This window comes from Nannobrachium achirus, assembly GCF_963921795.1.
Source record: "Nannobrachium achirus genome assembly, chromosome: 7".
Classification (NCBI taxonomy): domain Eukaryota; kingdom Metazoa; phylum Chordata; class Actinopteri; order Myctophiformes; family Myctophidae; genus Nannobrachium; species Nannobrachium achirus.
The window spans coordinates 2,468,581-2,612,759 of NC_137816.1; the positions used below are offsets into that span (position 1 = coordinate 2,468,581).

General features: G+C 41.9%; 3 protein-coding genes across 3 annotated transcripts in view; 2 read left to right on the forward strand and 1 right to left on the reverse strand.

Moving 5' to 3' along the window:
* The first annotated feature begins 1,958 nt into the window (after positions 1-1,958).
* coro2ba (coronin, actin binding protein, 2Ba) lies at positions 1,959-89,901 on the forward strand. The gene is made up of 12 exons (XM_080730698.1): positions 1,959-1,992; positions 62,320-62,520; positions 75,082-75,198; positions 76,426-76,575; positions 79,018-79,182; positions 82,406-82,522; positions 83,087-83,191; positions 84,587-84,683; positions 86,653-86,765; positions 87,097-87,187; positions 88,725-88,867; positions 89,532-89,901. The coding sequence occupies exons 1-12, from the start codon at positions 1,978-1,980 to the stop codon at positions 89,664-89,666; spliced, it is 1,449 nt and encodes a 482-aa protein (XP_080586824.1). The 5' UTR covers positions 1,959-1,977; the 3' UTR covers positions 89,667-89,901.
* A 2,834-nt stretch (positions 89,902-92,735) lies between these two features.
* On the reverse strand, positions 92,736-98,095 carry anp32a (acidic (leucine-rich) nuclear phosphoprotein 32 family, member A). The gene is made up of 7 exons (XM_080729428.1): positions 97,910-98,095; positions 95,686-95,835; positions 95,447-95,569; positions 95,117-95,315; positions 94,427-94,542; positions 94,263-94,314; positions 92,736-94,108 (listed from the first exon to the last, which is right to left on the reverse strand). The coding sequence occupies exons 1-7, from the start codon at positions 97,961-97,963 to the stop codon at positions 94,026-94,028; spliced, it is 777 nt and encodes a 258-aa protein (XP_080585554.1). The 5' UTR covers positions 97,964-98,095; the 3' UTR covers positions 92,736-94,025.
* A 17,249-nt stretch (positions 98,096-115,344) lies between these two features.
* Positions 115,345-144,179, forward strand: part of glceb (glucuronic acid epimerase b) — a 108,463-nt gene continuing 79,628 nt past the window's right edge. The window contains exon 1 of the mRNA XM_080730697.1: positions 115,345-115,514. The gene's annotated coding sequence lies outside the window, so the exon portion shown is untranslated. The remainder of the gene's footprint in view (positions 115,515-144,179) is intronic.

The following is a 144,179-nucleotide window of genomic DNA, read 5'->3' on the forward strand; positions in this document are numbered from 1 at the left end:
ATCTCCATATATGGACATAAAATGGACGCTGACAGACAGACAGACAGATAACAGATATCTCCATATATGGGCATAAATGGACACAGGCAAGCAGATGGTCAAAACGGGTCCTATGACAACAGGTATAATGGGGTTTGCATTAAAGGGCGGGGCATTCATTCCCTATTTACATCGTTCCCGAGTTGGCCAGGTCGCCGACTAGACGCTGGGCCGCCCGAAGGGCGGCCCAGCTTCTAGTAATAATAATAAATAATAATCACAATCTACAAATCAGCTAGTAACTAAAGTTTTCAAATAATTGTAGTGGAGTAAAAGTGCAACATTTCCCTCTGAAATGTAGTGGAGCAGAAGTAAAAAGTACAGAAAAATGGAAATGGCCCGGTCCGGACAGGCGGGCACCTAGGCTATAATGGACTCGAACGTCGCGGGTTCGAGTCCCATTCCCGACTATCTGCTGTATGTCTCTCCCCATCGCTCTCTCCCCTGTTTCCTGTCAATCTATACTTCCCACTATAAATAAAGGCAGAAAAAGACCCCAAAAATATCCCAAAAAAAATGAAAGAAAAAAATTGGAACTACTCCAGTAAAGTAAAAGAAAATACCTAAAAATTGTACTTAAGTAGCCTACAGTATTTGAATAAATGTACTTAGTTACTTTACACTAGGGGTCTTCAACAGGGGGCCCGGGACCCCTAGGGTGTCCTCAGAGTTACTATAGAGGTCCTCCAAATCATAGAAACTTTTTTCTCCTTTTTTATATTAACCACTTGAACCCTAGTGTCCTTATTCTGAGAACTTTAGCCAAAAATAGCAGATCTACAAGCGAGGCGTTTTGAGCTTGTAGATCGGCTATTTTTGGCAAAGAGGTTTGGTGTAGAGAGGAAAAAGAGCAGACTAAGTACACAGTGAAAGATAAACTTTATTAAGTATTGACAGTTCAAGAGGTTACATTTCTGAAAACACAAATTGACATGGATCCAAAATATACTGATGCTGTCAAACAATGAAGCTATATGGAATCTATGAAAAGGTTGTGGGGGTCCCTGTTTCATCTCTCTCTCAACTAAGGGGTCCTTGGCCTGGAAAACGTGAAAACCCCTGCTCTACACTACACTACTACTACTACTACGGATACATACACAGCAGATGCCATGCAGCCTCGTCTGGGCAGCAGTGAGCAGAGAGCTGGCCACAGCAGCCAGCTCTCTCTCTCTCTCTCTCTCTCTCTCTCTCTCTCTCTCTCTCTCTCTCTCTCTCTCTCTCTCTCTCTCTCTCTCTCTCTCTCTCTCTGCAGTCTCCTCTCTTGTCCAAGCTTAAGGCAACGCCACTCTCTCCTTTCCTTCCTCCCTCCCCTCACCAATAAGCTCTATTAGCCCATCACTAATCAGATTGTAACGAGGAGACAGGGGGGTGGTGTCTGTCTGCATGCGTGTGTGTGTTTCCAAGCAAAGGGAGGCGGGAGATGCGTGGTAGCCAGACTTCACATGATGCATCATCTGTGTCCGTGTGTCTCTCTCTGTGGTTGTGTCTCTCTCTGTGTGTGTGTGTGGGACGGAGAGGAGGGAGGAGAGAGAGAGGAGAGAGGGGTGTATCCTAACAGAGAGCTCCTTTTCCCTGTTGTAGTAACCAGCCGCACACGCCGGCCGCCAGCCATTACTTCACTGCAGCAGCAATCAGACAGGCTCTGCATGCATAGAGAGAGCCAGACACTCTAACCTGTCTGTCCCCTGCTCTCTTCTCTCTCTCTCTCTCTCTCTCTCTCTCTCTCTCTCTCTCTCTCTCTCTGCTTGTTCAGCAAAGCTACCCTTCTCTCCTCCTCTCTCCTTGCTCCTCGTCACTCCTGCGGCGTTTGCTCTTTACTCCTCCTTCCTCTCTCTCTCTCTCTCTCTCTCTCTCTCTCTCTCTCTCTCTCTCTCTCTCTCTCTCTCTCTCTGCTTGAAGGGGACACCGGCCCAGCTCCTCACCAACTGATTCTGCATGACTGTCACAAAGGTAAGACTGAGCCGCTCTTATTATTATTCATTTGGACAGATGAGTAACTTTCTGTGTTTTAATATACGCTGCGGTGCTTTTTGGAGGTCAGGCTTTTTTGGTGGGACTGAAGGTTATGCTGACATGTACATTTGCATGTTGACTGATGTACCGTGTGAAGGACAGCAGATGGAGAGGGAGTGGGGGGGGGGGGGGGGGGGGGGGTGGGGGCTGTGAGGTGCCCAAGTCTCACTGCATGCTGCCCGGGCAGAGGCAAGGCTCTCTCAGGATGCTACGGGTGGTGAGAATGAGACATGATGGCAGACAGACTGTTTTCCTGCTATGATGGGACATGGCAGACAAAGTGTGTGTGGTGTGTGTGTGTGTGTGTGTGTGTTGTGTGTGTGTGTGTGTGTGTGTGTGTGTGTGTGTGTGGCGCGCGCGCGCGTGTGCGTCATTCAGACTACCATTGACCATTCATTCTTGGCTGTCAGAGTAAATAAATGATCAAACTGTATAAATCCAGAGCCATTTGGTAAGTTGGTAAGAAAGTTGACTGTCTCAAAGCGTCCTGTATGGCCAGACAGCAGCCAATTGATGTCTGCTGTGTCTGTACTGTATGTCTTTACTGTGTGTCAACTGCATGTAACATAACAATGTTCTGCCTTATAGGCACTTTGTAATTGTAACTGGCTGCTTTCTTATTGTCTGACTGCACTGGCTGTGTAAGTGTTTATGTCCTTTGTGCATGCATGCATGCGTGCGTGCTGTGCGCGCTGCGCGCACAGATGCACATGCCCGCTCATGCATACACAGTAGTATGAATGTGTGCATAGACACATCTGTGCTCCCGTTTGTACGTGCGAGTGTGCACATGGTGATGTGTCAGGTCAGATGAAAATCAGAGCGTGAAAAGCAATTGCTATGATTGCATTAAATAATCTCTCTGCATGTTACAAGCTGGCAGTCATGATGTAGGCTACTCTGCTGAGGAAAGTTATTTTTATGTTCAGATGATTTTTCAATTGATATACTTAGTGGACATTATGCGTACATCAGTGGTTCTCAACCTTTTCAGCCCACAAAGTAATCATATTTGAACTGAGGACCCCCCAAAATAAATAGCAGAACTGCAAGCTCACAATGAATGCCCAAGTTGTCTTGTAAATCATCTATTTTCGTAATTTATCACGCTTTTCCTTTCTTACTTGACAATTTTTTTTGCCAAAGCTTGACCAGTTTTTTATAGTATATGTGGGGACATCTGGGGAAGCCCCCACCGTGGCCTACAGGTTGAGAGCCACTGACTAAAGCCCTTTGCACACAGGCGCGTTTATCCGCACGAGATAAAACGGACAATTTCATTTCTTTTTAAGAAAACAAAGATTCTCTACGACCTCATGCACACCGGATCCGAATTAGCCGTGCGACGAGTGGCTGCGGCCGTGCGTTTTTTTCTCGATCAAACCCAGTTTGATTTGTGCGTCTTGTCGCATGCGGTAAAAAACTCATCACTCCTTTTATGACCTTTTGGGATCCGCAGTGCGATTCCGCACAGCATTGCACACCAAATCCAATGTGTTTCATTCATACAGCAAAACGAAAGAAAAACGCAACTGTCCTGTGTGCAAAGGGCTTAAAGCCCTTTGCACACAGGACAGTTGCGTTTTTTTTGTTTGCGGCATCAATAAAACGCATTGATTTGGTGTGCAAGGCTGTGCGGAATCGGCGCTGCGGATCCAAAAAGGAGTCATAAAAGGAGTGATGAGTTTTTTACCGCATGCGACAAGACGCCACGAATCGAACTGGTTTCGATCGAGAAAAAACGCACGGCGGCAGCCACTCGTCGCACGGCTAATTCGGAGCCGGTGTGCATGAGGTCGTAGAGAATCATTGTTTTCTTTTCAAAAAATTATATTGTCCGTTTTATCCGTGCGGTTAAACGCGCCTGTGTGCAAAGGGCTTTACTGTAGTCTTAGGGGACATCACGAGCATGAAAACCTGGGATTTCAGGCCTGGCAGTTGAGGATGGGATTGTTATTTCTATGCAGTTGCTCTGATTTGTTTTGGGTAGATTGTGTATTCTGTATCATATAATTATGAGATGATATGAAGGTCCATCACACTGAGTTACCGCACCTTTAACCTGGTAAAATGTTAGGAGTTATGGTAGAAGGGGCAGCCAGTAGCTGCAGCAGGGGCAGTAGAGCCAAAGATGGTTAATTTATGACTATACACCACCCCCGATTGGAGCCACTACAGGCAAAGCCTACATACATGGTCTCCTATAAATCTCGCGAACGTCCTGTGTTCTGTACTGGTTTAAAGTCCCGCATGAGTGTGTTGCTGGGACAGAGAAAGGTCGATAATAAAGTTGATTTCATCCTGATTTATCTCTCAGAAAAAAACTATTTAAGTATGAAAATCTTTGGACTATTGTGGTGGGCGTGTGACGATTAGGTTCAATATTTAGTTCAGTGACCACAGGGCTAAAGAATGGTTCAGAAGCTTGTGTTCACGTTTATCGGAGATGGCGTGTCTTCCATTTTTTCGTCTTGGGGTAGGGCGTCAAGAACATTGTTCACAGTTGTTTTTGAGATTCAGTGAGATTGAGACCAGGAGTGCTCATTTTTGAGGTGGAGCAAGCGGTGCCTCCTGCCCATAAGCTGAACTACAAAAACAAGCACTCTGGTCCCAATCTCAAAACACTGTAACACACACACACACACACACACACACACACACACACACACACACACACACACACACACACACACACACACACAACACACACACACACACACACACACACACACACACACACACCACACACACCACACACACACACACACACACACACACACACATATATATATATATATATATATATATATATATATATATATATATAGATACATACATACATACATACATACATACATACATACATATATATATATATGTATATAATATATATATATATACAGCTTTTGTGTCTCCTCATGCTGTAGATGGCAACATGCTATTGATCCCCGATTATTGATTGAAATGTTAACAAGCAAAACAATAATCTGTTATGTGTCAGTCATAGCATTTGTGTACGGATGTGTTATGTACTATGCAGTTGAGTGCAGTGTGTGTGTGTGTGTGTGTGTGTGTGTGTGTGTGTGTGTGTGTGTGTGTGTGTGTGTGTGTGTGTGTTTTCTCTATTACGAACTAAGCCGAAAATGATGCGTTAGTCTACATGTCTGTGGCTGTGTGCACTCTGCACTGCCCTTACAGCTCAGTGCCCAGCAATCCTCTTATCAATTAACAGAGAGAGAGAGAGAGAAGAGAGAGAGAGAGAGAGAGAGAGAGAGAGAGAGAGAGAGAGAGATAGGGAGGGAGGGAGGAGGGAGGGAGGAGAGAGAGAGACAGAGAGACAGAGAGAGGGAGCAAGAGAGAGAGACAGAGAGAGATCAAAAATTAGCACACAAGACCTCTCGTGCCCTAACCTGGTTCTAAATAGATGACCTACTGTGCTGTATTCACAGGACAATGTCCTAATTACAATAACTTTAAATCCATACACATGTATTGAACACTCATTACAGTATATCCCACCTATACGGTCAGGGGGTTAAAGTATAATCCGATTTTCAGACAAACACTGAAACTTACAAATCATTCATGTATACAGTATATACGCAGTAAAAGTGCTCATTTAACCCTGAAAGTGTACAAATGCGCGAACCGCAAAGTTAAATGAACGTTTGCGATTACTTTCACACTGATGGGCCTGCGTGTGAAATAAGGAGTGTGTGGTTGGTGCGTGCTGTGCACGTTAGTGCCACAGCTTACATTAGACCAGAGGTCTTCAATATTTTTCATCCAAAGGACCCCCTAGCTGAGAGAAAGATGAAGCAGGGACCCCCACTATATATTGCATGCATGCAACTGTGTTGCAGACTAAACTTGTTCATACTGTAGATATCCTACATACACCCTTAAAACCCTCAATATATAGTCAATGTCAGGTTGATTAAACCGTTGTACTTGGTCTGCGCTGCTAGTCGCTCAAATACGTGGCTTTGTGTTTTTGTCCATGATATGACCATGTACTGTCCATGCAAAATGGGACAGGCATCAAATGATTATTACGTAACTGTATGTCCCTTTTCTGATTGGACAATATAATGATGAGACGTCATGTGGGTCTATCATCATCATCATCATCATGATCATCAGCAGCATTCCTCACTTCACACTGGTGTGATTGAACACGTTATTCCAACCAGTTCCTTTCCCTCCATCAAGCACCCCGGCTGGCAGGGGGAGGGCATTATTGAGACCAGGATTACTGCTTGTTTTTTTTGTGAGGGTATCAACCCTAGAGACACGGGGAGAACATGCAAACTCCACACAGAAAGGCCCTATCACCGACCCCACCCTAGGGTGTGGGCGCTGATGATCAAAGGAGAAACACGCCCTCATTCAGCACCCACAGCGTCCCCCGGCGGGGAATCGAACCCAGGACCTTCTAGCTGTGAGGCGAAGCGCTAACCAATGCGCCACCGTGCCCCCTATAACCTTCACTTCTGCAGGCTTTTTTGCACGGCATCTTTGTTCCCTCTTTGCCTACACCAACGGAAAGGAGTGGAAATAAGACACAAAAGAGGAGAAGAAACCAACTGTCTTGTGGATGAATGGAAGTATCCACAAAATACATGCTTCTAAAACAGCAGTTAATCATGTGAAATCAAAGAGATAATGTTTCTGTGGCAGCAGTAAAGAGACCAGTGATCTGTGCTAATGGCTCTGCCTAGCGACAGCGTGGATGTCACCTTGGGAAGTGTGCTGACGGGGCTAAATGGCCTGAGTGCTCACAGCAGCATGGCTAAATGTCCTGTGCAGGGCTGTACGTGTGTATCTGTGTGTACATGCTGGGCCCCTGATTCGGCCCGGGAAAAAGAGTTGGAGAGGCCCTCATTGCGCGCGTCAAAAGACAAATAAAGTGTCCAATAGAACCAGCTAGCTAAGCTGTCGCGCCGCAGTGCATCTACATAGGTGGTGCACTTCTTGCCTTTCCTGGCTTTGCCCTGGGTTGACTCCCATAGTAGTCTGGGATCACTTCACTTTTCGGGTTTGTAACCGGTCTGGAGCGGAAACCACAAAACGTCATGTTGTAGTACTCAAGGACTACAATTTGGCCAGAACTATCCACCGGAAACAGTTTTAACCCCAAATAATTCCCCTGCGCTCAAGGACATACTTTTAGGGCCTACCTAATAAACTCCTCGATGCGGAGTAGTTTTGCTTTTGAAAAATTAGTTTGGTATATGCATGTTTTAGTCCAACTTTTAGCGACCGGCAAGACCACACTAGGCTACTCGAGCATTTTAATAGGGATTGGGGAAACAAACAGTGGGAACCAAATCAAAGCGACGCCGCTTCTTCTAGTGGTTTCCGCGCTTTAGGCGGAAACCAAACGGTCTGTTGTGAACGAACACCAGGCTCTCTCCCGGGAGAAAGCCTGGTAGGCGAGGTTACTCCCATAGTGTCAGTTGGCTTGCCACTTGTTCCGGGTGCCTGACTGACGTAGTACCCTGCCAGCCTCATTCCATAACCAGAAAATGAAAAGCATGTGAAGTGAATGAAGCATGCTCCTCCACTGAACCTCCACTCTCCTTGTAGATGTGCTATTTCCAAATTTTTGGAATAATAAAAAAACTAAACGTAACAATACAAATTTTGTGTGGGGCTACCTTGTTGAGCGTGCCAGTCCAGTGAGGGATGTCACAACCCCCCACCCCCACCCCATCCCATATATTCTCGCGTAGCCAGACAACTATTCCACAATCTCCGAATGCTATATAGAGTCTGGAACGGCAGCTCCCGAACGGCGAGTATCGGAAGTAGCCAGTGCTGCACTGAACTGTAGTCCCATTGGAAACATAACAGAAGCACAATAGCTCAGACAAAGTCATTCGAGCAGCGTATTCTTGTTATGGGTGTATAGTTTAATAAAACGTTTGAAAACATCATGGAGGTAACACCAATAACAACAGAGAAAGTCGAAATAACCCCCCCCCCCCCCCCCCCCCCCAGAAATATTGAAAGGAGACTTAACGCTTCCAGTAGGACATGTTATTGCTACTGCACCAAGGGAGCAGGTGCGTCACATCCGCTTTATCTCGCACTCATTGTTTCTATTTCCGTTTGCCAGACTGTATGCCGGGAGCATTTGCCCAAATCGCGGAGGCAACAGTCTGGCCTCGCGAGACTACTTCCCATCCCATCAGGACCCTTGAAAGAAGGGACAGAGGAAAGAGGTGCTGGCAGAGAATCAGCATAAAGACTAAAGGAGTGAATGGAGGGGTTGCAAATTCTGCGAAATACTGAGTACACACTGACTGGCAGACATACTGTAGCTTGCTGATTGGCATGAGGGGAGGAGGAGGACGTGAACCACTTGAACCCCAGTATCCCTATTCTTTTTTAGGGGGAAAAGGCAAATCTACAAGCTCACACCGTGTCTCAGCTATTTTCAGCAAAGAGATTTGGTGTGCATAAGGCGTACCAAGGTGCAGAGACAACTGTACAACAAATCAGGTTTACTAATGTAAGTATAGAGCAGGGTTCCCCGATTAGTTTTCCCCAAGGGCCGAATTATGTCTAGGGTACCAAGCTGAGGGCCACAGCATTGCAGGAGGCGACCGTGGTTTTCCCACTACTCCAGTGACAGTTCAGATATCGTCGTTGTCGGGTGAAAATCTTGTATGTCCAAAACCGTTTGTTTTGCATTTATCATTTTAAAAACGATTTAAACTAGTGAAAACAGCCGATCTACAAGATATACTAGTGTTGTTGCTGCTCTTATAGCACCATTATTACTGGGGTTGGTGGGGGCCAGACAGTAGCCCCCGCGGCCGCAAATGGCCCGCGGGCCGCCTATTGGGGAACCCTGGTATAGAGGGTTAATTAGTCTTTCCTCCCTGCTGAGCATCAGTTGTCCCAATGAGAGTGTGTGTGCGTGCGTGGGTGCGTGCGTGCGTGCATGCGTGCGTGCGCGTCCGTGCGTGTGTTATTCAGACTACCATTCACCGTTCTCAGCTGGCAGAGTAAATAGATGATCAAAGTGCATACAGTTGTGCTTGAATTTATTCAACCCCCTCTGACAAATTTGTTCATTAGTGTAGCCACTCTTCCTTTGACTTAGAACTTGTCAACTATGCTCAAAACTGTACTTTTTGGAACATTCAGTGTCTTTGCAATTGTTTTATATCCTTTTCCTTTTTTTTTTTACAAAGCAATAATCTCTTCTCTGAACTTTTCTGACCATTCTTTAGATTTAGCCATATTTTTTACTTCACTAATCCCAGTCAACAAGTCGACAAACTTCTAGTCAGGCCAGATTACACATCTGATGCAACTATTTAAGCCCTTGATTAGTCGATTGCAGTTGATTACAGATGTTTTCAGGTGTAATTAAGAGTTGAATAATTGAAAGTCAAAGTGGCGTTGAAAGTGGCATTTAGCATTGAATTTGAAAAAAAAAAAGTTACTTTTAGTTTTGAGCTATTTATATTGTTCTTGTATGATTTATGTATTTCATTCAGTTGTCAGTTTGTGAATTTTGACAATAAACCAGATTTGCAGAGAGAGAGAGGTAAATCCAGAGCCATTAGGTTAGAGAGTTTACTGCCTTAAAGCGTCCTGTAAGGTCAGACATCAGCCGTGTTGTGAGCCGGGCTCTAATCTCTTTAGCCGCATGGCTCAGACAGACTGCAACAACCTGCACACCATGCACTCACATTGGTTTGTTTGGGTGTTGGAGGAGTGTCACAAATGATCATGATACTCATGAAAGCTTTCTCTAAATTGAAAATAAATTTGTCATATTGTTAAAAAAAAAGAAGTGTGACTGATACAAATACAGAAATATGACTTCATGTAGGCCCACACACACACACACACACACACACACACACACACACACACACACACACACACACACACACACACACACACACACACACACACACACACACACACACACACGTTATTATGAAATGTACACATCCAAATTGTGCTGCAATAATGCTGCACATGGTTTTGAATCAATGGAGAGTGACAGCTCTCTATATATATTATATATATATATATATATATATATGTGGATGCATGCGTACATATACATACATACATACATACAGGTACATACATACACACACACATACATACGTAACGGAGGTGATCCCCTCGATCCCTTCGAACCCGGGTCTCCCGCGTGAAAGTCCAATATCTTAACCATCACTCCAAAGGGATATCCCTATGGAACGAGAGCAGATACCCCCCTTTGACCTCCTCCTACGGGGAAGCCGTAGGAGGAGGTCAAAGGGGGGTGAGTGTGGCGGAGAGAGTCGCGGAGAGAGTGTGGCGGAGAGAGTAGCAGCCCCAGCCTGAAGCCTCAAAAGTCTAGTATTTGCTCTCGTTCCATAGGGATGTCCCTTTGGAGTGATAGTTAAGATATTGGACTTTCACGCGGGAGACCCGGGTTCAAAGCCGGGTGGGGAGGTTCGGATCACCTCCGTTACACATACATACATACATACATACATACATACATAGGCTATATTCTAAAGTGTTGTTAAGTGTGATTGAGCCACCAAGCCCATATTGAGAGATAAATGTGCCAGGCATATGGTAGAAGGGAAAGGGATCGATTGTCCAGAGGACAATGGCAGGAAGATTAGAGGATTGTCTGAGGCAGGACACATTCCCACATCCCAAGGGACCACTGAAGGAAGGAGGTCAGGGAAGATAACCTTTTAGTCAGACACACTTATTATACAGAAGCCACAGAAGTCACAAATAATACAGTTTTTGTGATATGCCGTGTTACTTTTGACAGCACATTTTGATTTAGTTTTAGTCATAGTATTTAGCATAAAACTTAATTTAGTTTCAGTCATATTTTAGTCATATGGAATGTTTTATGTCTACAGTTGATTTTAATAAAATATCTGGCTTCGTAATGCCTTGGTTGAATGCTGAAATTACCGATCTACAAGCTAGATAGATACCTTTATTATCCCATCCCAAGCTTGTAGCTACAAGCTACAAGCTCACAACGTGTCATGCTGTGACACCACATTGTGAGCTAATAGAACCTGCTATTTTCAAACATACCATTCATACCAACCAAACATAAAATTGTCTTTTAGTTCTACTGGATCTCTTCTCCACTAGTCTCTCCCTAATAATTTAGTCCGTTTTTATTTGTTGACAAAATTGTCAATATTGTCATCATAGTTTTTATTCAGTTTTCGTCTGTGAAAATAGGTAGTCGAAGAACACCTTTTGACATATTTTAGTTGACAAAATGAACACTGATGATATGCTTAGCCAGTATTAGTCGGGGGCCTAAGGGAGATGACATGGTAATCTCGCGCTAATTAGTCTAAAAGTGCGAAATTTTGCACAGATGTAGCGCAGGGTATGCTCTAATGATGTAGCTAGGGCGCCCGAGTTGGCGACCTTCGGGGTCGCCACAGCGGCCAAATCAAGTTGGGCTCCCATCGACTTTCTATACAGGAGGAAAATACCCAGAAAAAAGGGTATGTTTTTCTATTATGTTTGTATGTTTTTAAGTTGGATGAGAGGGGTCTAACTAGGGGTTTGTAATGATGCTGAATCCATTGCAAGCATTTGTTTTGCACAAAAAACATTCCTTGGGCTACAAATGGCCTCAGAGAACGATGGTCTTGATGAAAAGTGATGAGTCATCACTTTTCAGAGTTTTTTGGGTGTTTTCTGGAGCTGTGGTGACCCCGAAGGTCGCCGACTCAGGCGCCCTAGCTAAATCATTAGAGCATACCCTGGGCTACATCTGTGCAAAATTTGGCGCTTTTAGACTGATTAGCACGAGAAAAAAAACCCTAAGGCCTCCGACTAACATGAATGCTCACCCATACATGCATCGTTTTCGGAGGCCATTTAGGAATGTTTTTTGTGCAAAACAAATGCTTGCAATGGATTCAGCATGATGACAAACCCCTAGTTAGACCCCTCAGATCCTACTTAAAAACCCAGAAAAAAAAATGTTTTTCTGGGTATTTTCCTCCTGTATAGAAAGTCAATGGGAGCCCAACTTGATGTGGCCGCTGTGGCGACCCCGAAGGTCGCCGACTCGGGCGCCCTAGCTAAATCATTAGAGCATACCCTGGGCTACATCTGTGCAAAATTTTGCACTTTTAGACTGATTAGCACGAGATATCCTTACGGCCCCCGACTATATGCAATTACAGCATGCTGCTGTGCTGTTGTCAGAGAGAACTGGCAGCACAGCTCTAGCACATCAGGGAACAAACAGCATGGGATGTCCTGTTCTCATCTGCTGGGGGTTTCTCTGTGTGTGTCTTTGTACAGTATGTGCACGTGTGTAGTGTACATGTGTGTCTGTGCTCTTTTGTGTGAGCTGTGTGTGCGCGTGTGCCCTAACTTTATAACCACATGAACCCTACACTACAGTGTCCCTATTTTGGGGTTGAACGTTCTGGGGTGATGTGCTATTTTCAGTCAAGATATTATTAAGTGCAGAGGGGGGAAAAGGTATAGACCACTGTTTCCCAAACACTGGGTCGGGACCCATATGTGGGTCGCGGACCAATTTTTATGGGGTTGCAAGTAAATATCCACTTTATTTTTAAGAGAAAAAGAAAAGATCTTCAATTAAAGACACATTTTGTCATTTTTCTAAATAATTTCATAAATAAATACCCCAAATCTAAGAAATTCCACAAATTGCAGATCAACAAGCACATAACGTGGCGCAAAGTGCCGCGTTATGAGCTTATAGGTCTGCTGTTTTTATTAGTTTGGGTCCCAGGCAAACGTCTGATCTCTCTTTTGGGTCACAAGCTGAAAAGTTAGGGAACCACTGGTATAAACCACTGGGCGACTCTCCAGTCAACGGTTTGGTTAAGTGTCTGTTGTGTGCAGGTGTGGAACAGAAATGTTTGGTGGCAGACACATCACGTGCCACGTGGGTGGATGGATACCTTATAAATAGACAAAGAGGATATACGCATATGGTGTGAAACCATGCATCGTAGGCAGTGATACAGAACAAACCTGCTCATCTGTTGATGTTAAAAGTGCACTTGTGCAATGTGCATGTGTGTGACCTGTGTGTGGGTGTTTGTATGCATCCCAGCATGCATTAAAGGCACAGAGGGCAACCCAAAGTGCACACAGCTTTGTGAGTAGGTGTACTGTACTGTATATAGCGTAAAGAGTATATATGTGTGTGCATGTGCAAGTGCTTGTGTGTGTGTGTGTGTGTGTGTGTGTGTGTGTGTGTGTGTGTGTGTGTGTGTGTGTGTGTGTGTGTGTGTGTGTGTGTGTGTGTGTGTGTGTGTGTGTGTGTGTGTGTGCGTGCGTGCGTGCGTGCGCGTGTGTGTGTGTGCGTGCGTGGGAAAAATAAAGTGGATATTTACTTTCCAGAGGTGGAAATGAAGTCTTACTTGAGTAAAAGTATCAATACTGCAATATAGAAAATATCTGTTACAAGTAAAAGTCTTGAATTCAAAATGTACTAGAGTAAACTACAAAAGTATTGGCTTGAAAATGTACATAAAGTACCTAAAGTAAAAGTACAAAATGTGCTGCGACCCATTGTGAGTTTGTAGGTCGACTATTTTCAATTAGCCTAGGTATGAAGTAGGGCTTAAGTGGATTATGTTTTATAATGTATCATTTATATCTGCAAAGTAACTAGTAACTAAAGTTTTCAAATAAATGTAGTGGAGTAAAGAAAGTGGAAATTGGAACTACTCAAGTAAAGTACAAATACCTCAAAATGTGCTTAGTTACTTTACACCACTGCCCATTAGACTTCATTTCAAAGCATAGCTAACAGAAAACCCTGCAGCTCGCAGCTGCTCCCCAACAAAAGATAAAAGTAGTAAGAAAAAAGAAATACAGTGCTTTTTCTATGAAATCGCATCTCAATGCCCTGTGGCGAAGCTACACAGGAGAGCAAATACAGGCCGGCCCATGCATCGATCGTTGCCCCGAGTTACCCCACGGTCAGGTCCCGTTTGGCTTTAAGTCCGTTAGGACTTAAGGGGAAGCTTTAATGGCCTCTATGGGACCGCTTAGTGCAGGAGACTGACCCCTCCAGAAGGTTGGGGTCAGGGGCGTCACAAGGGGTAGGAAAGTGGGACTGAGTTACCAGGGCCCAAGGTGGAGGGGCCCTAGTAACTTTAGCTATTGAAAAATAGCAGATATACAAGCTCACAGCGTGGCACCGAGTGCCACGCTGCGAGCTTGTAGATCTGCTATTTTTGAAAAGTCGTGAAAATGTGTGCAAATCTTTGAATATATGTATTTTTTAAGCGAACATTTGTAACTCAAATTTTGCTTCTGGGGGGTCCCTGGAACTAAATATTTTGAGATGGGGGTCCGTGGCAAAATACATATAATTTTGGGGGTCCTTCACATGAAAAAGTTTGAGCATCACTGACATGGAAACATAGGTTTCTTGCACACATTTTCACAATTTTTCGAAAATAGCAGATCTACAAGCTCGCAGTGCGGCACTCGGTGCCGCGCTGTGAGCTTGTATATCTGCTATTTTTCAATAGTTAACATTCATGGGGGGCCCACAGTGAATCCTTGTACCCAGGGCCCAGAATTTGGTGTGACGCCCCTGGTTGGGGTCACCCAGCCCTCTGGCTGCCAAAGAGGACCCCCAAGCCAAAATACCGTGGGGAGTTATAAGAAATAGTTAATTGAATTCTGTTTGACATTCGGGGCAATATCTGCAGCGTGTATAGCAAACAGGCACGACTATTCTGGACGTGCCAATGAGGCATTTGGCAAGCTTCGAGGCACGGCAAAGAAATCGTATACGGAACAATTTGTAGATTTCTGAATACACCCTTGATTGGATGGCTGCGTTTCGCACGGCAACGGCTAAAACGGTCCGGTTTTTAGTTTTTTTTTTGGTTGGATACCACAGGCACAGCTGTGTGCCAGGGCTTAAGAGGAGGGAGGAATGGAGAAGGATGGTTGGGGGGGAGGCGGATGGGGGGAGTAGGAGAGAGCAAGGTGGGGGGTTGGACTTTGGAGTGCCCTCTTATTTTGTTGTTCCTTCAGACACCAGCGAAAAAGCTCCAAACCAGCCCTCCAGAGAGTCACTATAGTGATGAACGACCGCTCCCCTAGCGACTGACACACATGCATGCTTTGACGGGGCACATGCACAGTCTGCACACAGACACACACACACACACACACACACACACACACACCTACACACACATACACCTACACACACACGCCGCGGCCATTTACTGTACGTGTGTGCGCAGATTTGCGCCTCTGTAACAAAGGCTTTACGTTCACACAAGCGTAATATATGAATTCTTACATTTCAAAGCAGTCAGTCTGTTAGGTGTGTTTGCAATTAGGCGTCTGCAAAACCCTAATTATGAAGGGAGGCTAGTGCTGTTCCAACATGAGCCACACACACACATGGCTGGAGCCTGAGAGCTATTTTCAAAGTGTTTATGGTATAGCTTGGGCTGTTAACTGTTTAGCCATTAAGACTGAGCGAGGCGAACTCATTGACAACGGTCTTGTGCCAGTGAATATCTTGTTTTGTTTATAAAAGATCATTTTAAGGTAAATGGTGTTTTTTGTTTATTTTATCAACCGAACACATTAAAATCACATTTCTTACAGATATAGATCCAAGCGTAAATATGCACACCCCAGAAACTCTGGGGCCATCTGCATGCATGTGCACACATTCTTAGCTTAGGGCACCTCGCCCACAATAAATCTCCACTGAGTGATTCAGACCGTTGGCTATTTATCAAGCTTAATGTCTACTCGCACACTCACACACACTCACACACACTCACACACACTCACACAGAGCAGACAGACACATTATACGGAGAACTGAATCACTTGCCTAGCAACCCAGGAGGTTGGGCGGCCGCTTGGGAGCCTTAAGGTTCCCAGTTCGATCCCGGGCCCCCCCAGAGTTGGTGTTGAAGTGTCCTTGAGCAAGACTCTGAACCCCTAATTAGGGGATGGAGCTCGAAATAAGGGTCCACTACAAACTCGATAACACATTTATTGAGTACCCGGTATCAATAAGCTTTGGGCTCATCAAGCCTGTTATCGAGCATAGCATAATATTTGTTACTTTTGTCAATTGAGTACCTGAGACGAATAACAAGTCTAAGTCTAAGATATTGTTTTGATTTACCAGACTGTAAACCACAAACTAGAAGTTTTTAATCTCTTAAAGTCTTAATGTACTCCCTCTCATTTTGTTGAATTAGATTTTGTTTTTACTTAACTCATATATACCAGTAAGACTCCCTAATCGGGAGATAAGCGACCGTTGGTCGCTTATCTCCACAAATATCACAACCTCCACCTCTCACGTCATACGGGTAGCCATAGTTACACCTGGAATGTTGAATCTCCATATATGGAGATAACCTACGCATCACACAAAGTCTGACCTCACCAGCCCATACTTGGGCATGGACGACTTATATCTCCATATACGGAGATGGCCATATATGGAGATACGATGACATCACAGAGTCCACAGCTGATGATGTGGCGTGATGTCATACAATACACAAACAAGCCCTATATAAAGGGGCAATTCTCACCAGGGAAGAGAGCATTGCCTGGAATGTTGAATCTCCATATATGGAGATAACCTACGCATCACACAAAGTCTGACCTCACCAGCCCATACTTGGGCATGGACGACTTATATCTCCATATACGGAGATGGCCATATATGGAGATACGATGACATCACAGAGTCCACAGCTGATGATGTGGCGTGATGTCATACAATACACAAACAAGCCCTATATAAAGGGGCAATTCTCACCAGGGAAGAGAGCATTGCCTGGAATGTTGAATCTCCATATATGGAGATAACCTACGCATCACACAAAGTCTGACCTCACCAGCCCATACTTGGGCATGGACGACTTATATCTCCATATACGGAGATGGCCATATATGGAGATACGATGACATCACAGAGTCCACAGCTGATGATGTGGCGTGATGTCATACAATACACAAACAAGCCCTATATAAAGGGGCAATTCTCACCAGGGAAGAGAGCATTGCCTGGAATGTTGAATCTCCATATATGGAGATAACCTACGCATCACACAAAGTCTGACCTCACCAGCCCATACTTGGGCATGGACGACTTATATCTCCATATACGGAGATGGCCATATATGGAGATACGATGACATCACAGAGTCCACAGCTGATGATGTGGCGTGATGTCATACAATAAACAAACAAGCCCTATATACTGATGCGATACGATGACATCACAGAGTCCACAGCTGATGATGTGGCGTGATGTCATACAATAAACAAACAAGCCCTATGTCGCTTATCTCCACAAATATCACAACCTCCACCTCTCACGTCATACGGGTAGCCATAGTTACACCTGGAATGTTGAATCTCCATATATGGAGATAACCTACGCATCACACAAAGTCTGACCTCACCAGCCCATACTTGGGCATGGACGACTTATATCTCCATATACGGAGATGGCCATATATGGAGATACGATGACATCACAGAGTCCACAGCTGATGATGTGGCGTGATGTCATACAATACACAAACAAGCCCTATATAAAGGGGCAATTCTCACCAGGGAAGAGAGCATTGCCTGGAATGTTGAATCTCCATATATGGAGATAACCTACGCATCACACAAAGTCTGACCTCACCAGCCCATACTTGGGCATGGACGACTTATATCTCCATATACGGAGATGGCCATATATGGAGATACGATGACATCACAGAGTCCACAGTTGATGATGTGGCGTGATGTCATACAATACACAAACAAGCCCTATATAAAGGGGCAATTCTCACCAGGGAAGAGAGCATTGCCTGGAATGTTGAATCTCCATATATGGAGATAACCTACGCATCACACAAAGTCTGACCTCACCAGCCCATACTTGGGCATGGACGACTTATATCTCCATATACGGAGATGGCCATATATGGAGATACGATGACATCACAGAGTCCACAGCTGATGATATGGCGTGATGTCATACAATAAACAAACAAGCCCTATATACTGATGCGATACAATGACATCACAGAGTCCACAGCTGATGATGTGGCGTGATGTCATACAATAAACAAACAAGCCCTATATACTGATGCGGAGATATGAGCAGGGCAAAGGTGTGACGTGTGACGTGTGACGTGTGACCGACCGACCGACCGACCGACGGACGGACGGACGGACGGCCGGTGGAGGTTTTCATAGTAAACTGCTCCCTGACGGTCGCAATTAGGAATTATAAGACACTAACGGGCGGCCCAGCGTCTAGTCGGCGACCTGGCCAACTCGGGAACGATGTAAATAGGGAATGAATGCCCCACCCTTTAATGCAAACCCCATTATACCTGTTGTCATAGGACCCGTTTTGACCATCTGTTTGCCTGTGTCCATTTATGCCCATATATGGAGATCACTGCAGATATAGTTCTGGGTCCATTTTATGCCCATATGCCCATATATGGAGATATCTGTCTATTTGCGTCCATTTTATGCCCATATATGGAGATCTCTGTATCTGTCTGTCTGTGTCCCTTTATGCCCGTATATGGAGATATCTGTTTATCTGCGTCCATTTTATGCCCATATATGAGATCTCTGTCGCTTTTTGTTTGTTTCTTCTTTAAGCAGAATACACAGCCTGCTTAAATCTGCATCATTCAAGTCATCCTCCCAGTCCCACGCTTTGTCGCTTGTCTTATGTTTGTCTTTGTCTCTTTTATTTTCTTTTTTGGAGCGGACCCCATGAATGCCCCACCCTTTAATGCAAACCCCAATATACCTGTTGTCATAGGACCCGTTTTGACCATCTGTTAGCCTTTGTCCCCACCCTTTAATGCAAACCCCAATATACCTGTTGTCATAGGACCCGTTTTGACCATCTGTTTGCCTTTGTCCCCTTATGCCCATATATGGAGATCTCTGCACACACAGTACCGGTTGCGGAAAACTCTGATGTCAGACATCAGCTGCCCATTCGGGGATTCATTTTATGCCCATATCTGGAGAACGCGCGTGCCGGTGGGAAGAACGGTTCTCGAGATTCACATACATACATACACATTCAGAGATTTTTTGTTGACTCATGTGGCGTACGTGATGTCAGAGCCTTTTTTGAAGTGATGTCACAATGAGTCAGCGATTGTGCCGATTTCCTCAGGAACAGCCTGATGTCAACAATCAGCTCCGCCATCTGTTTACCTGGGTCAATTTATGTCCATATATGGATATATCATACCCATATGGAGATATCTGTATGTCTGCGTCCATTTTATGCCCATATTTGGAGATATCTGTATCTGTCTGTCTGTGTCCCACCCTTTAATGCAAACCCCATTATAACTGTTGTCATAGGACCCGTTTTGACCATCTGTTTGCCTGGGTCCATTTATGCCCATATATGGATTTATCATGCCCATATGGAGATATCTGTATGTCTGCATCCATTTTATGCCCATATTTGGAGATCTCTGTATCTGTCTGTCTGTGTCCCTTTTATGCCCATATATGGAGATCTCTTCCCTTCGGGCGGCCAATCGTCTAGTCGGGGACCTGCCTACTCGGGAACGATGTAAATAGGGAATGAATGCCCCACCCTTTAACGCAAACCCCATTTATTTATTTTATTTAGTTTGTCAGCGTCCATTTTATGCCCATATATGGATATCTCTGTATCTGTCTGTCTTCATCTTGAGCAGTATACACAGCCTCTTTGCTTTGCCACCTGTGGGGAATGATGCCCCTCTACCCATGGTTCGGTTACGTCATACTGATGACATTCAATACGTAATCATGGCATTTTTTGTTGACTCATGTGGCGTACGTGATGTTTGCCCATATATGGATATCTCTGTATCTGTCTGTCTTCATCTTGAGCACAATGAGTCAGCGACCATCTGTTTGCCTGTTTGTCTTTGAGTCAGCAGAAGTGATGTCAGAATGCCCATATGCCCATATATGTAGATCTCTGTCATAGGAGTGTGGGGTCATGTGGTGTACGTGATGTCAGAGCCTTTTATGAAGTGATGTCACAATGAGTCAGCGCTTGCGCCGATTTCCTCCGGAACAGCCTGATGTCAACAACAGTCTAAGTCCGTACAAGCAATATTCAGCAGACAACGGGAGCAGATAACATTAAAACTGACAATTAAACAAAATGTCTGGTAAATCCAAAAATATATATATTCAAAAAAATTCAAATATGGACTTAAACTGTTATTCGTCTCAGGTACTCAATTGTCATCTTCATAGATGGTGGTCAGCCACAAACCACAGTCAACAGAATTTGTCATCTCACTTCTTTCAACAAAATATTAGAAAACTCTCAATATTGGGCTTGTTAAAAGCCAGGCTCAATTAGCAGGATCGATAAGGTGCTCATTGTCAATCAGGGGCGAAATTTGATCTTATTCTGCATGGGTTTTCAGATCAAAAGGGCCCTGTACTGCCGTGAGGGACCCCTGATATATTGGAAATGACAAAATACTTATCGTCGTTGTCGGGTGTAAACCTCTTATCTCCAAGTTTCAAATTTGTATGTTCTTTCGCAAAGCAAAGCCCTGCTTCACCATACAAGGCTGTCGCACAAAAATAGTGAAAACAGCAGATCTACAAGCACACAACGCCTCGCGGTGCGAGGCGTTGTGTGCTTGTAGATCAGCTGTTTTCACTAGTTTAAATCATTTTTAAAATGAAAAATGCAAAATGAATGGTTTTGGACATACAAGGTTTTCACCCGACAACGACGATATAATAGCCTATGAATTTATAATACTGTCCCCAGTAGGGGGGCCCTTGGGTTTATTAAACCCATCAACCCTATACAAATTACGCTTGTGTTGTCAATAAAAATGAAGGAGCTCCATTCCTACCCCTAATTGCTCCTGATGAGCAGGTTGGTGCCTTGCATGGTTTCCTCCGCCATCGGTGTGTGAATGCGTGTGTGAATGTGTGAATGTAATGACAATCATTGGATAAAGGCGCTATATACCGTATAAATGCATTTACCACTGCTTCTTGATCACCAAAGTAACGGAACAGATATACAAATTTGTAATGTTTTGTGTTGTATGAGAAAAATAATATGAATTCAAATAACGAGAGAGAGAGAGAGAGAGAGAGAGAGAGAGAGAGAGAGAGAGAGAGTGTGGGGGGGCTAGATAGATAAAGGCAGGAAACTGTGGCCAGAAAGCTGCAGAAAAGCATTCACCAAAGGAAGACATTCAAGTATGATGAGCTCATTGCCTGTCTGAGAGATTCTTGACCCCGCACAGTACACTGTGTGTGTGTGTGTGTGTGTGTGTGTGTGTGTGTGTGTGTGTGTGTGTGTGTGTGCGTGTGTGCGTGCGTGCGCGTGCGTGCGTGCGTGCATGCATGCATGCCCATAAAAAGTGCTTCTGTGTGAAAAAGACTAAGTGTATTTCCAACTGAACTGGAAACCTCCCCTGTCACTCGGTGTGACCTGTTCCTCTGCTGTGAGTGATTTCACATCTTCACACGTGTGGATCGATGGCACCGTCGTTCTCCTCGAATGCCAACTCAGTATCAAATGAATTTTGCATTCAAAAGCATTATGGGGAAATCACTTCTGCTGCCTTTTGAGGGAGAGTGTCCTACTTTTGTTTTTTTGTTTTTAGTCTTTTTGAATCACAGGAAATAACTGCAGAGAGCGTAGGCATTTCATTAATATTCCGTTTCCCCTCCAGCTGAGATTATATGTTTGTATGCATGTCATACGTGCATCTTTGCACACATGTGTAAACATAGGAAGGGTTTGCTAATTGTAGGCCTGCGGACATTACAAATACTCTATAGGGGAGAGAGAGAGAGAGAGAGAGAGAGAGAGAGAGAGAGAGAGAGAGAGAGAGAGAGAGAGAGTTTGTTTCAGTTAGTATATAGAGTTTACAGTTTAGGCATTTAGCAGACACTTTTAATCCAAAGCGACTTACAATAAGCAGATAAAACATCACTATAATAAATAAGATAATATGTCAGTACATTAACAGCAATATAACAAATGCATATGAATATCGATCTAGAAAAAAAATAACAATATAATCAGTAAAGATTTTTTTTTTAAATAAAAAACCTAAAAACAAATGCTAACTAGCTTCATGTATGGTCATTGAGTGTTTCAGTAGTGCTAAGGGTTTAGGTGGAGTCTGAAAAGGTGAGTCTTCAGTCCACGGCGAAAGCTAGCGAGTGAGCCTGTTGTTCTTAGTGCGAAAGGGAGTTTATTCCACAAAGCTCAGTGTACGTTAATGGTCGCAGCTCAAGTTGGCTACTTTCACTATTTATTAAATAGGGCTTAAGTGGTTCATTCATTATGTATTTATGTGTTGTTTTGGTCCCGATAAAACACAAAATGTTCTCTTTTGGGTCACAAGGTTTGGGAACCTCTGATCTATATACTGTCTGTCTGTCTGTCTGTCTTCAGTGTCTTCCTGTGCACCAGTGATTCCTCAAGTGATTTATTTCTAGGGTTATCGCAAACAGAGAAGATTCCTCAGTCTGCATATAGGCTCCACCTCTGTCACATTGGAACTAGACAAAGGGGCTTGTGTTGTGACACAATGTTGTCATTTAGAACTATCTGGCCTTGAAAACAGTCAAGCAACTGGGATGGAATGTTCTTCTGTAGTGATTTTAATTGCTACGGTGGTCCCAATATGTGCATAACCACAGTCCCGGGTTTCCAGAAGGCGGCATATATACCCACTTCCGGTTCATTTTCCAATTGCTTCGCTTGATTTGCTCGATAGCGGATTTGTGTGTTTCAGGTTCAAGCCTGCATGCTGTGCCGATCAAACGATCAAACTATGGGAAAAATGTCTGCCTGAAAATCCGGGACTACAGGTATGCAGAGCCTATTGCTACTGTAGGACATAATGGTAATTAATTCACAACATGTAATACTACATGTGAATATTCCTCAGAAAAGCACACTTTTTGATGTATCCGCTTATAATAAGGCCTGAAATAAAATGCTGCTGATTCACCATAGAACCAAATATTGGCATCCTGGTTGCTTTGGGATGGAGGGACACTACCTGCAGACCATCTGTGCAAGTATGATGAAAAAAAAAACAACCAGCAGTTAGAAAATGAGTAAGGATTGTCTTGGAACTCTCTTTTTCAAGGTGAGTGGTGAGTCACTTTATGGGTCAATTTAATTACTTTTGCAGAAATGTGACAATCCATTTCATGAAGGGGACATCTTAAACATATAACCGACATGTCAGAGTGGCGGGTGTACCCGATGTGTTCCCACTTTAGAATAGGTGGCTTTAAATTGCCTAATAAAGTGTTAATAAAGGCTTAATTAATTGTTTATACTGTTATAATAAAGATTGTATTAAGGATTTGTTAGTGTTAATTGATCTCATAATAAGTGCATAGTAAAGGGTTTATAAATGCACTATTAGGACTTAATGTGCCTTATTAGCTGTTAATTCATTGTTAATAAGTGCCTTATTAGCTGTTAATTAGCCTTTATTGAGGTACTTCATTATAAAGTGCTACCGAAACGCTTATTCAACACAGGGAAACTAAATGAATTAAATAAAGCAAACATTCATAGTCAAGAGACTTGGATACCGGAACCACTGAAGCCATGGGCAGCAGTGGAAAAAGTAATCACATTTTGTACTTAAGTAAAAGTATCAATACTGCAATGTAGAAATACTGTTACGTAAGTAGAAGTCCGGAATTCAAAATGTACTGGGGTAAAAGTACCAAAGTATTGGTATCAAAATGTACTTAACGTACCAAAAGTAGAAAGTACTCATTGTGCAGAGTGTCCCATATCACACTTTTTCAAATGTATACAAATCTTTTGAAAATAGACGATACGCCGCTCCTGTGGTCCGCGGCGGTGGTCCGCGACGACTCCGGGCGAAAAACGGACGAAAAAAGCAATAGCGCTACTGACCACTAGTTTAGCAACTTACACAGTATAGCTTTAAAGGTAACTTTTATTTCCCCCCCTGGACCCAGGGTATGGCAGCTGCATACCCCTGCCATACCCAATTCACCGTTTGTCAGCCTTCTGATTGGTCCCTGAGACTCCCTGACTGGCCAACCAGAAAAATACATTCACTTTTTGCAAGCGGGGGTGGAGTTCTGCAGTCGGAGAAAGTGGCAGCCGTCTTTCACCGGCTGTCCGCACTGCGGAGCACGGCCAGGCCGCTCGCGACCATAGCGTTTGCGATCATTGTAATGAATAAGCTTCAACAGACTAGTTCACATGGACCTTATCAATGGTCTAACTTGTTACGATTGGGTACATATATTTTGAATGGGCAGAATTACGAAAAGCCAGCCTATTATGTGAGGAGAACAGATTATAGTTCTCCTCTTCCTACTCAAGATGCAATGCGCTTTCTCCTTCTATTTCTATTCTCTCTCTGATCCAGAGGATTAAACTAATTAAAACATATATTTTCGGGGGAGAATTACTGTTTTGCTATGTAATTACTGTACCTTTTTCTTCCCTTTTTATTAATATCACGTAGATGTGTTTTTTTTGGTACTTTATATAGCTGTAATGAGGCTATGAAGGGGAAAAAAAATCCCATCCACTTCCACTATAAAAGAATCTGCAATAGTGATTCTGTCCCACTGGGATTAAACAAATTAAAACATATATTTTCGGGGAAACCCCCTGTTTTGTAATGTAACTACTGTACCTTTGTCTTCCCTTTTTATTAATATCACCTAGATGTTTTTCCTTTGGTACTTTAAATTGCAATAATGAGGCTATGAAAAAAAAAAAATCCCATTCACTGCCACTATAAAAACAATCTGCCCAGGGTTAATGTCCCACCATAGTAACAGGGCAGAATGGGGCGGGATTTGCAAAAGCCTGAATTGACGCCCCTGGGCTAGATCAGCTATTTTCTACTTGAGTACATGTACCACCATTGCAAAATGCAAATAAGATGTAATGTTTCTTATCAGTGCTGCTTTAATATACAGTACGGCTTCACGATTAGCTATAGTTAGTCTATAACCAGTTCGTCTCTAACTTGTAAAATAGGCTGTTTAAAGGACGGCTTTTCTGGCCCAGCTGTATACTGACCACTTTAATGACTCACAGAGGAATCAATAGTGCATCTTAGCTCATATGCCCTTCTAGTGGTTGGTCATATAAGCATGAACCAAGAAGTGTGGTTTCATCTCTTTGCAGCTGGATCTCTCATTCAGAATCTGTTAAGATGACACTAGTCCCAGAACAGTAATATTTCTTGAGTGATACTTCTGAAGATCAGGGACGTGCTGGCCATTGGGAAAAGCGGGACAACTCCCGAACGGCCGGTTCATTCCCGACCGGTCCAGGCCTGGGGGCTGTGCGGCCAGTAAATCGTAACTGTCGGGCAGAAACCTTGTATCTCCAAGTTTCAAATGTATACATTTTTTCACAAAGCAAAGCCCTGCTTCATCATACAAGGCCGTTGCACAAAAGTAGTGAAAACAGCCGATCTACAAGCACACAACGCCTCGCGGTGCGAGGCGTTGTGTGCTTGTAGATCGGCTGTTTTCACTAGTTTAAATCATTTTTAAAATGATAAATACAAAACAAACGGTTTTGGACATATAAGGTTTCCACCCGACAACGACGAAATATAACTCAACTCCAACTCTTTTTCCCTGGCTGAATCAGGGGCCCAGCACATCCCTGCTGAAGATACTTCTGAAGAGAGAGAGAGAGAGAGAGAGAGAGAGAGAGAGAGAGAGAGAGAGAGAGAGAGCGAGAGAGAGAGAGAGAGAGAGAGAGAGAGAGAAAGAGAGAGAGAGAGAGAGAGAGAGAGATTAGTTGGGAGTGGCGAGGGTCATTTATCTCTCTCTCGCATGCACGCACGCACGCACGCACACACACACAGGCATCAACAACACAGGAGTTCACCCAAGGGCACTGACAGAGGAGTAGGGTTTGGAACTGTTTGAAAATGCCATCATTGTATCTGCAATTCAGCTTGTATGTTATTCTTTATTTAGTTTTATGCATATATTTATCTAGAATAGATCCTACATAAATCCTATATTCTAGAAATCCCAGATTCTCAGTAGGCCCGTTAAAACAAGACAGTCTAATAATAGACCTGGTTTATCCCTGTGCAAATGAAAAGGTTTTCAGAATCAGTTATAGGCTATATAGGGTTTACTGTATACTGTATACAGTATATACTGTATAAGCTGCTATCAGAGGCAGCCCACATGTACTTTCCCTGACGAAATTGATTGTCCATTATGAGGTTATGTAATCTGAAAACACATAAGCCTCTTATGGAGAGTATATGGTGAAAGTGACAGTTTTGAGACATCATATAGTGCTGTATGCTTTGTCAGCATTCTGCTGGATTTACACTTACAATTTAGACATTTAACAAAGTGCAAGTGGCATGAACCCTAATAACCAACAACAGTGTATAAACATGTGTTTTTCAGAAAACTGTTAGGATTTAGAAGACATCTTTAGAGTTGGCCTCAGATCCACTTGTAGGATGTTGCTGTGTCACTTTTTCTGCCAATTAGTCCTAGTTCTACAAATAGAGAAGGTTACCAATTTGGTTTAATTGGCTGATATTAATTTCAAAGAATAATGTGCTAATAAACGTCAGTTTTTAATTGGCCAGACACAGAACTCTTTTTTATCACAATTATAAAGGGATTTCTATTGATGTCAACCATCTGGGTTCTCTGTGGTGGCCACAGTGGGGGGCGCCTGACTCTGGTTTTGTGAAACAAATGTTATGACAAGAATATCCATTAGTGCTTTTGGAGCATTCTTCTTCTTCTTCTTCTTCTTCTTCTTCTCCTTTAACCCATTTAGAACGGGTACACATTATTCATTATTTTATGCTTTAACTATTGAAAAACAGCAGATATACAAGCTCACAGCGCGGCACCGAGTGCCGCGCTGCGAGCTTGTAGATCTGCTATTTTTGAAAAATCGTGAAAATTAGAATTTTGACCCGATTCTATAAGTGTCATTTGAATCCTTCTAAGGTTTTTGGAAAAACCTATGTTTCTATGTCAGCAATCTGGCCAGCCATCATCAAAGAAAAGGTCAGTTAGTCTGTTCTTGAGAGACTACTATGTCAGTGGTGCTCAAACCTTTTCATGTGAAGGACCCCCAAACTGATATTTATTTGGCCATGGACCCCCATCTCAAAATATTTAGTTCCAGGGACCACCCAGAAGCAAAATTTGAGTTACAAACATATTGCTTTAAAAACACATATATTCAAAGATTTGCACACATTTTCACGACTTTTTCAAAAATAGCAGATTTACAAGCTCGCGGCGCGGCACTCGGTGCCGCGCTTTGAGCTTGTAGATCTGCTATTTTTCAATAGCTAAAGCATTCAATAAAAGTTAACATGCTGCTGTGCCAACTCACCATTGGTCATTGGACTTTCTGTTCTGGACTTAGTAATGCCATGCCCTTGCTGTGTCTCATTACAACCTTGTGTATGATACACAGCTGTGGCAAAATAAACCACTATAATCCTGTATTCACTGTATTTATCCCATGTTGGCTCTTTGATGTAGAGATTTAGACATGTTTTGACTGTTATTTTAACTCTGAAAGTGAAGAGAATTGACTTTAGAAAAATCCCCCGCTGCTCGTTCATGGCAGATACTCAGAATGGCACATTGTTGTGTAAAAAGACCCATGCAGTTTTCCCTATGTGTTATTGTTTATCACAAGGGAAGAGGCCAGGGACGTGCTGGCCATTGGGAAAAGCGGGACAACTCCCGAACGGCCGGTTCATTCTCGGCCGGTCCAGGCCGGCCATTAGGAAAAAAATGAAATAAAATGCCGGCCTTCGTTCCATTTTGGGGGCTGGGCGGCCAACAAAGTAAATCCTCACTGTCGAGCAGAAACCTCGTATCTCCAAGTTTCAAATGTGTACATTTTTTCACAAAGCAAAGCCCTGCTTCATCATACAAGGCCGTCACACAAAAGTAGTGAAAACAGCAGGGCGTTGTGTGCCTGCAGATCGGCTGTTTTCACTAGTTTAAATCATTTTTAAAATGATAAATACAAAACAAAAGGTTTCCACCTGACAACGACGAAATATAACTCATGTACAGTAATTGGCCCACTGGCTTGTCACTTGTCATGATCTGAAATGGCAAATCTTTGAGTAGCAGCAGCGCTATAGAGAGATCTCTCTATAGCGCGCATTGAGGGCCTCTCCAACTCTTTTTCCCGGGCTGAATCAGGGGCCCAGCACGTCCCTGAGGGAAGAGGCAGAGATGATTGGTGCAAAGAGAAAAGCAAGGAGTGCAGGGCAGCTGAGAGGCAGCTGGGCTTGCATTCCAGCCCAGTGCTTTCTTGGCCACGCTAGCTGTCTTCTGGCTGACACATATTTACCGAGAGGATTCATGACCTTGGGATAGACATTGAATGGAAAGGAATGGGATGGAATGTACAGTAATGGGACGCTATGAGGTTCTAAATAAAGAACTGAGATAGGGAAGGAATTTGGGAGAATGATGAGGAAACAGGCTACAAAGGTTTTAGAACAGATGTAAAACAGGAGCAGAGTCAAAAGGGAGTCACGGAGGAATGATGATTGAAGGAATAAAAGAGAAAAAAGTGATACAATCACTGTACTTGCAATGTTTAATGTAACCTAACAGCACCACAACAACATTAACAAATGGGTCACAAAAACGATACCAAACGTTTTAAAGTAAAATAATGCAGTTCTGAGTTTCCCTCAAAAAATAAAAGAAGAACAGTACTATGCACTAAGATCTCTATTAGTTAAAAATGTGTTAAATTATAGATACCCAAATCAAATTGCCTACAAAACAGCTGCTTGAGGTGTTGGCTGTTGAAGAGACTGCTAGCCAGAAAGGCTGAGCTATTACATTGCTACAATGCTGACACAGTTTCCCATCTTGGGTCTGTTAAGTTCTAACAGACTGTCAAACGAGGATACAGTAGGATAGTAAAATACTCTGGTAAATCCTCTTGAGAATGAAAAATGGAAGCTGCTAATAGGCTCCATATCATGAGGGAAAAGTAAGCAGTTGCAGTTTTGGGTGGTGGAAAAGTGATCATGTTTTGGGACGAGCAGCGCATTTTGCACCTCATCTCAACAGCACAGCAAAAATGTTAATGCTGATGGCTAACCGGTTACTAAATTAACCGTTAGTGACATCCCGCTTGCCAAATCATCTTTCTTTTCAACAAAAGCTTTAAGGGCGATTATTTGTTCTTCCTTTAGAAAATATATAGGCCTATGTTCCAATTCGTTAACAACAGAGGCGATGGCCGCATCCATGTTGTTTGGTTGTTGATGTGTAAATGAGTCTACTAATCTCTTAACCCAAGAAAATGTGATAAGGCCGCCCTCACGACCAAAAACCAGCCTTTCTTTTGTAGCTAGCCACCCAGGGACGAGCGCGAGATCAGGGCGCAAAGAGGCGTGCCACAGTCGGAGAGCTAGTACACGACTCTAGACCATCTCCTCCTTGTTTTAACATGTGTGGGGATGTCTAGCTGCAGCTAGGCTACACAAACACAGCTCCCGATCTCTACACACCTTAATTCACAGATCACCTCGACTAGTGTCCAGGGTTTAATTACAAACTGGTGATACGTGTTTAGACATGAAACCTATTTGATTAATGTCTGGCTTTGCACAAGGAATAAGGAATCGCACGAGTTAATCCTTGCCCCATCTTGTATCAACATCAACGGCCAGCTCTGTCTCGTTGCCTCAGTGGTGGTGTGCTGTTGCTTCTTTCCATGGCTTAATTGATCAATGGGATATAGGTGATTTGTGACGTAGTCATAAAGGTCACTACTTCGCATGTACACACTGGGTGGGAAACATTCATTGAAATGAGTCTTTCCTCTAGTCTAGATTATATACCGTGTAACTATGAACACTACACTAGAAGCATAAATCTAAAAATGTTAAGCTGGTTGCACACTGCTGTGTTTTTTCGTTGCGTTTTTGAAAATCCGAAATCAGCAAAAACCTTTTTTAGGCCAAGTAGAGATAGAGGAGAGGAAGAGAGAGAGCAAGGGACCCAGTGGTGACAGTTGCAAAAATCGGAAAAAAAATGTACCTTCCGTTCCGAAAATAAATACGAAACGGGCGGCAGTGTGCAAATGTGATTGACATAACGTGAGGTTGATTTTTTTATTTAGTGTTCTGAAATTCACTTCTATATTCAGCTGAAAAAACACAGCAGGGTGCAAAGACCGTAACTGTATAGTGGGATAATTGCCATAATTCATCCTTTTACATTGGGCTATATCGCTACAGTGATGCTTTTATCATAAACATCCAGTGCTAACATCAGTGATTGCCTGGTGTGCCAACGTTGATAATGTTGCCTAATGGTTGTCTGTTGTCTTCTTTCGTGGGGTCCAGAGATACAGAGATAGAGACAAACCTTGATCATTTTTTTTTTTTTTTTGTGACCAAATTTTTATTCATTTTCATTTTTAACCTTGATCATTTTTTAAATGATTAATATTTGTATTGTTTTACAATACCGCCCTACAAAGGCAGAGTGCAGTAACTACTACTTCTTGATATTGGGGGATGAACAATTAGCTCAAGAACAGATATACAATCAGAGTAATATCACTTTTATGCCTTTATTTCATTTGGCTGATCAGCTTGCCTGTAAAACTTTTAAACCCATTTTTTAGTGAAATTCTGGTACGTAGTTACTGCACTCTGCTTTTGTAGGGCAGAATAACACAAGCTAAAACTAGGACATTTGAGACAATGTAGAACAAAAACAAAAACAAAGAAACAACATTCATACAAAGAAAAGTACAGTTCAGGCAGGAGTCTGCTCATTTCACATTTAGACTGTGCCCCCATCGTGCGCGTCCCACTTCTCCCATTTTAACAGGTAGCTGTCCCTCGAGACAAACTCTGTAATACACATCTAGGCCCCTTTGGCGCCATGCCATGAACATTGATCGAAATGACAACCTTTTCAACACAAGGAGGCATATGAAGCGATCATGCAGAGAGTTACTGAGTGTATCTATCACCATGGATCAATATTAACACTAACGTATGTCCCACCGATCATCGGGGTCATTGTCTAGCCCAGGGTTCCCCAATTAGTTTTCCCCAAGGGCCGAATTATGTCTAGGGTACCAAGCCGAGGGCCACAACATTGCAGGGGGCGACGGTGGCGTTCCCACTACTCCAGTGACAGTTCAGATATCGTCGTTGTCGGGTGAAAATCTTGTATGTCCAAACCGTTTGTTTTGCATTTATCATTTTAAAAATGATTTAAACTAGTGAAAACAGCCGATCTACAAGCACACAACTGTGCTTGTAGATCTGCTGTTTTCACTACTTTTGTGCGACGGCCTTGTATGATGAAGCAGGGCTTTACTTTGCGAAAGAACATACAAATTTGGAGATACGAGGTTTCCACCCGACAACAACGATATACTAGTGTTGTTGCTGCTCTTATACCACCATTATTACTGGGGTTGGTGGGGGCCAGACAGTAGCCCCCCGCGGGCCGCAAATGGCCCGCGGGCCGCCTATTGGGGAACCCTGGTCTAGCCTGTCCAAAACACTGCGTGAATTTCTAAAACTGGGATACACAGTCTAGAAATGAGGACATTTCAGAGAACACAGAAATGAATAGATCCAGTCGGGACAGTGGGTGCCAATAGAGAATCCCTTATGGAATGACAGCCCAGATTAAACGTTTTCCCTCCACAGAGGATAGAGAAAGGAGGGCTGCAATTTCATCATAACTATCTATTGAAACTGGGACACAGAAGTCTGTAGTCTGTTCTTGAGAGACTACTATGTCAGTGGTTCTCAAACCTTATCATGTGAAGGACCCCCAAAATTATATTTATTTGGCCACGGACGCGCATCTCAAAATATCTAGTTCCAGAGACCACCCAGAAGCAAAATTTGAGTTACAAACGTTCGCTTTGAAAATACACATATTCAAAGATTTGCACACATTTCCACGACTTTTTTTCTCCAAAAATAGCAGATCTACAAGCTCGCAGCGTGGCACTCGGTGCCGCGCTGTGAGCTTGTATATCTGCTATTTTTCACTGGTTAAAGCATTCAATAATTCTAGGCCTAAATGGGACACAGAAGGTCTACCTTCTGCAGTAGTAGGAGGAGCCGGTTGACAGACTGGCAAATGGCAGATCAATGTAGCAGACTGGAAACCTGCGCATGAATGAATAATTTAACAAACAACCCATTGCTCTCTACGGCACCATATCCACTGTCCTACAACAGCATTGTATTTATGATATACTGTATATTATTCACAATAGTAGTCATCAATTCTGAACAAATTATATTAAAATAATATGCTAAATATGAAGTGAACGGACTCAGACATGTGGCAAAACAAAGGAGAAAACATTAGCATTAGCCACGTGGTTTTGTTTTCCCTTGGGCAAACTAACTGGAATCATTGAATTAGGTCAAATTCACATTGCGTTAACCTTTACCCGCACATGGGAATACTGTCATCTCAAATGGAAGCTCACACATAGCAGATATAGTTGCCTCTCTGTGTATTTAAGATAAAGCTTTATTGATCACAATGCAGGTGGACATGTTTTTTGTTTAGATTTGTACATATTTATTTTCTCCAAAGAGACATCGTTGAGGAACAGTTTTCAATCCTGTCATAAAAAGGATGTCACGTGACATCACCTTCAGCCTACTGTCAATAAAAAGCAGAAAAAGCCCCAAAATACTGTCCAGATGGAAAAGGCATGGCCCATAACATATATTGTATGTATATGGATACATATTATTAATAATAAAGGATAAAATAAAATAAAAAGTCCATATATGGTCATTCCCAGAAAAAGAAAAAAATACTTTTATGCCCATACATGGAGATTTTCTGAAATCCCAGGCCGAAAATGAGAATGTTAGGGTACCCCCTTATGCCCATATATGGAGATCCACAGGCATCAAACCAAGGCCCTAACTCACCAAGGCATTATATGGGCAAATATGGGCATTATTATGTACGTTTTTATATCCATATATGGAGATTCCTATAATGTCAATATTAAGGATATTATGTTATCAATATTAAGGACATATATGGTAATGCCCATATTTGGTAATGTCCATATATGGGCATGTTTTGACATAACATAACTATCATGAAGGGGTCTCCATTATGAGTAACTGGTCCCATATACATCACTGGCCAGATGGCCAAGAATTGGCCATCTGACACCTCAGGTCGCAATTCACCCTGAGGTGTCTTACTAGTATACAATAGGAGCAGTATTGCGCTTCCCTGTTGCAACACATCTGATATTCATACGTGTGTGTGTGTGTGTGTGTGTGTGTGTGTGTGTGTGTGTGTGTGTGTGTGTGTGTGCGTGTGCGTGCGTGCGTTGCATGCCTGCGTGTGTGCAGGAGTGTCGCACCAAATTCTGGGCCCTGGGAGGATTCACTGCGGCCTTTGAATATTTCAAATCCTTCTAAGGTTTTTTGAAAAACCTATGTTTCTATGTCAGTGGTGCTCAAACTTTTTCATGTGAATTAAGGACCCCCAAAATGATATGTATTTGGCCACGGACCCCCATCTCAAAATATTTAGTTCCAGGGACCGCCCCAGAAGCAAAATTTGTGTTACAAATGTTCGCTTAAAAAATACATGTATTCAAAGAATTGCGCACATTTTCACAACTTTTCAAAAATAGCAGATCTACAAGCTCGCAGTGCGGCACTCGGTGCCACGCTGTGAGCTTGTATATCTGCTATTTTTCAATAGCTAAAGTATAAAATAATTTAGGCCCCTCCACCTTGGGCCCTATTAACTCAGTCCCACGTTTCCCCTGCGTGTGTGTGTGCGTGTGGCCGTGCGTGCGTCAGTGCCATCTATATCATCTCAGCATTCCCCTTCACTGGGCAGGTTTCAAACCTCACTATCAGCAGTTTTGACACAGCCCTATTTCATTGCTGTCCATGTCTATGGAAACAACCTGAGGCCATTTACTCCTGGCAATTCAACAGTTGTGGTTGAACCTGCTTACCTTGGTAGAAAGCCCTGTTTGGCATCCTTCTCCGTTCATTAAAATCCATTTAGAACGGGTACACATTATTATGTATCATTATTTTATGCTTTAACTATTAAAAAACAGCAGATATACAAGCTCACAGCGCGGCACCGAGTGCCGCGCTGCGGGCTTGTAGATCTGCTATTTTTGAAAAAGTCATGAAAATTAGAATTTTGACCCGATTCTATTAGTGTCTTTTGAAGCCTTCTAAGGTTTTTTTGAAAAACCTATATTTCTATGTCAGCAATCTGGCTATCTCCATCGTCAAAAAAAAAAGGTCCTTTTCACTTAACTGGAGCTCAGTTAGTCTGTTCTTGAGAGATTACTATGTCAGTGGTTCTCAAACCCCCAAAATGATATTTATTTGGCCACGGACGCGCATCTCAAAATATTTAGTTCCAGGGACCACCCAGAAGCAAAATTTGAGTTACAAACGTTCGCTTTGAAAATACATATATTCAAAAATTTGCACACATTTTCACGACTTTTTTTCTACAGATCTACAAGCTTGGCTGTGAGCTTTTATATCTGCTATTTTTCACTGGTTAAAGCATTCAATAATTTTAGGTTTAAATGGGTTAAAGAGGAACATCTGGACTTCCTCTGCCTACCCTCAGTAGCAGATAGCTGGTGCCACGATTACTAAAATCTGTTTCCCTTTCACAGTTTGTCAATTACAATTGTGCCTTATTTGTATTCTGCCAGTTGTAATAGACTGTGACACTTCTACGCCCATTTTGTCTTGCTTATATTCAGGAGTGATAAATGATAAATTTAACGCTGCATGATTTGAAAGTGTAGAGCAGGGGTGGGCAACTTTGATGATGGAGAGGGCCACTATATTTCCACCTTCACTCCAGAAGGCCACATTGCATATTGCTACGTACTACTTTATCATTATAGTATCTCATACAAAAGAAGCAAAAATAGCAGATCTACAAGCTCAAAACGCATCGCGCTGCGATGCGTTTTGAGCTTGTAGATCGGCTATTTTTGCTTCTTTTGAATTGGAATCCGGAATTATTTGTTGTTATTTTTTAATTGGAATCCTGAAATGTAACATTTTGATTAAATTTCAAACGCATTTAGTTATATACTCATGTTAACTTTATGAACCTAAATACAAATACATTGGACATAAATAGATTTTTTCTCAAAATCCAACCCTAACGTCCCCGTCGTGAGAGGTGGAAGCAGGTCATGCTGACCAATAGGGCAATGGTAAAGCTCCAGGGGCCAATCACCCGTGAAGTGGATTTAACCGATTACAGAAACATTGATGAAGAAAAAGAAACCCCACAACCTAAGAGATGAAGACTCTACAAGCATACATGCTAAAGAGAGGATGAAGATGCATACTGAAAACCATGTGGAGAGGGTGCGTCGGAATCTTCTATCTCCTAGGCAACCGACCAACATCGCAACCTGGAATGTCAGGACCATGTACACAGCAGGGAAGACATCAGTCATTGCAGACGAGATGAGGAGATACAGGGTTTCTATCCTCGGCCTCTGCGAAACTAGATGGCTCCAGACAGGAGAAGTCAAATTGGGCAGCGGTGAGTCCATACTCTACTCTGGACACGCAGATGAAAACGCACCACATACGGAGGGAGTGGCACTGATGCTCTCCAAAGAAGCACAGAGGGCCCTCATCAGCTGGGAGCCCATCAACTCAAGGATCATCACTGCAAGATTCCAAACCACCCATAAAAGAATCAACCTCCAAGTCATACAATGCTATGCACCTACCAACAATACTGATGAGGAATTAAAGGACAACTTCTACAACCAGCTACAACATCTACTCCAGGCCAGGAAAGAACGAGACATCCTCCTACTCATGGGCGACATGAATGCCAAGGTGGGAAATGACAACAGTGGATACGAACTAGCTATGGGAAAGCAAGGACTTGGCATCATGAACGAAAATGGGGAGAGATTTGCAGACGTATGTGCTGACTACAACCTGGTCATAGGAGGGACAGTTTTCCCCCATAAACCAATTCACAAAGCCACCTGGATATCACCTGACCACACTACCGAAAACCAAATCGACCACATATGTGTAAACAGGAAGTTCAGGCGCTCTCTCCTAGACGTACGAGTGAAGAGGGGGGCAGACGCTGCGTCAGACCACCACCTACTGACTGCAAAAGTTCAACTAAAGCTGAAGCGCTGCAACAACCCCTCTGACAGCAGAGCGAAATTCAACATCCAGCTCTTCCAGGACATAGGAACAACTGAACTGTATCAAACCACCCTACAGAACAGATTCCAAGCCCTACAAGAACTCCAACAACCTGTGACAGAACACTGGGACAACCTAAAAAACATATGGAAGGAGACATGTCTAGAAGTGGTGGGGAAAAAGAAAACAAACCATAAACCCTGGTTGTCAACAGAAACACTAAAAAGAATAGAAGAGAGGAGGGCAAAAAAGGACACACTAAACAAATGCAAAACCCGGGCAAAAAAGGCAGCAGCGCACAAAGACTATGAGTTGGCAAACAAAGAGGTGAAGAAAAGCGCTAAACGCGACAAACAGAATTACATCGAGGCCTTGGCACAAGAAGCAGAGGATGCAGCTGGAAAAAACAACCTCAAGGAACTCTACATGACCACCAAGAAACTATCCGGAAAGTTTAGACAGGCCAACACACAAATCCGTGATAAACAGGGACGACTCCTTACCACCAAGGAAGACCAACACCAGAGGTGGACAGAGCACTTCAGGGAGCTGCTCAACAGACCACCCCCTGCCCAAGAGATAGTGATTCCACCAGCTGCACACATGCTGAACATCAACTGTGCCCCCCCAACAAGATCTGAGGTAAAGAAGGCCATTAAAGCACTAAAACGTGGCAAGGCAGCAGGGCCAGACGACATCCCAGCTGAGGCCTTACAGGCTGATGTTGAAACTTCAACCACCATGCTACATCAGCTGATCAAGAAAATATGGGAGGAAGAGGGAAATATACCAGCAGACTAGAAGGACGGGCTTATTGCAATTATTCCTAAGAAAGGAGACCTCAGGGATTGCAACAATTACCGAGGGATCATGTTGCTATCAACACCAGGCAAAGTGCTCAATCGCATTATTTTAGAGAGACTGCGAAAGGGGGTTGATGATGAGCTGAGAGAGAACCAAGCTGGTTTCAGGAACGAAAGATCGTGCAGTGATCAAATTGCTACCCTCAGGATCATCATCGAGCAATCCATAGAATGGAACACATCGGTCTATGTCAATTTCATTGACTTTGAAAAGGCATTCGACAGTGTAGACCGCCAGCTGCTATGGCAATTAATGGCACACTACGGAATCCCCCCCAAACACATCAACATCATCAAGAACACATATCAGGACATGCAATGCCAAGTGCTCCACCAGGGACATGCACAAGAAACATTCACAGTGCTCACAGGGGTAAAACAGGGCTGCCTGCTTTCCCCCTTCCTCTTCCTCCTCTGCATCGACTGGACCATGAAACAAACAACCCACAATAAAAAGACTGGCATCCAATGGAGTCTGACACAACAGCTCGAGGACCTCGACTTCGCGGATGATATCGCACTACTCTCCCATAGCCACCCACAGATGCAAGAGAAATCCCAACTGTTAGAAACAACAGCAGCCGGACTTGGGCTTAAAATAAATGGACCAAAAACCAAAATAATGCGCATTAATAACAAGAACACAAACTCCATAACCATCGGGGACCAGACACTGGAAGAGGTTGACAAATTTACATACCTGGGAAGTGTTTTAGCTGTGGACGGTGGGACGGAGGAAGATGTCAAAACAAGAATAGGGAAAGCAAGAACCACATTCAACATATTAAATAAGATCTGGAAAACCAAAAATATCTCACTCAATACCAAGCTCAAAATCTACAACTCCAATGTAAAATCTGTACTCCTGTACGGATCTGAAACCTGGAGGACCACCAAAAACATCACCAATAAACTACAAACATTCACCAACCACTGCCTAAGACGCATCCTCAGGATCTTCTGGCCAAATCGTATTAATAACATCAACCTGTGGGAACGCACCAACCAGGAAACAATAGAGGTACAGCTGTTGAGGAGAAAGTGGAGCTGGATTGGTCATACACTAAGAAAAAGCAAAACATCAATAACCAAACAGGCACTAACATGGAACCCACAAGGCAAGAGGAGCAGAGGAAGACCCAAAAACACCTGGAGAAGGAGCACAGAACAGGAAGTGAAGGAGAAGGGACTGACGTGGAAACAGCTGGAGAGGATGGCCCAAGACAGACGAGGGTGGAAACGATTCATCAATGGCCTATGTTCCGAAAGGAATACAAAGGCTTAAGTCAAGTCAAATAGATTTTAATACTACTTTACTAGTCATTAAGCTACTAATATAGACTGACAGAATTAAAGCAGGTCATGTTTGGAATTGTAACAGCTGAAATCAATAATATATCAGTATTCCGGTATTAACCTGCGGGCCGCATTAAGTGGAGGTGGGGGCCGCATGTGGCCCCCGGGCCGCCAGTTGCCTATGTATGGTGTAGAGAGACAGACATGCAGACACCATGTTCAGGCTGAGTCTGTCTGTCTGATCTTTGAAACAGACAAGCAAGAGTCTGGCATACAGGATCCCTGTTATATTGACCTTCAAAGCTTGGAGCTTCATCCAATTTGATCACCCCCTTCCCCCCAACCTAATGAGGCAGTGCACAGAGAGATAAGAGAGAGCCTTAGCGCTAAATGTGAACTTGTTTTTATATAAAGCTTTTAGTGGATTAGTACAGATTGACAGAACGCATAAGTGGCAGAAAGGAGGGCAAGAGCTGGCCGTTGGTCAAACATTTTAAATATGAAATGGGTCTGATTTTCCTGCTGGTGAAAACCTAAGCCCCTTGCTGAAGGCTTTGTTGGGGAACATCTTGAGTCTGACATATGAGTGTAAAACCGATGACATACATATGAGTGTACATGTATGTCATCAGTTTTCTTTTTAAATATAATAATCAGGGTTCCCACAGTCATGAAATTCCTGGAAATATTTTGAAATTAGAAACATATTTTTCCACTACTGGAAAAGTTTTGGAATTGATCAAGGGTCCTGGAAGGTCCTGGGAAAAATAGCTATGCATTGTCTTTGGTTATTGTCGATTTTGTTAATACCTCTGAAATGACAAATTAAACATTGCCAAATTGTCAAATATTAGAGGCAGAAATTGTGAAAATAGCCGATCTACATGCTCACAACGCCTCGCAACAAGAGGCGTTGTGAGCATGTAGATCGGCTATTTTTTTGGGCTTTTTCTGCCTTTATTGATAGGTGTACAGTAGGCTGACAGGAAACGTGAGAGAGATGGGGGGGGTGACACGCAGCAAAGGTCGTCGGGATCGGGACTCGAACCTGCAACGCTGCAAGGGCTGGATTACCAACCTAGGTGCCTGGACCACTACCCTGTGGCCCAGGCCAGATCTGCTATTTTCACAATAGAAACGTGTTATACAAAATTCCTCAACTCTTAGTGCTCGTCAGGGTGCCGGGTCCTCAGTTAAAATATGATTATTTCGGGGGTCACGGCCTGAAAAGGTTGAGAAGAACCACTGGCATACACTACCTGTCTTTGGGCATTGCGCATAGGAGTAAGCGAGTTGTTATTGAGCTGAATTATTGTTATGTAGTCCTGGAAATTGGGTTAAATATTCTGGAAAAGTTTTGGAAATGAATTGGTAAAAATGTGTGGGAACCCTGAATAATGTTTATTGTCCCCGAGGGGATATTTGTTTTCACAAGTCTGTTTGAGAAACAACAACAAAAGACAACACATAGCCATATAGCACAAAACAACATATCACCCAAGACAATACATGAGATCCCTACTGTACACAGAAAAACAACCTATCGACGGGGCTGTTTGTTTGATGCTGCAATAGCTGAGGGGACAAAACGTCCTGCTGAAACAAACCTTTTCCCGCTTCAAGGTTCTGTATCTTCACCCAGATGGCATAAGGTCGATGTAGCGATACAGGGGATGATTTATTGTTATTGAAAGTGCTAAGCGTGTGATGGCCATATTGTTTTGGCAAAGATACTGTAAGAGTCTTCACTTTGTAAGAGGGAGGTTCCGCAACTGAAAAATGATTAATCATTCCATGATGCCCACCACCACCGTGCTTTTAAAGGCTGGGAGACAGAGATTATGGCCTCCAAGTACTATGATAACGGGGACTGCACTGACGACGGGTAAGATGGGTATTGCATTGGATATTGCATGACCAAAGGGGTTTGTGATCCCAACAGGCATCAGCCTTTTTTTTTTGTTATCAATAATCTTTTTAATTTTCCTTAACATGAGTGAATCAAGATTATACATATGAATAGAATACGAAAAAGTAAAACATTAATCAAAAGAAAAATACAAATTACAGACAAACAACACAAACAATAACAAGACAAGAAAAGGAAAAGAAAACCCACCCACCCCCTTTCCCCGGACCAACACGGAATGTACAATAGTGCATGCCTGTGCTAGGCTGTTACCACTATACAGTATAGTGATTTCTTGAATCATAGCCTTAAGCTTATCTGCAATATCCGACCATATATTAATGTTTTCTTCTTTTGCTCCGTGTAACCTTGCTATCGACTGCTCTAAGTATACTACATCTAGAAAGGTTAAGGCCCACTGGCGAAACGTTAACGTATGAGGAGGTTTCCACCGCGTAGCTACCATCTTCTTTGCCGCCGTTAATCCAGCAAAGAAGATGCGCTTGCGTATATTGTTTAGTTGCAACTGTGAGATGTCATTTAATAAAAATAAAGAAGGAGAAGATATTGATACTAAAGATAGTTTAAAGTTTTGAGGCAACCATATTCCAGAATGATGACACATTTGGGCATTCCCAAACCATGTGAAGGAAGGTAAACAGGCATCAGCCTTGTATATCTAACTAATCCACAAATATATGTGCATCTGTCTGTCTGTCTGTCTGTCTGTCTGTCTGTCTGTCTGTCTGTCTGTCTGTCTGTCTGTCTGTCTGTCTGTCTGTGTCCCTTAAATGGCCATATATGGAGATTTCTGATCTGACAGGCCTCTAAGTACTTTGATAATGGGTACTGGACTAAGTAAAGGCAAAATGCAACCTACAACTTGCATAATATCCTTCGGTAGGCCACCTGGCCTGGCAGAGATATGTGCTGTGTAGAGTGCCCTTTTTGTCTGTTGGTTAATTTGTTGATAGCATTCGGGTATCAGCTATTTTTCCTATAGGGTCCACAAATAAACATACAAAACACCACCACACAACATCACATACCATAAACTAAATTACATAGCGTTTAATTGTCTTTTATTACTGACTCCGGAGAGACTGCCATTCTTATACTTTTAGATCTTATAGCTGCTTTTGACAGAGACATAATAGAAGAGCATACCATACTCATCTCATGCCTCAAGCCCTGCATGTGTGGGTGCCAAGGGAACTACTCTAGATTGTTTCAGGTTGTTTGTGTCTGACTCTGAGAGAAGCTTCTCGGTCAGAGCTTTTGGCCCCAAATCGCCTTCCACGTTGAGTCCCCCAAAGGCTCAGTTATGGGGCCAATTCTCTTCTCCTGCCCTTAGGGTTAATTATGAGAAAATATGGTGTTCCATTTTTATGTAGACGACTCGCTATTATATGGAGTGTCTCACTGACATCAATGCCTGGATGGCGAAAGGTTTTAGATTTTAACTAAGGAAAAGCTGAGGTCATGGTTTTTGGACCCAGTGTTGCTGGCAGTAACTACCAACTGGATGTGGGCTCCCTGAATCCCTATGTACAGCCCACTGTATTCATTTGCACAAACAGATAAATGCTGTTAGAAAATCAGACTTCTTCCAGCTATGGCGTTTAATCTAAGGCTAAGTTCTTTTTTCCACACCAGCGAAGCCTGGTAGCCAAGAACCAGAGATCTTGAAATTAACGCCACTGGAAATGAGCATATTCATTGGCCCGATTCCGGGGACCTTTTGATCAGGGACGTGCTGGCCATTGGGAAAAGCGGGACAACTCCTGAACGGCCGGTTCATTCCCGGCCGGTCCAGGCCGGGAAAAAATAAAAAATAAAACGTTCCATTTTGGGGGCTGAGCGGCCAACAAAGTAAATCGTCACTGTCGGGCAGAAACCTCGTATCTTCAAGTTTCAAATGTGTAGACAAAAGTAGTGGTGCGAGGCGTTGTGTGCTTATAGATCGTCTGTTTTCACTTTCATTTTTAAAATGATAAATACAAAACAAACGGTTTTGGACATATAGGTTTCCACCCGACAACGACGAAATATAACTCATGTAATTGGCCCACTGACTTGTCACAAATCTTTGAGTAGCAGCAGCGCTATAGAGAGAGATCTCTCTCTATAGCGCGCAAAGTTGGAGGGCCTCTCCAACTCTTTTTCCCGGGCTGAATCAGGGGCCCAGCACGTCCCTGCTTTTGATTGTGGTGATCATATTATGGCTGAGTGGTTAGTGAGCCCACCTGGGGAGCCAGAGCCCCTGGTTGTCCCAGGTACCATTCATTCTTGTTATCTTTTAGTGATTTTGAAAGTGTTATATTACGCTTTTATTATTACCACTACTATTGCAATTTTCATGCCTTCAGTAGGTACAAAATACTGCTGCATGTTTTATCAGGAACTCGAAAATGAGAGCACATCTGGCATCCCATCACTGGCTCCCCTTACGCTTTAGGATCCATTTTAAAATGTTATTGTTTGTTTTTAAATCATTTAATGGGTTAGCAGCACCAGCATATATCTCTAGTATTTTAATAGGATAACAATGGAAATAGGTCTTTAGGGTTTTATTGTGTTTTTATCCTCTTTGATGTTGTGTATGTATCAGTGTTGATTTCGTCGACTAAAACTATGACGACATTTTTTTGTCGACTGTGTGTTTTTTCACTGTCGAAAACGAAATAAAAACTAAACAAAAACTAAGCTGTGGTGACTAAAACTAAGATTAAATATATTGACAATTTTATTTCAACAAAATAAAAACTAGACTAAAACGTTAGGGAGGGACTAGTGGAGAAGAGAGTAATTTTATGTTTGGTTGCTCTCAGGTGTTGCGTGCTGAAAATAGCCGATCTACAAGCTCACAACGCGATGCGTTGTGAGCTTGTAGATTGGCTATTTTCAGCACACAAACAAGTGTAAAATCAGTCATTACGATGCCATCGAGGCCTGCCAAAATACATTTCAGTCGACTAAATCAACTGTACATTTAGTCGCCTAAAATCTTATGATATTTAGTCAACTAAAATTAGACTAAAACTAAAACTTTTCAGGAGACTAAATTATGACTAAAACTAAATGAGATTTTATTCAAAAGACTATGACTAAAACTAAATCAAAATTTGCTGTCAAAAACAACACTGGTATGTTTGGAAGTGCTGATGTTCTCTTTCCTGTTATCACCAAATACATTCATTCATCATTCATTAACACGCCCCCACATCAATTTTGTAGCGTCCGAACAGCGACCACTTTTGACTGCCCCATTCCTGTCCTCAGGCAGTTGAGTGTCTCTCCCCCAATACTCTTATGAAAGTGCTCTTTCATCTCCTGTGTCCGTTCCTTGGGCGCAGTACCACATTTTACAGCTTTCTAAAATGTAACAACTGCCCAGAGGGCTGTCATAACACATGGGAATGGCAGGGGGTCATGCTATACTCTTGCTACTGGCCTTACTGTTGTCTCTGGAGTCTGTACATGTAAAGTAGCTGTCTTTTACAATGGAACTAAAACCTTCAGTATACTGCATAGCAAGGTTATAATAGTTTTGGATTTTTCCAGTAGTTTTTATTTTTATTCGTTTTGAGGTTTTGTTTTCAATTACAGTTTCGTTTTTAAAGTGAGGTTGCTAGTTTCGTTTCGTTTTTATTTTTTGAAAATGCTTAGTTTTAGTTTAGTTTTTATTAGTTTTAGTGTTAGTTTTAGTCTTTTACGTAAAGTATTGTCAACAAAATATCATATTGTTGAGAGTGGCAGGAATGTTGAGACATACAACTTCTCTCTTTGACCTCACCAACTGGTGTTTTAAAAAAAAAAAAAATCCGCAAGACAAAAGACGAAAACTAAGGAGATTTTTTTTTTAAAGCTTAGTTTTTATTTTTATTTCAGTTAACTAAAATGTTTTTTTTCCATTCTAGTTTTCGTTTTTTTGTTAGTTTTCGTTTACTATAATAACCTTGCTGCATAGATGACTAGAAAGAATCAACAAACTATAATATTATACGTTATAATACTTTACTGCACACACTGCACTGTACACTTTTAGAAGCCTCTCAACATATAATGGCATTATTGATTTCTTACAACAACACACATACTGTAGCACTCCAATAGTCAGCCTAGCTACCTTGTCCCTTGAGAGGGCTTCTGCAGATAGAGAGATAGATAGATGTATGCCTGTACACTTGAAACCCACCCACTCATCTGTGCTACCCAGATGAGTGCACTCCAGCAGAGGTCCATGTGAACTAACCTTGGGTAATGTGTTCTCTTGTGCACCAACACTGTGGCGTAAGTTCAGAAAAAGCTAAGGTATGGCAACATGACTGGTGTCGCGCGCGTGCAAGACATCAGTCATGTTGCCATACCTTAGCAACAGGCATGATACATTTATTTTAAGAAGTACATTTTATTTCTTCCCCCCGTTTCTATGGTTTCTTGGGCTGGATATGGCAGCATGGAACGGTTGTTCAAGTGCATTGCACCTGTGCAGCTGACCTGCGGGACCTGGGAATATACCATTTGTCAAAATGGGGAGAATAAAAGTGTGGAGAATATAATTATAATACCTTGTTAAAGTGACCATTTTGTAACATTTTGCATTTGTAGTTATTGTACTGTAATTTAACAACTTAATAACCAGAACAGATAGACAAAGAGACATTCATGGATTCATATTTAAAAGTAACTTTTATTTCCTCCCCTGGACCCAGGGTATGGCAGCTGCATACCCCTGCCATACCCAATTGACGCCCCTGCACCAACACTGCCTGATGGGGAGGGGCTATAGCTCCAGGTTTCTCTTTCCTGAGAGCTGCCTTGCACACACACACACACACACACACACACACACGCACACGCACACGCACGCGCACGCGCACGCACATGCACACACACACACACACACACACACACACACACACACACACAAACGCATGCACGCACGCACGCGTGCGCGCGCAAATAGAAAGACACTCACTGGGGCTCAGCAGTTGCATAACGTTAATAACAGCATGAAGAAGATTACTCTGACCACTATGACTTTACCCAAGTAATGTTCTTGGTTTCCCAGTTACAATTTACAATTTACAATCCTTAAAGGGGAAGACCACCCGTTTTCAATAGTGAACTGTGTCATTAATATACCTTAGACTAGAGGAGTTGTGTGGAAATAGAAAAAGGTTCCCCCCCTTCTGTGTTGCCTAGAACTGGAGGATTGTACTTTGCAATACAAACCCCAAAATCAATCCTCCAGTTCTAGGCAACACAGAAGGGGAGGAACCTTTTTTCTATTTCCACACAACTCCTCTAAGTTATATTAATGACACAGTTCAATATTGAAAATGGGTGGTCTTCCCCTTTAATCCAGAGCGACTTAAAATAGCAAAGTAATACATCAATACATCAAATGCATAGAAATAGTCATCTAAGAAAAAACTTAGGTAGACCAAGCACCTATTCAGTAAAAAAGAAAAGAAAAGTTAAACTATGTGTATGCTCAGCTAAATGCACCTATAACTAAACACAAGTGACAATGTGAATATTTTATGTTATGGGAACATAATATACCGGTATACAGGGTTCCCACGGTCATGAAATTCCTGGAAATATTTTGAAATTAGAAAAATATTTTTCCAGAACTGGAAAAGTTTTGGAATTGATCAAGGGTCCTGGAAGGTCCTGGAAAAAATAGCTATGCATTGTCTTTGGTTATTTTGTTAATACCTCTGAAATGACAAATTAAACATTGGCCAAATTGTCAAATATTAGAGGCAGAAGGTTGAGAACCACTGGCATACACTACCTGTCTTTAGGCATTGCGTATAGGAGTAAGCGACTTGTTATTTAGCGGAATTATTGTTATAATATAGTCTTGGAAATTGGGTTAAATGAAAGATTCTGGAAAAGCTTTGGAAAAGTTTTGGAAATTCATTGGTAAAGATGTGTGGGAATTACCTGACTTTCGCCAGATGGTGGCAGCATTGCTTATGCATTGCTTTACCATCTGGGCTCGCTCCAGCACAGTTGATAACACTCGTAAAGTCCCGGGCCGGACCAATCAGCGGCAGCTATGGGCGGGCTCTGAGCGGCTCTGAGCCAATAGAGTCTGATTGCAGACCACGTGGAAACCCAGGAGGCGGATTCTGGGTGCAACGTCATGCAGACAGGCCAATATGAGTGGTTGGAGTTGGCACGGCCATATCCAATCACCTGCTTTAGAATTTGAAAAAATGGCCCGCCCCTTACATCGGTTGTGCTGGACCGAGCCCAGATGGTAAAGCAGAGCGTTATGCAGGCATACGCAATGCTGCAAACCATCTGGCGAAAGTCAGGTTAGTGTGGGAACCCTGTATAGAGTCACAGTTCACAGGTCGGGAAGCAACACACGTTACCTATGTAAGAGGCATTTCTCAATATCTGTATCATTATATTTTCCATCATAATCAAAGGATTATCAAGACAGAGTTAACATTTAGCTAACAAAATGCAGCGTGCTAAAATGGACGATGCAAATACACAAACACTTAGAAGCGCACAAATAGTCCAAGACTCCATGAAGCAGCAATTATCCCGTAAGACGTTGCCATGGGGCATATCAAAGAATGTTCCAGATATTACTGCCAACATACTGTATGACGCTTCCTGTCAAGAGTCCATGCCAGGCCATGTGAAAAGTTGCGCTGGTGAAAAGAGCCACCAGGCTGTCTTTTGTTTCTGTAATATTTACCCCCCCGCTGACATTAGATGCCAGCCATTAACCCATTTAGGCCTAGAATTATTTAATTATTTAGATATTGGAAAAATAGCAGATATACAAGCTCACTGCGAGCTTGTAGATCTGCTATTTTTGAAAAAGTTGTGAAAATGTGTGCAAATCTTTGAACATATGTATTTTTAAAGCAAACGTTTGTATCTCAAATTTTGCTTCTGGGTGGTCCCTGGAACTAAATATTTTTGAGTTGGGGGTCCGTGGCCAAATACATGTCATTTTGGGGGTCCTTATTATGAAAAAAGTTTGAGAACCACTGACATAGTAGTCTCTCAAGAACAGACTAACTGAGCTCCAGATGAGTGAAAAGGACCATTTCTTTGACGATGGCCGGCCAGATTGCTGACATAGAAACATAGGTTTTTAAAAAAAACCTTAGAAGGACTCAAAAGACACTTATAGAATCGGGTCAAAATTCTAATTTTCAAATGCTTCTGTATATACTTTAGTCAAAATGGGAGCCAAAATATCTATACATTTTTTAAAGTACTCGATAGGGAAGCCATCGTTGCCAGGTGACTTCCCCATTTTCATCGCTGCAATAGCATTCCTGACCTCTTTCTCATTAATCGGTGCATCCAGAAATTCAGCCTGTTGTGGGGTCATTTCGGGAAGATCTATCCTGGAGAGAATTACCACTTTTTGTATTAAGAAGAAAAAATAAAAAACATTTGAATTATAAAAAAAAAAAAAATCTAATTTTCACGATTTTTCAAAAATAGCAGATCTACTGCCGCGCTGTGAGCTTGTATATCTGCTATTTTTCAATAGTTAAAGCATAAAATAATGATACACAATACTGTGTACCCGTTCTAAATGCGTTAAATGACTGTGTGGTGACCCTGCGAGGAGAGGAAGAGGCAGAACACAGCTCTCAGTGTCGGGACAAAGCCTCATGACTGCAGGAAGAGTGACAAGGACCCTGTGGCTTCTCTTTTCCTTTCTTGTCCTTTGTATGTGATTTCTGATGGCTCCACACTTCCTCGGCTGGCAACGGCAGTGAGAAAATGGTGGTTGGAACAGTCATAGCCATTGATGTGAATCGGGTGTTTTTCATTGGGGTTTTTCATGGGGGCATGGGATCTGTCATCTTCTGGTTACTGTCACGGTGTGCATGTGTGCGGAGACGGAGTGGATGTGCATTGGCTACAGCTGTGGTTTAACACATTATGCATTAACTATTGAAAAATAGCAGATATACAAGCTCACAGCGCGGCACCGAGTGCCGCGCTGTGAGCTTGTAGATCTGCTATTTTAGAAAAATCGTGAAAATCTGAATTTTGACCCGATTCTATGAGTGTCTTTTGAATGCTTCTAAGATTTTTTTAAAAACCTATGTTTCTATGTCAGAAATCTGGCCAGCCATCGTCAAAGAAAAGGTCCTTTTCACTTAAATGGAGCTCATTAGTCTGTTCTTGAGAGACTACTATGTCAGTGGTTCTCAAACTTTTTCATGTGAAAGACCCCCAAAATGATATGTATTTGGCCACGGACCCCCATCTCAAAATATCTAGTTCCAGGGACCCCCCAGAAGCAAAATTTGAGTTACAAACGTTTGTTTTGAAAAGACATATATTCAAAGATTTGCACACATTTTCACGACTTTTTTCAAAAATAGCAGATCTACAAGCTTGCAGCGCGGCACTCGGTGCTGCGCTGTGAGCTTGTATATCTGCTATTTTTCACTGGTTAAAGCATTCAATAATTCTAGGCCTAAATGGGTTAAGGAAGACATTTCACTCGTATGAATGTATGCCTTTTCTTAGTTAGCAGTGTACCGTATTGTTTGTAGCTTTTTCCTCAGCTCGCCCTGTCCTTCAATGAGTAACTCAGACACAAAGATCCATTGCTTTAATATGGTCGGAGTAGAGAGAGTACAATAGAGCGGTATAGTAGTGCTCTGCAGGAATGTGGAAAACAGCAAATACGATTTACTCTCTGGAGTGTTCTGCCCTTCAGCTACTGTACAGTATGTATACTGTCTAAAGCTCATTCATAAACACACACACACACACACACACACACACACACACACACACACACACACACACACACACACACACACACACACACACACTATAGGTATATATATATATATATATATATATATATATATATATATATATATATATATATATATATATATATATATATATATATATATATATATATACATCACTTGTTGGGACATTACATAGACTTCCATTCATTTTTATGCAAGTCATGTGGCCTTCCCCTAACCTCTATCCCTATCCCTAACCTCTATCCTTATCCCTAACCCTAACCCTAAACCTAACCCTAACCCTAACTGTAACCGTTGTGGGGACCTACTATTTTGTCCCCACAGTGTCAGAGGTCCCCTGCAGGTGACTGTGTGAACATGCATTTAGTCCCCATAAGTATAGCTAGACAAACTCACACACACACACACACACACACACACACACACACACACACACACACACACACACACACACACACACACACACACACACACACACACACACACACACACACACACACACACACAGACAGACACAGACAATATAGTAACAATATAATATATACAGCCGGCATTATTCACAAACTGCTTGAAACTACGGCATGAATAAAGATGATTTATTCATAACACACAAACACATGTGCACGCACGCACGCACGCACACGCACGCACGCACACACACACACACACACACACACACACACACACACACACACACACACACACACACACACACACACACACACACACACACACACACACACACACACACACACACACACACACATGCCAACATACCGTATGCCTCCCCCAGGGTTACACACACACATCCAGCTCAGGATCATCAGGGGATATGGTTTCTCACCACAGCATCTGCCTCAGCATCCAAGCCATGACCCTAAGGTCATGGCAACCACTGTCTGAGACAAAGAGGTCGCTATAGGGCAGGGTTCCCCAATAGGCGGCCCGCGGGCCATTTGCGGCCCGCGGGGGGCTACTGTCTGGCCCCCACCAACCCCAGTAATAATGGTGGTATAAGAGCAGCAACAACACTAGTATATCGTCGCTGTCGGGTGGAAACCTCGTATCTCCAAATTTGTTCGTTCTTTCGCAAATCATACAAGGCCATCGCACAAAAGTAGTGAAAACAGCAGATCTACAAGCACACAACGCCTCGCACCGCGAGGCGTTGTGTGCTTGTAGATCGGCTGTTTTCACTAGTTTGAATCATTTTTAAAATGATAAATTCAAAACGAACGGTTTTGGACATGCAAGATTTTCACCCGACAACGACGACGAAAACTGTCGCTGGAGCAGTAGGAACGCCACCGTCGCCCCCTGCAATGTTGTGGCCCTCGGTTTGGTACCCTAGACATAATTCGGCCCTTGGGGAAAACTAATTGGGGGAACCCTGCTATAGGGCTTCACATGTGAGAGAGCTTCCAGCAGTTGGGTTGTGAGGCTGGGCAAATGATGAGACAGAGAGTGATTAAATGTAATTATCTCTAAGTCAATCAATGCTTTAAACCAGACAGGATATCTTTGCGTTGCCGCCGAACACTAAGTTTGTTTTTTGGCAATGAAGCTAAACCATTATCGGCATCGTATGTTCCTCAAATCGCAACAACACTGATACTTTCATTCATATCAATGTATTTAAAACGTGCGTGTAAGGGAGGGTGAAACGAGTTACCAAATAATCAATGCATTGATCAATAGAAAGTTATTTTAAATTAAATTGTCAGCTTAGTGATGTATCTAATATCTTTCTTCACTCTATTTCACAAAGCAGACAAAGAAATGGCTCAGGCCTATACAAAATATATAATGGTAAAAATAACAGCAACTGCTGACATTCTACTGAGTCACTGCTAAGCCAGAGGAGGTTGTCCACTCTTTAATTAATGTAGGAAGAAGGAAGAAGGAAGAAAAGGGTGGAGCGCCTCAGGCTGCTTCTGGGGAGGCGGGGTCCACAGACGTCCAGGTTTGCCTGGCTGTGATGAGGTTGCCTGTGGAGAGGCAACGAGTGGGAGAGAGCGAGAAGGCAGAACCAGAGAAGCCAGAGAGGCCCTCATTGTGCGCTATAGAGAGAGATCTCTCTCTATAGCGCTGCTGCTACTCAAAGATTTGCCATTTCAGATCATGACAAGTGACGAGCCAGTGGGCCAATTACATGAGTTATATTTCGTCGTTGTCGGGTGGAAACCTTGTATGTCCAAAACCGTTTGTTTTGTATTGATCATTTTAAAAATGATTTAAACTAGTGAAAACAGCCGATCTACAAGCACACAACGCCTCGCACCGCGAGGCGTTGTGTGCTTGTAGATCTGCTGTTTTCACTACTTTTGTGCGACAGCCTTTTATGATGAAGCAGGGCTTTGCTTTGCGAAAAAATGTACACATTTGAAACTTGGAGATACGAGGTTTCTGCCCGACAGTGACGATTTACTTTGTTGGCCACCCAGCCCCCAAAATGGAACGAAGATAGATATTATTATTTTTTTTCTTTTTCCTAATGGCCGGCCTGGACCGGCCCGGGAATGAACCGGCCGTTTGGGAGTTGTCCCGCTTTTCCCAATGGCCAGCACGTCCCTGAGATCAAGAGAGAGTTGAGAGGGATGAGAGTTGGAGTGACTGGACGGGAGAGTGGTGGTGGTGGTGGGGTGGGGGGGTGGGGGTGTGTGTAGTACTAGCCCTCTGTCGAGAGTCATCAGCATTAGTAGGAGGAGGAGGAGGAGAGGGTGGGAAGTGACTGACTGTAAGGGGGAGGGGAGAGAAAGAGAGACGGCCAGAGGGACGCGTCAGGCCGTCTGCCTGCCTGCCCTGAATCTGAAGGAAGGAAGACAGAGAGACAGAGAGAGGACTTTCTGGTGGCTGTCTGTTGTAGGCAGGAGGAGGGTGGGTGATTGCCATATGAATGAGACCACCGCCAGGGTGCCGCTGTATAGATGATGCACACCAATACGGTAAGATGGGACTTTGACATCAGCTCATCAGGAGAACTTTATAGGAAGCATGTTCCAGAGATAGGTTATAGAGGTGCTGCATGGAGGCAAGGTAGCAGGCAGTGAAATGCCAACGACAGATATAGGGGCAATTGTATCATTTCTTCTCTCTGTCAGAATCATCATTTCTGTTACTAAGACATGGCGCGAGTGCTTGAAAAGACCTCGCACTGTTTTATTCACACAGGGAGTGATCTCAGCTGGCAGTCTTGTGACATTTTCTGATGGATACAAAGTTGTTTCCTCGCTGCGTTTGTGTGCATGCGCGTGCATGTGTCTCTGTGTGCGTGTGTGTGTGTGTGCGTGTGTGCGTGTGTGTGTGTGTGTGTGTGTGTGTGTGTGTGTGTGTGTGTGCATGAGAGTAAATGCCTCCATGTACGCATATACAGTATGTGCAAGAAGTTTGTGGGCACACACATATGCATGCACGCACACGCACACGCGCGCGCGCACACACACACACACACACACACACACACACACACACACACACACACGCACACACACACACGTATGCCCTCCCTTATGGCAGTGATCAATGAATGACATCCTTGTAAAGAGAGCTCAAAGCAAGCCTCTCGCTAACCATCCCTCAGGCCGCTCTCTGCTGGTCTTCTGTTCTGCGTTAATTCTTTAACAAGATGCCATTATGCAGCAGACATGGACACATGGCCTCACAGTTCAGACCAATCTAGCTTTTCATTCAGGAAGGATGAATGTTTACCACTCTACATGATGCATGAAACACAGTGTGTTTCATCTACAGAGTAGAAGCATATCGTCGTTGTCGGGTGGAAACCTCGCATCTCCAAGTTTCAAATGTGTATGTTACTTTCGCAAAGTAAAGCCCTGCTTCATCATACAAGGCGGTCGCACACTAGTGAAACTAGTGAAAACTAGTGAAAACAGACGATCTACAAGCACACAACGCCTTGCGGGTGCGAGGCGTTGTGTGCTTGTAGATCGGCTGTTTTCACTAGTTTGAATCGTTTTTAAAATAAAAAATGCAAAACGAACGGTTTTGGACGGTTTTGGACATACAAGGTTTTCACCCGACAATGACGATATGCTGCGTGTGATTTACTAGCTCTTGAAAATGGTGTTACTGGAAGGTATACCGATGCAGAAGCCACTAATACGTCATCAGTACAGCAGTGTTAATTTTGTGATGATGACAATTTCGTCAACAAATAAAAACTAGATCAAAGTGTGAGGTAGGGACTAGTGGAGAAGAGATCCGGTAGAACTAAGGCATTTTATGCTTGGTTGTGCGCAGGTGTCGTGCTATGAAAATAGAGCGTTGTGAGTGATAGATAACTTAATTAATAACTTAAATAAATATGGATATGGATACATCCATAGCCAAAATAAGACAGAGACAAGCCAAAGGACTATCAATAAATTGCTGTATTGAAGAAAGTCAGACAAAGAGACAAACAGTGAGCATACCATCCTAGTGGCAGCTGGCTAAATTCTCTCTTCCATAGATGGAAGTTAACATACAGTATATAAAGAATACAGATTATGACAGTTAGATCGTGGGACTCATTGATTCGTTCCCATATCAAAACAAGAAGACAGAGATACAGTATAACCAAAACATGATCTCGTAGTCAGGGTAACCACAGTCACCATGACCTGTAATCCACTAGCCTGAACTTACAGTACAACCAAAACATGGTCTCCTAATATTCTAAGTTCAGACAGTAGTTCATAATATAACCTAATAAATGAATCGTATAATTATGTATCATAATTCATATCTAACAGTCAATATGAATTGATAAAAGGATGATATTAACCATAACAAAATACCTATCAGTGAGCTTGTAGATCTGCTATTTCCGGCAAGTGTAAACCAGGCATTACGACACCGTCACGGGTCTGCCAAAATACATTTTAGTCATGACTAAAACGAGACTAATATTTTAACTTTACAGATGACTAGAATATGACGAAAACTACATTTCATTTTAATCAAAAGACTAAAATATGCCGTCAAAATGAGCACTGCAGTACAGATGAAGAGCCATTGACACGTTATCAGTGGTAAAAAAAAAAAAAAAAATAACAAGCTTGCCTGTCTTCCAATAGATCCAATGTAGTTATCGTTTAGTCACAAGCTCTTTATTAATACTTCTTCATTGGTTAAATATTTATAAAAACCCACAGACAGACTTAACTACTTTGCATCCATATTTTGGTAATGTCATTACAGGAGAACATTTTCTAAAATGTTCCATACAGTACAGAAAATGGCAGATATTGTATGAGCTAAAAGAAGATTCCATGATGCGATGCTTTGTCTGCTTGGAGATCAGCTATTTTTGCTGTTTTCACGTGACACTGTCATACAACAAAATAATATAAGGTGGCCGCACACACTGGTAGCCAAAGTGCCAATATTTTATTTTAGGACGCCGAGCAGGGACGTGCTGGGCCCCTGATTCAGCCCGGGAAAAAGAGTTGTAGAGGCCCTCATTGCGCGCTATAGAGAGATCTCTCTCTATAGCGCTGCTGCTACTCAAAGATTTGCCATTTCAGATCATGACAAGTGACAAGCCAGTGGGCCAATTACATGAGTTATATTTCGTCGTTGTCGGGTGGAAACCTTGTATGTCCAAAACCGTTTGTTTTGTATTTATCATTTAAAAAATGATTTAAACTAGTGAAAACAGCCGATCTACAAGCACACAACGCCTCGCACCGGTGTGTGCTCGTAGATCTGCTGTTTTCACTACTTTTGTGCGATGGCCTTGTATGATGAAGCAGGGCTTTGCTTTGCGAAAAAATGTACAAATTTGAAACTTGGAGATACGAGGTTTCTGCCCAACAGTGATGATTTACTTTGTTGGCCGCCCAGCCCCCAAAATGGAACGAAGGCTGACATTTAATTTTTCATTTTTTTTCCCTAATTGCCGGCCTGGACCGGCCGCTTTTCCCAATGGCCAGCACGTCCCTGCCCTGGAGAAGGCACAAAGACTAGTATTTTAAAGTATTTTGCCGTGGGGAGTCTGGGGACCACTAAAAATGACTTTGGTGTGCGTAGCGTTCTCGTGCACACTGTCATACAACAAAGCATAAAACAGTGTTATGCTTTAATGTACTGGTTCCCAAATGTCAAATTTAGCTTTTGGGTCACGAGTTAAAAAGTTTGGGATACTGCTTTAATGTCACTGAAATCATCACTTAAAAAAAAACGTAGAAACAAGGTTTCTTCCAGACAATGACAATATGCTGTCTTTCTGGTGTGGTTTGAGGCAAGGGTGAGGGTGACAATAATGATGGCAGCATGGGGGTTTGGGGACGTCTCAATTTGCATGCACACACTCACCACTCACTGCCACCAGCTCTGTTTCTAGGACACTGAACAATACTGAATAGAGGGATGGCTAGATGATGTCATCTAGTCAACTTGCCACTGATCTGACAACGGGCATAAATCTTCTATTTCACATCGCTGTTTGGGGGCAACTGATATAGACTCTTGGTGGTCTTAAAGAATTATATATAAAAAAAAGATATACTATGTATACTAATACTCTCCAAATTGAAACCACATCCGTCAGTATTGTGAGAAAGAAAATTACAGTTCATTACTTTGGCTGATTGCATTTGTCTCTCTCTGATAGTTAACTCTAACCTTGCCTACCAGGCTTTCTGAGAGAAAGCCTGGTGTTCGTTCACAACAGGCCGTTTGGTTTCCGCCTAAAGCGTGGAAACCACTAGAAGAAGCGGCGTCGCTTTGATTTGGTTCCCTCCGTTTGTTTCCGCAATCCTTATTAAAATGCTCGAGTAGCCTAGTGTAGTCTTGCCAGTCGCTAAAAGTTGGTCTAAAAGATGCATATACGAAACGAATTTTTCAAAAGCAAAACTACTCCGCATCAAGGAGTTTATTAGGTAGGCCCTAAAAGTGTGTCCTTGAGTGCAGGGGAATATTTTGGGTTAAAACTGAATCCGGTTTGATCTTTCCGACAAATTGTAGTCCTTTGAGTACTACAACATGACGTTTTGTGGTTTCCGCTCCAGACCGGTTACAAACCCGAAAAGTGAAGTGATCCCAGACTAGTTAACTCACACAACAAAGCAAGAATTCTATCAAGATACATTCTTGTGCGTGACGAGAAAAAGTAGCTACTTGAGTCATACTGAGTTTTTGATCTCACCACTTTGCCACTTCTCTTTGTTGTGTGGCGTGCGTGATAACCGAGGCTTATTCAGAATGAGAGGGTCTAAGGACTTCATTTGATGTGTGATTTGTCATGCAGTGTAACATTTGGTGGAACTAGCATATAGCTTGTGGCAGTTATTTGTAAGAAACTGCTTTAACTTTGCATTCTCTACTTAAAAAAAATAGAAGCATTTAAGTTCAGAAGTCTCACTCCCTTGTCTAATTGGATGAGATTTTCTGTAGCATCATAATAACGGTTGACACTTCTTGAGACAACTTGTCATGATTTGCCACTATGAAAATAACATTGAAATCTTATCATGTATACAACATGGGTCTGGGTGAGAATTCGATAATTGTTATCAGCAATATTTTCACCACCTTTGTATTAGGGCATTCACCAAATATTAGAATATTCGAATATCAAAGTCACTATTCGATGTTGTTCACCAAAGTCGAATATTCGTTTATTTTTTATTGTTTTCTCTTTAAAAAATATATAGTTTATAAAGCTTGGCTACTAGATAGGAAGTCATAAGAATGAGTTGTCAATTTGTTAATGCTCTATACCAAGGGTTCTCAAACCTTTTTAGGCCGTGACCCCCAAAATAAACATATTTGAACTGGGGACCCCCACCCTGACAAGCACTTGGAATTGTAGGTATTACATTTAATGTGACTCGGTTCCGCAGATAAATATTGTGAAAATAGCAGATCTACATGCTCACAACACCTCGCAACACGAGGCGTTGTGAGCATGTAGATCGGCTATTTTCACAATGTTCGCCTCTTGCTTATTTGGCCAGTCCTGTCGAATATTTGACTATTCGAATACTTTGAGGTCAAATAATTTGAATACTAAAAATCACTATTCTTGAATGCCCTACTGTGTATATCATCCTCTCTCTACTAATACCAATGCGAATGAGATGTCACTCTCACAGAATAATGTTATTTTGTTCAGGGCACCTGGGTGGCTGCCTGGTAATAGCACAAGGCTTTAGAGTCCTTCATGCAGTTGGCCCAGATTTGAATCCAACCGAGGCTCATGTTGCTGCCTGCCATTCCCTCTCTCTCTCCCACCTCCTGTCTCTCTGTCGTTGTCACTATTGGAAATGAAGCAGAGATGCTTTTCTTTCTAAGACGGTTTACTAAGACGGTTTGTTAGGATCAGTGGTGGAAAAATAACTAATTTATTTTACTTAAGTAAAAGTAACAATACTGCAATGTTGAAGACCCCTGGTGTAAACACTTGATCTAGCCTGCACTTACTCTGTTACAAGTATAAGTACTTTACACCACTGGTTAGGATGCATTTTGATTGAAAATCCCAATAATTATATCAATGTTTGATGTATATCACAGCAAATGATATTGTGACCAAAATACAGTATGGACGCAGCATAGTGCAGGCGGGAACAGGGCCTGTTCTCCGACATACTGTATGTGTCCTCCATATATCGGATAAAGTCATCAATGGCTGGGTAGCGCCGAATCAGCCTGCGCGTCTCTCAAAAAAAAAAGGACGGCGATGGGCAGGTAACCTGTTGCCATCGCCTTCCTGAGCCACAGGGCCGGATCTACAATATGGGCACTTTGGGTGGCAAAAAAAAAAAAAGAAAAGAAGTTGGGGAAAAAAAGATAGAAGAAAACCTCCAGCCATTTAGTTGTTATCTAATCCGAATGAAATACATTAAATGATGCCCTCAACGCCCCAATTTTGTGTGTTTTATTGTTGAGAATGCTGCTGCTAGTACGATTGTGTATATAGTACAATGTGCCACCAGCGCTCGGCTGCATTTTGGGGGAAGGATATGGCTTATTTTGACCATGTAGTAGTACTATAATAGTACATTGTTATTTTTTTTTTAAATGCTGAAAACAGTTAGTCTGGAGCCCTGTAGCGCGTACGTAGAGGGGGGCCCTTGGAGCTTCAGTGCCCAGGGGCCCTCAGAGGTGCTAATCCTGGCCTGCTGAGCCATCCTCTCAGGGCCTCGTCGTGCCGGTATGGACCTGCAAAGGTTGAGCCAAGAAGTAAAAGTTAGGCTACTTAAACTTCTTCAGGTGAAAGAAGCACCCCGTCACGCGCGTCTGTGGCAGCACCGCTCTGAAGGCGTTCATCATCGCCATTTCGTAGTCCATAAGGACTTTCTCAGGTCTCCACACAACAATGAACAATGCTGAGGAGGTACGGGTATACTTCCGCTGGAACGGAGCCACCTGCAGCACTGACAACTACCTGAGCAGCCATCAGCGGCCACATCAGGACATGGACCGTGTTGAGCCTATGGATGTCAGAGCTCAAGGCCACGCTCATCTGGTAGTGACGTGTGGAGAGCGTCTGGCGGAGATGGAAGTCAAAAGTAAAGCCTCCGAGTTAAAAGGCCCAGTCAAAAAATAAAAATCACACCCAATGTGAAGTGAGCGGTGGTCGTGCTTGCATAACGTCTAGGATGTACAGGCTATGCTACACAAACACACACAATGCTATGGCAAAACGCTGAGGAGAAATGGCTACAGACACACACCCAGCCACTCTATGGAGCGGTTTACCACCGCTCAAAAAAACACAGATTTAATGACATCATTAACTCATCCCCTCCCCTTTTACCATTCAACAACACAGTGGGTGTGGCTAACTTCAGCTGGGTCACCACCCACCTGACAACCAGGTATACTTAATGAACTGGTTCTGGCCACATAAAAAAACTAATCTGAACACTCTGTAGGCCTACACTTTTTGAGAAAAAAAAAAAAACAACTGATCATGTTTTAGAGGGGGAAAAAATCATGGCACCCCATTTCTCAATATTTCAAACATGAAAAAGAGAGTTCCAGCACTCTTTGTGTTCTCAGAGAAATAAATACAAAAGTTAAAACTAGACTGCACTCTGTCGAGGTGCCAGCCTTCGCTTTGTGCACTCGTGGCCATATATGGCTTACTGTGCACCAGCAGAGTGCGCAAGTACTGTGAGCGGTGCTGTTTGGTGCTGTCTGTATGTGTGTGGGTGGGCACGTTGGCACGAGGTGGTGCACAAGTTGGTCGAGGTGCCAACTTTTGCCTTGTTATTTATACCAGGTCTCCCTTGTGGTGATGTCACCAAGAACGCTGCTCCCTCATTGGCTAGACAGAGGCTCTGCCTTTATACGTTCAGACAGAAACTGAAAATGAAATGTCTATAATCTCTGTGTGTAGCAGTGGGAAGTCGGTCGGTTCAGCAGTTCTATGGTGACAAATTTAACATAATATGGGATAACGACAGGCGTCGGCTTCATGGATTGGACACATATTCTGTGATGTTTGTGCTGCTGTACCTATATAAGTGGCCACACACACAGTACAGCTGCATTCTCTTACAGAAGAAGACTTAATTAATCAACTTCAACCCTCATTTCTGCTGTTGAGTGAAATGATGCGTTGGACCGTTCATCTCAATGAAGCACCAAATAAAGGCTTTTGTCACGCTGCTGTTGTCGTGGGAAACAAGCTGTACTCCTTCGGAAGGGACAGTGATCCTCAGTTTGGTGTGCATGTCTTCAACACAGTGTCTTTATGGTGGAGGAAGTTACCACCGGAGACAACTGGAAGTGTCCATGAGGTTCCCTCTGTGGGCTGGGGCCACACAGCTGTGTTGATAGAGGACATGATCTACATCTGGGGAGGATATAAGGGATATAAAAATTACTGCAATGTACTTTATGCATTTGATGTAGACACCCACAGATGGTTCAAGCCGAGGCTTTCTGGAACTGTTCCAGAGGGGAGGTCAGACCACTCAGCTTGTGTCTTGGGGAAGGTTATGTACATCCATGGAGGATTGACACAGCATGGATACACCAATGACATCTACAAGTTGGACACCACCACAATGGTCTGGTCTCTCATTAACGCCAGAGGTACTCCTCCACCTGCTTCAGAATATCACTCTGCCACCATCGTTGGGACAAAGATGTTTGTATTTGGGGGCTGGGGGTGTCAATCCTACAACATCAGAGTGTATGACACAGATACCAACTGTTGGCTGATCGCACCTTATGCACAGCTTCATCCAGAAGGGTTTTGCGGTCATTTAGCCTTTGCCTACAAAGGAGAACTGTACATATTTGGTGGACTGAACCACGATGGCCAGAATGTTAATGATCTGTGGAAATTAATTCCACAGACCTTAACCTGGAAGAAGATTGAGCCCAAGGGGAAAGGCCCGTGTTCAGAGAGGTATTGGATGTGCTCTTGCATGCTGGGAGATAGTATCATCCTCTTTGGAGGATATGGCGATTCTAAAGACCTGTACATATTAGACTTTAGTCCTAGTCTCAAGACGCTATGCAAGCTAGCAGTTATTCAGTACAGTTTGGAGCAGTGGGGACTCCCACATAACATGAGGTGGGAACTGGCAGCCATGACTACAAATAGCAAAATGAATAAACTGTGAAAACAACTACAAATCAAGGGGGGGAAAACAGCACATGGAAGAAAATAAGGAGGGAAAGCAGGGCGTGATTCCTAAACCCACCAGGATTGAGTTAAGACCCGCCTCCTCTCGATAATCTTAAGTATGAAAGTGCCCATGAACATTAGTGCTGCTCGCTCAAGTGCAAAGTACGTACTACCTACTGATCCATTACAATAATACACGCAGCATAATACGCCCAAAGCCATATCCAAACCATAACAATTTAACTGATAATCAGTAAGAGTTTTTATTTTGAGCACAGTAGTGACAAATTAATAGCTTTCTCAGTACGTTTTTCTCTTTAGCAAAGTTACAAAGTTTTCCCTTTATTAAGCACAGTACAATTAAGTCCGTTTCAAGATTTTTTTAGCACAGTTTATTTTGAGCACTGTTGTGAGAAATTAATAGTTGTGCATCGTGCAAATGCAGGCTTTTCTCAAGTACAAGTCTTCATGCCTCTGACTTTATCCATTCCACCCTCCATGTGTCAGTCAGGCAGGGATTTCAGCCACTCCTGGAAGTCCTCACGTTTCCGCGAGGCGGGTCTTAACTCAAGCCTGGTGGGTTTTGGAATCACGCGAAAGCAGGACGTGGAACTGAGATCTGAAACCCTTCACAAAATGTTAATACATTTTAAAAAACATCACACCCAATGTGAAGTGAGCGGTGGTCGTGCTTGCATAACGTCTGTCTTCAGACAAGGATTTGAGTCTAGGATGTACAGGCTATGCTACACATGCTATGGCAAAACGCTGAGGAAAAAGGCTACAGGCATACGACATTATGACATCACTAGACAAACATGATGCTACGTACACACATTTTGCTATGGCAAAACGCTGAGGAAAAAGGCTACAGACACACGCACAGCCACTCTATGGAGCGGTTTACCACCGCTCAAAAATATTCATCAGAAAAAGACAATGTGAAAAAAAAGACAACAATGTGGTGCAGATCTACTTTAGTGTCTATTGGAAGGCAGACAGAAAAATAGGCTGGCACACACTCAAATCCTCAGTGATTATGTATCTCTTTCTAACTGCGAGAGTGTACACATGTAACCAAATGGACCCGTAATGTGTGTACACTCATACACACAATTAAAGACACACTCCCCGAGGGGCTCGGGTGGAACAGTGGTAAAGGACTTCCCACCAGTGTAGAGGTTTTGGGTTCGAATCCCCCGTAGTGCGTCCGGCTTTGTGGAGTGTAACGGTGAGGCCTTCATAATAATAGTGAATCACATTTTTATAGCGCTTCCCACATTTATACACCAATGGTGGCAAGTTGACACCGACCGACTCATTGGAGGCAATGTGGGGTTCAGTGTCTTGCCCAAGGACACTTCTACTGTATAACAGTAACAGTTTAATAAGCAAGAAAATATCCCTAGGTTAGTGCTTCAGTGTTTTTACATAGTCTGTCTCCATGAACCTATAACATTTCCCCCCTGCTCTATTTTTCTCTCAGATGTCATGGCGTCCGACCTACCGAAGCTCCAAGTTTCGAAATGTCTACGGGAAGGTGGCCAACCGGGAGCACTGCTTCGACGGCATCCCCATCACCAAGAACGTCCATGACAACCACTTCTGTGCCGTCAACACCAAGTACCTGGCCATCGTCACCGAGAGCTCTGGCGGGGGGTCTTTCATCGTCGTACCTGTATCTCAGGTAAACCACTTCAGCTCCTTAGGAACAGAGAAACTCTGCTGGTCGTCAGATGATTGACCAGCACATCTCCATGAATTCAAGGCTTCATGGGGCGTGTAATTGTTTGAATATAAGTATTTTTTGGAGAGATCTTCTCCTTTAAGAGAGACTCTGCCAAGGTTCCATGCTTCAAAAGCACAAAGGCCAAATACCATCAAACTATTATCAGACAGCAGTGTTCACAAGCCAGGGAGCTCTCTGCAGTAAGAAGACCACAGCTGTATGTGAGCAGCTAAGATATGTCCTCAAAGGGGGTCCGGGACCCCCAGGGGGTCCTCAGTTTTACTACAGGGGGGCCGCCATATCTTTGTGTGATAGGATCATTCTTTTAGATTAACAACTTGAACCCTCGCATCCATATTCTTAGGAGAACTTTGGCCTAAATTAGCAGATCTACAAGATCTCAACGCCTCGCAGTGCGAGACGTTGAGAGCTTGTAGATCTGCTATTTTCGGCAAATAGGTTGGGTGTGGAGGTAAAAAAGAGCAGACCAAGTACTGAGTGATAGGTCAAGTTTACAATTTAAGTGATTAACTCATCTGGTGCCGATCCCGAACTAGTTCGGCTTTATTTCAATCCAATACAATCTTTTTTTTATTAATTCACTTACCCCGAGCTGCTTGTAGAGTCGTGGGTGGTCCTGGCTCGCTAGCCGCTAGCCAGCTAGCCGTTCTACTCTGTCCGACGATATATTCCATTAAAAATGGTTTAAAATACATTTTTGAGCTCCCCAATGTTCACCCGATGTTCGGCGCCGCTTCCGATGAGTACACGAGTGTGCCGATCCCGAAGTAGTTCGGCTTTATTTAAAGCTATACTGTGTAAGATTCTCAACTAGTGGTCAGTAGCCATATAGCAAACCGCGGTCGCGTTCGCGTCTTTCGCCCGTTTTTCGTACCTTCACACCCCCGCGTCTGCCTCCACAACGCCGAGAGCTATCTTTGGAGGGGTCCCTGGTTCCTGTGCGTTCAGGCATTCCGGAGAAACGGACTACTTCACCCTGCCTGGTAGGCGAGATTACCTTTTGAGTAAAGAGACACACGGGCGACTACAAATATGGCGACCCCACTTCAAGATGCGCTGTGATTGGCCGGTAGTGTACCATGTGTGCATGATCGGCGATGTGATTGGGCAACGTATACACAACGTATACAGATGATGCAGATTACGTCAATTTTGCGCGAAATCCGGTCCACGGCCAGGATCATAGAAAACATATAAAGAGAAGGCTTCAGAAGCTGAAAATAACGGAGTGGGTGTTCTAAAACTTTAGCGATTTAACAGTTAGGACAATTTTAAGATTTGTTTTATAAAAAAAGTTACATGGTACAACTTTAATTAAATGAATAAAATGATAAGAGGCCTTCTGAAGCCTAGCTTGATTTTTGTAGCTACTAGCCGAAAGCTAACAACGTCCCGGCCGGCCGTAATTTGCGAACGCAATCGCCAATCTCCGCCTAATCCAATGAAAGACCGCATCTTTAAAGGCTTATATCTCTTTTTTGTGTTTTAGGAAAGCGGCGCGAGGTTTATTTACGGCGAAATCGCCCAAAAATGATCTTTTAGATGACAAAATGGGAATAGCCATTCTGTTAGCATCTTCATCCGGGACATTTCCATGCCGTGCATGAACGTGAGCACGTCAGGTCCTGGAAGCTGAAGTCCTGGAAGCTAAAGCGCTGCTCACAACGCCTCGCGTTGCGAGGCGTTGTGAGCTTGTAGATCGGCTATTTTCACAATGTTCGCCTCTTGCTTACTTAATATTTGACAGTTTGGCCAGTCCTGTCGAATATTCGACTATTCGAATACTTTGAGGTCGAATAATTTGATTAGTAAAAATCACTATTCGTGAACGCCCTAATGTAAAGTAAGATTATTTTTTTGTCTTGTCTGTGTTGAATGTTTCAACCACAGCTGATCGTTTCATGGTTGGTAAAGGAGGTTTCACAAATAAAAACAGAACAGCAACCAGTGTTCCAGATTTGACCTAGAAACAGCTGTTAGCAGTAGGGAAGGTAGGACAGCCAAACTAAAATTAAAATACTGTTTATTCTGCACTTCGCTATACATAGCACTGTTTGGATGGCAGAAAATACACATAAATATATCACCAGTTACCAGATACTGCAGTGCAGGGGTAGGCAACCTTTATTATCAAAAGAGAAATTTTTGGCCCAAAAATGTATAAAAAATCCGTCTGGAGCTGCAAAATATATGTTTGCTTTATTTATTTATTTATTTGTTTCGTGCCTTTTCAGGTCTTGCAGTATTAGCCCTACTTTTTATTGTTTGCTAATTTCTCACAGCAGATCAAGTGTACCAGTAAGCATGTATTGCAGCTTTGGCGGTGAAACAAACAAACATGTCCAGGCATTAATACATTATTTATGAAAGAATAACTTGCCTACTACAATAATAAATTGTGATTAAAATGTAAAAAATAAAACAAAAAACCCTCTTATTCCTTTACATACTTCTTTGCCCAAGCAACTGGGAGCCACCAGAGAGGGCCTAAGGCTAAGAGCCATATGCAGCTCTAGAGCAGCAGGTTGCCTACCCCTGAGAAACAGTATATGCAATGCGACTTCGCTGGAGGACCCCATGACTCGAATTGCTATTGATACAATAACCGAAACATCCCCACATTGAACAAACATGTCACGGAGGCCTCCATGGATTGATTCATTCCTCTTCTTCATGTTTGACCTGGAAACACATTGTTGCTATGAATGGAAATGTCTGTTCTATGTACAATTATCTATGAGATAAACACTATCGGTGTAACTGTGTAGTCCTTTCTTGTGAAGAAAGAATGGCTTTTGTCCTCACGGTTAGCTCATGGTGGATATAATTGAATAAGATTAATGGCTCTATTTTAACGGCGGAACCCTGTGCCATGGCGCCTGGTCTTGTCTTTTTGGCGACACTGGGGTCATCGTTGATCCCATTTAGAATGGGTACACATTTTTTGTTTCATTTTATGCTTTAACTATTGAAAAATAGCAGATCTACAAGCTCACAGCGCGGCACCGAGTGCCACGCTGCGAGCTTGTAGATCTGCTATTTTTGAAAAATCGTGAAAATTAGAATTTTGATGTTTCTATGTCAGCAATCTGGCTAGCCATCGTCAAAGAAAAGGCCCTTTTCACTTAAGTGGAGCTCAGTTCGTCTGTTCTTGAGAGAACACTATGTCTGTGGTTCTCAAACCTTTTCATGTGAAGGACCCCCAAAATGATATGTATTTGGCCACGGACCCCCATCTCAAAATATCTAGTTCCAGGGACCTCCCAGAAGCAAAATTTGAGTTACAAACGTTCACTTTGAAAATACATATATTCAAAGATTTGCACACATTTTCACAACTTTTTCAAAAATAGCAGATCTACAAGCTCGCAGCGCGGCACTCGGTGCCGCGCTGTGAGCTTGTATATCTGCTATTTTTCACTGGTTAAAGCATTCAATAATTCTAGGCCTAAATGGGTTAACATGGGGCTAAACAAAACCACACAATTCACGAGTCAAGAACCACATCATCGGGTATGGTCGAGGTTGTTTATTGAAATAAACCATGGCTGCATAAGGGGAGTAGGGGATGTACGGTAGGATCCGGGAGAGTTGCTGACCCAGGAGTCTTTGGCGTGGAGGTCGATCATCATCAGCGTCATCATATCTTTCATGGAGGGCGACCTCCAGCACGAAACCTGAGAAGAGGAAGAGAGAGAGAGAGAAGTAGACAGCGAGAGAGTGAGAGAGAGCTAGAGAGGGAGAGAGAGCGGAAGAGCGGCGAGAGGGAGAGAGGGAGATGTTGAGTGTCTAAACGTCAGTAGAATTCGGCGGAAGTGCCGCCCAAGGAAATGACATTGACGCTTTGCAAATCGGTTTACATTCTCTGTGAATGAAACAAGTGTTGTGATTGGTTGAAAAAGATAGTTTCCGGGGGAAATATGTCCCTATTAGGGATGGGTATCGTTCACCTTTGAATTGATACGATACCCTTTTCGATACCATTTTCGATACTTTTTATTTAAGTTTAACTGCTCTACCCCTGCTGCGGTAGAGCAGAGGGTGATGATGATGATCACACAGTGTGGCGGAGCGGAGAGTATAGACGTTGGATAATCATCATAATAATAAACATTATAGGCTATTGTCGGCTATTTTTCACAGTTATTAAACTCTCAGTAGCCCAACTGTTACAGATGCGACCGGCCAGGGGTGCGTTCCAGAGTATCGAAACAAGGTATCGTTCGTTTTTACGTGAACCGATACCCGATAGTATCGACGTCATGCAATCGATACCATTAAAAGTATCGCAGGCGATACCCATCCCTAGTCCCTATAGACACTCTCTCTGCATTAGGTCGTAACCAGGCGTTTCTCTTCGCAAGATGAGTAGAGGCTGGGAATGAGGCTAGGTGGTGGAGGGATGAGAAACGCATGGAGGTTTCTGGGTGGTTTGGGCAGGTTATAAGTAGCTATACTTATTTGGGTTTGGGTTTACTGTAGGGCGGGGGAAAAGTTGTGGTTCTCCGTCTTCTGAACATCTGTTATCCCAGCTCCATTAATTACGGGGAGAGAAAGGTCATTAAAGATTTTGCCTCAGCAAGTATTCCAAGAAAGTATGCACAAACACACTCCGCGGCTGCATCTCCGCCATTATGTTCTGCTGCTTCCCCGTGACTCTTGACTTATGTCTGTGCTGAAAGATCGATCATTTTAAGGGATCCCAGCACACTCCAACACACGATGACCTCATGGGTATTCAATTTTGCTGCGTGCGCAAATGTCTTAGAAATAATCGACCCAACAGAAATGTAATAATCAGACTGCTAAATAAGCCCTTAATCCTTGATAAACATTGTCAAATCTAAGATAATTTACGGATTTGACCATAACACTGTCACACAACTAACTCTCCCCAGAATACTGCCACTGATTGCCACTATTCTGTTCTGTTACAACACTTAACCCATTTAGAACGGGTACACATTATTGTGTATCATTATTTTATGCTTTAACTATTGAAAAATAGCAGATATACAAGCTCACAGCGCGGCACCGAGTCCCGCGCTGCGAGCTTGTAGATCTGCTATTTTTGAAAAATCGTGAAAATTTGAATTTTGACCCGATTCTATAAGTGTCTTTTGAATCCTTCTAAGGTTTTTTGAAAAACCCATGTTTCTAGGTCAGCAATCTGGCTAGCCATCGTCAAAGAAAAGGTCCTTTTCACTTAACTGGAGCTCAGTTAGTCTGTTCTTGAGAGACTGCTATGTCAGTGGTTCTCAAACCTTTTCATGTGAAGGACCCCCAAAATTATATTTATTTGGCCACGGACCCCCATCTCAAAATATCTAGTTCCAGGGACCCCCCAGAAGCAAAATTTGAGTTACAAACGTTCGCTTTGAAAATACATATATTCAAAGACACATTTTCACGACTTTTTCAAAAATAGCAGATCTACAAGCTCGCAGCGCGGCACTCCAGCGCGGCACTCGGTGCCACGCTGTGAGCTTGTATATCTGCTATTTTTCACTGGTTAAAGCATTCAATAATTCTAGGCCCCACCATCAAGGATCCATAACTGGATCAATTTCTTGGCAACTATAGAGCACTTAAGGATGCATTTCCTTTTGGTTCTACTGAGAGGATGAGCATACAAAGAGCATATAGAGTCAGACATTCTGGGTGACAGCAACTGTTTGTGGAAAACAAACATCAAGGTCCTGGCAGTGTCAGGTTATGCAATTTATTCTTCATGCATGACGGCTATATTCAGGGTTCCCACGGTCATGAAATTCCTGGAAATATTTTGAAATTAGAAAAATATTTTTCCAGTACTGGAAAAGTTCTGGAAGGTCCTTGGAAAAAATATCTCTGCATTGTCTTTGGTTATTGATTTTGTTAATACCTCTGAAATGACAAATTAAACATTGCCAAATTGTCAAATATTAGAGGCAGAAATTGTGAAAATAGCAGATCTACATGCTCACAACGCCTCACAAATAGAACCGTGTTATACAAAATTCCTCAACTCTTCCCAGTCCTCAGTTAAAACATGATTATTTCGGGGGTCACGGCCTGAAAAGGTTGAGAACCACTGGCATACACTACCTGTCTTTGGGCATTGCACATAGGAGTAAGCGACCTGTTATTGAGCTGAATTATTGTTGTGACCGTTAGGTCGCAGTTTAGTATCAAAACCTCCACCGGCCGTCCGTCCGTCCGTCCGCCGGTCACACGTCACACCTTTGCCCGCTCATATCTCCGCATCAGTATGACATCACACTGCTGACATCAGTATGACATCACACCGTACACAAATGACCCTTATATAAGACCGGCAAGAAACAGTGGTCTAAAACAGTGGTTGCTATGGTAACCAGTTGGTTGCTAAGGTAAAAAACATGGTTGCTATGGTAAACAGTTGGTTGCTAGGGTAAACAGTTGGTTGCTAGGGTAAGAAAACATGGTTGCTATGGTAAACAATTGGTTGCTAGGGTAAACAGTTGGTTGCTAGGGTAAAAAAAACATGGTTGCTGTGGTAAACAGTTGGTTGCTAGGGTAAACAGTTGGTTGCTAAGGTAAAAAACATGGTTGCTATGGTAAACAGTTGGTTAGTAGGGTAAACAGTTGGTTGCTAGGGTAAAAAACCATGGTTGCTATGGTAAACAGTTGGTTGCTAAGGTAAAAAAAAACATGGTTGCTATGGTAAACTGTTGGTTGCTAGGGTAAATAAAAAGCAGCAAGAACGCAAAGCCATTGACAAGGCCCTGCAGAAAATGCATGACACGCTGCTGCGCCACACTCAGCACCCCTAAAAACCAGTACTTGGGATTTGTTGATGTAAATGTTCACATAGAGTGTAATAATTGGTAAAACAAACTTTTGGCCTATTTGTGGAGATAAGCGACCAACGGTCGCTTATCTCCCGATTAGGGAGTCTTACTGGTTATATAGTCCTGGAAATTGGGTTAAATATTCTGGAAAAGTTTTGGAAATTAATTGGTAAAAATGTGTGGGAACCCTGTATATTTCATGTATGTATATATACAGTATATATATTTGAAATATATTTCATAGGCTTTTCTGCCTTTATTTATAGTGGATATAGTAGACATGGACAGGAAACAGGGAGAGAGAGATGGGAAGAGACATGCAGTAAATATTGTCGGGAACGGGACTCAAACCCGCGATGCCCTGTCAGGCTACTTTAGAGCCATGGTGCGCGCCTCATGTGTGTCTATTTGAATCTAAATTAGCCTATAATACTGGTTTTGTTGCAATTGTTGGTTTTAGTAAAAGTATAGAAACTTGAAAATACTCCAGTCAAGTATTAGTTGGTTAAAAATTACCCTAGCTGTCAAACATTTTCCCCGCCATTTTTAAAAATACACCCCGGCCAAATTTGTTTAATAACCCTCTTAGATGACAAATCCATTGAGAAACGGAAGTGACCCAGCTATATAGTACTTGAGTAAATGTACTACTTTACTTTACACCACTGAAAAATAATAATACATTATAATTGTCCTTGCCAAAAAGAATGTCTGTGAGTGTCCAGAAATGATGAAGCATTATCACACTTTTACCACAATGTCTGTGTGTGTGTGTGTGTGTGTGTGTGTGTGTGTGTGTGTGTGTGTGTGTGTGTGTGTGTGTGTGTGTGTGTGTGTGTGTGTGCGTGCGTGCGTGCGTGCGTGCGTGCGTGCGTGCGTGCGTGCGTGCGTGCGTGCGTGCGTGCGTGCGTGCGTGCGTGCGTGTGTGTCACAGGCAGCTTATGAGGCATTTATGTTTGTAATGCATTAAAACAGTGGTTCTCAACCTGTGGGTCGGGACCCAAAGGGGGGTCCCCAAATTATTTTGGGGGGTCCCCAGATGATTAAGTTAATGTGCAACATTGTTTTCTCACTCAACAGTAAACAAACTATCATAAAGTTGTGTATAGCACATCTCTAAAGAGAAAATGTAAGGACTTTTCAATACCTCTAAAATGACAAATTAAACATGGGACAAATTGTCAAATATTTAGAAGCAGAAATTGTGAAAATAGTAGATCTACATGCTCACAACGCCTCGCAACGCGAGGCGTTGTGAGCATGTAGATCGGCTATTTTCACAATAGAACTGTGATATACAAAATGTAATGCTTCAACTCTTAGTTGGTGGGAGGGGTCCCCAGCTAAAATAGGATTCTTTTGGGGGTCGCGGCCTGAAAAGGTTGAGAACCACTGCATTAAAACATGGGTTTCAGAGGAAGTGTTATACCGAGAACTATTCATGAGGTACTGACTCACACCATAATGAGCAGCTCACGGTCCCAGTAGATGAAAAAAGAAAACGGGTGGTTCAGATTAATGAGCAGTGGGGTAGACGGATAGTAGACACATTACACTGACAGCTATAGTGAGACAGCCATATGGTACCCCTGGGATGTGTGGGCATCAAGGGGAAAGACTACTGTTAGTGCCAGCTGGCACTTAGACTGGCACAGAAACACCCCGCAGCCACACCTTCTTATTTATTCTCAATACTGTTTTTAGCCAGACAGGCAGAGTGTAGGTGTTATTTCCATCACATCATTAGCCTCATAGTATAATTGCTTAAATCATATTTTGAAGGTTTTCAGGAAAAAATAAATACAAAATTGACTTAGGGCAAAAAATGTATGATAATAATAATCACCAGCATTCAGAGCAGATCAGTCTTGACCTGCTGACTCACCCCGCCTTATTGCCTATGTTCTCCGCCTATCAGAATGCTTGTTACATGCAAAATTATTCCTGCCTCAAATCAAAAGGTTCTCATAGCCTTTTTTGAATGTAACGAGCATTCTTATTGGCTTAGGATGTAGGCAATAAGGCACAATGAAGCTGTTAGGAGAGTAGAGTTAGGCAGAAATGTCAATTTGGCCAAAAACGTACTTAGGCAATTATGCTATGAGGCTATGACATGATGCTCTTTGTAACATCTGTATTACTTTCACATTTCTTTCTTTCTTTCTTTCTTTCTTTCTTTCTTTCTTTCTTTCTTTCCTGCATTTTATAATGCACACTTTGTATTGTCAATGCCCATCCCTTGACACTGACCAGGTCACATTGCATGAACACAGCGGGCAGACAGAGCAGATGTGCACATGAAGTGACAGCAGCTGCAGCAGTGTGCAACGCACGTACACCACATCCCACGTGATGAAGTAACACAGCAGCAGAATATCAATTCAGAATATCAATTAGGATGACTCAGCTAGATTCATCTCTGTGTTTTGAATTAAAAAGCACTGGGGAGAAGCTGTCACAGAGGATATTCATGCATGGTACAGTAGATTTAGCTGCATGAATCAGCATGTGGTAGCATCGGCAGGCTTAAAGGAGTAGTTCACCCCCAAAATGACTTTTTTTCTGTTGATTACTCATGCCATGGAGACTTGAGTTCAATAATATTTTTAGTTTTTTGTCGCATTCTTAAGACTAACATTTGATTACAATAAATGTACGCCACATAAGTTTTTTGCCTTGGGAATGCGACAAATACAAACAAATATCATTGAACTGAAGTTAGTGAGGCCTCTACAAAAACAGTCACAAAAAACTAAAGCATTAGACTTAATATGATTAATTGAGCTTAAATGCAAAATCTGTACTATATACAAGTCTATATTCTGTCAATGCATCAATTAATCTGACATTGTACATGGGCATTGACCATTAATTGGCATATGAAGGGACTGGTCATTCATTCTTTGCAAGTGAAGGAGGTTCCGTTTTTGTAAATATTTTGTCACGTGGAGTCGCGTGGAGTTTAATTGAATGCGTTTGACACCTTGGCCACTCCATTGTTTGTTGCAATCATGGAGCATAAACAGGAGATTCCTGGCCAGTACATCTGTGTATTGCAATCTGTGTCACAGCTTCAGGAAATGACATGTTGTAAAAAGACAATGAAGCCTGATTCCATGCAGTGCAGCTAAACACTGTGGCAGACAGTAATATGCCAGTAAGAGAATAGAATAGAATGGTTGTGTGTGCGTGTGCGTGCGCGCCATGCAGTGGCGTCAGTTCAGAAAAAGCTAAGGTATGGCAACATGACTGGTGTCTTGCACGCGCGCGAAGGCGCGCATGCAAGACACCAGTCATGTTGCCATACCTTAGCAACAGGCATGATACGTGTTATTTTTTCCCCCCGCTTCTGCGGCTTCTTGGGCTGGATATGGCAGCCTGGAACGGTTGTTCAAGTGCAGCTAAACTTGACATGTTAGTAAACGTGCCACAATTAACAATAATGCATTGCACCTGTGCAGCTGACCTGCGGAACCTGGGAATATACCATTTTGTCAAGATGGAGAGAATACAAGTGTGGAGAATTTGTTAAATTTTGCATTTGGAGTTATTGTACTGTAATTTAACAACATGATAACCAGCACAAAGAGACATCCACGGATTTATGTTTAAAAGTAACTTTTATTTTCCCCCCTGGACCCAGGGTATGGCAGCTGCATACCCCTGCCATACCCAATTGACGCCCCTGGCGCCATGTGTGATAAGCGACGGTGTTCCAGCCCTGTTTTACAGTTAAGTGTCACAGCTTGTGACACTGCTGTTGTGTAGTAGTTGCCAAATGACATCATAGGACAATGACCAGGCTCTGGTTGTCTACAGCAGTGGTTCTCAACCTTGTCAGGCTGTGATCCCCCAAAATAATCATATTTGAACTGGGACCCCCCTACCCTGATAAGCACTTGGAATTGTAGGAGTTGAGGCATTCAACTCGGTTCCACAGATACAGTAAATATTGTGAAAATAGCCGATCTGCAAGCTCACTGAGCTTGTAGATCAGCTATTTTCCACTGGTCTTCAGCAGCAGTACAAAGCTCTCTCTGCATCATCTATGGCTAAGGAAGTTGCAACTGTTTTCATCATGCAATACAACAAGACTTGTATTGCTTCTAATCTGAGCAACAGTGAGAGAAACACCCCTTTTCCACAGGCCCAACACCGCACCATTCCACACCACACCGCCCACTTGTGCCAGGTTTTCCACTACAAGGACCTGGGTAGAGTGGTGTTAAAGTGGTACTAAACGCGGTACCAAAAAGTATCCAATCTAGAGTAGGTCTGAGCTATGCCAAACAGGGCCAATGACTGATCACTCACTGACTTTTTATTTAGACCAGCAGGATATTAGTTGTAATACATAATAATAGATTCTATTGTGTTATAACCACTATTATAATCTATTATTGGTTATTATAATTATCATAGTAATACATTAATACTTTATAGTGTATTATAATCACAGTTATAATCCATTATATTGTATTATAATCACAGTTAAAATGGTCAATTTGTTTCTTACCGATAGGGGTACAATACATTTGTGTAATGGAAAATGTAGATATTTTTATGTGGTGCGGTGTGGTGTGGTGTAGTGTGGTGTGGTGCTAAAGCTGCAGTCGAAAGGGGGCTTTATAGATAAAGTCTAGGTATACTGTAGATATGTAGCCTATGTGGGGCCTCCTCGCCCAGCAGTGGCTCAGGAGGCAAATCGGCCGAACAGTTCGATCTCGGGCTCCCCCAGAGTTATTGTCGAATGCCCTGAGCAAGACACTGAACCCCTACATGCTCCCGATGAGCAGGTCGGTGCCTTGCATGGTTTCCATAGCTTCGCATAGCCAGACAACATCACTTGGCACTTTGGCAGATTCGTCTGGCTACGTGAGGCTAGGTTTCCTTTGCCATCGGTGTATTAATGTGTGTGAATGGGTGAATGTACAATCATTGTAAAGTGCCTTGGATAAAGGCGTTATATTTAAATGCACCATTTACCGTTTAGATCAGCTAGATGTACAGTAGGTTTCACAGAGGAAAACATTGTTAGGCCTACATGTACATACAGTATATCGTCGTTGTCGGGTGGAAACCTTGTTATGTCCAAAACCGTTCGTTTTGCATTTATCCTTTTAAAAATGATTCAAACTAGTGAAAACAGCCGATCTACAAGCACACAACGCCTCGCACCGCGAGGCGTTGTGTGCTTGTAGATCTGCTGCTTTCACTACTTTTGTGCGACGGCCTTGTACGATGAAGCAGGGCTTTGCTTTGCGATGACATGTACACATTTGAAGCTTGGAGATACGAGGTTTCTGCCCGACAGTGACGATATATAAACACCAACCTTTGTTTTCACTCAGGCATGATGACCTGAAGCTCTTAGCCAAATCTCAGAGGAAATAAGAAATAGGGCAGCAGATTGAAGGACAAAGGAGACATCAAACATTCATGACTATGACTGATAGTAAAAGGTCTCAGCCAAGCCTTATGGTCTTATAGACCAGTGCCCCACTGTGGATATTTTGGGTCATTACAATAACAATGTGCAATCAACATTGTATGGTTTATAAAACCTTTCTTCTTCTTAAAAAAGGCATTTCATGTTCAGAACAAAGATCACTCCACCATCAGTGAAGCTCTTAAATGAATACTAATGGTACATTTATGCAATGTTTTGTATTTAATTCTCTTCCAGTCTGGCCGCATAGACCCTCACCACCCCAAAGTGTGTGGCCACCAAGGCAATGTGTTGGACATCAAGTGGAATCCCTTTTTTGAAAACATCATAGCGTCCTGCTCTGAAGATTCTTCGGTAAAAGGCGAACACCATTCCCTAATGTCTGTATCATAGTAGTAGGTTGTGTAAAATTCTCCTGGGGTAGAGATTAAAATGCCTATTTATTATGTTGCATTAAGAGTTATACAGGCTGCGAATGGCATAAGCCCTCGATATTGGTAAAGTGAGCAGTGCACCACCTCCCACAGGAAATCACATCAAAACAATAAACGGAAATGTATTTGTTTTACTCACACATTTATATGAATATTAAAGATCACTAGATATTCTCCAGTTAGATTTCCATTTCATTTCTGTGCCCAATGCATGATTCCATAACTCCAGTAACTGTAATAAAGCCTGATGTCCTACAGAGTATGTTCACTTGTTGAAGGATAATCTCCAATAATACAGAGACTCTACCCATATCTGTAATCCCAATCCAGCCTAATCCTAATGCTGTGTGTTCACATTGGTAGCAAGTGCTTTTTTTCCCCCTTCTTTTTTTCTGTCATTCTGAAAAGTAAGGCTGTATGTCGGTTGTTTATATCATCGTTGTCGGGTGAAAACCTTGTATGTCCAAAACCGTTGCATTTATCATTTTAGAAATGATTTAAACTAGTGAAAACAGCCGATCTACAAGCACACAACGCCTCGCACCGCGAGGCGTTGTGTGCTTGTAGATCGGCTGTTTTCACTACTTTTGTGCGAGGGCCTTGTATGATGAAGCAGGGCTTTACGAAAGCAGGGCTGTACGAAAGAACGTACAAATTTGAAACTTGGAGATACGAGGTTTCCACCCGACAACGACGATATGCTTCTGTAAAATCCCAATAAACAAAGTAGGAAAAAAATAAAAGTCATTCTGATGCTGCCTTCAGAGTGCATCAATCATAGAATCAATCATAGCCTACTAAGACATTACAACTGTACATACTCTGTACTCTGTATATCGTCACTGTCGGGCAGAAACCTCGTATCTCAAAGTTTGTACGTTTTCTTTCATAAAGTAAAGTCCTGCTTCATCATACAAGACTATTGTGAAAATAGCAGATCTACAAGCACACAACCCTATTTTCACTATTTTAAATCATTTTAAAAATGATAAATACAAAACGAATGGTTTTGGACATACAAGGTTTCCACCAACGATATACTCTGTGTATGCGTGCGGGGGTGCGCCTGTGTGTGTGTGTGTGTGTGTGTGTGTGTGTGTGTGTGTGTGTGTGTGTGTGTGTGTGTGCGTGCGTGTGCTTGTATCAGGTACGAATATGGGAGATCCCAGAGGGAGGTCTGAGGCGGAGCATGACAGAAGCACTGATGGAGCTGTACGGCCACAGCCGGCGTGTGGGCCTCATCGAGTGGCATCCCACCAGCAGCGGCATCCTCTTCAGCGCTGGATACGACTACAAGGTGAACACAGGGGTCATCAATATGAGTCCGTGACACAGACGTATACTTATCTGTGGCAAATTCTGTCTGTTAAGTCAGTCTGTCTGTCTGTCAAAAATGAAAATAAAATGTCGGCCTTCGTTCCATTTTGGGGGCTGGGCGGCCAACAAAGTAAATCGTCACTGTTGGGCAGAAACCTTGTATCTCCAAGTTTCAAATTTGTAATTTTTAGTCCGGGAGCCGTGGGGGTGAACGTGGAATCGGCTGATAAAGTTTTTTTCTCAACTGATTCTTGTAGCTTGGGGTCACCTCTTAAGGATTCAAGATGATGACCAGTGATATCCATTGAGCATTTTTTATTATTAACTCCTTAATGCCTGAAACACAAGAAATCAACCCCGGAGGAAAATACCCAGAACAATATTTTTTTTCTGGGTATTTAAGGAGGATCTGAGGGGTCTAACTAGGGGTTTGTCATGATGCTGAATCCATTGCAGGCATTTGTTTTGCACAAAAAACATTCCGTGGGCTAGAAATGGCCTCAGAAAACAATACACGTATGGGTGAGTATTCATGTTAGTCGGAGGCCTTAGGGTTTTTTTTCTCGTGCTAATCAGTCTAAAAGTGCAAAATTTTGCACAGATGTAGCTCAGGGCATGCTCTAATGATTTAGCTAGGGCGCCCGAGTCGGCGACCTTCGGGGTCACCACAGCACCCACAAAACTCTGACTCATCACTTTTCATCACTAAAGTCGATGGGAGCCCAACTTGATTTGGCCGCTGTGGCGACCCCAAATGTCGCAGACTCGGGCACCCTAGCTAAATCATTAGAGCATGCCCTGAGCTACATCTGTGCAAAATTTTGCACTTTTAGACTGATTAGCACGAGAAAAAAAACCCTAAGGCCTCAGACTAACATGAATACTCACCCATACGTGTATTGTTTTCTGAGGCCATTTCTAGCCCACGGAATGTTTTTTGTGCAAAACAAATGCCTGCAATGGATTCAGCATCATGACAAACCCCTAGTTGGACCCCTCAGATCCTCCTTAAATACCCAGAAAAAAATCTTTTTCTGGGTATTTTCCTCCTGTGTGGATTTCTTGTGTTTCAGGCATTAAGGGTTAATAATAAAAAATGCTCAATGGATATCACTGGTCATCGTCTTGAATCCTTAAGAGGTGACCCCAAGCTACAAGAATCAGTTGAGAAAAAAACTTTATCAGCCGATTCCACGTTCAGCCAAAAATCACCATTTGGCTCCCGGACTGTTGCACAAAAGTAGTGAAAACAGCAGATCTACAAGCACACAACGCCTCGCGGTGCGAGGCGTTGTGTGCTTGTATATCGGCTGTTTTAAATCATTTTTAAAATGATAAATACAAAACAAACGGTTTTGGACATACAAGGTTTCCACCCGACAACAACGAAATATAACTCATGTAATTGGCTCACTGGCTTTTCACTTGTCATGATCTGAAATGGCAAATCTTTGAGTAGCAGCAGCGCTATAGAGAGATCTCTCTCTATAGCGCGCAATGAGGGCCTCTACAACTCTTTTTCCCGGGCTGAATCAGGGGCCCTGGCCCTACTCATATCTCCGCCACCGTTGCCCCTATCCATGCCAAACTTTGCACACACACTCCTTGGCTGCCAAACCACATCCTCCACCCACTCATTTCTCACATGGCCCTCTTCTAGTTGATTTTCAGTTTTAAACACCATTGTAATGTTCTATTTTGATCAACTCCCAACTACTGTATGTCAAGTCTCCAGGGTTTCTTCCGAATATGTATGACACTGATTTACAAGAACACAATGTATGGCACATACATGTTCTCAAATGTTTTATTTGCAAGGACCGCCATATCAGGTCATTTTGTCTATGATAAAACATTTTTTTTTTTTTTTACAAAAATTTCTGCCACAAGCCAACATGGCGATGAAACAAATAATTATTTGTTCATGTTAATTAAACTCTGCATTTGCTTGCAAATGAACAGTTCCATTTGCAAATGGATACATTGAGGACTTTACTGTGTGTACCACACCAGTCAGAGTGACTCTAAATATTAAATAATTAAATAAATATTTGAGCAATACAGCTACAACGACATTCATTCAATATGACAGTCAATGCAACAATACAGTTACACTATATTAGAATTAGATTGAATTAGCAATGGATTCCCTCCATCTGCAACTTTAATATCTCAATCATGAATTATGAAGCTGCTTTCTTTATACCTATTACTTGCTTGTGTGGTTCACAAAGTGTAAGATGTCTAGATTAGATAACAAGGTTATATTGTTGAGCAAAAATATCAACATCATAAGCCTTATAGTTTGCGACAGAGCCTTGTTGTTAATATATCCAAATCTACTGCAATGAGTTCATTGGAAATATCCGATGGGATCTAGTAACACAGCTCAATTAAATCAACCCACACCTAAATCTTTCAGATTCTCATCTGGAACCTGGAAATTGGCGAGCCGGTGAAGATGATCGACTGCCACACTGACGTTATCCTCAACATGTCCTTCAACACGGACGGCAGCCTGCTGGCCACCAGCTGTAAGGACAAGACGCTGCGTGTCATTGAGCCGCGCTCTGGAAGGGTTCTCCAGGTGAGACGGTGAGGTATCAACCCTACATCCACAACAGTGGTTCTCAAATGTGGACATTTGACATCTCCCCTTAAAGGGATATTCCACTTTCAACAGCTTACAGTGGAAGGGTTTCTCTCCACATACACACCCATCGTAACTTCAAACTCCATTTTAACCATGATAGATTCATTAAAAACACCCATTATTTTTTCTAATGACTCATACTACCCTCCTAATACGTGCGCAGGCCGTGTTTTTCCCATAACTTTTTTCATTTATTTTTAATAATTATTTAGGAAAATGGAAAAAAATTAAATACAAAACATAATTATTAAAAATAAATGAAAAAAGTTATGGAAAAAACACGGCCTGCTCACGTATTAGGAGGGTAGTATGAGTCACCAGAAAAAATAATGGGTGTTTTAATGAATCTTTCATGGTTTAAACTTTAAATGAAGTTAGAAGTTACAATGGGTGTGTGTGGGGAGAGGCCCTGGGCCTGGAGGGCCTGGTAACATTTACATCAAATATCTAAATATTCAATCAAGAAAATTAAAAACTGTTCAGGGTGTTCATAAAAACCTGATTAGACGATAAAATTACCAAAAGTTTTTTTGAAAGTGAAATAACCCTTTAACTTTGACAGTGTACAAATGGAAGCAAATGGAACCGTTAGGGTCCATTTGGTTCCATTTGTTTACAGACTTGTAAAGGTCCATTTCGACCACCATAAAGGAATCTAGCGAGAACCACTGATGTGGGAGCCACCTTCCCACATGCCTACTAACTCACACACTGTGAGTGGCTTGAGCAAGGCATACAGCAGGGTTCCCCAATAGGCGGCCTGCGGGCCATTTGCGGCCCGCGGGGGGCTACTGTCTGGTCCACACCAACCCCAGTAATAATGGTGGTATAAGAGCAGCAACAACACTAGTATATCGTCTTTGTCGGGTGGAAAGCTTGTATCTCCAAATGTGTACGTTCTTTTGCAAATCATACAAGGCCATCGCACAAAAGTAGTGAAAGCAGCAGATCTACAAGCACACAACGCCTCGCACCGCGAGGCGTTGTGTGCTTGTAGATCGGCTGTTTTCACTAGTTTAAATCATTTTTAAAATGACAAATGCAAAACAAACGGTTTTGGACATACAAGATTTTCACCCGACAACGACGATATCTGAACTGTCGCTGGAGTAGAGGTAACGCCACCGTTGCCCCCTGCAACGTCGTGGCCCTCGGCTTGGTACCCTAGACATAATTCGGCCCTTGGGGAAAACTAATTGGGGAACCCTGGCATACAGTATAGAGTACAACTACAGGCACTGTGGCTGACCATGTTGTCTGACCTCTCTGATGTAATGCATGCTCGGATTGCATAGAAGGTGATGGGTGTGAGGGAGCACCCCACCCTTCAAGCAATATTTGAGGAAAGTGTAGTTAAGAAAGCTAAGAGAATAACTGCTGACCCCTCTCATGTCCTTCACTCAGACATTATAGAGACATTATAGAGTCCCAGTTAAAAACAAGAAAAGACATCTGAACAGATACAAATACTCATTCATTCCCAAATCCGTTACTCTGCTAAACCGTTAGTGGGGTATTAGTGTAATGTAATGTAATGTATGCACTTGACCTGTATGTCAGCACTGTGTGTTGTGCACTATTCGTTGTCTGTCTTGTCCTGTTGTATGTTATGTAGCAGCCTGCATGTCCAAGACAAATTTCCCTCGGGACAGAATAAATTAATCTTGAATCTTGAATCTTGAATAGGTAATATGAATTGATAATAGAGTGATCTCATTCTATGAGATCTTCAAGTGGTTGAATGGACTGGAGCAGTCATTGCTTTATTACTGCCTGGATTTAAAACCACCTGGTTCCCACCTTGTTTCTGCATGGCCTTGCATGGCCTGTCATGAAAAGTAAAAAACAAGCTTGTTGACGTACTGTAACTGACACACCCCTTGTGCTGTTTGTGTGTGGGGTTGTGAAGGGGCCAAGGCACGTTCAGTCAGTCAGTGAGGCAGTAGGTCAAAACATGAACTTTCCTTATCTCGCTGTGCCAGCCATGCCAGTTGGCAACGATGCCACGTGACCTCGAATGGATCACACGTGGCAACTATCTGCACCATTAACCACACGAATGAACCCTAAGCATTTCTATTCATAAACATTTGTTAGAAATAGCAGATCTACATGCTCACAAGTCAAAACACGACACTTTGCAATGTGTCGTGAGCTGTTTTATGAATTGAATACGTAGGACCCCAATGGACACAAGATCGCAAGGACTTTTTTGTTTTGTTATCCTTTTAGACAAATGTGTATGCAGTGTTGTACCCGAACGCGTTCAATGAATGATCGTTCATGAACGATCGTTCATGAACACGTTCATATTTTGGGGCGAACGCGAACTGAGCGTTCTTTGTTTCCGCTTGATGAACGTTATTGTCGAACGTATTCATTTTGACGTCCGTGAACGGAGCTCGTCGGGCCTGTTTGTGCAACGGTTCGCGGTCGTCTGTCTCTCGTCTTTCTTTGCATTCACATGCTCCAATAGCACCCAGCTGCAGACTCGCAGACCTCGTGAGCGTTGATATGTGAGCGGTGCTGTCTGCAGCTGTGTCAATCTCCCAAGTAAAGCCTCACTATACTTCGTCGAATGACGTGTTGCATGCCGAAAATAGCTGATCTGCAAGCTCACAATGCATCGCATCCACGAGACGACGTGAGCTTGTAGATCAGCTATTTTAACCAACACGGAAACATCCAGGATGTGCGCGACGGTTAGAAACTTCTGCGTTCACAATGAGGGTGCAGGAAGACTGGGCACCTAAATATTGTGGGCACCTCAATATTATATATTTTGACAAATAATAGCTTGCAGCAACGTCTAAAAAAAAAAATACATTTCAATAGCCAAAAGTATAAAAAAGTTATGGTTAAAAAAGATAACAAAAAATAACTAAGTTTGGGGAACTTTGGTTCAAAATGTGGAATTATGAACTATGAACTGAACTAGTTCATTTTAGAAGTTTTGAACTTGAACTAGTTCATGTTTCAACACTGTGTGAATGACTCGTGCTGTTTGCATTTCTGTTTAATAAAGTATTGAATCAATCAAGCAGACTAAGGGAAACACTGGTGGTATAGAGCCCTGGGGATCCCCAGTCAACTGAGCATGTAGGGTTGGGTTAATTCATTCAAGTCATTCTCTGTTTGTCTCCTCCTGCCCTGGCAGCAAGCTAACTGCAAGAACCACCGTGTGAACAGAGTGGTGTTCATGGGCAACATGAAGCGACTGGTGACCTCAGGAGTGTCTCGCTGGAACACGCGACAGATTGCGCTTTGGGATCAGGTGCGTGTTTGGATCGTTCCCATGCATGCAGAGTTGAATATTCCTGAAAGGTTTTCAGTAGTATAAACCAGTGGTTCCCAAACCTTTTAGCCCAAAAGAGAAATTAGACTTTTGCCCGGGACCCAAACTAGTCGAAGTACAAGCTCACAACGTGGTGCGAAGCGACGCGTTGTGAGCTTGTAGATCGGCTATTCTCACTACTTCTTAAACATTAGTTTTCTAATTTATGGAATTTCTAAGAAATTCCATAAATCTAAGAAATTATTTCTTAGATTTTTCTTTTATTTCTTCATGAAATTACTGACAAAATTGAATTGCCATTGAATTTTCTATTTTAATTCATGAAAAAAACATGCTTTTTTGGGAATGTTTTTTTAAAACGTTTTGAAATAATAAAATGTAAAAACCAAATGTACTGAAATAAAACAAAATGTGGCCACAACCCACAAATGGGTCTCGAGTCTGACCCAGTGATTGGGAAACAGTGAGTATAAACGGTGTGTGTGTGTGTGGTGTGCGCGTGCGTGTTTGGGTGTGTGTGTGTGGGGGTGTTGCTTTCTCCAGGAGGACTTATCCATGCCTCTTGTGGAGGAGGAGATTGATGGCCTATCAGGAATGCTGTTCCCATTTTATGATCCTGACACACACATGCTGTACCTGGCAGGCAAGGTGAGTTCTGGCCCTCACTGATGCATTGTTTGAATGAAATCTAGACAGTCTATTTCCTTTAAGTCAGTGGTCCTCAAACTTTTACATTTCAATGTCTTCCCTTAACTCTGGCAGTGTACAAATGGAACCAAATGGACCCGGCAGTGTACAAATGGACCCTAACGGGTCCATTTGGTTCCATTTGTACACTGTCAGAGTTACAGACTTGTATGGGTCAATTAAAGGAACCTAGAGAGCCCCTGGAATCCACTTTGAGAACCATTGCTTTAAGTGATGTAGTCCTCTTGATAAGTCGATAACAGGTATTAGACATTGAGTTTCTTAAACATTCTAGTAGGTTTAATGTTACAGTATGTGTTCCACCACAAAGTGTAACTCCGTCCCTCCGTCTGTCTGTCAGTCTGTCTGTCACACCTCACACGTCACACTTTTTCCCTGCTTATATCTCCGCAACCGTTGCCCCGATCCATGCCAAATTTTGCACACACGTTCCTTGGCTGCCAAACTACAACCTCCAAGGACCCCCGGAGCTCCAGGGACCCCCAGGTCCCTGGGGGACCCCCAGATGTAAAAAATGACCAAATGCGCAAACATGACCAAATGACCACCCCAACGGGGCTGCTCACGGGGAATTCCCGGGGACCACCGACTCCTGGTGCTCCAGAACGGATGCAAAAGTGGTGGCGCCCCCAGTGGAGGACCCCCTACACTGCAGCTCACATAAAATGCCGTAACTCCGGCTAGGAACGACCGGGACAGCCGGGGCCGGTACCTATTTGTCCGCCTTGCCGGCGCGGAGACCCCACCCCTCATTTCTCACATGGCCCTCTTCTAGCGCCACCATGAGGCCGATTCTTGCAAAACACATTTTTGGACACTGCTCCTACAATTTTCGCCCTAAAATCACGCAAATCGGTACACAGTATGTCTACACTCATCCCATCAACATGAATCTGTCCCATATAGCGCCACCTCCAGGCCGATTTTTAAAAACACATTTTTGGACACTGCCCCATACAGATTTTGCCCTAAAATCACGAAAATCACTACACAGTATGTCTACACTCATGTCATCAACATGGATCAGGAAGATTTTGGCAAAACACATTTTTGCCCTATTTGTGGAGATAAGTGACCTACGGTCGCTTATCTCCCGATTAGGGAGCCTTACTGGTTTATTGACATTATAGAAGCTAATTTATGGCATCTTTCCTTGATATTTCTGAGATTTGTATTTACAGTGTAAATAAATCAACATACAGGATTTCATTTTCTCATTCTACACTGGTATAATGTGTCTATTTAGATATTTGTGTCATTAAAATACGATGGAAAAATGACGAGACCTCTGCTGTATGTAGAAATGGAACATGTCTAACTCTGGTGACTTGGCAGGGGGACGGCAACATTCGCTATTTCGAGATCACAACGGAGAAACCCTACCTGCAGTACCTGATGGAGTTCAGGTCTCCTGCGCCGCAGAAAGGGCTTGGTAGGTTGTTTGTAGATCAGCTCCAGCTAGGGGTGGGCGATATGGAAGAATACAAAATAACGATATTTTCCCAAGCTGTATCACGATACACGATTTTATCACAATTCTTTTTCACGTTGGTTTTGATGGTTATTTTTCAAGTTACTTTACACAAACTAGACTCTCTGGGTTCCTTTTGGGAGGTCTAAATTTAACTTTACAAATATGTAACTCTGACAGTATACAAATGAAACCAAATGGCATTTGGTTTCATTTGTATACTGTCAGAGTTAAGTGGAGACCTTGACATTTTAAAGTTTGAGAACTACTGATTTAGACCAAAATGCAGGTTTAAATTGAATTCGGCAATGAATCTCTGTATTAACGATTAAACAGGATTTTTTACAAGGCTCCCTCAATTGTATCACGATATATACGATATCTCTGAAAAGGCATATCGTGGAGACATTGTATCGTCTCAACGATAATTAGCACCATATCGCCCACCCCTAGCTCCAGCCCCAGTGATCATAATCACCTCATTAGCAGTCTATGGGGATTTCCATGTCAAGGGAATGAACACACAGCAGGAGTAACTGGCTGCCATGATACCTGTCTCTCAGGGAAAAGGGGTGTTAGGATGGATGTCAATGTCTTTTTCTTTCAAATTCCAAATTAAGACGATAGTGAGATACTTCTACTTGAATAATGTTCACAAGAGTAATTCCTTAGTGCAGGGGTTTTCAAAGTGGGTGACGGGGCACCCTTTGGTGCCGCGACGGCAGTCCAGGGGTGCCGCGAGATCATTTGATAATGTTTTGAATTTATTTGGACACTTGAAAAAAATATTTAGTATCATTTCAAACTTGAAGTAAAAAGTTATTTTCAGTCAGTTCTAACCAAAATGGCTATTATCCTCAAAACATAGTCACTAAAATATCGTCACTGTCGGGCAGAAACCTCGTATCTCCAAGTTTCAAATGTGTACGTCTTTTGGTAAAGCAAAACCCTGCTTCATCATACAAGACTGTCGCACAAAACTAGTGAAAACAGCCGATCTGCAAGCACACTGCTTGTAGATCTGCTGTTTTCACTAGTCTAGTACATTTTATAGATGATAAATACAAAACGAACGGTTTTGGACATACAAGGTATGCTATAAATATAAGGTGCTGGGAGTGAAAATTATAATGTAGGGGTGCCTCGGATTTAAAAAAAAAATATTTATGGGGTGCCCTGAGACGAAAAAGTTTGGGAACCCCTGCTATAGACGTCTCTCAGGGAAAAGGGGTGTTAGGATGGACGTCAATGTATTTCTCTTTCAAATTCCAAATTAAGACAATAGTGAGATACTTGTACTTTAATAATGTTCACAAGAGTAATTCCTTTGTGTATTCCTTATTTCTTAGTGTTCTTTTCCTAATAATGTTGTTTTCTCCTCCCTTCCATGTAAAGCGTCTTCTGGTACTTAGAAAAGCGCGTATTATTATTAGAATGGGTATGGTTATTCCACTAAACTAAATTGGGCAAAAGATGAATTTATGCCTGGAGAAAGAGCTTCTGTTGATCATATGCCTTTCACCCTATGCCTTTGTCAGTTGTCAATAGTGACATCTGAGAGAGAATACGGTACATCATTGTTTTCAAGATGGTGTCCACGGGAGCTTAAAATGCCTATACATTGGTGGTGAATATGTGGCATCTTGATAATGATGTCTTTCCAGAGATTTTTAGCATGTTATTTAGTGTACCCAATAGTTACAGAATCCATTGGAAAGCCTCTTCCATCAATTATTTCATTGCAAACAGACCACTAGGGGGCGAGCCCAACATGTTTGCAATGGTTTTTGAAAACCTTATGCCCATATACCCAAAACCATGCCAAAAATCCAAAACTTGTCACCAAGTGCACTATTTTTTATGAATTCCTTCCCAGCTACAGCATGAAATGCCACGAAAGCTCACTCAGTCTTTTTTTCTTTCCTGCCAGGTGTGATGCCAAAGCATGGGCTGGATGTGGCAGCCTGTGAAGTGTTCCGCTTTTACAAGCTGGTCACCCTCAAGGGCCTCATTGAGCCCATTTCAATGATTGTACCAAGGAGGGTCAGTAAGCTTCATGAATTGAATTAAACTGATCATTCTATTTTCCTTGTGATTATGTATCCCTTCTGGACTATACCACATGCAATTTAACACATTTAGCTAGTTAATGTGGCCTTCTAAAATACTGTACAACCAGTGCTGAAATAGAATCAATGCAGGCTTTGACCAAAACATAAATAGGATTTATGTGAGAATTGTGTCAACCTGTGTGTTTGTTTGTGTTTGTGTGTGTGTGTGTGTGTGTGTGTGTGTGTGTGTGTGTGTGTGTGTGTGTGTGTGTGTGTGTGTGTGTGTGTGTGTGTGCGTGTGCATGTGTGTGTGTTGTTTATAGTCAGACACGTACCAAGAGGATATCTACCCCATGACAGCAGGAACAGAAGCTGCCCTGACGGCCAGTGAATGGCTGAGTGGCATTGACAAAGGTAAACTTATTCTGGCAAACTATTGGCCACATGTCCATGATCATAAGAATGTGGTTGCACATACTGTATACACAAATGGCCCAAATGGATTCCGTTACACACAAAATCCATAAGCCTGTTCTCAAATATTTTAATGTAAAGGACCCATATATTGATGTACTGTATGTGCACAAAAGGGATAGACGCGTAAAACGGTTCCCCCAACACTTTGGTACCCTGGAACCCTAGCCCAGCGGTTCCCAAACTTTTTTTGTCTCAGGGCACCCCATAAATATGTTTTTTTAATCCGAGGCACCCCTACATTATAATTTTCACTCCCAGCACCTTATATTTATAGCATACCTTGTATGTCCAAAACCGTTCGTTTTGTATTTATCATCTATAAAATGTACTAGACTAGTGAAAACAGCAGATCTACAAGCACACAACGCCTCGCATCTTGTGCGACAGTCTTGTATGATGAAGCAGGGTTTTGCTTTACCAAAAGACGTACACATTTGAAACTTGGAGATACGAGGTTTCTGCCCGACAGTGACGATATTTTAGTGATTATGTTGTGAGGAAAACATTGAGATAACAGCCATTTTGGTTAGAACTGACTGAAAATAACTTTTTACTTCAAGTTTGAAATGATACTAAATATTTTTTCAAGTGACCAAATCAATTTCAAATATTATCAAATGATCTCGCGGCACCCCTGGACTGCCGTCGCGGCACCTCAGGGTGCCCCGTCACCCACTTTGAAAACCCCTGCCCTAGCCTAGTAAACTAGACTCCTCCTGGCTACTGGAACCCCTCAAGAAGACCCCACTTGGAGTGCCTCTGTAATACATTCTCAGATGCAATAGACAGAGGTCTTCACATAAAGTGACATTCCTTGTAGTGTGGAGACCATTTCTCAGCTCCATTGCTACATTGCTCTCATATCTAAATAAAGCAAAAACAGCACATATATATACAGTATATATATATATATCCACCTGTTTCCGCGAGAATTTACTGTAGCAGTATCTGCGGGACACTTCCGGTTAACAGCAGACATACAAGCTCACGTCGCGTCGCAGATGCAACCGCTGTGAGCTTGTACTGTAGATCACACTCGGCTGCGGCGCCGGAAGCTGCCGCACGCCTTCTGCGCAATGCACGATGGGATGTTGGAAAGTTGTGGATATACACACACAGACACACGCACAGACACACGCACACACATGCACGCACGCACGCACGCACGCACGCACGCACACAAACAAACACACTAATTCGCAGTGGAAGCGCACACAATATTCATTTAAAGAACGTTGGGAAACATAGCTGTTAAACAATGGTTTCTTAATCGACGAATGTGTGTGCACAATACCGTATACAATACATAACACCATATATGCCATGCTGGAACCACTAGATTTTGTTTCTTCTGCCAACTGAGGCTGTTCCATAAAGGTAATTGCTAACATTTTTATTTGATCAATTACAGATTTCTTTGAATCCGAGTACCTAATTATGTTTGCGTTTTCTGCATGTGCCCTTGTGCAATCAGACCCAGTGTTGATGTCCCTGAAGGAAGGCTACAACCGGCCCAACCAGTTAGTGTTCAAAGCCCCGGCTCTCAAGGAGAAAAAGAGTGTGGTTGTTAACGGCATCGACCTGCTGGAGAATGTACCACCTAGGACAGAAAATGAGGTACGTGGATGGAAATATTGGGGGGGGGGGGGGGGGTGACATAATGATGCATGATAAACAGAAAGAAGTGCAAATGAGGGTAACATCTAACTATTAATTTACCGAATGTCTGTCCGCCTGACCGCCTGTCTGCATGCTGACATCACTGTTACTAAACAGTGTCACTGCCCAACAGCCGCATGCTGAAATAATGCCCAAAATACTAAACAGTGTTGCCACCATGGTAACAGCCGCATGCTGAAACAATGCCCACATTTGGAGATGATGTATGTCCGCCGTCTGTCATCTGTCTGCATGCTATCATCACTGATACTAAATAGTGTCGCCACCATGGTGGCAGCCGCATGCTGAAACAATGCCCAAATTTGGAGATGAGCATGCTGACATCCACCATGGTAACAGCCGCTTGCTGAAACAAAGGCCAAATTTGGAGATGAGCATGCTGACATCACTGATACTAAACAGTGTCGCCACCATGGTAACAGCTGCATGCTGAAACAATGCCCATATTTGGAGACATCACAGACTGATACAACGGGTATTGCACATGTATGTTGTGAAGATGAGGGGGTAACATGGATGACCGAAAAGGACGAGGAAGTAATACGAGTAATGTAGTGAATCGTGTGTGTGTGTGTGTGTGTCATGCATTGTTGTTGTGCAGCTCCTGCGGATGTTCTTCCGGCAGCAAGATGAACTGCGGCGTCTAAAAGAGGAGCTGACCACCAAGGACGTACGAATTCGTCAACTGGAGCTAGAACTCAACAACCTGAAGAACGTTAACTCCGACAACGTGTGACCTCTGACCGCTCTGGACTTTGCCATGGGCGGCTCCCCCCTAGCCCCTCTTTTCTGACGTGTTATCCCTGTTACCCAGGACGCTCTGCACTTCTAATAAACTGATGGATCAGGTTACGGCAACTGATACCAGTACTGGAATAATGTAATAATGGTAATGATGACGGTAGATAATGAAGGTTTGAGTAATGTTGATGGAGCACCGCCATAGTATTGACCTGACCGGACGAGACGATATTGGGATTTTCTTTCTTTCTTTCTTTCTTCATTAATTAAAATCTACTTCGATAATGAATTATTACAGTACTTTGCAGTCCTCTCAACAGGTAGACCACCGAGGGGTTGTCTCAGCCTCAGCTGCGATATGCCATGTGGCAAAGCACCATGTGGCGAAGCACCCCACATTTGTGCGCAAATGCACAAATGTGGGGGGGCCTCATAATTTGCTGAGGCAAGATTGTGGAAAATGAGTCAATGTTTCTTCCCAAGGCCTTAGACCCTGCTGAAAGCTGCAACTGTTATTCTATGTATTGTCTATAAAATGGCAGGCAGTTGAATGTCTGCCATTTTAGGATGTCTGTCTCTCTACAAAGGCTATGGAGACTGGGAGACTGACATAGCTCACATGTAGTCTTAATAGTAGTACATCACACATTGTTGTCAGTCATATGTTTGTGGGGAGGGATATGTATTATAACTTTTATTTATTTGTCACGTTATATCTTTTTTTAGCTAACATGTACATGTATTCATCTCATTTGTCTTTGTATGACGTGCTAATAATGGTTGTGGGTGCCGGACGGAGTTTTCTAAATAATTTCCATTTCCTACTGAAATGGTGCAAGGTTTCATAGAAACTGTGTCCCTTGAACGACAGTTTCCTGATTGCATCAAAGTAACCCTAATAATGAGGTATGTTAAACCTACTTAACAGTGAAACATTATCCATTCTTTTCCATTTCAGAAATCGTAAGAAAGCAATCAACACTGGCAGTCCTAGCTGCATCACTTTGCAAGTTAAATGTTTTTCCTGTCAAAATATTTACAGAGTGTGATTTGCCTGGAGGGGGATCGGGGGTGGTCTTTAAATCCACTCCTTTGGTGGTTTATTTTCATAGATGTCAGGCATCCTACCACTAAAAAGACCACACGGTCCCCCCCAAACTGCACCCTGGAGGCCTGGATGTTTCCTTCCTTGGGTATGACATTTAGGGGGAATCGGCACTGGATTTGTTTCTACATTAACAATAATGAATATCTGAATATATGAATGAATATATTCTTTTATGCCAGGTAGTATCAGAAAGATGCCATTGACCGAGGTCAAATCCCAATCAGCATTACTGATTTTTCCTTTGATTGACTCAGAAAATGAGTGAGATGAGTTGCAATCAGAAATAAAATATCCAAGGAACTGAGAAAGTAGATGAGCGCGAATGACAAATGTGTGCAATTTTATTATTTGTGTTGGACTTAGGAAATCCATCCCTGTTGTAATATTAGCTGTTAAATATCTTGAATATATGCAACACTGTATGTTACTTGCAGAGGAACTGAAAGGTTATAGAGAAAGTGTTCATGAGTGTTAATGGGTGTGCCAGTGGTCAGTTAGGGCACAGTCACACCAACTTTAATTCTACCTACAGTATGAGGGCAGATTCTGCCAATGCATTTAAATGGGAATGGAGTGGTTTGATGACATCAGTGTTGTTTTTGACAGCAAATGTTGATTTAGTTTTAGTCATAGTCTTTTGAATAAAATCTCATTTAGTCATAATTTAGTCTCCTGAAAAGTTTTAGTTTTAGTCTAATTTTCGTCGACTAAATATCATGAGATTTTAGTTGACTAAATCTACAGTTGATTTAGTCAACTAAAATGTATTTTGGCAGGCCTTGATGGCATCGTAATGACTGATTTTACACTTGGTTGCATGCTGAAAATAGCCGATCTACAAGCTCACAACGCAACGCGTTGTGAGCTTGTAGATCGGCTATTTTCAGCAAGCAACACCTGAGAGCAACCAAACATAAAATGACTCTCTTCTCCACTAGTCCCTCCCTAACGTTTTAGTCTAGTTTTTATTTTGTTGACAAAATTGTCAATATATTTAGTCTTAGTTTTAGTCATCACAGCTTAGTTTTTATTTAGTTGTTTTTTTTTTCGTCAGTGAAAAAACGCAGTCGACACATTTTTTGTCATAGTTTTAGTCGACGAAATCAACACTGGTTGACATCTGTGGATTTCTGCAACGAACGCTGTTCCCATTGAAAAACATCGTCAGAATCCACCCTCATAGTTAGGATTAAAGTTCGGTGTGACTGTGACCTTACAGTGGGAAGACAAGCAATGTTTGAAAAACAAAACTTGGGAGTGTGACAAAACCTCACCTGGAGAAGTGGATGACTTTTTTTGTTGCAAGACCTTTAACAAGAATATAATTTGACAAGAGGGTACAATCTATGCTATGTTGTCAAATTGATTTTTGTTTTTTCTCCTTTCATAATCAGAGTAGTTTCTCGGGAATGATTGGCACTGTGACTCCATTGTAATAATATGAGTGCAAGAACTGATTGAATGCAATAACTAAAACTCAACACAGATAGACTTCTCTGTGCTGTTTGGTCTTTGTAACATGGCTCTAGTATCTAACATGTAATATGTCATGAGTCATGACATGCCCTCTTACACAAAGTTAATATTGGATATAAATGTCAATACCCCCAAAACGACTTACCGTAGTTTTTTCTATCAATCGGAGATTCCATGAAGCCTTGAATTACTTGTTTTTGCATGTGACAAAAACAAACAAAAAGAATCTGCATGAATTCAAGGTTTCACGGGGTGTGTAATTGATAGAAAATGTCATTTTTGGGGTGAGCTACACCTTTAAGTGCAGTTTTCCATCTATAGCAAGCAACAGCGATTTCTTTAAATCTTAATATCGTACTATGGGTCAATGCATTGATGACTGAATAATGTATTGAATTACTGATAAAGTACTTCAATTCTACAAACACCACACTCAAATATATATATAAAAAGAATTTATTTGTGAATGGGAGAAAACAATTTGGCTCATGACAGTGGATTAACATCAAGTGTAAATCATTGAGGTAGGCCAATTTGACCATGAACTGAAATATTAATGACAAAAGTCGAAACAATTGACCTGACAAATAACTGACCATGACATTTTCCATAATTTCATACTTTTTCAATGCACAAAGTTGCAATAAGATTCCATTTTAACTTCCATTAATATTATCATCTATTCTCTACACTACCACCACAAATTCGTACATTGCCACCTGTGTGTCACAGAAACAAACATGAGAGAAGCAATAATAAAAGTCTGATGAACATTTCTCTTCATGGAAAGATTATGCATACAAAGTATTTCAAATTCAAGAAATTTCACACTGCGTATTTAGATTAAAGCAGTATACATATTTAATATCTTATTACAATTCATAGTTTCAACTCAGCCGTGTTTAATGTCTGCCATCATCAAAGAGAATACAAAAAAATAGATTTGGTCATTATTTACAAGAACACGTAATTTCCGAACTATCAAAGCTGAGGGTTTAAGGAGAAGCAAGCTTTGACGAGGGCAGACATTCTTAGCTCTGGTTTAAAAATGTAACCTGTGTGGGATAAGATTTAATTCATACATAAGTCGCGTTCTTCGATCACCAAAAACGAGAAAGCAAACGTGTCATTTTTGCTGAGCGACTTGGTTGTGTGACCACGTATAAATTAAGACTTACACCTGTGCATGTTCAGACAGACGCGGGACCTTCAACACCAGGACAGTAGAGATTATTAGCGTACTGGTGACGCCACAAATACATAACTTACAAAATAAAAACGAACAAAGCAGAATATAAGTTTAACACAGGTAGAAGACAGCCATACATGAAATCCAGTAGTTGACTTTAAAATGGATTCAGACATGCACTCTAAATATTTTTTTCTTTTTTTTTTTGGAGGACGACAGCAGAGCGTGTCCTTAAAATATGCAAGTCATCAGAATTGGTCATACGCAAACGATGACAAAAGAACTCTTAAAAAGGTTATATTCGCTTAATATCTGATATTACAAAATCTCTCGTACACCCACCAAGCAGTATGTTGGTGAATGATAAGAGTAAAATACAGAGCACCAAAAGGTACATAATAAACAAAATGAATTGTTTCCTTTGAGAGAAAAACAAAACAAACTCTACCTGACTGGCCAATAACGAGAAGCACTACTGCAATATGAAATTCAGGGGGGGAAATACATAGGTTAGGGAAGGGACTGAGAAATACAAGTTTTTTAAAACAGTCTGTTTACAACATAGCTTCGCGAGGACACGTTTAGTCATCGTCATCGTCGTCGTCGTCATCTTCCCCTTCTTCATCATCCGCCTCCCTTTTCCTTTTCTGGCCTCGTTCCTCTTCTAGAAGAAAAGATGGTTCGGTTAAAAAACAAGGACAGAAAGTAAGTCCAAGTGATGCAAAAGGGACAATAAAATTGTATTATTCTATGAGGAAAGGCTGTTCAAAAGAATTCTGGAAGATGAAATATAAAACATCGGCCATTGTTTTACTCACCTTCATCATCCTCATCATCGACTTCTCCATCTTTCAAATCATCCTCTTCTTCCTACAGGGGGGAAAAACATGCAGTTGACAACAATTTCTCATAGTCTGTGTTATTGTAATAGGATTATTTAAGACTGCACAACACCGATGTTCAATTATCTGCACTGTCTTACCTCTCCACTAAGGTCCTCTTCTTCCTCTTCATTTTCCTCCTCTTCGTCATCCTCTCCCTCATCTTCCTCCTCATCTCCTGGCGCTGCATCTTCATCATCGTCCTCCTCGTCTCCAACTGGAACAATAGAAAAGCGACAGATCAATATTTGTATCGATATTGAAACCATCACTCCCTAACAAATCAACAATGCCATGATGAGGCAGCTCAAACATGGATAAGATATTCAACTAGGGCTGTCACAATTATGACATAATTGTCTAATCGTGATTTTTTTAAATAATCTCGATTATTTTTCATAATCGTCATAATCGTTTCCATGTTGAACATTTTTCATATATTTAAAAAAGAAAGTCAAAAATTGTGGAAATAGCAGATCTACAAGCTCACAACGCGTCGCATCGCGACGCGTTGTGAGCTTGTAGATCGGCTATTTCCACTATCAATGTTCTTTTTTAAGTATAATGTTGTCAAATATGTCAGGAATGTCTTTGTATATTTAGGTTATGTGTCATATCTACCATGTTCAACTTAAAAGCCTAAAAGCCAAACAGAAATGTAATTGTCAACGACAAAAACACAATTAAATCGTTAATCGCAATTATTTGAGTGACAAATAATCGTCATGTAAAATGTCATGATCGTGACAGCCCTATATTCAACACCCCCAAACTCAGGCCTAAGAACGTACAATCGTCATCTTCCTCGTCATCATCCAAGCCCTCCGCGTACACCTCTGCGTCTGAATCCGGTGCCTCCTTGTCCTCTTTATCATAGCCGTCCAGGTACGTCAGTTGGGGTAGTTGCTTGAACACGTTGTCTCTGTATTCGTTCAAGTTTGTCACCTCGCAGTTGAATAAGTCTAGGCTTTTCAGGGTCCCTAATTCTTTCTGTCGGAAAAAGAGGTTGGGTTTCAATGAGCAAATCCACACTTTTGGTCTTTTTCTAACTCATACATTCAACTAAAATACTGTGGTCAACCTTATGGTTATTTTCCCAGGGATAAGTTACAGGTACTTACCAACGGCTCTATTGTGCTGAGGTCTTTGATTTTGTTGCCACTGAGGTTGAGATGTGTGAGGTTGGGGCATTTTTCTGCCAGCACTTCCAGCCCTCCTGAGATCCTGTTATCGCTGAGTTCAAGCTGTTGATCATCGACATAACAATCAAAATTGGCATTCATTAATCACAGTCTGTTAATCACAGTCAGTTCATAACTTACTCTGCATCCTATTACATCTCACTTGTAATAAAACCAACCTTTTTCAGTTTCTTTAGCTTCGGCAAGTGAGCAACTGTTGTCAGCCCCACGTTGATTGTGCTTAATAATTCCAACTCCTCAAACTCGTCTGTAAGGCCTTCTATTTTGCCGTCGTTTGAGCGACAGTTGTCTAGGACAAGTTCTTTTACCTGTAAGAAAAGAGAACAGGAGTACATTCATGTTTACACACTGTAATATCATAGAAACTACAAAAGATGAAACAGAGTGAAAACACCAAAATAGTGTACAGTTACAAATGTGTAATTTCGTTCATGAATAACAGGGTTTCTTAAAAGCAAACACTGGTTTCTTAAAAGCAAACATTGTTGATGCATGTTTTCAAGGACATCTTCACAATCCTTGCAGATGACACTAGTACTAGTCAGACATTCCACTAGTCAGATTACTACGTCCTTGGCCATGAGATACAGCTGTTGTTTATACTTTTAGAAGCCTTACTAACAGAATATTTTTCTAAGTAGTCTCACCCAATTGAGTACAATGATGTTACCATTACTTGATCTATAATAGTATTATTTTCTCAAATAATTTATGCCAATCAAGGAGACACCATCACTAAATCCATTGATGCCAAATCGTCAACACGACATGACAGTCTGTAAGAAACCCATTTCTATAAATGTGGAGGGTAAAATAAAACGTGGTTTCCACTATAATTTCATTACAATACTGTATAACTCAGCTGACAGTACTAATCACATTTGAATCAAATGCAAGCAACCACTCTAAAAACCACTGCAGCTCAATGCTTAACTGTTGTGCTGAGGCGCTTCTCACAGCATTTGATGTCATTCGATTACGTAAATAACAGGTTTGCATTTTAGACAGTGTAGAGCCTATTTAACAGCGGGCGTCATTTTATTTTCCGTGAAATATTCAGTGTTTAACATATTAAATGCGCAGTTGGTTACTAGATATATTGCGACTAGTACTGCATAATTATTCGTCAGAATTACAAGCAAGAGCTTAGGGCAGACCTACGAGTCGTGCACTGGGTCATTTGTGTGTGAGTAGGAGGGGCAGTTAAAGCCGATTAGATAGATAGCTGGCAGCCAAACGTTACATTGTTGCGTGTGCTTAACAGATGACGATTGGATTGATGGCGTGTATTTTAGACAAACATATTTTATAAACAGGGAAGGGTGTGATGGGGGGTCGCTTTGCTATCGCTCGTGTCGAATGAAAACGTCCAGGGTTATTTCGAGAAGCCTTTGTTTCTCGGTAAAATGGCGGCTTGTCCTAGATCTTGAAAACTGGAGCAACCAACGACGCGGCTCGACAGTTTGGCTTTGCATTTATGGTACCTGTTATTTTACTATTCCAACATGCTAACAACAGAGAGAGACAAGGTCTCATGAGCGTCTTTTGTCACTCGATCGGTCAACATCAACGCACGTATGTATGTTTTAACGGCAGCTCCAACGGTGTGGTGCTGCTGCTGTTGTTGTTGTTGTGAGGCTGTTGCCTGCAAACGATGCATATCACTTTCCTTCAGCAGCCAAACGAGTGCACTATAGATTGAGTTCCACGCTGTGCTGCATGTTCTGACGGCATCTGATCTAACGGCCCACGAAACGCTGCAGAAACGTTTAGTTATGTGTGATCCAGCCGATAGCCATTCTGCGCATTGAAGTCTAAATGACTCCCATGTCCAATATGCAGCTTAGATCGGGCAGCACAATTATTCTCTCCGGTTAATTTCAATAACCGGATCCTTTGTGCGTCGAGACTCGAGCCCTGACGCTATTTTGAGTTGAAACGCTCAAAAAGTCAACGCGTCAATGAAATGCTTCAAAGCAGCCAATTGCGTGGAAACGATCCTAGCATCATCTCCAGTGGTAAAAGAAAAGGGGCGCGTTCGGAGCTCAAAAGTTACCCAAAATATGGCTTCTCGTGCTTGCTTGCCCTGTTATTAATACCGCTGGCAAAAACAAGCCATGGTGCATTCTCAAAGTGCACGTTCAGAACGTGAGGACAGCAAAGTTGGGTCTGGAGACCTCCACCACCGTGCTCATCAACTACAAACAACGTTTGCAAAGCAACCACCACCATCAGGTCCTCCTCACCATTTTAACTTGCAAGAAACTTTGTATCCCCCACGCAAGACATCAGCATCACGCGAAAACATTCTCCATTAGTCGAGTGTGAAACATGATCAACCACCACAACATCTCTCTCTCTCTCTCTGCAAGCACAACTTACATCTGACGGAGTGCGGTTCCGCAGCTCTAGATGGATTCTCTTCTTCATGTCCATCTCTGATCAGTTCACCCTCCTTGATATGCTACACACTTTTTTTTAATAGTAATTATACTACAAAAATGCAACTAGCAACCTCTTGAATAGACTGTGCTTGTGTTGTTCATTCAAACTTGATCCTGGCTCTCGGTAGGCGGGGAATAGTTTCGGGGATTGTCGTCACCGCTGACCAATAGCAGGCGCGAGATAAAGAGGGAACGGATTTACAGAGCCACTGGCCAATAACAACACGTATACAAACTGGGTGGGGTTTCGTTCCTTTGGAAGTTTGGTTGTTTATGTCAACGTTATAAACTGAACTGAAGTTATTAACTGCACATGTTTGAATGTAATGAAGCTGACACCAAATATGTCCGTGTAATAACTGCACATCATGTCTCTTTTAAGCTCAGTTGCACGTGTAAATCGTGTAGGCTATGATAAAAAGACGGCAAAGGCGACTTACCTTCGAAATATATATATTATATGAAATATATATTTTCCTGGACACAAACGTTATAACAAAACAATCCAATCATAAGTAGCCATAGCCTACTGATGAGGGACTAATGCAAGAGTCATATGCGTTTTAGATCAAATAAAATACTTGCATTTTCTCTAAGAACGTAGCCTACGACTTCAGTTCCTCCAGTGACCAGCAGGCTACCATAAATGATAAAGGAAAACAAGCTCTGGTCCCTAGCGTTTTAGAAGGAGTTCTCTATAACGCTATGTCACCGATGAGCCCTTGCGCTCACAGCCACGGTAGCCAGCCTCACGACTGTAGGAAAAATAAAAAATACCGTTTCACTACTCACCAAAACAAAGACGGTTCTAAGATGTTGAAAGCCTGCTTTCCTTAGTGGGAACACACTGAGCCCCCCACCTCACGTCTAAAATACACTTTTTGGCCAGAAGAGAAAATATTTCACCGGATGTTTTAGCTACTCCACAGCGCCCTCTACATATCTTGTCAATAGAAAATTCCATTGACCAGATTTTGCCTTCGGGTGAAATATTTTATTTTCTGGCTAAAAAGGTGTATTTTAGACGTGAGGTGGGGGGCTCAGAGTGTTCCCACTAAGGAAAGTAGACTTCCAACTCCATAAAAAGCGTATTTGTTCTGGTAAATAGCGAAACAGAATTGTTTATTTGTACTACAGACGAGGCTGCGCAGCCTTTCCTGCGGGCGCAGGGATCATCGGTGACATAGCGTTAAGGAGAACTCCTAACGCCATGGAACGCTAAAGGAAAACAAGGTCACCTGACTGACTCAGCGCCATCTTGCCCGACCGTCAAGTACAGTACAGTAGTATTCGAAAATGTAATTTATTTATGATTAAAAAAAACGGAACAAAAGTCGTTACCTATGACAGAAGTCGGTGGTTTATGAAACGCCGCCCGTCATTGCTTGTGCGCAGCGCGTTCGCGGTGCTTGTGCGTAATGTGCGCTCACTTGTAACGGCTGTCTTTTCTTTGAGAACGGGCGCGTGTCTTTGGAAATCTCTGTCGCATCATGTCTTTGTCATGACTCTGGAGAGTTTTTTCGACAGCCTCTCTCGCTCGACGAGAGTCTTCGTCCCACTCTCTTGAAGCAGCATTTCCACACCGTGCTTGCTGCCAGGCCAGGGTCGTTTTTGGAACCATTTTGGGTATTACTTTTTGACGCACAGAACGAGTGCCATATATTTCCACTGGGTGTGTCTCTCCCCTGGCTGTAATGCCCTTGCCTTGCTCGAAGCTGCACGCAATGCACTGCACTGACAGACACTAGTCTACTACAGCTGCATAGTGCGTTTAGTACGTGCCTTCAGTGCGCGCTCCCGAATGCTGTTTCACGTTGTGTCCAGTGGTGGAAAAAGTACTCACATGTTTTACTTGAGTAAAAGTATCAGTACCGCAATGTACACAATAAGTAAAGATCCGCAATTCAAAATATAGGCTACTTTATTTATGTATTTATTTTTGTCTCCACCAGCCGAAGGCAGGGGGAGAGTATGTTTTCGCCCCTGTCTGTCTGTCCGTGCGTGCGTCCGTCCGTCCTTCGAGTTTGTTACCAGCTAATCTCCGGCGCCGTTGGCCCGGTCGCTGCCAAAATGAGCACACACACTCCCTGGATGCCAATTCAGAACCTCTGCCCCACATTTTTCCAATGGCCCTGTTCTAGCGCCACCATGAGGCCAATGTTTGCGAAACACATTTCTGTACACTACTCTTAGAGATTTTGTCTAAAAATCCTACAAATCGGTAGGCAGTATCTCGACAGTCATGTGATCGACACGGATCTGTCTGATTTTCCATATTCCATCCTGATTGGCTAAGATTGGCTTCCAAAGTTTGTAGGATTGGGCCATTTTTAATAATATGCCTCAAATCACAAATGCAGAGTGCAATTATCACAAAATCGCGCACACACGTTCCCACTAGGCCGAGGAAGAAATGCCACTTCAAATTTTTGAAATCAGCCTCATGGTGGCGCTATAACAGGCCAATTTGTGGTTTTACCTTTAAGTCCACCGATCAGTTTCAAACTTTGTAAGCGCAGTCCCTAGAGGCCAAGGAAAAACGCTTTCCCTGCATGTGAAAAATGCAGCCTTTTATAGCGCCACCATGAGGCTGTTTTTGTGAAACACATTTTTTGACAGTACTCCTATACAGATTTTACCCCAAATTAACACAAATCAGTACAAAGTATCTCTACAGTCATATGATCTAGACGGATCTGACCCATATTAAATATTCCATCCTGATTGGCTAAGATTAGCCTCCAAACTTTGCAGGATTGATCCGTTTCGAACAAAATGCCTCAAATCATGATTGTGCACGCACATTCGCAAAAGGCCAAGGAAGAAATTACACTAGAAAATGTTCAAATCAGCCTCATGGTGGCGCCATGAAAGGTCTAAGATTGGTGAAGAACACATGCCACCCTTTTTACATTGATTGGCCTATTATAGCAGGACGCCTGGCCTGGTGGAGACCTGTGCTCGGAAGAGCACTGCTTCTATTTTTTTTATTTTTTTTTTTTTTTTACTATATCTACTGCATAGTATTGTGTTCTATTCGTCTGTCATTCAATGTTGAGATACTTAAATGGTTTCCTGTGGAAATAAGCTTAGTCTTTTCTAGGATCTCCTTTTAGTAGACCTTGTACCAGTGAACTGTACCGTCATGAAACTGTACCTTTTCCTATGCAAACTTCTAATAAAGTCTTCAATCAATCAATTAATCAATATTTAGAAAATAGCAATTTCAAACGGCCGAAATGAATATAGGGCCGACGTGTTTAAGTAGGCTATATGTTTGTTTTGTGTATATATAAATAATATATACAAAAATATATAAATAAATGTATAATCAAATAATTGTAGTGGAGTAAAAGTAGACTACAATATTTGGATCCGAGATGTAGGCTTGGAGTTGAAGTAAAAGTATTGGAAATTGGAAATACTCAAATAAAGTTCAAATACCTCCAAATTGTACTATTTATTGTATTTGTGTTCGCCTTCTGAATCCACTCTCTACCTTTAACTCAACACAAGTGGAGAAAATAGTTAAATCTGTTTGCAAACATTAATTCCTGTCCAGCAATACCTTCACTGTGATGACTAATTAACTCCTAAATGCAGTTCTCAAATTAATTCAGGAATTAATCCTGGATTAATGAATGATAATGACACTGTTGCCATTTTTCCAGTTTGTTGCCAATAACAGCCTGCTAAACTGGGTATTGTCGCCATCTAGTGTCCGGATCGATGTCTGTTTTCATAAAACAAAGTGGGGTCCAGGGAACCCCAGTAAAATAGTTTAACATCTTTACATCAGCTATTTGAAAACATCATTGTCATGCAATAAAATAAGAAAAAAATGGGAGTCTGTGGCCATATATATAATTTTGGGGTCTTTGACATGAAAAACATTTGAAAATGGCTTTCTTTATCTGCTGTGCAGACAATATTTTTGTATAGCCCCCAAGAAACCTCTTCAAATCTGAAAACCCAGCAGCTCCAACCGCACATTTTAGCCCATGTTTTCTGCAATGTTTTGTAGTGTGGACATAGCTAATATTTGTGTTTTCCAATAGCAAAGTAACCCTATTCTAGTAGATGCAACCAAGCAAAATCATACATTTCAAACTTGTTCACTGAATGTCCATGATCTAGCTTTTTCCTTTTCCTCCTCTTTTTGTTTTAAACGGAGCTTGTTTCCTGACAAATTATTCATTAGTGCTCGCCTACCAGAGGGATGTCGCTATGACAACCAGATACATCGAACTATCTCTGCAGTGGAAAATGGGCTGAGTCAAGTGTGTTACATGAGCTTGTAGTAATATAACTTTACCACACGGGAGTGATGTTTGCTAAGCAACAGCAGGCCCAGGTCTATAAGCAGTGCAGCCAGAACCTATGTGCTGTATGGGACAGAATAGAAGCCTATTGGGGGGACAAGAAAGGGCGACAATAGATATAATAATCAATGTATTGTATTCAGCAACCTTGTAGGCCAGGGGTCTTCAACAGGGGGTCCAGGACCCCTAGGGGGGCCCCAGAGTTACTACAGGGGGTCCCCCAAATCTTTGTGTGATAGAAACGTTTTTTTTTCTTCTTTTTTTATATTAACCCTGGTGTCCTTATTCTGAGAACTATAGCCAAAAATAGCAGATCTACAAGCTCACAACGCCTCGCGCTGCGAGGCATTGTGAGCTTGTAGATCGGCTATTTTTGGCAAAGACCTTTGGTGTAGAGGGGAAAAAGAGCAGACTAAGTAGGCCTAAAGTGTGAAAGGTCAAGTTTATTAAGTATTGACGGTTCAAGTGGTTAAATATCTGAAAACACAAATTGACATGAATCCAAAATACACTGATGATCGATTGCGCTGTCAAACAATGAAACTATATGGAATCTATGAACGGGTTGTGGGGGTCGCTGCTTCATCTCTCTCTCTCACCTAAGGGGTCCTTGGCCTGAAAACGTTGAAGACCCCTGTTGTAGGCCTATATGCTCTCTTATAGGACCATGGTGGCCTAAAGGTTAGAGGAGCTCACTTGTTGCCAGAGGGTTCCCGGTTTGATTCCCCGGACCAACAGGAAACGTCTAGGTGGGGAGGTGAAGGGCAACCACTCACCTCTCCCCCAGCACTTAGAGGCGGCTGTTACTCAAAACTGGTAAAATAAAACAAAGCCTATCCTGACCTCCCCTGACCTTTCTATTGTAAATACCATTTTATTTTGCATTGTGTTTTACGGCTATTGGTCAAGAAAAATCGGCATAGTAGGCCTACTGTGTTTTATTTGTCTGTCATTCCATTTTTTTTTTTCTAAATTGTTATCCCACAATTTTGTAACCCATTTTTTCACCCAGTGCCAAATGCCTATGTAATCCTGGGCTCTGCTCTCCCTCTCTGCCGCGCCTGGGGAGACAACGGACTGACCTCATGCTTCCTTCTATGCATGAAGAGTCCAAGTTGCTTCTTTTCACCTGACGGTGGAGATTTCCCAGGTTTGGACGTAGCGCGTGGAAGGAACACGTTATTCCAACCAGTCCCTTTGCCCTCCATCAGGCGCCCCGGCTGGCCAGGGGGAGACATTATTGAGACCAGGATTACTGCATGTTTTTGTGAGGGTATCAACCCTAGGAGACACAGGGAGAACATGCAAACTCCACACAGAAAGGCCCTATCGCCAACCCCTCCTAGGGTGTGGGAGCTGATGATGCGGAGGGAGGAACACGCCGCCAGTGCCCACAGCGTCCCCCAGCGGGAATCGAACCCAGGACCTTCTAGCTGTGAGGTGAAGTGCTAACCACTGTGCCACCGTGCCCCCATGTCATTCCATGTTATATGAGTTAAAAAAGCACTCAAAAGTTCTTTTGAGGAATCCTTTTAGTTGACCGTGAACAACTGTACCCTTTCCTATGCAAACTCTAATATAAGTCTTCAATCAATCAATCAATCAATCAATCAATCAATAAATCAACCAACCTCTGAGGTGCCCTTGAGCAAGGCACTGAACCATACTGAACCCTCCACTGCTCCAGTGGAGATTCTCAGAGGCCAATTGACGTGTTTCTGGTCCACGTTACACTGAACTAGATGCGTGCGCAGGTCGGTACCAAAATTAGCCAATGAAACCAGCGCTCCCCAAAGCAACAGGTTTGGGGATTGGACAGAATTGATTACATGATACACCTGTGCATTTAGTCTCAATGTTTGTAAACAAGAAACCCGTCTTCTTTAGTATTAGGGCGATGCAACGCGTTGTGAGCTTGTATCTTGTAGATCTGCTATTTCCACTATTTTTGAAAATGTTTGAAAATATTATCATTTTTCAACATGTAAACGATTATGACAATTATGACAAAATAATTGCGATTGTGTCAAATAATTGCGATTAGACGATTATGTAATAATTGCGACAGCCCTAATTACTAGTATACTGTAAGACTGTGGTTGTAGGCTACTGGTCAGCTCCTAGATTTTAATGTGTGTGTGTCTGTCGACTGTCTGTCTGTCTTATCTGTTTCTATGTGCAGGGCGTTATTGTAAATGAGCACTTGTGCTCAGCTATACTACCCTGTGTAAATAAAACAAAAATAATGTGTTAACAACAATGTGCCATCAACACTGGAGGAAAAAATATAAATCTCACATTTCCTAATACGGGGGTCAGCAACCCGTGGCTCTAGAGCCACATGCGGCTCTTTAGCGCCACCCTAGTGGCTCCCTGGCGCTAGTGGCTCCCTGGACCTTTTTAAAAAATGTAGGAAAATGGAAATTTTTTGGTTTTAACGATTTTTTTTGTCGTCACTTTCGGGCAGAAACCTTGTATCTCCAAGTTTCAAATTTGTATTATTTTTTTTCCCAAAGTATAGCCCTGCTTCATCATACAAGACTGACGCACAAAAGTAGTGAAAACAGCAGATCTATAAGCACCGTGAGGCGTTTTGTGCTTGTAGATCGGCTGTTTTCACTAGTTTAGTTCATTTTTTAAATGATAAATACAAAACGAAGTTTTGGACATACAAGGTGTCCACCCGACAACGACGATAAGGCTTTTATATTTTTTTGCGGCTCCAGACAGATTTGTTTGGGTTTTTTTTTTTTTGGTCCAATATGGCTCTTTCAACATTTTGGGTTGCTGACCCCTGTCCTAATATGACTTATTGTTTGGTCTCTCAGTGAACTGAATCATTTGTGTTTGCACTAATGCAAGGACGGTCATTATCAATAAGCAAAGTGGATAAAGATTGGATTAAACCTTTCGGGCTCATGGTTCACCCCAAGCTAAGAGCAAGACAGAAAGCATTTTAGGGGCATTGAATGAGACATTATTTGTAAAAAAAAAAATAGTTGTGCAAGCCTCCTGCAAAATTAAACTGATCTACATGTCTGAGAACAATGGGGAGTGGGGAAAAAAATGAGCACTCACGCCTGAGTCAGTCTGCATTCATTATTCATGTTAATTGATTCTGGCAGTTTGGGAGACAGTAGGCCTACCTTGTAATGCAACACCCGCGGAGGACAGTAGGACGATGCATGTAGCTACACCAATCTTTGCTTGCATGTATACTTAACAGCACGTGCACTGAACATGTGACTTATTACCTTATTAGTCTATGCTAGAACTGTGGGATACATTGATTGACATTTTTTATTATAATTAGTTTAGTCATTAATTGCGCCAGCAGAGTGCACAAGTACTGCGTTCGGTTGCGTATCTGTCAACTGTCGCGTATCTGTTTGTGTTTACGCCCGTAACCAATCAGGGACCAGCACTCCTGGTGACTTCACCATCAACAGCCAATGAGGGACCAGCATTCTTATGGTGACGTCACCATCAACAAGTGCGACCTGATATAAATAACAAGGCGCGCTCTGCTGGCGCACAAGTAGGCCATACATGGCCACGATGTATAAGTTGGCACCTCGACAGAGTGCAGTCTAGTTAACTACTGCATTGGAGCAATGAGATACATATCGTCGTTGTCGGGTGGAAACCTTGTATCTCCAAGTTTCAAATGTGTACGTTCTTTCGCAAGTAGGCCTAAAGCCCTGCTTCATCATACGAGGCCGTTGCACAAAAGTAGTGAAAACAGCCGATCTACAAGCACACAACGCCTCGCGGTGCGAGGCGTTGTGTGCTTGTAGATCGGCTGTTTTCACTAGTTTAGATCATTTTCAAAAGGATGAATGCAAAACGAACGGCTTTGGACATACAAGGTTTTCACCCGACAACGACGATAGCCTATACTTTGTACAAGATCGCGTGCTTTCCAAATCCAGCCATACTGATGATTTTCGAATGCATTGAGTAGCTCATTTTTAGAAGCCGTCATATCATAATTGAGATAACACGATGAAGGATATTTTGTGTTGCCCATATGATAGCCTACACATTTGTCTATCTTTTGATGTTTATTGTGTTGTTGAGATTTACTGAACACTGCTGCTGTATCCGTTGTTGGTGAAAGGACCCAGGAGCAACATTCGTCTTCTTTTGATGTTAGCGTGTGTCAGAACGCCACCTCATCAAACTGCTTGTTTTGTTGTACTGTTACATTATCCCATGTTCGACAAATCATCTTGCTGCTGCCACTCAGGCTACATTAATTAGCTTTTTTTTTCCTTCTTTTTTTCTCCTTTCAAATAATACGCTGAAGCCGAGAAATGCACCCAGACGGTGCTGTATCCCAGATCCTTCCTCTTGATAATACCACTGCACTGAAAAGATGCATTGGAGATGTTAGTGATGTTCTCATTTTATGGGGTGAAACGAGGAGGAAAAAAGAGGACCACATGCAGCATGGAGATGTAATGCACTCAGCGTTCCACCTTTAAACATTAATGAGATCTCTCTGTTCTTCTCAGCCAGAGCAGTCAGATGTCTCCCTTTCTTCTCCAACGCTTCAACCCTCCTCCTCCTCCTCCTTCAGCGCTTTCTGTCGGGACATGGTTGCAGGGGCGTCACAAGGGGTAGGAAAGTGGGACTGAGTTACCAGGGCCCAAGGTGGAGGGGCCCTAGTAACTTTAGCTATTGAAAAATAGCAGATATACAAGCTCACAGCGCGGCACCGAGTGCCGCGCTGCGAGCTTGTAGATCTGCTATTTTTGAAAAGTCGTGAAAATTTGCGCAAATCTTTGAATATATGTACTTTTTAAGTGAACATTTGTAACTCAAATTTTGCTTCTGGGGGGGGGGGGGGGGGTCCCTGGAACTAAATATTTTGAGATGGAGGGTCCTTCACGTGAAAAAGTTTGAGCATCACTGACATGAAAACATAGGTTTCTTGGCACACATTTTCACGATTTTTCAAAAATAGCAGATCTACAAGCTCGCAGCGCGGCACTCGGTGCCGCGCTGTGAGCTTGTATATCTGCTATTTTTCAATAGTTAAAGCACAGGGGCCCCACAGTGAATCCTTGTACCCGGGGCCCAGAATTTGGTGTGACGCCCCTGCCTTTTCTCTGCATGGGAGCATCCTCTCACTCTAATGTCTTTATGATTGTGATTGATTGATCTTAATGTTTTTGAAGCAACACTGCTTGATTTGTATCTTGAGTTTTACAGAGGTATAGCATTTGTCAGTTTCTCACCCGTGACATTTGTCTTGTGCCTCTCAGGCAGAGCACAAAATGTGTTGATTGCCAAATAATAAATGAAATGTTATGGTTTTTGCCTCTGATAACATTATTGTAGGTGAAATATAAATGAAAAACGGGTCATTATCCGTAAGCAGCCCAACCACGATTCCATTATGGTGACATCTGGCTGACTGAGGGAGTCTCTTGACAAGTGTGTGTACATGACCTCTCTGACCCTGCTTATATATACGTATTTTGTGTTGTAAATAATTTAAAATGTTTCTATACTGTTGCTTCATTGTATTTAACCAAGTTCAGCAAGATAAAATAATTATAGATTCCATGTTCCTGGGTTCGATTCCCGCCGGGGGACGCTGTGGGAGCTGGGGGCGTGTTTCTCCCTCCGCGTCATCAGCGCCCACACCCTAGGTGGGGTCGGCGATAGGGCCTTTCTGTGTGGAGTTTGCATGTTCTCCCCGTGTCTCCTAGGGTTGATACCCTCACAAAAACATGCAGTAATCCTGGTCTCAATAATGCCTCCCCCTGGCCAGCCGGGGCGCTTGATGGAGGGGAAAGGAACTGGTTGGAATAACGTGTTCCTTCCACGCGCTACGTCCATCCCGGGGAAATCCCCCCTGTCAGGTGAAAAGAAACAACTTGGAACTACTCATGCATTGAAGGAAGCATGAGGTCAGTCTGTTGTCTCCCCAGGCGCGGCAGAGGGAGAGCAGAGCCCAGGATTACATAGGCAATTGGCACTGGGTGAAAATGGGTTGCAAAATCGTGGGATAAAAATTATATATATAAAAAAAAAGATTCCATGTTCCTGCATTGTTGTGCACAAGTTCAATACACACACAAACACACGTCCTGCCTTGTAGCTAATCATATTTCTACACTGTATACTGTATACATATCACTCAGCACCTTTAACTGGATGTTTGTTTTTTGTAACATCAAGCCATGAGAGAAGTAGAGTTGGCATTGTTTGTTGGCTTCTCCCTACGTTCAAGTTATTATGGGCATGGGCATCATTTGCATAATTTCCATTATGAAACAGTTTTGCACTTTGTAATTCTGAAAACCTTACCCTACTCATCAATTATTTAAGCTTGTATAGTTCTAAGCTTACTGTTATTTAATTAATTTACCGACACTATTGTGGGAGTTAGTTATTTTCAACACTTCAGTAGGCCTGAAAGTAATGTTCTGTTGCCTCTGATGGTGAGTAGTAGCTGAGTAGGCCTACAACTGCTGAGTCCTCGCTGAGCTTGTTTTCCCTTTAGAGTAATTTTCTGTAATACTAGGAATTCATTTAAAAAGGTTGAATTAAAGCACAACTTAGTGTTGCTGTAATCCAACAAACAGAGGAACAAAGGATTGAACAAAGAGCAAGAGCTAACTGAACCATTGGCAGCTTTCTTTTTCATAGACTGAAAAGCTCCTTTTGCTCTGGAAAAATAATACTTCTTATTCCATTCCATTAAAAAAACAAAAAAACTAAAAAAAAAAAAATTCTTGCCTAGGATTATAAGGACAGCTCAGTGTCTGTCATGATGTGTCATCACACTAGGGTCTGAAAGTGGCAGCACTGGGAGACATCTACTTCTTCACGTTATCACAGCCTGTGCATCAAAACAGCGATGGTTGCATACTTGGGTGGTGGGCCTGGGCAGTGAAATGCCATATGCCTCAGTTCTCTGCATTGCCATACTGACTCATCTGCCTTGTTGTCCTTTCTTGTGAGGAAGGATGAAGACCACCGCTGTAATAGCTCTTCGCTGTCTGCGTCATTGTCTCTCTACTCAATTTTTATATAGGAAGGGGAAGTTGGAGCCCCAATGTTAACACACAGTATGGCATGTATACACATTTTGCTTCCTTGATGGCATTATGGAATGTTTGTGGGCTGGACACACGGATTTGTCCTTGGCTCTTAAGACAATCAGGGAAGAATCCTTGAACGATAGTCTGTGGCACTGACTGCTCCTGGATATGATGTGGGAAGGCGGGACAGCTGTGTTGCAGCTCGGCAACATAGGCTCTCCTATTTTCATCCCCATCTGGTGGACAGTTGTTCCTGCCTCGAAGGCAAACTGCTGGACAACTCCCTGATCTAGAGCACCTATAAGAACGGATGTCCTCTTGGCAGCTTTCCACTGGTACCACCTCGCTCCTCACTCATAGGTGCTGCAAGGGTTGCTCGATCTCATCAAGCTTGTCCATCCCACTTCTGACTAGGGATGGAGCTGAAAACATCTCGAAAACACTTTTATTGAGTACCCGGTATCAATAGTAAGACGCCTCAGGGCGACATGCGACCTCGAAGGACGAGGTCGTGCCAATTCTTGGCCATCTGGCCAGTGATGTATATCGGACCAGTTACCCATATATGGAGACCCGTGGTACCCATATATGGAGATCAATGTCTGTATATGGAGATATGCTGTGAGAGCCCAAACATGCTTACTCGGTTATTCGTTATGTGAAAGTCCTATGATGTCTATGACATCTGACATCATACTGTACCCTTTTATGCTCATACATGGGCATAAAAGGTCTGTAGAACCAGCCACACAGATATGGGCTGTCTTGGCCATCTGTCTTGGCCATATCTGGATTCTGGGGAGAAGACGACAGCCAGCCCCATGGCCTCCCCTAAGTAACAAGAAATCTTGTGAAATAAAATGTCGCCAACCAATCATCAAAGACGATGATACACGAAAGAAGATGAAGTATGTGGCCGATGTATGTGGCCTCCATATATGGGCATTCCCATATGAAGTCCTGTTAGATATGGGCTTAATATTGATGACATCAGGGAACTCCATATATGGGCATAACAGGGATTATGTTAGTGTGACATCACAGTGAAGCCAGAGCATGATGTCAGAGCGGCACACCCATTCTGTTAAAAGTGGTTCCCTTGACATCACAGTGACATCAGAGCATGATGTCAGAGCGACAAACCTATAACCATAGTGTCAGGCGTGACAGACAGACAGACAGAGATACATACGGACAAGCTTGTTTTAACGATATTTAATATTTGTTACTTTTTGTTACTTACACAATATATTAGCTTGAGAATTTTCAAATTCATTTATTCTCAAAATGTATTATAAATAATGAATTAAATAATGTGTGTTCTGTATTTCACTCAATTTACTAAAGAATGATAACCCTCATTGCTGGTTTGTGCAAGCTGCTGCCTATACTCCTGCAGAATATATATATATATATATTGTGTGTGTGTGTGTGTGTGTGTGTGTGTGTGTGTGTGTGTGTGTGTGTGTGTGTGTGTGTGTGTGTGTGTGTGTGTGTGTGTGTGTGTGTGTGTGTGTGTTTGTGTGCGCGTGCGTGTGAGTGTGCGTCACACGCGTGCTTGTGCAAATCCCTGTTATCCTGCTGCTGCAGCCTCTGGAGGGTTTTCTGATTGGAATTAAAGGCAGGAATGGTGTTTGAAACTCACATTAAACAGCCTCAGGAATCCATTGGCATCCGTCCATGTATGGGATTTTCTACTTCGAAACGGGTAGACTTTGAGAATTTGAGCCAGAAATCTCCTCAGGTGTGGCGTGTAGTCTGCTTTTGAATAAGGAACCAGAAATAGTGTGTGCTCACTAACTTTCTGAAATGTCTTTGTGGACCGGGGGGAGAGTTTTGTGGAGGTGGCTGCTGCGAGCTGCCATCTGCATGTGTGCCAGAGATGTGAACATATTTTGAAATGCAATCTGTGGGTTAAGCAGCCCTCCTTTGACAAGTCCCAAACTAAAAGCAACATCCCCCTCATGTAGGGACTTCTTGTGCCCTGTTTTTACTTAAATCACTGTCTTTAAACACACACAGAGAGATTATAACTAAAGATACTAAGGGAACTAATGTAATTATTATGTTTTAGTGGTTGATGAAGCTTTGTATAAATGACTGACAGAGAAATATGTTTGCTACAACACCTCTTGTAAGTGTTCTTTCAGAGCCTGTTTAAAGGAGAGTAGGGATTAACACTTACACTTTACACTTATTATTCTTATATTTGAAATGTTTAATGTTTTCTCCGACAGTGTGCAAGGACCGACAGATACAGATCTCCATATATGGCCTAATGGCCATATCACTGATATCAGTTGGAACACTGCTGCAATGTAGCTGTGTGCGGGAGCGATCTCTAGACACGTCAACTTCTAGTTATTATTATCCAACAAACAAATACATAGGTTGCAACTTGCATTTACTTGATGCACGCAATTGCATTTCTTCCCTTACAGTCTAGGCAGGCACACGAAAAAGGCACTCAAGCAGTATTCGCCAAAAACCATGGGGCGCCCTGCTGGCCTACCGGTCCAGGCGCATACCACAAGGCGTGTTGCTGGTTCGTGGTTCGATTCCCGGTCCTGGCCAACTTTGCTGCGTGTCAAGGCTTTATCAGAGTCTGAGGTGAAGAGCTATCACCTCAACTTTTAGGTGATAAGCTATCACCTAAAAATGTGATGGCCATCATAGTCACAGACTCATGGTGAAGTCCTATCACCGCGCCTCTAAAACCAGGGGGCACACTGATTGGTCTAGAATCGACCAATCAGTGAACGGGGTGATGGGGAGATGTCTAAAAGTAAAAACAGAGGAGAGATGTCTAGGTCTGCGGTGATAGCTCTTCACTGCGGCTAATGACGTAATGCTGTAGTTTTCTGACTTTAAAAGACTACACCGCGGTGATAACCCATCACTTTAGACTACACTATGATAAGGCCTTCACTCTCCATCTCTCTCCCTGTTTCCTGTCAGTCTACTGTCCTGTCAATAAAGGCATAAAAGCCCCAAAACATATCTTTAAAATAATTACAATAATAATAATCCCCAAAACCACCTCACACTCTGACACATCCACGGTCCACCATCTCTCTCTCTTGGCCTAAAATTGTATCAAACCCTGGAAAACAAAACATATGTTCTTATCATGCCATGTTTCCTGTTGGTAATAATAATAATGGATTTTATTCATATTTACATTTTACACTTTTGTGTGAATCTCAAAGTGCTACATTAGGTATTTAGATAAAAGAAATCATCACACCACTATAAAACAACTTGTTTTTTAACAAGTTGTTCTTCATGCGCGTGTTTTCCTCATGGAATATGATTGTCATTGCCTTGGACCGTTATCCTTATTTCCACTGGACATTCTCACAAACCTCGGAGTGTCTCGCGGTACTACAGCTTCCTCCCCGTGCCGTGAGAAGAAGTGTTGCCATGTCCACTTATTATAAGCGACAAAACAAGGTCTACTAAAATATTTCCCCAATAAAGCCTATGTCTTGTTTCCTTTGGGGTCCTTTGTAATCAATTGGACTTTGTCTTTGGCTTGTTTTTCTGTGAAGTTGCATGAGATAATTGGTAGTTGCGGGTCACAGTTTCTTTTCTAAAATTATTTGGGCTTGTTTAGTTGTTTCTAAAGTGTAATTGATTCTGGGGTTTTTCTAACGTGCTTATTTGGGCTTGCTCCCAATGTTTTAGTATTTAAACCAGGGGTTCTCAAACATTTTCATGTCATGGATTTATTTGGATACCACCCTCAACAGAAAATGAGCCAGGGCAGGGGAGCCGGGAGCCCCTTACCGGATGTTTCAAAAATCTTCAAAGTATTCCACATTTTATTTCAAGATGTATTTTTAAATAGCAGATCTGTATATTTTCAATGCATAACAGTATACAGGTTGAAAGTGCTCATACATACGTCCCCTGGGTAACCGGTAGAGTCGCCGGAAAGAAAGTATGTGTTGCGACCGAAGGTCACAGTATACCATGAGAAATGTCACAGCTTGTCTCCGTCTGTCTGTGTCAGTCCTTCCTTCAGTCAGTACACATTTTTACAGTCTATTGGTTCCCTTGTCACTATGACATCACTGACATCATGCTCTGATGTCACTGTGATGTAGGGGACCACTCTTAACAGAAAGGGTTTGCTGCTCTGACATCACACTCTTGCAAATTAATTACATCCTTGTCCGTTTTATGCCCATGTATGGAGATCCCTGTCCCAGTGTCATCAATATTAAGGGCATATCTGGGAATGCCCATATATGGGCATGTTCTGACATGCCCAAATATGGGCATTCCCAGATCACACTTGAGAATTAATTACGTCCTTGTCCATTCTATGCCCATATATGGAGAACCCTGTCCCGATGTCATCAATATTAAGGGCATATCTGGGAATGCCCATATATGGGCAAGTTCTGCCAATCTCAACAGCACTGTTGAGATTGGTTAACTGGTCCAATATACATCACTGTCCAGATAGCCAAGAATTGGCGTGGCGAGGTCGCATGTCGCCCTGAGGCTCCTGAAGCCCGTATCAGAGTGTACGGTGGAGAGCTATCCACCGCAAATTTGAGGTGGAAAGCTTTCCACCTCAAGTCAGAAAATAAGTGCAGGCCATCATAGTCACGGCCCACGGTGAAGTCCTTTACCCCGTCTAGACCGGTTCAGGTCGACCAATCGGTGTAGAGCCTGTCTGTCTGATAGTAAAAACAGAGAGATGTGTTGGGACTCACGGGAAAGCTCTCCACCGCGAGGAATGATGTAACGTTGTAGTTTCATGACTCAAAAAGACTCGAAAAGACTACGGGACCCGACTATGATACGGGCTTTACTTGTTTTACTTAGAATAAGGTTAGAAATAACTTTAGGATTGAGGTTAGGTTTAACCCTTTAGGCATAGGCCGAGTTTACAGTGGTATAAGGATATTATATAGTCCCCCCAGGAATCCGCGATTCCGCGATCGCAGAATTTTTCGCGGAATTCGCGACCACCCGCGGATTTCTCGGCCGTTCGCGGACTTTTCTGACGTCCGCGGAATAGCGGTCGCGAGTGGCAGCAGAGCGGCGGGAGTAGTCATTACTACTATTATAAAACAATGTGTACATGGTCTGGCAAGTGGCCACTTCATACAGAGCCTGGGGAATAGCTTAGCTTCCTCCTGCTAGTTGCACTGACGCTGTATTGGTCCGGTCCCACATTCGTTCCTGACAGAAACTGTGTCCTGATCTATAGTTCCTCTCTGCCTCTATAATGGTCCTGGCAATAACAATGCTAATACAGAAGAGAATAAATAAATATTACACCCATACTAGGTAGTAGGTAGGCTATCCTCTAAAATGTGGTTACTATGGGCATTGGTTAATTTGCATGACAATATAGTCTTTGCAACAGAAAGTAATTATTAAAAACAATAACAATTAAAAAAATAATAGATTTAATATTAGATTTTTATTCTCAAAAATGATTATTTGATTATTCTAACCACTAATTACAATTAATTGTAGCTATTTCATGAAGGGTTTTACTTGATTATTAGAACTATATCATTTTTAGCTTGATAACTGGTCATTTTAGGTTGTTTATTAATGTCCGCGGAATCAAGAATTGTTCACCACAGAATTCCGCAGAATCAGGATTGTTCTCCGCGGAATAAATCATTTTTCTCCGCGGATTCCTGGGGGGACTAATAGGATCTCAATGGAAAATAACAAATAAGCCTTTCCTTTAATAGTTGACCTGACATGATGAAACCGTACCTTTTCCTATCCAAACCTTCTAATAAATACCTCAATCAATCAATCAAAAGGCATAAACCATCAGCCCAGGCGAGTTTCTTTCCGGCGACTCTTCTGGTATTGTTTTCCTAGAAGTGGCTGCTTATTTCTCTCACAACATGGCAACACTGGCGAGAAGTCGAGGCTCGTGTGTGTTCTGTGTTGTGTTCGCTCCCTCCCTGACTGACACACACACTGTTGTGGCAGCAGGACACAGACACAGGCGGTGCTGCTGGAGCCTGGCGGTGCTCTCTCCCGAACAGAGCAACCTCCCTAAACATAAACACAGAGAAACAAGCGGCCCCGTAACAGAAGCCAACACGCAAACCTGTCAGCATCTCTGGATATTGGATAATACTCCGTGCGGCTCCACGCTGGACCTCACAGCACTCTGGTAAGAGATATGGCTCGATATAGACATCGTCTCCTCCTCTGCTCGGAGCTTGCCGTGCTTCTCTCTCTCTCTCGTGCAACCGCAACGCAACGCCTAAAAGCTGGATTTTAACAATCCTTTTGGCAGTTCGCGTCATGTTTATTTCAAACCAACTACTAAGTGCAGACAGGCGTGCATCACGTCGACACTGTTTTCAGGTGAAAACGACGCAGTTGTTGTCAGGCGACACGGTCGCTCACTCGACGAGGTATAGATTATTATTAGCCACCAGCCAGTCGCTGAAGAGTCTTTACCCCTCTTGTTCTAGGACATTATTGTACATAACCGTTTACAAACGCTTCTTAAGACAATATGCAGCATGTCATGTGTCAGTTATTCGGCTCGTGTCGTTGTTTGATGCACTGTGTGTGTGGAACTGTCTGGAACTTCACACACTCGACACTCACGTTAGCTTAACATGCTAACGTTGTATTTGCAATGATGCTCTAACTCTTACGTTAGTGATATATCTTTGCTGGCTAATTTAGCTAACTGGTTATCTCAACACACGGACGTTCATAACGCTTGGCAGCACAGTGCCATTGACTGCATCGTTGTAGGAAACATGGTAGATCAAGCCTTAATAAAGCGGTGTCATGCTTTCTATGAATGGAGCACGCCAGAGAATGTTTACTTGTGCTACCCAGGTCGTCATGATAAAACCTGTGCGTTCTCTCACTCTAGTTATGAAGTTCAAGCGTCAGTGCCAGTCTCCCCCCGGGGACGTTCGAGGTCAGGCTGCAATTTGTATTTCAGGATCATTCTAAATCTGAATCTAGAATCATCACTTTTTAAATTCCATGCATTTCATAATGTTGTTGTCAAGAAGTAATCACTGTTGCTCATTGGCTTGCACTGCCTGCCACTTACTGAAGCTCCGATGCTACCAGTACCTACTGCACATTTTAGAACTTGTGCAGCCGAGCCTGGTGAGGCTTAAAGAAGTACTTGATTGTTTGCTTTTGAAAACAGCACAGGAGACCAATTCTTTGCACAGAGCTTTGGTCCATCATCTCAATGCACTGAGCAGTGAGCACAACCAGGCTTGGATTTTCTCTTAGTGCTTTTGTACTGTACAGTGTGTGTAACTTTGCCCTATGTTTACATGACAAAACAATAAATATATAAATGTTTTACCAATCATTTCACTCTATACCAGCAGTAATCAGACACTGGAGTAGTGTGGTGGTGTTGTTTATGTGCAGTATTTTGTCGTCCTGCCCCAAAACTCCTTGCCTACCAAAACAAACAGTGGAAAGGGCAACATGTGTCTTACCACCACACTCCAATGGCTGATATTTTTATTTTATTATTTATTTTATTATAAAAACACACACTGGAAAAAGTTCCATACAGTGCCTTTAATAAATAATAGACAGCTGACATCACTAGTCTTAGCATTGTCGTAATAACAAAGACATAAGGCTCCTTTACAATATCATTATTATATTATAAATCACCAACACCGTAGAGAGCTATGTGACAATATTGTGGTTTTGTTTTTTCCGTAGCCCTGAGGCCTGAATTGTAGGAAGTGGATAAGGATTTAACATGCATCTGCTGCCAAAACATGCTTTAGACTAGAGATAGAAACGTGCGTTGGAGATGAAAACAAAACAAAACTGTTTTGTCACATGAGTCATGAGATCATTGTAGCCTATGTCATTTGATTGGGGGGGGGGGGGGGGGGGGGGCGGGGGATCATACTTGTGCATTGTTTATAAAATGGGCCCCTCCTGCCAATTATTGCCAATCAGAAAGAAATGTGGAAAATCCATATGATACATGTGCATCATATGACGCCAGAGATCATTTCTATGAGTTGTGGACAAAATCTTACTTGAGAAACGGCAAAAGAAAAAGTAAAGCAAAATGGCAGAGATTTTGGCAGAAATGTACAAGGTCTATATGGGGAGTTGCATCATGCTCCATGGTAGGAAGTAGAAATATTTTATTGTACAACCTACACTACAGTATGTTTCAAGGTTTATAGGCCAAAACGTTAAGCAAGCTCATATAGCACTACCATGAGGGCAATTTTCCTGCACAGAAAGTTTTTTCTTGTGTGGCATTTTGCCTTTATTGATAGATTACAGTAGTCTGACAGGAAATGGGAAGAGAGAGATGGAGAGTGACACGCAGCAGCAAAGGTGGTGTGTAATACCGTTCTCATTCTTGGCGGAATATGTGAGATATGACTGTAGCACGCAATACTAGGAATTCTGTGCTGAGAATTATCAATATACCATACATCTTCAGGCTGGCAGACGGCTGTAACTTAATCTGTTGATATAAAAAATAGAAGAACGAATAGTTTTCTTCTGAGGAAACTGCTATGAAAGTGTCTATTTATTTACAGGTATAATAATAATGTGAGAGCTTTTTTTTCCTGCAGCCAAAAATCTCCATGCTTGTTCTTTTTTTAAACGGACCGTTAATTAAAGCATATTAGTAAGTAAGTAAAGTAGGTCAGGGAGGCTTATTGTCGGTATCAGCCGGTAACATGTGGGAGTCTGTCCCTTTTACAACGCGCTAGACCCCTGGGAGATGTATTGCTGAGGTGGAGCGCCACACCTACCATCAGCTCACAGTACTTGCCGCACGACTTGCCGCACCCAAGCTGTGCTACCCGGGATCGAACCCATGACCTTGTGGTCCAAAGGCAAGCGCATGTTAAGTTCAGCTGTGCGGTGGTGAGAGGAGTTTTTAACTGTTGTTGAACACTCCTCCAAAAACCAACACATTTTACTTTTGTTGAGCTATTTAATTGTTCTTGTATGATTTATTTATTTCATTCAGTTGTCAGTTTTTGAATTTAGCCAATAAACCATGCAGATTTGCAGAGGGGGGTTGAATAATTTTGAGTACAACCGTATATATATATATATATATATATATATATATATATATATATATATATATATATATATATATATATATATATATATATGTTACAGTACGTTTGGGTAACTCAGTACGTTCATGGTAAGAGCGCTTGTTTTGTCGTTCACCACACACCAATCACCACCAGATGGCGACGACAGCCATTCACTAGTGAAGGCGCTGACGTCACTCGTTTGCGACTCTCTTTATTTACTAGCCTAGCTCGGCAGTGTTTAGCCATTAGCTTACTATGCCTTACTCTAACCCTAACCCTAACCTTAACCTCAGTAAAACTATGCCTAACCCTAACCCTAACCCTAACCTCCGTGGGGTGAGGCGCTATCATTCCTGCCGACGCGACGTTGTTGTGGCTCAAAGCGACCGCTTGTTCCGCCCCGTGCTGCACGACGAGTGCTCCGTTTCTCGATCGTACTGTTTCTCTATCAAACCGTGACATATATATATATATATAAAATCACAAGTTACACTCGGATTCGGAATATGCAAGCAACATCAAGCGCTGCTGGCACAGTGTTGTTCACACTTGCTTTCCGCAAAGACGTTGCCTGCAATGTTGTTGTAGGTCAAAAGCAAGCAGGCATAAATGCAGAAACAAGATCGCTGCCACTCACAATTTGCAGCACGTTCAGACATGAAAAAAAAAAAAAAAAAAAAGACATGACAAACACAATCAAATATTCAGACACATTGCCTGCACATTTCATATGTCTGAACAGGGCTGCATATCAGTCCAGTGGTTACTCACAGCTAGACTCTTGCACACACACACACACACACACGCACACGGTCATGGTCGAAAACATAATGTCCGCCTTCTGGCCTGCTGGAGATAAAACATAAGAAGTAGTAGTACTACAAATTAATTATTGAAACTAAAAACGCATAGCAAATTATTTCCGTTGAAGAATAGTTGTACAAAAACCTGCTTGAGATGATTGTTAACATGTCTGCTCACTTCTGTTGCAGTCTCTGTACTCTCCTGTTGGCTGTAAAATTGCTCTCCAGTTTATGCTGTGCAGTTCCCTCTAATCATTGTCTTTGTTTGCATAATTATAACATATATATACAGTACACAGGAGTTTTGCTTGGTCTGTCCGTGCCTGTACCAACAAGAATGAACCTCAGTCTGCAAGATGCTAAGATTCAGCTCCGTCTTGTGGCTTAAATACTAGGCTGGTTCTAAATCACTAGCTATTGTCTGTGGCACTTGAAACAGAATATCTGTCTGAGGAGGTGCTGATTGCAGTCGGTGCATCCAGGTTCTCTGTGAAGCATGGGGGAAAATGGGTCTTTGGCTTTACTGTCAGCTGATGGCTCTAACCTAACAATGACTTTCATCTTTTGTGCCTGCCTGGCTCTGGCTGTAAATAATGACTTGTAATAGTCTCAATGTTAGTTGGGAATGACTGTCTTTTGACAAAATGATGTCTTCGTGGCAGTTTTTCTTTATGGCCATGCTGTAGAAATGGCTATAACAATGGTTTGTAAAAATTCTTATGTGTTAGCAGTTGGTACTGTGGTAGGGGTGCAGCGGTTTTCGGTTTAAAACCGAAACTGTACACTTTGCACTGCATGGTTCGCCAGCATGGTTAAATACGCCTTCATTAGACACGATTTTTGGTTTGAAAACAAAAAACAAAAAAAAAAACATATCACTCCGGGAGTTCCCCACGACCCGCAAGTGAATCCGGCTGGCGGGCAACACCATCAGATTCATAAATGAGCATAGTTAGTTGTTATCCTACCACTCGTAGCAGGAGCTCATTAAAAGTTATTTAATTCTGTCAGTCCAGTCCCAACAATGTACTCTATGACTGTAGATGGGAACTGTTATAAACATAACATCCTTAAGTACTTATGCAGAGATTAAATGCAGATGTCACATGTGTGAGGCATATGACATATGGTGCATTTTTTTGTCCTTGAGCTTAATGAGGGTAAGTAACGGTAATAACCTTAATTTGTGATATAATGTAATATTTCCCCTTGAAAATCTTGTATTTATCTATTTTTTACTTGTACCGAAACCATGACCCAAAAACTGAGGTTTCAACTGAACCGTGGGCTAACTGAACTGCTGCACCCCTATACTGTGGGCATGCAACTTTTTTTCTTTTCTTTTTCTTTTTACCGTTAAAGCTTAGTGGATTATCTTTTTCTTTCTGATCTTGACTTGGCAAGTTGGCAAGCAATTATTTGTCCCACCTCCAATAACCAATATGTGAATATCCTTCTTACTTTCTACCATTGCATGTGCTTATTGTCATTGATTCACATTATCATGGCGATTCAACTTGGTATTCCCAGGGTTTTAACAGAGCAGCACTCGTCTGTCTGCCACAGTTGTTGAGTTCTTGAAACTTCACCTACATATGCAGCAGCAGCTACTGTACCTACAACCTACATTCAAGGAAATGTAGGTACATACTGAAAAGAAGCATCGTTCTGGCTATCTTGTCCAACAAAGCTAGCAAGTGTCTTTAATGTTCAACTCTGTTCTGACATTGTAATAGTTTGATGGAGGTCTACACGTATATTGGAGGGTTCAGGTTGGAGCATGGGCATTTTGTAGAAGATAATAGGTCATCGATTAATACTATCAATTCAATAGTTAATTTATATTCTTTATTATTCTGCTTTTTTGCCTATTGCCTATAAATAGTGAGATTTCTTTATGGGTCACACATAAATGTGTCAGTTGTAAATGGTGCATTTAATTATTGAGTAATGCTTCATGAATCAATAATTAGTTTCGTTTAACGATTATGAAATTTAGGAAAAATGCCATCACAGTTCTAAGTTAACAAAGGTGTTTTTTTTTATCTGTATAGGTACTTTAATTACCCAGGAGTAGAAGGAGGTTGTTGCATATAGTCTAAATGGCTTTGCCGTAACGCCACAAAGGTTAGGCCAGCGTTCTGCCCCACTAGCCTAACCCTATCAGTCTGTCCATTTGTGTAGGTTAATCTGCCTCAGTACTTGAGCTGTCTCACGCTGAGGTTTTTGTTTCTAACACAGGCAGTTGAGCGCTAAGCCAGGTCCTCCTATGGTGACTAAATAATAGGCCAATGCATGAAGGGCTGCCCCGTGTTGGCTCCTTGCTGGACTCTTCCTGGACCCCACTGCTTTGAAGCATGCAAGTCACACTGGTCGCTGGGATGCTTGAATAAACTGGGTTACTAGCATTATACTTTCAGTGAGTGGGCTGGCAGTGGCAAGAATCCTCAGACTCGGTTAATTCCTCTTAGTTAAGTTAAGCCAATGTCTGTGAAAACAGTGTTAGTATAAGTATATGCATTATGCTATGTTTTGTTGTAACTCAAAAGGACCATGCATTTAAAGGGATCCATGGCTAATACGACAAATATGTCTTAATACATTATAATTGTCCTCTATAAATACAATATAAAATTAAAAACACCTTAGTTATTTTATTTCTTCTAGAAATAGCTAATCTTTCACTCAATAGGGGAAATGCCCGTCGCAAGTTGATGATGTCATATGTAATTTGTGATCTATCCCTATGGAATTTATGGCATGCATGTGCAAATAAAAACAAACGTAATACCTCCTATGGTTAATATGACCATCAAATCAATATTTCAAATTGTTTGTGGTTTGTTTCTTTGCACATGCATGCCATAACAATGACACGACATTTATGACATCATCAACTTGTGACGGGCGTTTCCCCTATTGAGTGAAAAAAATATTTAAGGTGTTTTTAATTTTACATTGTAGTTATAGAGGACGGTTATAATGTATTAAGGCATATTTGTCGTATTAGCCAGGGATCCTTTTAAAAGTCCATGACAAAATGTATTGTGCAATGATAAGCCAGGGTCTGATCTGATGGTGAACATTGCCTGTTGAATGTTGATTGCAGATCTACTTGAATCAAATGATGGTCTTAAAATACTGTGTGTTGGATAGGGAAAGGTGGGAATGAATGCACAAGTAAAATTGTATTGCTCTCAATAGGGTTCAACAGTGAGAACAAAGTTGTGACTGACACAAAATTGTCTGGATATTCATGCATGCTTGGTCTGCCGAAACTGTAGCCCTCAACCTTTTAATAAGGTAAAGCCTCACAAACACTCCCTCATTCACTAAACACAACATAAATTATATGGTGCATTCATTGTAGCCTAATGTAAAGTATGACAGTGTCCCTTGCCAAAAAGAACAGATGTAGGCCTACATGCTAAAACCGCATCTCATTGCAGCCCTTTGTTAGCTTGTAATCCTGTACTTTTTGGCAAGTGACACTTTGGCATTGACACTAAGGCTTGTCCACCTGCCCCCGGCAAGTAAATAAAACTTGTGGGCAGTTGAAGTTTGCTTTCAGGTTGCCCGACCTGGCAAGTGCTCATTTGAGAGGGGACGCAAACCATCTATAAACACAACACATGTAACTATCTGTCTAAACACCTGAACGTGGCCATCGCACGGCCAGCGCACAGCCTCAGAGAGTTATGAAATAAGTGTTAAATTGAGCGGTAATTAAAATCTTACTTATCATTTTATAATTGACGATTTACTTTTCAGGCAAGTGGGCATGACTTTGGGCAAGTAGAACATGACCTGTACTTGCCCAAAGGGCAAGTGCCTCTGAGACCTTGGTAACCGCATATACATTTAAATGAAAAATAAAATAAATGAAACAAAACCTATTAAATACAATTATGGCACGATTGTGCCATAATCGTGCCATGAAACTAGTAATGAATCTAATTGCCATGAATCTACACTAGTAAATAAAGTCAAAATCAAAAGGTGGAAGTCGGAATCTGTAATATGTTTTAAGCAAAATTATTTGTAATATCTTTAGTTACTTTTATAGCTTGGCATGTAGCGCCTATGAGTGAGGGTTCCTTTTTTCCCTGTATTTTCCTACCTACCTACTTATCATTGACATTGGTTGAGCCTTTTAGCAGGACTGACCATATGGGCCACATTCAAAGTCACAAGTAACCCAGACAGCTAAAGTCTCTGGACTCTGTAGTCCTAATCGTCCCCCACAGACACCCCCGCCCACACCCCTCCTCTTCGTTGAATACCATCACCCCCAAATAACAAAGGAACAGCCACAGTTGGCCTGGATTCGAAGACAAACAAATATGGAACTCTGCACTCATTTCCTTTATCCCCCTGCTCCAGTTATGGATGGTGCTGAATAGAGAGGGCTTTCAGAAAGATTTCTCTGCAGCACTGGCTTGAGTGGCTTCCCACAGTGGATGAAGCCAGGCATTTGTATATTAGGAAGAATGGCCAGACATGCTCTCCTTGGGGCTGTAGTGCTCCCCAATAACGGGACTGTTCTAGCATGAACTGGGCTTACTGTTTCGCTGCCTCGTGATTATATAGAGGAGTCAGAGGACATGCCACTTTATGCCCATGTGTCCATACCATCACACAATGTCGTCCCAAACACTCTTTTGTAGAGGTTGTGCTCTGCTGCTCTCCTCAGCCTGAATTGTCTTTTGTGGCATTCTAGCTACTAAATTGTAAGACCATTCAATGGTTGTGAAAAGAGCCCCTGTGTTGCAACACAGCTCTTAAACTCTGCAACCAAAGCTGATAATGCCCCCACCCACCCCCATGTTATACTAACTGACTGAATAGCTCTCTCTTCATATCGGAATCAATCTGAATTTTCCCTTCAAAGCTGATTTTCTGTGCCATTCGGTTGTTCAAACATGAGAGAAAGAAAGACCATAATGGGAAATGCTTCGCAGTACTAGCTTGTGGAACCGTGTTTGTCGTCTCTGTCTGTACTCTGCAGTTGTTGTTTGCAACCGTGAGGGAGAGCTGTCTGTTCTCTTGACATACTTGACATACTGTATGTTATGATTTAAACCTAAACAAAGAAGGATGAAAGATGTATTGGTAGCACTTTATAATAAGGTGCCATTAATAAACACTTATTAACAGTTAATAAGATACTTATTAACTTGTTATTACTCTAATAAGAACGTTATTAAACCTTAATAAACACATAATAAACTATATAATAAGAGTCTTATAAACATTATTAAACTACTTATAAGATACTTATAAAACATAATATACTTAATACTGCCTAATAAAAGATTAATAAGAACGTTTTAACAACTTAATTAGACATGTATACAATGCTAATTAAACATTAATAAACAACGTATAAGTCATCTATAAACCTTATTATATGAGTTATACATGTTAATAAACGTCTAATAAGAAAGCCAATTCACGTTAATTAAGACCCAATAAACTATACGAAAAGATCCCTTACTAACGGTTAATTAACAACTTATAAGTAACCAATAAGCCTTATTATATTTTAATACAGGTTAATAAACCATCTTAATTAATATCAATATTCTATCAACTATTCATAAGACACCTAATTAACAATTAATAATCTACTAATAAGATACTTATTATATCATAATAATTATTAATAAATGCATTATGAATACTATATAAGAATATATACATTGTTAAGATACTTAATTAACAACTATTTTAAGTGGAATAATATTGTATAAACATTAACAAGTACTAAATAGATTTCTTATTAACATTGAGACAGTGCATGATTAACATTAATACATTCTTTATTGAGCATTCATTAACACATTAATTAGGCATTTTGTGGGTACCTGTTGTAAAGTGGGAACATGTCTTATAAACATCAACAAATCCTTAATAAAGTGTCTTATTAATGTTGAAACAGTTTTATTTACTTCAACAAATCGTTAATTAGGCATCTATTAACACGTTAATTAGGCATTTTGTGGGTACCTTTTGTAAAGTGGGAACATGTCTTATTAACATCAATAAATCCTTAATTAGTCATTCAATAACATGTTAATTAGGCATTTTGTGGGTACCTGTTGTAAAGTGGGAACACGTCTTATTAATAAACAAATCCCTAATAACATGTCTTATTAACATTGAACGTGTATTATTAACATCAACAAATCCTTAACAATGTGTGTTAACATTGAACGTCTTATTAACATCAACAAATCATTAATTAAGTATTCATTAACACATTAAATAAGCATTTTGTGGGTACCTTTTGTAAAGTGGGAACATGGCTTATTAACATCAACAAATCCTTAATTAGTCATTCAATAACATGTTAATTAGGCATTTTGTGGGTACCTGTCGTAAAGTGGGAACAGGTCGGATAAACATCAACAAATCCTTAATAAAGTCTTATTAACATTGAACGTGTATTATTAACATCAACAAATCGTTAATTAGGAATTCATTAACACGTTAAATAGGCATTTTGTGGGTACCTGTTGTAAAGTGGGAACATGTCTTATTAACATCAACAAATCCTTAATTAGTCATTCAATAACATGTTAATTAGGTATTTTGTGGGTACCTGTCGTAAAGTGGGAACATGTCTTATAAACATCAACAAATCCTTAATAAAGTGTCTTATTAACATTGAACGTGTATTATTAACATCAACAAATCGTTAATTAGGAGTTCATTAACACGTTAAATAGGCATTTTGTGGGTACCTGTTGTAAAGTGGGAACATGTCTTATTAACATCAACAAATCCCTAATAAAGTGTCATTGAAGGTGTATTATTAACATCAACAAATCGTTAATTAGGCATTCATTAACACCTTAACCCTCTAAGGCCCACAGTTGTAATATTACAACGTTTGTATTTTATCCAAAAAAAGGTTTAAATCATTTAATTTTAGCTCCCCCTACCACCTAAACATCACCATTGGATTCTATTGTTTAGTATTACAATGCCATTGGCCACAATATTTGCATATAAATACCCCCCACAGGGGCTGACATTCACACCCGCCACACCCGCTGACATTCCAGAGTTTTGACGAACAACATCTCACTTTTTCATGGAAGCTATTCCTCACAAAAACATAAGTAAAATGCCTGTACTATTTTTTTTGGTGATCATTAGAATGTCTAGAACATGTTATTATTGTGAAAAATATCCCCCATATGTAAATTAGAGCATGATTTATGATTTTTGATTTATGGCTATAAAACCTTACAAAAACATTTTTTTGAAAAAAAACATTACATTTTCCTCTTAATAGGACTCCTACAACACCATCTGATTTTTTTCAATTTTTTATTTCAAGTATTTCTATATTCGGGCCTTAGAGGGTTAAATAGGCATTTTTCAGCTACATGTTGCAAAGTGGGAACATGTCTGTAAAACATTAACGACTTACTATTTATCTTTCTTTTCACTTTAGGTCAATAAAAGGAGGTAATTAATTCTTAAATGAAGGCTTTGCACAAACAGAAGTAGTAATGTTTTAGGGCTAGCGATTCCTTTGCAGCTTATGTAATATCATTCCAGTTTATGTACAACTTCTTCCTCCTCCTGCCATCGCTTGAAGACAAAGAGCTTGAGGAATTTGAGGCAAAGGTGGTCGAGTAGCTGGACTTTGATGGTGACTTGACAGAGGTTGGAGACTCATTTCTTGATGCTGTAAAAACAAAATGCAAAATGTACGTAAATAGGAGGTTAGGCATTTTAGACATGTTTTGTTCATAAAGGGGATACAGTGCACTTATTGTAAATAATAATAAAAATAAATAAATGAATGCATAAATAAATAGGAGCAGCGCTCTTCCGAGCACAGGTCTCCAATGTGATAGGCAAATGTGAAAAGAGTGCCATATCATCTGTGGCCTGTCATGATTTGAGGCATTTTGTTCCAAAGATGTGTTTTGCTCAAATTGAGCTGCTGGTGGCGCTATAACATTCCAATGTGAAAAGGGTGGTATTTGTTCCTTGACCTATTGGGACTGTACGTGCAAAATTGCACGATAATAACAAGCTGCTTTTATGATATAAGGCATTTTGTTAAAAACGGACCAATCCTGGAAACTTTGGAAGCCAATCTAAGCCAACTAGGATGGAATATGAATTATCGGACAGCTCAGTCTTGATCACTTGCCTATAGCGATACTCTGTACTGATTCCCATGATATGAATTATCGGACAGCTCAGTCTTGATCACTTGCCTATAGTGATACTCTGTACTGATTCCCATGATGTTTGGAACAAATCTGAAGGAGTAATTTAAAAAAATATGTTTTACATAAGTCAGCCTCCTGGTGGCACTATGAAAAGCAGATGTGAGTGCCCATACAAAGTTTTACACTGATCGGTGGAGTTATTGGTAAAAACACGAATCGGCCCGTTATAGCGCCTCCATGAGGCTGATTTGAACATTTTTAAATGGCATTTCTTCCTCTGCCTAGTGGGAATGTCACTCAAATCGCACTCTGTGTTCATGATTTGAGGCATTTCGTTCAAAAGGGAGCACACTTGCAAAAGCCAGTCTTAGCCAATCAGGATGGAATTAGAAAAATCTGAAAGACCTGTTTCGTTTAATGACCGATTTGCGTGACTTTTGGACAAAATCGTTAGAAGTACTGTCCAAAAATGTGTTTTGCACACATCCGCCTCCTGGTGACGCCATAGACCTTATTCACATTGCGGCCATCTTGGATCACATGTCCACATGGGGTGGCAGCCTGTATTACAATCCATTGTAAACAATGGAGCGATGGTCCCAAAATATGAGTTCTGTTCAACCAATTTCTTTTGACCAAATCGACAAATGGGCAGAAGACAATTTGGATTAAATAGATGGGTACATCCACAATATTCATGGCAGTTAGGTTCCAATGTTACTCTGTACAAAGACTTGCTACCGTATCTGTGCAGACTAGTGCTTGCTCTGCAATCATATTAACTTACTGTATCATGATTTTTGCATATTAATCAGAAACAAAAAATTGTTAATATGATGGCGGAGCAAGCACTGCAAAGACTGCAAGTCTTTGTACACATTAAGGTTGCAACCTAACTTGAATATCGTTACCGTGGATGAAATCAATCCAGTTACTGTAGACCTTCTATTTTAAGCTCACATGTCTCACATTGCGAGCTTGTATATTTACTATTTAAAAAATATTGAGGAAATAAAAACTAAAATATTTTGAATATTTTTGAAACATTTTAACAACACAAATCTGTGTGGAGGTCCCTGGCACCACATATTTTCAGATGAAGGTCTGCGACTGTGGACAAATATGTAAATCTGGGGTCCTTCATATGAAAAGATTTGGGAACCACTGGTTTAAAAATATTAGAAAGTAAGCCCAATAAGCAACTACACTATTTTCCAATACACAAATTGCTTATTATAAGCAGACATGGCAACACAAGTTCATTCAGAGCCCAGAATGCCCCTACTGACATTTTAATGCAAAGACACAGGAAACCCAATGATGTTTTTCAGCCTCTTTCAGGATATGAACAAGAAGCCAGGGGGCGGGGCCAGGAATAAGGTGAATAACAAGCCCATGCTAAAAAATTGGGGCAGAGGTTCTGCTCTGGCACCCAGGGAATGTGTGTGCTCAGTTTTGGCCTGGCAGAGACAAAGGGTTTGCAAAAATCTGCCTCCTGGTGGCACTATAACAGCAGAAGTTCACAGCAATTTTTCATCTTCACCTTCATTTTTCATCTTCCTGCTGGACGGAAGCGCAGCAGGACCATTTTAGTAATACATTTTGAAAATGAATAATAATAAAAACAATCTAAGACATTTTAAGTGTGCCTGCAGCTAGCTAAGTGTGTGCAACCTTGTGTAGAGGTTGGTGTTAGCATTAGCGCTATTATTTTTTGTTAGCATTAGCGTTAGATTTTATAACATTACCATTTTTTGCATTAGCTTTAACATTATCGTCTGTACGACAAACGGTTCATGAGATATAGAGGCACTTCCTGTTTGACGAAGGGCACTTCCTGTTTGGCAAAGGAAGCACCAATTAAGGTTAAGGACTCTTAATAAAGTCATATGACACCACCCACGCATCTGTACGACAAACGGTTCATGATATAGAGGCACTTCCTGTTTGGCGAAGGGCACTTCCTGTTTGGCGAAGGAAGCACCAATTAAGGTTAATAAGGACTCTTAATCAAGCCATATAACGCCACACACACGTCTGTACGACAAACGGTTCATGAGATATAGAGGCACTTCCTGTTTGGCGAAGGACACTTCCTGTTACAGAGGGGGAGGGGCTTAATCAATTACAGCTCATCCCTATTGGCCGGACAAAGTCCAAAGTCGTGTGTGCATTTTAAAATTCAAATCACGTTGCTAAGCAAAAGAATGGCAGAGTTTTGTGGCGCCAAATTCTCCCATTCAAAGTCAATGGGGTTTTTGCACTAATCATGTGACGGTTTCATTTTTTTTAAACCGGTTCGGTAATTAATTAAAAACCGGACCGAACCGGTAATACCGGATGATGACCACTTGGGGGCGCAGATAGAAGCGGACACATTTATGGTGCCCATTTAGCCATTAATTATAACTCTTGTAGAGTCCTCACCTGTTATTTTATATACATCTATATGGATCTTCTCAGTGAGATGTCTCCTGTTTGTACTATTACTGCTTCTGTGGAATGGGGGAAATGCTCTCTGCCGTGTTTGTGTTTTCTCTGCTGTACAGAGAACCAGTGAATTGGGTAAAAAACAGTGGATTGGGATTGCTTGTAGATCAGCTACTTTTTGTTTTGATCCTAGAGGGACGTGCCGCCCCTCTACGAATCCGGGAGGGCAAAGCACAGGCGGTCGTGGTGGTCTGCGGCCCCGGCGGACCACCAAAGGGACGGCGCCGCCACGAAAACGCTATAATCAATCAAACAGCTAGGCTAGGCTACATACATACTGTCTCAGATAGCATACATGCTTGGCTAGCTTGCTTCCTCCGTGTTGTAGTTGAGCCAATAAAGGTTATTTGACCACGTTCACCACAACGTAAATCGTCGCTATTGTTGTAAAGACGCAATGAAGACCTGTGTGCGGCTTCTAACACGTTGTCCAATGTCCACCGCATCTATAAACAATAGCGCGTGTATCCAGTTGTTATTGAATGAAGAGGACAGGGGGAGAGGAGGCGGGGTCGCTGTCTGAGCAGCCAGTGAGCTGTCAACAGTAGCAGATCTGCGCTCCACTGACACTCAGTATACTGTATACACAAACATAATAAATACAATAAAGAATGAATTTAATGCTGTCGGAAAATACACGTGACGCCGTCAGCAAACGTTTACATTTGTAAAATATATTTTAATTGGATACTTTTCTTTTTTTTGTTTTTTTACTCGGTTTAGTCGGTATTCATAAACTGAACCGGTATCATCAAGTAAACCGGATCGAACCAGTAAAACCGGAAACCGTCAGACTATTTAGCGCATAGTTTTTTGGCGAATTACGTCGCCATCGTAAGGCGGATCGGAAAGAAAAGTAATAGCACCCCATTCCCGGCCGAGCCACACGTTTTGATGCCGTAAATTGTGCGGAGGTTATTACCTGCCGAAATTGTGTGGCGACATTATAAGTATGGCGGATCACAATAAGTGTTTTGCCATTGCATTGCATGGCAGGCACACTTAATAATAATAATCCAGCAACAATTTCATGGACCCCCTGCAGTACCTCCGTACCCCCTAGGGGTCGTGGACCACCTGTTGAGGACAGGGGTGTCGCACCAAATTCTGAGCCCTGGGTACAAGGATTCACTCACATTTTGTGCTTTAACCATTGAAAAATAGCAGATGTTCAAGCTCACAGCGCAGCACCTAGTGCCACGCTGCGAGCTTGTAGATCTGTTATTTCAGACAACATTTTTCATGGGGTCTTTGAATATTTCAAATCCCTCTATGTCAGTGGTGCTCAAAAGCTTTCATGTGAAGGACCCCCAAAATGATATGTATTTGGTCACAGACCCCATCTCAAAATATTTAGTTCCTCCCAGAAGCAAAATTTGATCTAAAAATGTTACCTTAAAAAAATACCCATATTCAAAGATTTCCACACATTTTCATGAGTTAAAAAATAGGAGATCTACAAGCTTGCATCGCGGCACTCGGTGCCGCTCTGTGAGCTTGTAAATCTGCTATTTTTCAATAGCTGAAGTATAAAATAATAAAGGCCCCTCCACATTGGGCCTAGTAACTGAGTCCCCCCCCCCCCCCCCCCCAATAGCAATGACTGTGCAAAAATAGTAAATAGAATAATACAAATTTTAAACAACAGTTAGCAGGTTGAAAACCTGAATGTGAAATACCCCTCTTCTTTCAGGAATAAAATCACTACTGTAAGTAGAAAAAAAGTAAAAAAAAAAAGCAAAAAGTAATATTACCTTCTCAAAAGCTCCAAACTCAGTCACTCAGGCACAGGTCTAGCAGCAGGTTAGCACATCACAGTCCAAACACAATCTTCTCATCCCACGTTGCCAGAGAACTATAAGTGAAGCTCTGGTTGTTGTCTGGATTGTCCAATGCAATGTCCAGTGCAATGAACTGACTCTAAACTCACTGAGCTTGTTAGCTTTAGCGTTAGCTTGTAGCAAAACAAAACAGTCTCTGAACCTCGTGAAGAAATTCCTCTTGTCTTGCCAAACGTGCAGCTTTTCCTCCTCCCAGAAAGTTGTGTAAACACTCACAGGACTCCAAACTACAACTGGTTTGTGCACAGCAAACACTTTGAAATGATATAATACAGAACGTCTCACTCTGAATCACTATTCACTTGTCTTCATGTTCCCTCTCTCCGCTCACGTGATCTCTCTCCCTCCCTTCACGTCCGGGCTGTGTTACGCTGACAACTGTCCCTGCAGAGTTAACCCCATAAATGCTGATACAGATCATAACAGGAAAAACATTGCTTTTAAAATAAAAAACAAAACAAAACAAAACTCCTAATGAATTAAGTATGAAATGCAGATTACGTTTTTACTAAAACACATCACACTTTTTAAAGGCTTTAATGATCAAAGCCTTAAACTAAACCTCATTTAAATGTTTTTAATACTATTTAAAGCAAACCATTTTTACTTCAATACGTTTATCTGAACACTTAGTAGGCTATAGTACTAGTTTATATGAATAGCCCGTTACTTTGTAGATTTAGATTAGTATTACAAAACATACACTAACCATGTAGAGTAGCCTATATTTGAAATTAGCCCATCTACAAGCTCACTGTGCGCTTGTAGATCCGCTATTTTCAAGTATTTGAAAACTTTTTTTGCCCAAGACTTCTGTAGGCCTAATTTTACTCAATTACAATAACTACGGTATTTCTATATTGCAGTATTGATACTTTTAATTGCGACTGTCAGGTGCAGTTACTATCAAAACCTCCACCGGCTGTCTGTCTGTCACACGTCACGTCACACTTCTGCCCTAATCATATCTCCGCAACCGTTGCCCCTATCCATGCCAAACCCCTCAATTCTCACATAGCCCTCTTCTAGCCACCATGAGGCCGATTCTTGCAAAATACATTTTTGGACACAGCTCCTACAATGTTTGCCGTAAAATCACGTAAATCTGTACACAGTATTTCTAGGCTCATGTCATCAACATGGGTCTGTCTCATTTAGCGCCACCTTCAGGCCGATTTTTTAAAACACATTTTTGGACACTGCTTCTACAAATCTTGCCCTAAAATCACGCAAATCAGTACACAATATGTCAAGACTCATGTCATCAACATGGATTTGTCCCAATTAGCGCCACCTTCTGGCCGATTTTTTAAAACACATTTTTGGACACTGCTTCTACAAATCTTGCCCTAAAATCACGCAAATCGGTACACAATATGTCAATACTCATGTCATCAACATGGATCTGTCCCAATTAGCGCCACCATCAGGCCAATTTTACATGCGACCTGACGGTCGCTTATCTCCCGATTAGGGAGTCTTACTGGTTAAGTAAAACATTAGGTTTCGTATGAAACCTTTGTTGCGACCGTCAGGTCGCAGTTACTATCAAAACCTCCACTGGCTGTCAGTCCGTCTGTCTGTCTGTCCGTCACGTCACGCCACGCCACGCCACGTCACACTTTTGCCCAACTCATATTTCCGCCACCGTTGCCCCTATCCATGCCAAACTCTGCACACACACTCCTTGCCTGCCAAACAACAACATCCAACCTCTCACATGGCCCTCTTCTAGCGCCACCATGAGGCCAATACTGGCAAAATACATTTTTGGACACTGCTCCTACAAATTTTGCCCTAAAATCACGCAAATCGGTACACAGTATGTCTACACTCATGTCATCAACATGGATCTGTCCCAATTAGCACCACCTTCAGGCCGATTTATACATGCGACCTGACGGTCGCTTATCTCCCGATTAGGGAGTCTTACTGGTTAAGTAAAACATTAGGTTTCGTATGAAACCCTTGTTGTGACCGTCAGCGTCAGGTCGCAGTTACTATCAAAACCTCTACTGGCTGTCAGTCCGTCTGTCTGTCTGTCCGTCACGTCACGCCACGTCACACTTTTGCCCAACTCATATCTCTGCCACCGTTGCCCCTATTCATTCCAAACTCTGCACACACACTCGTTGCCTGCCAAAAAACAACCTCCAACCTCTCACATGGCCCTCTTCTAGCGCCACCATGAGGCCAATACTGGCAAAATACATTTTTGGACACTGCTCCTACAAATTTTGCCCTAAAATCACACAAATCGGTACACAGTATGTCTACACTCATGTGTCCCATATAGCGCCACCATTAGGCAGATTTTTTTTAAACACATTTTTGGACACTGCACCCACATATTTTGTCTAAAATCACACAAAGTGATACACATTATGTCTAGTCTTTATTGTCACACTTTCAATTCATATTCCTTCCTATGGGATCCATAGACTCTCAGAAGCGACGACGACCAACACCTGATCACCCAAATACCCACCTGCATGGTGAAGACCACGCCTCCTTGGACGTGGCTTCAAGAGACCCTGACATGCCTGCCTCATAAGGACCTAATAGACTAAATGTGCTGCATAACCAATGAGTAGAATAAGTCCGCCTTATAAGGTAATGACCAAACAAACCCACTGGTCATGGAAGGAAAACATTGGAAGGACTGTACCCACCATTCCAATTGCCACTTGGAAAAAGTGAAAGGACTGTACCACCATTGTCACTTAAGAAGAGGAGGCCACCTGTAACACTGACTGTACGCCAACAACGCGGGAACCACGTCCAGGTGATAATAAGCTGCAAACGTAGATGGCGATGCCCAATTGGCCGCCATGCAAACCTCCATGGAGACCCCCTGAGAGAGGGCCCACGAGGTCGACACCCCCCTGGTGGAATGTGCCTAAAAGTCCTCCGGCAGAGGAACCTGAGCACTATCATAGGCTTCCCTGATAGCCTCCACAATCCACCTAGAACTAAAGGCCTTAGACACCTCTTTTCTCTTAGGAGAGTTGCTAAAGGAGACAAACAGACGTGATGACTGTCTCTCATTCCTAGTCCTCAACTAACTAGTATGCCTTCAAGGCCCTCGCTGGACAGAGGCAATGCAGATGCCAGTCCTCCTCCAATGCAAAAGGAGGAGGGTGAAAGGCGACCAACTCGACCGGGTCCCTAGTCGCAATCCTGTTCTTTGGTACAAATTGGATATCGGGCTTAAGCAGAACCTTACGGTCACTGTTAGCAAACCTCATACAGTCCACTGACCCTTTTGGCTGTAGTCAACACCAATAAGAGCACAGTTTTGAGACTTAGATGTCTCAAAGAAACCTTCCCCAAAGGCTCGAAAGGGCCTCATCTCAAACCCCTCTAGACCACCTCTAAATCCCAGGCCGTGAAGAGACCTGGCCGTCTGACTGGTGCGCTTGGCACCAGCCCTAAACAAGGCCACAAAGGGCCTTTGAGGGCATATCACCATTGACACCTAGGTGACAAGCATTAATAGCCACCATATAGCCCCTGAGTGTAGAAGGTTTCATGCCTCCACACTTGCGAAGAGGCTAGGAGAAATCTACTTCTTCGGCACTCAACATATTGTTAGCTTTAGGTAGTATACAGGGGAAGGGCTAGGTTAGCCGTTAGCTGCTACACAAATGCTTGGCTAGCACTGCTAATCCTACCGGCTTAAGCACAGAAGTCGGCGGTGGATGGGATAAACCAACGGAACGTAGAACTTTATGAGTCACAGCACCTGTGGACGAATCATTCTCCATCGTTTTAGGCGAATACTGTAACAATTATATCTTAACCAGTAAGACTCCCTAATCGTGAGAGAAGCGACCGTCAGGTCGCATACACAGACTTTAGAAGGCAATCGTAACCAGTCAGGAGGGAATATGGAAATGGGACAGATCCATGTTGATGACGTGAGTGTAGACATACTGTGTACCGATTTGCGTGATTTTAGGGCAAAATTTGTAGGAGCAGTGTCCAAAAATGTATTTTGCCAGTATTGGCCTCATGGTGGCGCTAGAAGAGGTCCATGTGAGAGGTTGGAAGTTGTTGTTTGGCAGGCAAGGAGTGCGTGTGCAGAGTTTGGCATGGATAGGGGCAACGGTGGCGGAAATATGAGTTGGGCAAAAGTGTGACGTGGCGTGACGTGACGGACAGACAGACAGACGGACTGACAGCCAGTGGAGGTTTTGATAGTAACTGCGACCTGACGGTCGCAACAAGGGTTTCATACGAAACCTAATGTTTTACTTAACCAGTAAGACTCCCTAATCGGGAGATAAGCGACCGTCAGGTCGCATGTAAAATTGGCCTGATGGTGGCGCTAATTGGGACAGATCCATGTTGATGACATGAGTCTTGACATATTGTGTACCGATTTGCGTGATTTTAGGGCAAAATTTGTAGAAGCAGTGTCCAAAAATGTGTTTTAAAAAATCGGCCTGAAGGAGGCGCTAATTGGGACAGATCCATGTTGATGACATGAGTCTTGACATATTGTGTACTGATTTGCGTGATTTTAGGGCAAGATTTGTAGAAGCAGTGTCCAAAAATGTGTTTTAAAAAAAACGGCCTGAAGGTGGCGCTAAATGAGACAGACCCATGTTGATGACATGAGCCTAGAAATACTGTGTACAGATTTACATGATTTTACGGCAAACATTGTAGGAGCTGTGTCGAAAAATGTATTTTGCAAGAATCGGCCTCATGGTGGCTAGAAGAGGGCTATGTGAGAATTGAGGGGTTTGGCATGGATAGGGGCAACGGTGGCGGAGATATGAGTAGGGCAAAAGTGTGACGTGTGACAGACAGACTGACGGACTGACTGACAGACAGCCGGTGGAGGTTTTGATAGTAACTGCGACCTGACAGTCGCAATTAAAAGTATCAATACTGCAATATAGAAATAGTTATTGTAATTGTGTAAAATTAGGCCTACAAAAGTCTTGGGCAAAAAAAGTTTTCAAATACTTGAAAATAGCTGATCTACAAGCGCACAGTGAGCTTGTAGATGGGCTAATTTCAAATATAGGCTACTCTACATGGTTAGTGTATGTTTTGTAATACTAATCTAAATCTACAAAGTAACGGGCTATTCATATAAACTAGTACTATAGCCTACTAAGTGTTCAGATAAACGTATTGAAGTAAAAATGGTTTGCTTTAAATAGTATTAAAAACATTTAAATGAGGTTTAGTTTAAGGCTTTGATCATTAAAGCCTTTAAAAAGTGTGATGTGTTTTAGTAAAAACGTAATCTGCATTTCATACTTAATTCATTAGGAGTTTTGTTTTGTTTTGTTTTTTATTTTAAAAGCAATGTTTTTCCTGTTATGATCTGTATCAGCATTTATGGGGTTAACTCTGCAGGGACAGTTGTCAGCGTAACACAGCCCGGACGTGAAGGGAGGGAGAGAGATCACGTGAGCGGAGAGAGGGAACATGAAGACAAGTGAATAGTGATTCAGAGTGAGACGTTCTGTATTATATCATTTCAAAGTGTTTGCTGTGCACAAACCAGTTGTAGTTTGGAGTCCTGTGAGTGTTTACACAACTTTCTGGGAGGAGGAAAAGCTGCACGTTTGGCAAGACAAGAGGAATTTCTTCACGAGGTTCAGAGACTGTTTTGTTTTGCTACAAGCTAACGCTAAAGCTAACAAGCTCAGTGAGTTTAGAGTCAGTTCATTGCACTGGACATTGCATTGGACAATCCAGACAACAACCAGAGCTTCACTTATAGTTCTCTGGCAACGTGGGATGAGAAGATTGTGTTTGGACTGTGATGTGCTAACCTGCTGCTAGACCTGTGCCTGAGTGACTGAGTTTGGAGCTTTTGAGAAGGTAATATTACTTTTTGCTTTTTTTTTTTACTTTTTTTCTACTTACAGTAGTGATTTTATTCCTGAAAGAAGAGGGGTATTTCACATTCAGGTTTTCAACCTGCTAACTGTTGTTTAAAATTTGTATTATTCTATTTACTATTTTTGCACAGTCATTGCTATTGGGGGGGGGGGGGGGGACTCAGTTACTAGGCCCAATGTGGAGGGGCCTTTATTATTTTATACTTCAGCTATTGAAAAATAGCAGATTTACAAGCTCACAGAGCGGCACCGAGTGCCGCGATGCAAGCTTGTAGATCTCCTATTTTTTAACTCATGAAAATGTGTGGAAATCTTTGAATATGGGTATTTTTTAAGGTAACATTTTTAGATCAAATTTTGCTTCTGGGAGGAACTAAATATTTTGAGATGGGGTCTGTGACCAAATACATATCATTTTGGGGGTCCTTCACATGAAAGCTTTTGAGCACCACTGACATAGAGGGATTTGAAATATTCAAAGACCCCATGAAAAATGTTGTCTGAAATAACAGATCTACAAGCTCGCAGCGTGGCACTAGGTGCTGCGCTGTGAGCTTGAACATCTGCTATTTTTCAATGGTTAAAGCACAAAATGTGAGTGAATCCTTGTACCCAGGGCCCAGAATTTGGTGCGACACCCCTGTCCTCAACAGGTGGTCCACGACCCCTAGGGGGTACGGAGGTACTGCAGGGGGTCCATGAAATTGTTGCTGGATTATTATTATTAAGTGTGCCTGCCATGCAATGCAATGGCAAAACACTTATTGTGATCCGCCATACTTATAATGTCGCCACACAATTTCGGCAGGTAATAACCTCCGCACAATTTACGGCATCAAAACGTGTGGCTCGGCCGGGAATGGGGTGCTATTACTTTTCTTTCCGATCCGCCTTACGATGGCGACATAATTCGCCAAAAAACTATGCGCTAAATAGTCTGACGGTTTCCGGTTTTACTGGTTCGATCCGGTTTACTTGATGATACCGGTTCAGTTTATGAATACCGACTAAACCGAGTAAAAAAACAAAAAAAAGAAAAGTATCCAATTAAAATATATTTTACAAATGTAAACGTTTGCTGACGGCGTCACGTGTATTTTCCGACAGCATTAAATTCATTCTTTATTGTATTTATTATGTTTGTGTATACAGTATACTGAGTGTCAGTGGAGCGCAGATCTGCTACTGTTGACAGCTCACTGGCTGCTCAGACAGCGACCCCGCCTCCTCTCCCCCTGTCCTCTTCATTCAATAACAACTGGATACACGCGCTATTGTTTATAGATGCGGTGGACATTGGACAACGTGTTAGAAGCCGCACACAGGTCTTCATTGCGTCTTTACAACAATAGCGACGATTTACGTTGTGGTGAACGTGGTCAAATAACCTTTATTGGCTCAACTACAACACGGAGGAAGCAAGCTAGCCAAGCATGTATGCTATCTGAGACAGTATGTATGTAGCCTAGCCTAGCTGTTTGATTGATTATAGCGTTTTCGTGGCGGCGCCGTCCCTTTGGTGGTCCGCCGGGGCCGCAGACCACCACGACCGCCTGTGCTTTGCCCTCCCGGATTCGTAGAGGGGCGGCACGTCCCTCTAGGATCAAAACAAAAAGTAGCTGATCTACAAGCAATCCCAATCCACTGTTTTTTACCCAATTCACTGGTTCTCTGTACAGCAGAGAAAACACAAACACGGCAGAGAGCATTTCCCCCATTCCACAGAAGCAGTAATAGTACAAACAGGAGACATCTCACTGAGAAGATCCATATAGATGTATATAAAATATCAGGTGAGGACTCTACAAGAGTTATAATTAATGGCTAAATGGGCACCATAAATGTGTCCGCTTCTATCTGCGCCCCCAAGTGGTCATCATCCGGTATTACCGGTTCGGTCCGGTTTTTAATTAATTACCGAACCGGTTTAAAAAAAATCAAACCGTCACATGATTAGTGCAAAAACCCCATTGACTTTGAATGGGAGAATTTGGCGCCACAAAACTCTGCCATTCTTTTGCTTAGCAACGTGATTTGAATTTTAAAATGCACACACGACTTTGGACTTTGTCCGGCCAATAGGGATGAGCTGTAATTGATTAAGCCCCTCCCCCTCTGTAACAGGAAGTGTCCTTCGCCAAACAGGAAGTGCCTCTATATCTCATGAACCGTTTGTCGTACAGACGTGTGTGTGGCGTTATATGGCTTGATTAAGAGTCCTTATTAACCTTAATTGGTGCTTCCTTCGCCAAACAGGAAGTGCCCTTCGCCAAACAGGAAGTGCCTCTATATCATGAACCGTTTGTCGTACAGATGCGTGGGTGGTGTCATATGACTTTATTAAGAGTCCTTAACCTTAATTGGTGCTTCCTTTGCCAAACAGGAAGTGCCCTTCGTCAAACAGGAAGTGCCTCTATATCTCATGAACCGTTTGTCGTACAGACGATAATGTTAAAGCTAATGCAAAAAATGGTAATGTTATAAAATCTAACGAAACAAAAAAAAAAAAAAAAATAATAGCGCTAATGCTAACACCAACCACTACACAAGGTTGCACACACTTAGCTAGCTGCAGGCACACTTAAAATGTCTTAGATTGTTTTTATTATTATTCATTTTCAAAATGTATTACTAAAATGGTCCTGCTGCGCTTCCGTCCAGCAGGAAGATGAAAAATGAAGGTGAAGATGAAAAATTGCTGTGAACTTCTGCTGTTATAGTGCCACCAGGAGGCAGATTTTTGCAAACCCTTTGTCTCTGCCAGGCCAAAACTGAGCACACACATTCCCTGGGTGCCAGAGCAGAACCTCTGCCCCAATTTTTTAGCATGGGCTTGTTATTCACCTTATTCCTGGCCCCGCCCCCTGGCTTCTTGTTCATATCTTGAAAGAGGCTGAAAAACATCATTGGGTTTCCTGTGTCTTTGCATTAAAATGTCAGTAGGGGCATTCTGGGCTCTGAATGAACTTGTGTTGCCATGTCTGCTTATAATAAGCAATTTGTGTATTGGAAAATAGTGTAGTTGCTTATTGGGCTTACTTTCTAATATTTTTAAACCAGTGGTTCCCAAATCTTTTCATATGAAGGACCCCAGATTTACATATTTGTCCACAGTCGCAGACCTCCATCTGAAAATATGTGGTGCCAGGGACCTCCACACAGATTTGTGTTGTTAAAATGTTTCAAAAATATTCAAAATATTTTAGTTTTTATTTCCTCAATATTTTTTAAATAGTAAATATACAAGCTCGCAATGTGAGACATGTGAGCTTAAAATAGAAGGTCTACAGTAACTGGATTGATTTCATCCACGGTAACGATATTCAAGTTAGGTTGCAACCTTAATGTGTACAAAGACTTGCAGTCTTTGCAGTGCTTGCTCCGCCATCATATTAACAATTTCTTGTTTCTGATTAATATGCAAAAATCATGATACAGTAAGTTAATATGGTTGCAGAGCAAGCACTAGTCTGCACAGATACGGTAGCAAGTCTTTGTACAGAGTAACATTGGAACCTAACTGCCATGAATATTGTGGATGTACCCATCTATTTAATCCAAATTGTCTTCTGCCCATTTGTCGATTTGGTCAAAAGAAATTGGTTGAAAAGAACTCATATTTTGGGACCATCGCTCCATTGTTTACAATGGATTGTAATACAGGCTGCCACCCCATGTGGACATGTGATCCAAGATGGCCGCAATGTGAATAAGGTCTATGGCGTCACCAGGAGGCGGATGTGTGCAAAACACATTTTTGGACAGTACTTCTAACGATTTTGTCCAAAAGTCACGCAAATCGGTCATTAAACGAAACAGGTCTTTCAGATTTTTCTAATTCCATCCTGATTGGCTAAGACTGGCTTTTGCAAGTGTGCTCCCTTTTGAACGAAATGCCTCAAATCATGAACACAGAGTGCGATTTGAGTGACATTCCCACTAGGCAGAGGAAGAAATGCCATTTAAAAATGTTCAAATCAGCCTCATGGAGGCGCTATAACGGGCCGATTCGTGTTTTTACCAATAACTCCACCGATCAGTGTAAAACTTTGTATGGGCACTCACATCTGCTTTTCATAGTGCCACCAGGAGGCTGACTTATGTAAAACATATTTTTTTTAATTACTCCTTCAGATTTGTTCCAAACATCATGGGAATCAGTACAGAGTATCACTATAGGCAAGTGATCAAGACTGAGCTGTCCGATAATTCATATCATGGGAATCAGTACAGAGTATCGCTATAGGCAAGTGATCAAGACTGAGCTGTCCGATAATTCATATTCCATCCTAGTTGGCTTAGATTGGCTTCCAAAGTTTCCAGGATTGGTCCGTTTTTAACAAAATGCCTTATATCATAAAAGCAGCTTGTTATTATCGTGCAATTTTGCACGTACAGTCCCAATAGGTCAAGGAACAAATACCACCCTTTTCACATTGGAATGTTATAGCGCCACCAGCAGCTCAATTTGAGCAAAACACATCTTTGGAACAAAATGCCTCAAATCATGACAGGCCACAGATGATATGGCACTCTTTTCACATTTGCCTATCACATTGGAGACCTGTGCTCGGAAGAGCGCTGCTCCTATTTATTTATGCATTAATTTATTTATTTTTATTATTATTTACAATAAGTGCACTGTATCCCCTTTATGAACAAAACATGTCTAAAATGCCTAACCTCCTATTTACGTACATTTTGCATTTTGTTTTTACAGCATCAAGAAATGAGTCTCCAACCTCTGTCAAGTCACCATCAAAGTCCAGCTACTCGACCACCTTTGCCTCAAATTCCTCAAGCTCTTTGTCTTCAAGCGATGGCAGGAGGAGGAAGAAGTTGTACATAAACTGGAATGATATTACATAAGCTGCAAAGGAATCGCTAGCCCTAAAACATTACTACTTCTGTTTGTGCACAGCCTTCATTTAAGAATTAATTACCTCCTTTTATTGACCTAAAGTGAAAAGAAAGATAAATAGTAAGTCGTTAATGTTTTACAGACATGTTCCCACTTTGCAACATGTAGCTGAAAAATGCCTATTTAAGGTGTTAATGAATGCCTAATTAACGATTTGTTGATGTTAATAATACACCTTCAATGACACTTTATTAGGGATTTGTTGATGTTAATAAGACATGTTCCCACTTTACAACAGGTACCCACAAAATGCCTATTTAACGTGTTAATGAACTCCTAATTAACGATTTGTTGATGTTAATAATACACGTTCAATGTTAATAAGACACTTTATTAAGGATTTGTTGATGTTTATAAGACATGTTCCCACTTTACGACAGGTACCCACAAAATACCTAATTAACATGTTATTGAATGGCTAATTAAGGATTTGTTGATGTTAATAAGACATGTTCCCACTTTACAACAGGTACCCACAAAATGCCTATTTAACGTGTTAATGAATTCCTAATTAACGATTTGTTGATGTTAATAATACACGTTCAATGTTAATAAGACTTTATTAAGGATTTGTTGATGTTTATCCGACCTGTTCCCACTTTACGACAGGTACACACAAAATGCCTAATTAACATGTTATTGAATGACTAATTAAGGATTTGTTGATGTTAATAAGCCATGTTCCCACTTTACAAAAGGTACCCACAAAATGCTTATTTAATGTGTTAATGAATACTTAATTAATGATTTGTTGATGTTAATAAGACGTTCAATGTTAACACACATTGTTAAGGATTTGTTGATGTTAATAATACACGTTCAATGTTAATAAGACATGTTATTAGGGATTTGTTTATGTTAATAAGACGTGTTCCCACTTTACAACAGGTACCCACAAAATGCCTAATTAACATGTTATTGAATGACTAATTAAGGATTTATTGATGTTAATAAGACATGTTCCCACTTTACAAAAGGTACCCACAAAATGCCTAATTAACGTGTTAATAGATGCCTAATTAACGATTTGTTGAAGTAAATAAAACTGTTTCAACATTAATAAGACACTTTATTAAGGATTTGTTGATGTTTATAAGACATGTTCCCACTTTACAACAGGTACCCACAAAATGCCTAATTAATGTGTTAATGAATGCTCAATAAAGAATGTATTAATGTTAATCATGCACTGTCTCAATGTTAATAAGAAATCTATTTAGTACTTGTTAATGTTTATACAATATTATTCCACTTAAAATAGTTGTTAATTAAGTATCTTAACAATGTATATATTCTTATATAGTATTCATAATGCATTTATTAATAATTATTATGATATAATAAGTATCTTATTAGTAGATTATTAATTGTTAATTAGGTGTCTTATGAATAGTTGATAGAATATTGATATTAATTAAGATGGTTTATTAACCTGTATTAAAATATAATAAGGCTTATTGGTTACTTATAAGTTGTTAATTAACCGTTAGTAAGGGATCTTTTCGTATAGTTTATTGGGTCTTAATTAACGTGAATTGGCTTTCTTATTAGACGTTTATTAACATGTATAACTCATATAATAAGGTTTATAGATGACTTATACGTTGTTTATTAATGTTTAATTAGGC

Bases quoted from the DNA above. Each gene is read 5' to 3' on its own strand.
- coro2ba (XM_080730698.1), top strand. The intron at 79,183-82,405 runs GTGAGACGGTGA...CTGCCCTGGCAG, and splicing joins GCTCTGGAAGGGTTCTCCAG to CAAGCTAACTGCAAGAACCA. The intron at 86,766-87,096 runs GTCAGTAAGCTT...TGTTGTTTATAG, and splicing joins CAATGATTGTACCAAGGAGG to TCAGACACGTACCAAGAGGA.
- anp32a (XM_080729428.1), bottom strand. From the start codon at position 97,963: ATGGACATGAAGAAGAGAATCCATCTAGAGCTGCGGAACCGCACTCCG. The intron at 95,316-95,446 runs GTAAGTACCTGT...TTTTTCCGACAG, and splicing joins TCAGCACAATAGAGCCGTTG to AAAGAATTAGGGACCCTGAA. The intron at 94,543-95,116 runs GTACGTTCTTAG...CTATTGTTCCAG, and splicing joins TGACGAGGAAGATGACGATT to TTGGAGACGAGGAGGACGAT.